Source organism: Pteronotus mesoamericanus, unplaced genomic scaffold, assembly GCF_021234165.1.
Source record: "Pteronotus mesoamericanus isolate MK-2021 breed Mesoamerican mustached bat unplaced genomic scaffold, CSHL_Meso_final contig_29, whole genome shotgun sequence".
NCBI lineage: Eukaryota > Metazoa > Chordata > Mammalia > Chiroptera > Mormoopidae > Pteronotus > Pteronotus mesoamericanus.
The window spans coordinates 5,295,576-5,434,391 of NW_026555123.1; the positions used below are offsets into that span (position 1 = coordinate 5,295,576).

Below are 138,816 nucleotides of genomic sequence, written 5' to 3' on the forward strand. Positions count from 1 at the left end.
CCTAATTTTTTTTTTTTTACTTTCTAAACTTTTTTTCTGGTTAAAAACTAAGACACACACACACCCGTCAGCCGGGGCCGGCGGTGCGGCGTCAGGATCGCCAGGGCTGCTGTCGCCGGGGAGGGGTTCCGGGCGGCCCGGCGCGGGGAGCCGTCGCCCTCTGTGACAACGCCTTCCTCCTCCGGAGCCCCTCCCGCAGGACCGGCCTGGGGCTTGTCCTGAGGGGCCTCACGCCTTTCAGGAGCGAGTCCGGGTGGCTGGCTTGCTGTGCTCCCTTCTCGGCACAGATGCGCTTGGACGTGGGCCGCGCGCCGGGGACGGGCCTCGCTGCTTGGGACGACCTTCTGGTGCCGGGCTCCCTGTCCGGGCTGGGCAACGCCTCTGCAAAACCTTCCACTGACTTTTCTTGGGACTTCTTCTTCTTCCTCTTCGCTTGCAGTGTCCTTCTCGTGGGCCTCCGCTTCCCCTCTGCGCCCCTGTTCCCGCCCGAAGCGCGCGAGCGCCGGTGCATCGGGCGCCCCCTCCCGGGCCCTGGGTGCCGCCCTGGCGCCCGCCCGGGAAGGCTGTTCGCCGCCTCCCCCGCGGCCTCGCGGAGTCTCGAGGCCTCCTCGCCCTCGGCAAAGCCTCTGACGCCCTGCAGGAGCCTCTTCAGCGTCTGCTTCCAGATGCCACGCACATGCTCCCGGGCGGCGTCGCTCGGCGCCCGGGCCAGGCCCCCGAGGCAGCTGCAGACACTGAGGTCCTTCCAGGATGGTGGGGTCTCAGACGCAGCGCCGGTCGGGCGCAGGCCCCCCTCCGCGGGCGGACCACCGGGAACCCGCCAGGACCCCTTGACCCCTGGCTGGGGCAAAGCGGCGGCGTTTGAAGGCAGACACGCAGCTTAGACTTGGGGTCCGGGTGACCGACAGAGAGAGGGCGCGGGGAGCTGTCGCGCGGTGGACAGCGAGCGCAGCCGTGAGAGGTGGCCGCGTTCTGAGGAGCGATCCTGCACCCCACGCGCCGCCTGCGGCCGGGGGAGGAGCTGGCTCCCGGGGCAGGGGCGCGCGACGCCACGCCGCGGAGGGTTTCCCCGGGGCCCGGCCCCGCCCGCGGCAAGTCCGCGGCCCTGCCCCGAGCATCCCCGGACACGGGCGCCCACTCAGCTTCCTTCTGGGCGAACGTTCTGTCTGTTTCCAGAACTGGGAGGTTTCGCCCGTTGCTCGAGTTCCCGAAAACCCTGCAGCCGCCCTCACGTCAGCACCGCAGATGGATCGCTCGTGGCGCATGACGTGCTGAAGGATGGCGGCTGAATCGTTCACGCCCAGAGCGAGGAGCAAACCCGGCGCCCTAATCGGGTCCAGCCTTTTCTTTCAAGCAGCATAACAAACCAGTTTTCTCTCTGGCCGCGCCGGTCACGGGGCTGTGGGGGGGACACGCTGCTGCGCCTGGTCCTTAGAAGTTGCTGCACAGCCGGCGCTGGCCCTTCTGACTCCTCGGGCGTCTCTGGGCTGCGGGGAAGCGGGTCCTCAGCAGCGCCCACGGCTCTGCTGACGAGGCCGAGGGGGCTGGGAAACGCGCCTTGGTTTCGAGTTTAGGTTGGGCTGCTTTCCCTTCGTAGCACGGTCTCTTCCTCAGCCTACTTATTTTTCACGATTGTGCCCGTAACAAAAGGTTGTAACCTCGCAGCGCTGGAAGGGATCCCAGACACTGGCAGATGCAACCCCTGGATTTATAGGAAGCGGAGACCGAGGGCCAGGCTGCCTGGGTTCAGTGCCTCTTACGTAGGCCCGTTTTCTCAGTGGTTTGGCCTCCGTTTTTTCATCTGAGAAAATATTCCCACTTTACATGTAGGTAAATATGTTGCCGTAGGACTTTTGTGACGATTAAAGGGGGTCATGTAAAGGTCTCGGGACGTGGCCTGACACAGGGCCGCGGCCGCGCGTGTTATTAAGTGCCGTGAATCGCGATGACGGGCCGCTCGGGTGGTGCATCGCTGAGGGCCCCCCGCAGCCCGGCCCGCTCCCTGCGGCCGCCAAGAAGAATCGTGCCCCTCTTTTCCGAGGAAGCCCTCTCATCTCCTTCTTTGTTTAAAGATAATTACACGGCTGCCTGTTTCTTCTTCCAAGCCGAAGAGACGCGCTCTCCGTGCCCCGCCCCGAGCCACACTCGTGGGGCTTCCTGAACAGCCGCGCTGAAGTGGCTTCTCCCCTTTCCGCGGTCTATGACACTTGGGGGCGGCCCCGCCCTGGGCGCGGGAGTGGCCCCCCAGAAGTGCGGGCTTTGTGCACTTACAATAATGCGCTGCACTTCCCGGCAAAGGGGGTTAAGTGGTGTCCTGGCCTGGGCTGGGCTTAAAAGCAAAGGAAAACCCTGGACAGCCAGCGAGGAGAGGTTCCCGCATCTCCCCGCACGGACTGCCGTCGCCCTCCAGCCTGGCTCCTGGGCAGGGCGCCGAGCGCCGGAGCCAGCAGGACACCTGGGCCCCCGGGCGCAGGCCGGAGGTGAGCGCACACGCAGCCCCGCGAGTGCCATGGCTCAAACCCGCACCGGCGAGGGGTCGTCCCTCACGCTGCGGGGCTCTGTCTGTCTCGTGCAGGGAGGCGAGGGTCAGAACCAGCCGCCCGCGCCCGTCCTGGGCGAGACCGGTCAGGGGGTCTCAGGGCGCCGAATCCTCAGGTGGCCGAGATTGTAAAATGCTGGGGTGGGGTTGGGGCTCATGGGGGCTGGGGGAGGAGCTGGGGGCAACATGAACAAAATGGAGTTCTCTGTCTGGAAACTCGAGGCTGGAGAACGTTAGACAGAGGAGGTTCGGAGGAAAGCCCTTGCGTGTCCTGGTGTTTGGTGTCGGGAGAGCTGAGGGACAGAAAACCACTAAGAGCTGCTGCTTGATTTTGGCGGGAAGAGTCTAGGCTTTGGAATACGAGAGTTGTGGGTTTGAATCCCAGCTACACCACACTTAAAAACTACGGTTTCCAACTGGCTGCACGGAATACCGCTGAGCCTACAAACCCTACGGGACTTCTAGAAGGACGAGGCATGATGTGTGTCACGTGATTAGCAGTGTGTAGACTCAGGGTTGCGCTTTGCCCGCCTTGCCCCGGGCCGTCTCAGGACGGTCTGAGGGTGGGGTAGCCCGAGCCTTGGAGGGGTGCATAGGCTTTGAAACGGAATGCAGCTCTCTGGCAGCTCTTTTTAAAAAAAGTTGACAGATCACATTCTATTTGTTTCAGGTGAATGCCATAGTAATTCAATATTTGCATATATTTCAAACCGACTGCCACAGCAAGAGTCTGGTTAGCATCTGCCACCACGCGTAGCTCAGTGTGTCCTGTGACGAGAGCCCCGCAGGCCTGTGCTCAGCAGCCGCCGTGTACGCAGTGTGGCCTCGCGGCCGCTGGCCACTGGCTGCTGGCTCCCCGTGCCACCCCGGGCAGGGCGCGCAGCCCACTGCCGCGTCCAAAAAGAAAGACGCTATTAGTTCACGGGGCTGAAATTGTCAATATGGGCCTGTTTTCCACGTAGAAATGGCAATTTCATGAGCGTCGACCCGAAACTTTGCCTCCTTTGTCTCAAAGGTGACAAAGCGCAAGTGAGATGATCTGTGTCAAAGTGCTTTATAAATAATTGAAGGCTGCGACGGTGGTTATTCCGGGCCCCACACTACACGGGGGGCAGCGGGCCGCTGGCGCGCCCCCCACCCCCGCCCCGCAGCCGTCAGCGCGGGTGAGAGAGGAGAGCGTGGGAGGCAGCGGGCGAACCCAGGGCCCCCAGGGAAATGCTGCCGTGGTTCGTTCTGGTTTGGTTGTGTTCGGTTTGGGTTGGGTTTGGTTTTGGTTTGGTTTGGTTTTGAGGGGCAGAGGATGGAACGCAGCGTCCAGGACAGAGTCCCGAGTGGGAACTTCTGAGTCCTGAGGGACAGCCGCGGTGCGGGGGCGAGGGGACAGGCCTCAGAGGGCCGCAGCCACGCTCCGCGCTCTCACTTTGGCCTCGTGAGACAGGGTGGGGGCGCAGGGGCCATTGACGCGCTGCACCCTCCAGCGTCGCCTGGCACGGGCAGCGCCCCCTCCCCGGCTTTCTCCCTCTTGTCCGCCCCTCGGGCACAGCTGGCAGCGATCGATCGCTTGGGTTTCCCCCGGTCATTCTGCTCGTCACAGTAGCCACCACTAGGTGTCCCCCTTTACAGACGGTCACTGCGTTCCGCAGGTGCCCTCACGGTGCATTTGAGGGGCTTTTTGTCCGGTGGGCAGGCGGCGGCGTGCGAGAGACCCCGGGGTCCCGTCCCACACCGTGTTGGAAGGCGGTCCCGCCTGGAGAAACTGCATGTTTCCAGGGCGTGACCGCGCGCAGCTGCGTGTTGCAAGCCAGGGCCAGGGGCTCAGGGAGTGCGGACGGCGGCTTGGTGGCTGTTCTTGAGGGCACGGCGTAGTCTTTGTGGCTTTCCTGTGGCTCAGGGCCGGCTGCCCCAGAGTCACTTGGCTGTGGGGCTGCGGAACCCCCTCGTGCGCGACGTTGGGACGCGGATGCGCATCCACAGAGGGCCGGCAGAAGGCTCGCCTCCCTTGTTTGGGGCCCCTCCGTCGGCTACCGCGGCGGCCGGAGAAGGCGGGGCCATCACCGCCCCCTCCAGGGGGCTCTGGAGGGGTGCCTCCCCGGGGACCTCTGCCTTCTGTTCCCATGCTCTCCCTCCCCCGAGGACACAGGCAGTCAGAGGGCCCACACTAAGTGAGAGCAACAGTGCCCAGGTGTCCCAGGTGCGCCTGGCCCGAGCTGGGAGCGAGCTGCCCTCCAATTCTCCCGCGAGAGCGGGTTCCCCGGGGCCCAGGGTTGTGCTGGGCAACCCTCAGACTCGGTCCCGGGCTCGCATTGCCGCCGGCAGGCACAGTGCGGGCCGCGTGGTGCGGGGGGTCGGGCGGAGAGCGGTCCCGGCTCGGGGTCACCCTGGGCCGCTGGCCAGCTCGCCTCGGTCCCTGTGCCCTGGGCGCCTGGGCTCGTCCCCTCCCTCCGGGCTTGTCTCCGCAGGCAGGCGGATTGGTCAGAGCCTCTCCAGCCTCTTTCTGCTCAGGCCCCCGAGGGCCAGGACCCAGCCCTCGCCCTGGAGCCTGCGCCCCCCGCCCTCCAGCCCCTGCTCTTTGTCAAAAACCACTGATCTGGAAGGAGAGCAGGGACAGGCTCCTGTTCATTCCTGGCACCTCACGCGTGGCCGGCCCGTGCCGGGCGCACACAGAAGGCCAAGGCCGAGGCGCCCCTGTGAGACGCCGGGCTGCCGGGCAGGGCCGCCCCGGGCCGGCCCTCAGCCAGCCGCCCTCCCACCCTGCCTCTCGGTGAAATCGAGTCCCGTGGGCGTTTTAACTTCACACGTCATCTGCGAGTAATCTCACTGTAAAGGAGCCAAGCACTAATTACCACCAATTAAAAATGCTTTACGTAATAGTTTTTTACTCAACATTTGATATTGGTAAAATTTAGGAAGGCTCTCCCCGCCTCAGAAACCCCCTTCAACTTCAGGGCCGAGCTGGGCTCCAGCAGCCGCAGCCAGACCGGCTGCGACCACCCCCGCCGCGCCCCCGCCCCCGCCCCCGCCCGGCGAGGCTGGCGGGCCTGCCGAGGCTTGCCTCCTGGCTGGGAGACAGAGGATTAGACAACGTTCTGAACAATGAGGACTTAAAAATGCTGTTCTTGAAACAATGTGTTTTTAAATATGCTTCTATTCTTCATCAGAAATGAAACACTTCTGCCTTCGGTTTCGACCTCACTGGAATCGCACGGGCTTGCTCTGGAGAGAGCAGCTGCTGCGGCGGCGGCCGCATGTAACCGGCCCCTCGCTGCTCCTGCTTTTGTTATCAGGGAGCCGGGCCCTCGTGACTCGCAGCGCGGCAGGCATTCCCACCAAGTTAGGGGTTTTGACGGGTCTGCCTGTGAGACAAGGCGCCTCGTGGTTTTCCCCAGAAGCTGCCGCGCTGGTTCTCCGGGGATCGACTTGGTGGGGCGCTACCCCCCTCGTGCCACGGCCAGCCTGCGGGGAAAGGTGCGCCCTTTGCTGCTCCCTGAGACACGCAGTTGCCCGGCACTCCCGTGCCTCGGCTGCCCCGCAGGCTCCTCAGGGTAAGAGGAGAGGCAGCCGTCTGCTGTCCTAATTAGCCTCACAAACAACATGGGATGTCTTCCACGCACCAGGCGCTGCCTTAAGTTCCGAGGCTTCCAGGAGGACCACGAGAGGCCCAGGCTGCCGCCGCTCAGCAGGCGCCTCTGCAGAGAAGACAGCAGGTACGCCGCTCGCTAGGTGCCGTTCTGCGGGCCATGCCTGCAGCACAGATGGCGGGGGTGGGGAGACACAGGGGCACAGGGCGGGGGCCGGCCAGCTCCGTGTGGGAGCTCAGGGAGCGTGGTCGGGGGGTCAGCTGTGGGATGACTCTGGCAGAGAGGGGGGTGACTCCCCGGGATGCGGGGAAGGACATTCCAGGCAGGAGGAGCCACGAGCACAGAGGTGGAGATGTGAAATTCCACCGCGCCTTTGGGAAGCGGGGAGTGGGCCGGGAGCTGCGTGCGCGGACGAGGGCGGACGCGGGCGGACGAGGCAGCAGCCCGAGGGTGGGCTCCGAGCCCGGAACCCGCCGTACTTTCCCTCTGGAGCACACGCCTGGCGACCAGCGCACCTTCCATGTCGCGGAGCGGGCCGAGGTGCGGTCAGAATGGCATGGGCCCTGGGGCTGAGGGGGTACATGTGAAGGGCCTACCTGACGCCAGCCACACATAGAAGATAAAACGAGGTTAGAAAAGGGAGGGCCCCTCCTCAGAGCCCTCAGAATCGCGTGTCCCCCGACACAGCATTGCTGGAAACAGAGAGGAACGCGCTCGCTGTTGACTCCCGGGCCCGCTCCCTGCCTGGCCTGCCCGCACCAATGGGGACCGCGCTGGCCTGCGCGTGGTGGCTGCTGCCTCTGCTCTGCGGACTCGCCCGGGCAGGTAGGTGGCTGTGCTGGCGAGCGGGCGACGCGAACCTGGCTGCCTCCTTCGGGCGAGGGCTGTTAACTCGAGAGCACGGGGCGCCTGGACCGCGGGTGCAGGCCATGGGCAGTGGGGGACCCGCACCTCCCGGATTTGTGTGTGTGTGTGTGGGGGGGGGTGGTGCCAGGTGAGGCGTGTTCGTGCACGTGCAGATTCAGCAGGATGGCCCCACACAGCGCCCCCCACAAAGGCGCGCCGCTTTAGAGTGAGGTAAGTACTTGTTCCAACAGGGTTTGTGATAAGTGTGTGGTGATGTCGTACAGAACGCACAGAGAAGCAAAACTGTATAAACTCCCTGCTATTTGCATTCAGTTCTAAGAACATAAAGAAGATAACGAAAAAACGTGTTTCTACCCTGGTCCAACTCAAGACGACAGCTCTGGCGTCCGCGTCTTGCAGATCGATGATTCCTTCCTTCACAGCTGATGCTAAAAGAGTTTCTATAAGAGCCAGGGGAGGGGCGGTGGGTGGGCACCAGGAAGGCAGAGAGGGCCGCCAGCGCCCGCCGGCGGCTTCAGCTGCGGACCGCGCCGCTCCCCTCGCCGCGGGGGCCCCTGGTCCGAGGCCAGGTGCCTGCAGGGCGGTGCCCTCTGGCATCTCTCTCCTGCACTTGCCGATGGCGGCTTCTTCATGGGCTGGTCCCTGAGCACGTCCCAATCTCCTGTCCTTAGAAGGACGCCAGTCAGGTGGCTGGGCCACCCGATGGCCTCATTGTCACTAACGCCGATCTCCACAAAGAGCCGCCTTCTGCCCTGCGGGCTGAGGGCTTTATCGCTTGCCAGTCCCTGGGGTGTAGAAGCCAGGGGTCCTCGGGGGGCATCCGTGACGCCAAGTGGCGAGAACGCTTTCCAGACTTCCCCCCCGGCCAGCCCCTCCCCAGCCCGGGGCTCCGCCTGGGGCCCCTGCAGCCTCTGCTCCCCGAGCCCCGTGGGCCAGGGCAAGCGAGGACTTGGCCTGGGGCTAGAGGCAGCGCTGAGTGCAACCTGAGGCTTCTGGACGCTAGCTGGGCTTGTGAGGCCCCCAGGCTGTGCCCGGAGAAGCAGGCCACCAGCCCAGGGGACCGTGGCTCATCCCTCCAGCCGCGCGTTTGTCTGGGAACACGGACGGCTGAGCTCCTTGCCACACCTTACGTCTCCCCGCCACCCCCGCCGCCCGCACCCACCCCCAGGACTGGACTCGCTGGACGCAGGGGCCTTTCCCTGTGTCTCCCCCAGTGGGGGCCCCCTTCCTGGGAGCACCGAGCTTCGCTTTGATGGCAAAGGCAGCGTAGAGAGTTGCCTCCTTCTCCGAAACAGCTGCTTCTCAGGACCATGTTCTCGCCGAGGGCGCAGAGAGAAGCGGGGAGCGGCGCGCTGCCCTTGGCTGGGAATCGGCCTTTAGCGCCTGACTGCGGGCACGTGCGCACATGAGGGATGGACCCTGGGGCCACTGGGTGAGGCCCACAGGCCGCCGCTGCGATGACAGCGGCGGCCACACAGACAGGCTGCCCAGGGTCGCAGCGGGGCCCAGACCGCGAGAAACGGCCCCATCCAGGCGTGTAAAGAAACAAGTTCGTGGCCTAGTACTGTATGTGCTTCTTCATTAACTCAATAAAGAAGAAGATCTGAGAACTGCATCGACTTAGTGGTCGGGACAAGAGCGTTGGGTAGCGCAGGTGTCCGCGATAGCCGCCACGTGATTCGAGAAGAACCGACCTACGCGGCGGCCGGGTCGCGAGGCACGGCCTCCCTGTAAGTTGTGGACCACGTTCGGGAGGGAGGGACACTGCCCGTTCCAGCAGCCGGTCAGTGGAGAATGAAGACGGAAACGCCCTCTCGCTCAGGCTCACACCCCCGGGTTCCTGCCCTGGCCCTCGGCAGGGTCCAGACCCCTGTTCGGACCGCGGCTTCTGCTCTCCTGGGGAGGGGGGCACGCTCCCGGGGGGCCTGCAGGGAGCGAGGAGAGCTCGGCTGCAGACACTCAGAGACGTCCCCTGGCAGGCGGTCTCAGGGGAAAGCAGAGCTGCGTGGGGTCGAGGGGCGGAGCCGTTCGGCACCCTCACCCCGCTCTCCCCGCCTCGCCTGCGGCCTGGTCGCCCGGAGTGACCCCGTCACTCGCTGCTTTGCTTTGCCTGGTGTTGAAATATAATTTTTGATCCTTGAATGTTGCATTGGGGCGAGACTGTAAAAGTATTTTTTAAAAAGCAGAAATCCAGCTCTTCAAAAGGAATAATTGAAGCGCTGGAGTTAGAGTCTTTCCATGGTCCTGATTAGGAGGAACTGTTGTACTGAGCAACTAACCAACACATCCAGGGTCGGATCAGCCCGTTTTTGTCAAACTGCCAGACGCTCGCAACGCTGGCCAGGCGCTGAAGTCACTGTGTGTGCGTGCCTGTTTGTTCGTTCGTTTGTTTAGCTCTGCCAGCCAAGCCCGAGAACGTTTCTTGCATCTTCTACTACACGAAGAATTTTACTTGCACCTGGAGTCCAGAGAGAGAAGCCAGTTACACGAAGTACCAAGTGAAGAGAACTCAGTAAGTGCAGGGCCGCCTGCTGGCGGTGGGGGAGGGGCTGTGCTTCCAGTCACAGCTCCCGGCGGGCGGCCAGTGTGGCTTCCAGGGCTGGACGGCCTCCCGGGGGCTGCCAGCCCTGTTGACAGACAGGCTCAGAAGTGCCGGGGGTTGGGGGCCGGGGGGGCGGGAAGGGGAGGGAGGGGGCAGCAGGGGTGGCTGCTGGCCGGGCGGAGGGCAGCCCCGGCCGTACACACAGTGGACAACTCTGTTTATTTACTATATTCCACGACGTTCCTCCTCTTTCCAGAACGTGTTCTAAAGCTGTTCGTTCTCTGTGGATCCAGGGACAGTGTGGAGGGTCCCTGGTCTGCCCCCAGTTCAGGGTGTGGCCCTTGACATCAGGAATCCACCAGGACAATGGGCTCCAAGTTTGTCCTTCCTCAAGCTTCCCTTTTTATTTAAATTCTATTGGTAGGGAAAAAAAGTTGTAATTTTTAAAATCATAAGTCTGGCCAAAAGCTAGGTGTTTCAGTGAGTGTGAAGAGGGTATTTTTTGAAACTTTGAGAACGGCACACGAGACCAACGGCACCGCTCGCGGCCCAGAGGTCCGTGCGGGAGCTGTGGGCAGACGTTCTATCCATAGTTTCTGTCTCAGAAAGAGCGTCTGTACCGCCGAGTTTTTGCATTGTTTTGTTTTTAAAACACGATCTCATTGTTTGCCCCTTGGCATTGGCGACTGGCGTGGCGGGGAGCACAGCCGGTGCTCCGGCGCTGACCCACGGGCGTGCGTGCCGGCGGTCGGTTCGGAGCGGCGGTCGCCCGGGTTTTCCTGCCGGGCCGGAGGGCAAACCCTTCAGGCTTCGAGGGCGAGGGGCCTTCCAACGGGCACCGCCTGCGGCCGCCGTAGCAGGAGCACGGGGACACGGTGTACACTGTTTCCCAACAAAACCCCCTTCGTAGACGCTGAAATTTGAGTTTCACGTACATTTTCAGATGCCACAGAACAGTCTCCTTTTTATTTTTTATCTTTCTTAACCATTTGACAACGTAAACCTGTCCTTAGCCTGTGGGCCCCACGGGAACAGGTTGCCGACCCTGCTGTTGAAAAGAAGGACGACACAGACCGCGTGACCCCTGGGTCACGTGACCTGCCCTGGCCCGCACCTGCGAGCTGCGGCCCAGCGGGGTGTCAGCACAGCGCCCCTCTGGAGGCCTCACGAAGTTCACCCCCGTTTTTCTGTTTTAGTCTTTCCCGCCCTCTCCTTCCACGGCCCCTGTGGGCAGCCCTTACTGTCGCCGGCTGCTGTGTGGGTCAGGAGTCCCGGGGCGACCTTGGGCCTGGGCCCAGCCCCAGCTTCTGTTCTAGTGAGGTGACCACCAAGAACCCCTCTCCCAGGTGGAAGGGACGGATTTCCTTGCAGAGGGTCAGCTCTAAGAGCGGATGACGGGGCAGTGGCGGGAACAGAAGCAGCAGGAACTGATCTTTCCTTGGGGGAGGCGGGCAGTCGGGAGGCCTTCCTGGAGGAGGTGGCTCCGCATTGAGACCGAGGCTCAGCATAGACACAGAGGAGAGGGGAGGGAGGGCGCTTCTCTGGGGTCGCAGCAGCGGCCGCGGACACACAAATAGGCATCTGTGTTGGGGCACAGGCAGCGATGACACGTAGCACGTCTCACACGGGGGCCTGGTGCCTGGCCGGCCGCCCGCCCCATCCTCGCAGCAGTCCCCGCTGCTGGTGCGTCGCTGCCCTCGCCAGAGAGGCGAGGGATCCGGGCGCAGACCCTGTAAGGAGCCTGCGAGGCCCGGGGTCGCAGGGGCGGAGCCAGGACTCCGGCCCCTCCCAGGGCCTGGGCCGCGCCCCGCCCATCAGGGTCCTGGCGGCGTGTTCGTGCTGCCCAGACGCGCGGGCAGCCCGTGGGGGCTCTCCCGCTGCAGACGCCCGCTCTGCGCGCCCGTCTGTGCTCCGCTCCCGGCCCCGCCCGGCAAAGGTGGCGCCGGGCCGTGCCCCCTCCTCTGTCCTCAGCCACCTCCCTGTCCTGCACGGCCCCCGGCCACGCGGCAGCAGCTGTGCCCAGTGCGCCCCGCCAGCGCGTGCGCCGGTGTTCGTCGCGTTACAACTTGATAGGATTTAAATGGCCTGTCTGGTAATTTATTAGATTACGTATCAATTTGATAAATTACCTGTCACGAATTTCCGTGAGTTTTCTGAAAACAATTTATACCAATGATGTAAAATAGCACAAATAGCACCCAAAGGTGACAACTTGAACGTTGTGATGGAGACCTTTCGGGACACCTCCCGGAGCAGGTCACACAGATGAGATTGTTCTGGGCGTAACGTGTGTCCTGGTCCTCTTCACCAATGGCAGGCAGAGTGTGGGCGCCTTCCCAAGTCCATGAACATAGATGGTTAAGAACTATCATTTTTAATTCTCTTTATGTACCTACCATAATTTATTGAACAAGTCCTTTTTGATTTTTTTTCCTTTTAGAAGTAAGGTTTCAAGGCTAGAACCTGGGGCCTATTCATGATTTGTTACCAATAGGAAATGCACGACAGCGTTGCTTTTGATGGACTTGCAGGGTCCCCAGGGGGTCCCCACGGTTTATGGTGTCTCAGGCAGGCAGGGCGCAGTGGACTTCGGTCTCTCTGGGGAGGGGGCGGATTTCAGAGGGGCGGGTGCCGAATTTTGGTCTATCCAGTTCTCAGGAGCAGCCGAGGCTGAAGTGAACACATACGTGCTCACACATCAAGTGTGGCTTTGTTTTCAAACTGCTGAACTGAACCCGTGTTGAATCATTTTTTCCTTCAAAGCACCAATGGAAATGATCATGATACTTGTAATTCCACAAGTGAGGATCGAGCCTCATGCTCTTTCTATCATCGAATAACATACCCAGATCAATACACCATTCAAGTGCAAGCTCAAAACGCGGATGGGACAGTTGAGTCCGATGCCACCACTTGGGACTTGGACACCATAGGTAAGTGCTATTGGAAGAATATATACTTTTCTCTTAAGAGATGCTCCCTGCCCGCTTTTAAAAGAGATATCTGTGGACTCAAAAGGAGACTCAAAGACCAAAGATAGAGTGGGTGCCTATTATGCATGTACAAAAAATTTGTCTTCTTATTGAAGAAGGAAAGCAGAGAGAGAGGGAAAAGGAAGGAAGGGAGGGAGGGAGGGATTGGCCAAATTAAAAGTAAAGAATGAGAAGAGATACTGTTCTGGTCCCTGATTTCTCCCTGCAGTTTGTACCGTGAACTGTACTCAAAGAAGCAGATTTTCCCCCAGAACGTCATTGCTCGTGCGGGAAAAGAAAGTAAAACTCTTACTTAAAAAAAGTCTCACTAATTCTTATCATTAATTCTTTTTCAGAAAGTCACTTTCATCATATAATTTTTAAATAACAGCTTTATTGAGATGTAATTCACATGCCAAAGGCTCATGTTTTACAAACGACAGTTGGGCTTTCTGTCCTCTTCACGGTGTGGTGCAAACCTCTAATTCCAGAACACTTGCACTACCGCCGCAGGAATGTTGTGCCCAATTCCCGACTTCCCCGTTCCCCCACCCTCTGGCAGCCACTAATCCGTTTTCTGTCTTCGGGGATTTGCCTGCTTTTGACATTTTATGGAAATGGAAAGATACGCAGGGGCCATAGTATCTGGTCTCTTCCGCTCCGCATCCTGTTTGCCAGGCCCTTCCATTTTGTAGCACTTACCGGTGCTCCGTTCCTCTTTGTAGCTGAATGACATTTCCCTGGAGGGACAGACCACATTTTATGCATCCGTACATCAGTCGATGGAATTTGAGTTGTTTTTACTTTTGGTTCTTCTAAATACTGCCGTTACGACTATCTGTGTGCCGGTTCTTGTGTGGACATGTTTCAATTCTCTTAGACATACAGCTGGGGAAATCGCGGGGTCGCGTGGTAACTTCATCTTCGATGGTTTGAAGAACTGTCAACCTTTGCCCAAGGCGCTGCGCTGCGCTGTTTTCCATTCCTGCCAGCGATTTGCAAATGTTCCGAGGCCGGCCCACCCTCCCAGCGCCGGTTAGGGTCCCCTGGCCGCTCACAGTCCCCTGGCTTGGAAGTGGCATCTCACTGCGGCTCTCAGGGCATTTCCCTCATTCTATCGAGTGATGTAGAGCATCTTTTCATGTGCTAATCAGCCATTTGTTATCTTTTTTGGACAAATGTGTACCCAAACCCTTTGCCCACTTTTACATTGTGTCATCTGTTTACTGTGGAGGGTTCAGAGTTCTTTATCTAGTCTGGGCACAAGTTTCTTACCAGACACATAAGTTACAAATTTTTCCTCCCTTTCTGCCCGTTGTCCTTTTAATTTCTTGATGGTGTGCTTTGGAACAGAAAAAAAAATGTAATTTTGATGAAGTCCAGTGTATTTACTCTTTTACGGTTTGTGCTTTGTCAGATCTTAAAAAAAAAAAAAAAAAGAAGAAGAAGAAATCGCCTAACTAGAGGTCACAAAGATTTACTGCTGTCTTTTCTTCTAAGCGTTTTATAGCTTTGGCTCTTGCGTTTAGATCTGTGACCCATTTTGAGCACATTCCGGTGGGTGGTGTGCGGCAGGAGGCGGACACGTTGTTCTGCACACGAACAGCTGGTTGTCTCAGTACCTCCGCTCCTTGCAAAGGTGATTCTTTCCCCTCATTGAATGGTCCCGGCCCCCTCGTCAAAATCAATTCACTGTAAATGCAAGGCCTTTCCATGGGCTGACAGTTCTATTCCATTGACACATATTTCTGTCTTTATGCCAGTAGCACACTATCCTATTACTGTAGCTTTACAATAAGTTTTGAAATTGGGAGACTGAGTCCTCCAATCTCATCATTTTTCAAGATGTTTTTGGCTGTTGAGTTCCTTGAATTTCCATGTGAATTTTAGGACCAGCTTGTCAATTACTGCCGAGAAGCCTGCTGGGATTTTGGTAAGACGATTGCTCTCAATAAATAATAGAAAATCTTCCAAGCCACAAACATGGACTATCTATCCACTTATTTAAGCCCTTCTCTAATTTCTCACATTAATGTTTTGTAGTTTTCAGTGTACCAGTCTTGCACTTCTTTGGTTAAATTTATTCTCAAGCATCCTATTATTTTTGATGCTATTGTAAATGGAATTGATTTCTTAATTTCACTTTCAGGTTGTTCATTATTAGAGTAAACAAACACAATGAATTTTTGTATATTGATCTTGTAACCTGCTGCCTTGTTGGACTTGTATATTGGCTCAGTGTGTGTGTGTGTGTGTGTGTGTGTGTGTGTGTGTGTGTGTGTCTATTCCTTAGGATTTTTGTCTATATGAGACAGTGTCATTTACAAATACCGTTTTACTTTTCCTGGGCGCCTGGGTGCCTTGTTTATCTTTCTTTTGCCCGGCTGCCCTGTTCGGAGCCTCCAGCATCACAGAAGCTGAACAGAAGCAGCAGGAGCCGGCCCCTCGCCGCCCTCCTCAGAGGGGTCGCCGCTGAGTGTGACCTTAGCTGGGGGCTTTTGTAGATGCCCTTGACAGGGTGGAGGAGGTCCCCTCAGCAGTGTGCTGAGTGAGAGGGCTGTGTGGTGTTGCCCTTTGTTCTTTTAAAATGGTGTTGCATTGAATGATTTTCCCAAGTTAAACAAACCTTGTATCCGTGGGATGTCTTTCAGCTGGTTGTGGTGTATAATCCGTTGTATGTGTTGGTGAATTTGGGCTGCTAGTGTTTTGTGGAGGGCTTTTTATTTTATACTCATAAGGAGTATTAGTCATAAGGAATATAGTTGTTTTCTTGTGATATGTTCGTTTTTGGAACCAGGGTAATACTGGCCTCATAAAATGAGTTGGAAATGTTCCCTTGTCTTCCATTCCTTGGAAGAGTTTCTGAAGAACTAACGTTAACGCTCCTTTAAGCCTTTGGTGGACTCATGCGTGAGATGTCCAGGCTTGAGGTTTTCTTTTTGTGAAGCATTTTGACTTGGGTTTCTTTTTGAAAACTCTTTTTTCAGAACTGCCTTTGGAAGGCTGACCTCACACTGTACACACTACCTCATGAGGATGAACCTGGAAGGGAAACGATTATTCACCTTTAAATAAGTTTTTAATATTATTATCTGTACTTTGTTAAAATGAACATGTATCACTTTAGCAATTAAAAATATTAAAAAATAAATTCAGTCAGGAGGTAAGAAAAATCCCCAAAACTTTAGTAGATAAATAAATATTCTGTAACTGCCTCTGATTACAATTTAGAGTGAGGAGAAATTTTGGTCTAAATTAGTAACACAGATTTATAAAATTAATCTTTGAAGAAATTTAATTTTTATGCTCTATCTCTGGTAAAGGACTGGTAAAGTATTTCTAAATACTAATATCTACCTAAAAAAGAAATGTAAAAAACAAAAGTAAGGAACCAAATAACATCAAAAAGAAAAAATTTAACCAAGGAGCAGAAAGATCTGTACACTGGAAACTACAAGACACTGATGAAAGAAATTGAAGAAGACACAAATAAATAGAAATATATCCTGTGTTCATGGATTAAAATAATTAGCGTTGTTAAAAGTAATATTTTAATACAGATTAAATGCAATCCCTATCAAAATACCGATGACATTTTCCACAGAAATAGAAAAAAAGCCCAAAAATTTATATGGAAACACAAAAGACCCTGAACAGCCAAAACAATTTTGAGCAAGAACAAATCTGGAGACATCATACTACTTGATTTCAAAATACACTAAAAAACTGTAGCAATCAGAACAGTATGGTATTGGCATAAAACCAGGCAAATGAAACAGAGTAGTGAGCCCAGGACTAAACTGATGCATATATGATCACCTGATCTTCAACAAGGGCACCAAAAATGCAAAACAGGAAAGGACAGTCTCTTCAATAAATAGTGTCAGGAAAGCTGGACAGCCACGTGCCAAGGAATGGCACTGGACCCTGTCTTTCCCCATACAGAAAATCAACTCAGTATAAACGAAAGGCACAGGCATAAGATCTGAAACCATAAAATTCCTAGGAGACAATGTAGGGAAAAAGCTCCTTGACTTGAATGTCAGCCACGGTTTCTGGAAGAAGACCAAACGCACAGGCAACAAGAGCAAAAGATGGATAAGCAGGACTACATCAAATTTTAAGACTTCTGTACAGCGAAGGAAATAATCAACAAAGGACGAGCCAACCTTCGAATGAGAGAAAATGTTTGCAAACCATAGATCTGATAAGGAGTTTATATCCAAAATATATAAGGAACTCTTAGAATGTACTAGCAAAAAAACAAATGACAGCAATAAAAAATAGGCCAAGGACCTGAATAGAACTTCTCCAAAGAAGACATACAAATGGCCAACAGGTATGAGGGGGGACCCCCAAAAAAACCTGCAATTACCTTCCAGAGGACAAGCCCCTTGTGCTACAGACTTCTCCCACTGGGTGAGTGTTCCAGGAGCCCGCCTGTGTCAGGGCACCAGCGGGCGTTGTTGTGAGAGGCTGTGTTCTGCTTTAGGGAATTTTTTTGAAGACTTTCGCTGCGCTTGCCCATTTCACGATGGGCGATTTCCCAGCGCGCCTGCCCACGCTGCACTGAGGGTGCAACAGGTTTCGAGCAACCCTCCCTATCTGTTCGCTTGATCTCGCCCTGAGCGGCTCCCCCACCTCCGATGGAAACAGTCCTCAAACAGAAATGTTTTGCTGATGTGGAAGAAGTGAAACAAAAAAACGAGACGCAGCATCAAAATCAACAAGTTCAAAAACTGTTTTGAGCAGTGGGAAGGAAGTCTCCATAGACGTATTGCATCAAACGGGGAGTGCTTTGAAGGTGACTGATGTTTAAACATGTGAAGACAAATGCACAATTTTTATAGATAAATTCCACTTTTGAGGGGTCCTCCTCATATACAAAAACCTGCTCAACATCACCAGTCATCAGCAAAAGTCGTATGAAAACCATGGTGAGATACTGCGTCATACCTGCCAGGACGGCTGTTAGTAACAAAAGAAGGCACCTGTTGGTGAAGACAGGAAGGAAAAGGGACTCAGGCGTAGCGTTTCGGGGGATGTAAACGGGTGCAGCCATCACGGAGAACAGTACGGGGTTTCCTCTGAGAACTGAGAGCGCTGCCCCAGGCTCCGATGAGCCCACCCCAGGGTATTCACCAGAGGACGGAGCGCAGGGTCCCCGTCCCAGGGAGACGCCCCCACTGCCAAGCGCAGCAGCACCGCTCACAGTCGCCGGGGTTTGGAGACGACCTGCGTGGCCACCGACACGCGGCAGGCGACATAAGAAAGGAATCGCGGTGTCTACACACGTTGGAAGGTTGCCCGGCCTTCACAGGGAAGAACTGCCACTCCCAGCGGCACGGCAGGACCGGAGGGCGCGTGCCAGGCGACGCAGAGCGAGCGCGCGTGCTGCGTGACGTCACGCGCACGGAGAGCCTGAAGCGGTGCGGTCCGTAGGCGCAGACAGTGGGACAGCGGCCGCCGGCCGCTGGCAGGGGGGTGGCGGAGGGGGCGAGGGCCCCAGATGCGGGTTTCTAGTTACACAAGATACGGAAATTCTGGGACCCCCAGGTAGTCAGGCCCTGCTCGTTTTTCTTCGTTTTTTCTCCTTCTGCTCCTCAGACTCGGCACTTGGCTTTGTCCTGTCCTCAGGGGCTGCCTCCTTCTGGCTGCCCAGATCTGCTGTTTATTCCCCCCCCAGTGAATTTTTAATTTCATTCATTATAATTTTCAGCTTCAGAGTCTGTTTGGTTCCCTGTCGTAATTCCTCTCTGCCTATTGCTGATATTCTCATTTCGGTCCTGTATCGTTGCCTTGATTGCCTTTAGTTCTTCGCCGTGTTTGCCGGGAGCTCTTTGAGCTCATTTAAGACTGTCGTTTTAGAGGTTTTGTCCAGTAAGCCGGGGGTCCGGGCTTCCTCAAGGACAGCCTCTGTCGCCGTATTTTGTTTCATCAAATGCGCCGTGTTCTCCTGGTTCTTTGTGCACCTTGGGATTGGCCCGTTGAACTCGGGCACTGGAAACGCAGCCACTTCCCTGGTCTCGGCCAACCAGAGGGCCTTGCCCTGGGCCCCGGCCTGGGCCCCGGGGAGGAGCTGAAACCTTCCCCAGGCCTTTTCTGAGGATGCACCTCCCATGTTGCTCTGTCGGTCCTCTGTCTGCACCACAGCTTGCAACTGTCTCAGGCTCCTCGGGCCTCCGATGACCTGCTTGTCTACCCACGGCCTCCTGCCCGAGGCATGAGGTCCCCTGGCTCCCGGCGGCTTCCTGAGCGCCCTGCCCGCCCTGCTTTGGGGAAGGATGGAAGGACCCAGGCCTCTGACACGCTGGGGCGGGGGTGGGACAAGGCAAGACCCTTCCTGTGGCTTTGAAGGGGTCTTTTTCTTCATGCGTATTCGTTTGGGTGCCGCAGACCTTTGACTGGTTTGCAGAGCTCCGACCAGACCGGTTGGAGCGGTCGCTGTGCTTTGTTTTGCTTTATGTTTCTGTGGGGGGACAAAGGCTTGGCGCCGCCCCGCCCGCCATCTGCTGTCACTACTCGGTTTCTGTCAGTTCCTGCTGAGCAGCTCTGACTGAGGGCCCGTTCTAATCGGGGCAGCAATGAGCAACGTGTCTCCTCGGCGATGCGGTTGTAGGACTAACTGGCGCCGCAGCGGGCATCTGTGTGGGCCGCGCCCGACGCAGCGTGGGTCAGCGGGCGAGCGGGGCAAACGGATCCCAGCGCGGCTCCTTAGTTAGGCATCTCTGTGTTCCCTTCTTAAACATGAGTGCAACACACCTTAGGTGGCGGAGAGGAGTCCGCAGAGGGACACTTCTCCAAAAGTACTTGCAGGGTGCTCGGTAAAAATCAATAATCATGCAAATCACCGAGTGTGTCTCTTGTTTACGGCTCCACCCTGAGTGGCCACCCAGAGTGACATTGGCCCTTAGGCCAGGCATAATAAGGACGTACTGTTTTTTGAGTAGCTAACAAAGAGCATTTTAATTCCCAGTGTTTTCAGTCCCGGATCGAAGCCGGGGTGTTGCTTTCCAAGAGCCTTCAGGGCTGGCTCGGGTGAGGGAGCCCAGCCGCCTGGAGAGCGGGGCTGGCGGCCGGGGCTCAAGCGCATGGCGAGGCTTTGTTAGAAAGCACAACAGCAGGCGGCAGGCGTGGAGCCCGCCCCCACGGTGCTCACACCCTGTGGCTCCGTCACTCCGCCCCGGGGCATCTGAGGGAGCCAGGCAGCCGCAGACGAGATGCGGCTCAGACAGGAGGCTGAGGGACGCTCCTCACAGCACCTGGCGCCTCTGAAGCACCAGGGGCTAATTCCAGGCATCGCGATCAAGACCAGCCTCTGTTCTCAGGGAGCTTTGAAGTGAAAAATGGGAAATACTGGGAATGCACAATAAAAGAGAAAAGGTCAAGTAAATGTTGCGCATCTATAAGGTGGAACATTATGAAGCTTTGAAAAAATCTTGTTTGGAGGAATTTTTAATGCAAGGGGTATATGCTGATTGCATAATGTTATTTAAAAAAGAGAAAGGCTTTATTTAGCACAATATCAATTTTGTTTGAAAACTGCAAATAGTCACATAGGGAAAAAGCCTGAAAATACACCGACATGTTAACAATGGTTGATGGCATTATGGGTAATTTAAAGTTTCTTTTTGTACTTTTCTATGTCTAAGATTCTTTTGAATGTGCATATGTTACTTATATAACCAGAAAAAAATATACACATATTTTCAGAGAGAGAGACTTGGGGCGGGAATGCCCGTTGTGTTCAGAGGCCGCGAGAGGCCACTTTCTGGGGGCATGTCTCCTCCGGGGGGGGGGGGGGTCGGGGGAGGAGGGGAGGAGGGAAGACACCCACTTTCTGCTTGAGCAGCCCCTTCTTACCCCCATCCTGCCCAGCGTCCCCCGCCCAACCTGTCCCCGCCCCCCTCGGACAGCGGGGTAGCGGGTCCGAGCTTGGAGCGGTTCTCCCGCCGCGCGTCCGCAACGCGCCTGCTTGCAGCCCACGCAAAACAGGTGCCGCTGTTTCTGTCCCAGGGTTGTTTGTTTTTCTTTCCAATGTGGGGGGGATGTTTTTAGCCCTTTCTGATCTTTTTGCTAATATGAAAACTCTGTGGTTTTTATTTTCAGTGAAAATCGACCCCCCTGTGATTTCTGAGGTGGAACGGGTGCCGGGCGCCAAACGAATGCTTCTCGTGCGATGGACCAGCCCGGCGCTGGCCCCTGTGTCGTCGACTCTGAACTGCACACTCCGGTTCAGGCCCACCGGCAGTGACCGCTGGGTGAGTGCCCGTGGCGGTGATTCCGCCGGGGGCCCGGGGAGGGTCGCCGACAGCCCCTGCTGACCTGGCACCGCGTCAGCGCTGTCCGGGCGCCGCGCTGCCCTCCCGCTCCACGCCCAGCGCGGCCACTTCCGCCGCCTCCTGCCGTTCGCCTGCAGGTCCTTCAAACACAGACACCTTCGTTCGCCTCTTCATTCTCCCGTTGCCTGGCACCTGTGCCTGATAAGTGGTTGTTTAACTAAATGATATAAAGGCTAATTCTAAAATCCCAGAATGTCCATAATAGAAGATTCACGTTTGTAAGAGGCTGTAGGAGTTACGAAGTGCTTTCTTGTGCTCCAAACTGTTTAATCTTGACAAGGATCCTATAAGCAAAGTGCCACTATTTTTTACTTTTTATACGAGGGGGGACCCAAATACACGCAGAATTATCTTCTGGAGGGCGGGCCCCTTGTAGCGCAGGCTCCCCGCTCTAGGCGGGTGTTCTAGGAACCCACCTGCCTCAGTGTACCAGCTGGCATGATTGTGAGAGGCTGCGTTTGGCTTCAGCGAGGTTTTGTTTTGTTTTTGTTTTTTGAAGACTCGGTGAGTTTGCCCATTTCTTGATGGGTGATTTACGAGCGCGCCCACCCACAGGGCGCGGAGTGTTGAGCAGTTTTTGACCAAAAGTGGCGCGACCCCTACGCGCCACTCTCCCTACGCGCCTGGTCTCGTCCCGAGGATATTTTTTGTTTTTGTTTTCCTGGATGAGAAAAGTCCTCAAAGGGAAATGTTTTTCTGATGTGCAAGAGGTGAAACAAACAATGACAGACGCGCTGAAAAGCATCAAAACCGACAAGTTCAAAAACTGTCCTGAGCTGTGGAAAAAACGTCTCAGTAGGTGCGTTGTGTCCGACGGGGAGGACTTTGGAGGGGCCTCAAGTCTATGCGTGTAAGAGGAGGTACACAGTTATTTATGAGTAAGTTCCGGATTTGCTCCCCTCGCCCCCACCCACGTAGGTCAGGGGGTGGCCGTGCAGAGAGTGTAAATCACTTCTCCAGGTTCGCAAGGTTTGCGGGCCCCAGGCTGCGCCCGGGGCCCCTGCCTCGGCTCAGCCGCGCGCTGGACCGCCCTCGGCAGCCCCCGTCACGTTCACTGGTCAGCGTAAGTCGGTGTGGGCCGGCAGGTAAAGGCCCCCGTGCAGCCGCGTGGCCGGGGCTGCGGCACACAGCCGAGTCCCCACGTTCCTGGCAGAGGGTCGCGTCCCGAAGGGACTTCAGCGGCTGCGTGAAGCAGCAGGCTCACCTTACTAACGAGGACCCTCGGGTCTAGAAAGAAGCGCTTCATTCACCTCTCTGCCCCCAAGAGTGTCCGAGGGAACTGAGCATCCAGGCTGCTGCGATCTTTGGCAGCTTGATCGGTTCTTTGACACGAAGGCTCGGGGAGAAGGCGCCGTCTGGGACTGACGAAGCCAGTGCTTCTGTTGACAACAGACGCTCCGGCTGCCCACGGTCCCTCAGCTTCTCCGGGTCTTGTCCACGAGGGAGGTTGCACTCAGTGCCCCTGAGGGGGCTACTGTCCCCTGGGCCTCATCTCAAGGTGCTGCAGTCCCTCCAGGGTTTGAGCTGAGGCCTGGGTTGCCCGGGGCCCCAGGGCTCCACCCGGCTTCGCAGGGCTGCTCACTCGCCCCAGCTCAAGGCCGGCGTCTCTGCCTCGTGGGCTAGAGGCGGGGCGTGGGCGGTGGGTGGTTTTGGGGGTCCCTGGCATGCATGGAGATTTATTTATGAAAATTATACATTTAAAAGTTTGAGATACAATGCCACTAGTTCTGAAAAGGTAAGCGAGGCTTGGAGAGTGAAGGAGAAATATAGAAAGCTACCTTGTGGTCTCCGTCCGGCTCAAGGTTCTCTGTGCCTTGCAGATGGAAGTCAGCTTTGAGACAGAGGCGAACAGAGACCACGCCTTCAACCTCACGGGGCTGCAGGCCTTCACGGAATATGTCATAGCTCTGCAGTGTGCGACTAACAGGTCCAAGTTCCAGAGTGGCTGGAGCCCAGAGCAGACGGGGACAACCGAGGAGGAAGGCAAGCTGGTCCCCCGCGACTCCCCGCTGCTGGCGCTGGGTCCGGGCGGCCGGGCCGTGCTCTGTGGGGTTTGCCCGGTGCGGCGCCCGGGCCTCGGGAACCCACAGTCCTGGGCCCCGGGGGGTTGTGCCTTTCCTCCCTGCAGGGTCCGCCCCGGCCGCTGGTCGTAAAGGCCTTGGGGAAGGGGGGGAGCACCGGCAGGGCTGAGGGGGCGTCTCCGCGGGAGGCAGAGGAAGCCAAGCACGAGGCCCCATGCGCCCAGCTCGCCCCCAGGGGACCCAGCCGCTGTCCCCGGCGCGGCCTAACAGCCAGGCTTGTCTTTCCCCGAGAGCAGCTGTGGAACCGTGACTCCATCACGGCAACACAGGCTGCTGGTCTTACCCTTTGGCACGCTTTTCTGCATTGCGAAGTTGTCTTGAGCTGGGGTTCGGTCTTTTCACGTTAAGACACTCTTGCCAGAAGTCAGAGAGGCCCCTGAAAACAATCCCCACGCTCAGGTAGCTCAGGTCCTGCGGCCGCGCCCGCCCCTCGCCGACCCGACGACGCAGCCTCAGCGGCGCCTCCCTCTGACGGCCCGCCCCTGCGGCCCTCACGGGACGGGACGGGTCCCCACTCCTCCGGGGCACAGGCCCTCCGCTCCCGCCAGCTCTTCAGGACGGCTGCCCCCCGCTCTCCCACCCACAGCTCAGCATTTTGAAATGTTAGGGGCAGGGCAGACCATTCAGGCAGAAGTTGCCAGTCGTCCACCTCTTGCCAAAACCTGCTCGAGGCAAGAGATGTATAGTCCAGAGACCCAGTGCCATGTGACTTCCTCTGTGTTTGCAAGTGTTACCCCTGTGGGGTGAGGTTGTCAGAAGCTGACGCACCTGAGCTGGGCTGTCTTAGGTTCTGTTGTTCACCAGAGGGACGCAGGGATCGAGGGTGGCGGCTCCGCCGTGGTGTGAATGTGCTTTCGCTCACCTGCGAGGGCCCACGGTGGCCTTGGTGTCAGCCTGTGCTGACGCGCGCTCTCTCGCTCTGTCTCTCCACGTGGATTTCTGTGTTTCGGTTTTATCGGGCCCTGAGAAATACGCAATGTGATTCCTCTCCTCTCTTCCTGCCTGGAAGACTGGCCTTAAACTCAGAGCTCAGAGCGGGAGGGAGCACAGGTTATTTCTCCGCTCCTTTCTCCTTAATTCCTCCTTACGTGTTCTGACATTGAAAGGGTGCAGGTTTGACCTTTCAGGAAGTAGACAGGGTATAAATCACAGGTGTTTCCTCGTCAGCTCTGTCACTCCCGGCTTTAGCGCCTGTAGGCCTGATGCCCGAGGGGACGTGAAATGTCACACATCCGTCCACCTTTGGGTGACAAAGTCCGTTACAACGGGGCCTCCTGTCCTCACTCTTTAGCCTCACGTGGCCTCGGCAGACCCGAGACTCTCACCCCGGCTGAGTCCAGTCCTTGGCCGCGAGGTTCAGCCCTCGCTGGTCAGCGCCATGCCGTCCCCGCGGGACGCTGCAGCGAGCCCCTCCCAGCCGCCCCGTTCACAGTCGCCGCCCCCCGAGGGCGACCGTCTGCGCTGAGCCGCCCTCTCGTCCCCACAGCCCCGCTCGGCCTGGATGTGTGGAGGGTCCTCGGACCGGCCCGGGCGGACGGACAGCGGCCCGTGAAGCTGCTGTGGAAGGTGACCGCGCTCTGGCTTCTTTGTTTGTTTGTTTAAAGCCCTTCGTCTCTTATTCCTCAAAGAACCGTGAGTCTTGAAGCACTCGGCCTCCTGACTTTCCTTCCCACGAGGCTGTGCGATGCCCCGAGTCTCAGCCTGGTTCCCCCGCCCGCAAAGCCTGCAGGCCGCCTGCGGACGGCCTGAGGGTGCGTGGAGCCCGCGGCCCCTCTGTCCTGCCGTCCGAAGCGCAGGCGCCTTGGGCAGGTGCCAGGTCCCGGGCAGCAGGCACCCCAGCTGCGGCCGAGGGCCCCACGGGCGGGCCGGCGCTGAGGGCGTGGGAGGGCCCAGGGCCCGCAGCCCATGACAGTGCCCTCGGGGCACTGCGGGCGTGTGCTGCGCGTGTCCCTTTGTGTCCCTGCAGAGTGGGGACCGGGCAGCACGGAACAGGCCCGAACCCTGGGAGCGAGGGAGCCGGGCGCGTCAGGCGGGGCGGACCGAGGAGAGGAAGGGGAGAGCGGGCAGGAAACGGGGGAAGAGGCGCTAAATCGGGCAGGGAAAGGGCGGCTGGAGAGAGGGCGGCGACGGAGGGAAGGTGGGGGGCGCAGCAGGGAGGCGCTGGCCTTCGGGGGCATCCTCCAGTCTCAGGGAGCCCTGGCACGCTCTCCCGGGCTTACAAGGGTCCCGGGGAGTCCAGCCTGCTTTCGAAAACGGAGAAGTCGCCCTGCTTTGCCGAATGACATTCAATCCCTGCCGCCCCAGGGTCAGGGTATCCTCTGACCTTGGACCTTTCTCTTCCCTCCCCGCCCCCTCCCAGGACGGGGGGCCCCCTTGGTGGCAGGGGCACGAGGGGTGCTCAGTCAGCGGGGCCGCCCCCCGGGGGGGCGGGGAAGCCAGCAATGCACACCCCACGGTGGGCGGGCGGCGGGCCACCTGCGGGGGAGGTGACAGGACCTGCGCCCTCCTCCTGCCTGTGTCTAAGGACCCGAGCTGGTTAGGAGGCGGGAGGCAGCAGGGGACGTCGCGGCCCGGGAGCGCATCTCGACGCGGCCCTGACTTTAAAAGGGGGAAGCGTCTGGAGAGAAGGGCGCTCTGACCGGCCTGTTGTGTCCTGGGAGCCAGGAAGGAAGCCCCTAGGCCCTGGGGCGGAGGCGGGCAGGGGGCAGTGGACGCAGGGACCCTGTAGGCCCGCCTGGCCATGCAGGCCGTCGCTCACCCCAGCTGGGTGTCATCACAGGAAGAGCTTGGCTTGGAGCGCCGGGGCCACCTGGGGCTGCTGACCAGGGACAGAGGGCTGAGAGGCGCGGCCCCCCCCCCCGACTGAGCTGGGGTGCTGGATGCCTCGTCCGGGGAGGCGAGCCCCCTCTGCAGAGACGGGGTGGGGATAAGAGGCAAGCGCCCAGGACGCCCAACCCAGGCGCCCGGGGCCAGGACGGGCTGGGGCCGGCTCAGCTGCGGAGCTGATCTCCTCGCTGGGGAGGGAGGGCGAGGAGAGGCAGCCGAAAGGCGAGGGGGCCCCCGGCTGCACGGCGCAGGCGCTCGCGGCCTCACGGAACTAGGCCTCCGTGAGCGTGACGCCACGGGCCCGTCCGGCACACGCCCTCCGCTGGCCCTTGCAGGTTCCGTGTGGCAGCAGCGGCTGTGCTGGTCGCCCTGCGAGGGCGGCTGCCTGCTCGGGGTTCACGCCTGAGAGCTGATACCGCCCGCCCCTCCCCACACCGTGCACCGCCAGCTCAGGGCTGTCCTTTGTTTCTGGCAATAACCGTGGGTTGCTCTGTTCCAAAGGTAAGAGGAGCTCTGTCTCAGGAGAGAACACTTGGCTACCTCATACAGTACTTTCCAGAAAACAGCACTCACCTCGCGAAGACCGTGAACACCACTGGCCAGCAACTGGAGCTGTATCTGGACCAGGAGGCCTACCAGGTTTCGATGGTCGCCTACAATTCTTTCGGACAGAGCCCCGAGGCCACCCTGAGGGTCCCGGCCGCCACTGAAAAGCGTGAGTACAGCGAACGCCGCCTCCTGAGACGCCTGTCCCGGTAGGGGGCGGGGGGAGTCCCTGTCCTCTCTTGGGTCCCTGTCCTCTCGTGGGTCCCTGCTCCCCTTGAATCCCAATGAAAACCAAGTGGAGACTTTCTTGGTTCTGGTGGGAAGAGCAAGATCTGCTGGTAATTAGTGAGCCCACGAAGTAACGTTCCAGGAAGCAAAGCCTCAGTTAAAACCAGACTTCGTAAGCCACCAGGCAAAACCACCAGCCGGCAGGGCTCCCCGGCAGCTTGCGTTTGTCGTGGCCACAACGACGGCCGAGCCCTGCCCAACGGGCAGAGCCGCCGGGAGTGCCAGCGCTGCCACCGTGCCTTCGGACCTCCCCCCCGTACTGACCCCGTCCCGGTCCCCACGCCGCCTCGTTTGCTCACTCGCGTCTCTGCTCACACTCCTGCGCTTCCTCCGACCACTGAGTCAGGGAGACCCCGCGTGCGCACGCTCGCCCGTACGTCCCTCCTCACATTTTTGTTAAGTCGTATTTGCCGCTGGACGTTCCCTAGGTAAACTCACATTTTACGCCCTGTTTTAGAATAAAATCCCTCCTTTGACTCTTACTCGAGGCATTGCAGGCAGTGGGTCCCCCTGCTTTACTTGTCTGTGGACCTTAACTAAGGTTGCGCTCGGTTCCCGTGGGGTCCCTGGTCCCCCCCAGCTCTGCAGAGACCCACTTCGTGCCCAAAGCGTCACTGTGTCATCCGTTACAACAGTCCCAGACCGGGCGTAGGCAAACGGCGGCTCCTTGGCCAACCCGGGCCTGACGGCTATTTTTGTAACTCAAGGTTTACGGGCGCACCGCCGCACCTATCAGTTTACGGGTGGCCGGCATCTCCTTCGGTCTGGCAAGGGCGGTGTCAGCAGCTGCAACAGAGACCACCCGGCCCCCAGAACCTAACGTGTTTCCTATTTGGCTCTGCACAGAGCGGGTGTAGACACCTGTGTTAAACATGCAAGAAAATAGTCTCTTATAGAAGCCGTGTAAGGAAGCAGAGTTGGCTGGAGAACAGCTGGGATCGTTGTCGCAAGCGCGGCCGCCACTGAGTGCGCGTGACGTCTCTTCGGGGCACGCTTCGGGAAGGGAGGGGGTCCCGAGCGGGTCTCGCAGCGCAGCCGCCGGCCTTGCTGCCTGGAAATAGCCGAGTCACATCCCTCCCCCGCCCCACCCCACCTACTCCGGCTCCGGACCGGCTTCCCGCTGCAGGGGCTTTGGGGTTTGTTGGGGGCACGTCTCCGCGTCTTCCTCGTCTGGGCCTCTGTGCTCACTCAGACATGCTGGCTGCAGGTTCTGGCCTCGGAGGCTCTGGTGTGGGGGGTGGTGAAGGGGGGGCACGGCTGCGATCTTCTGAGCACCCCTCCCCCGCCACACTGCGCCTGCAGCAGCTCTCTCTGCCCGGTGAGCGCGTTTTCCACAAGACAGGCCACCGACTCTGCTGGCTCCCGCACCCCGGGTCTGTGACTTCCCTCCAGTCGGAGCCCTGGAGGCTGGTTCCAGCCAGGCCTGAGCTTCCCTCCGGGCGGGGGGAGGGGGGGGGAGGGCGCGGCAGGAAGCGCCATCTACTTCCTGGGGGAACATCTAGGTGCTTTGCTCAGGTGCATTTGTGTCTTCCTGGTACAGACACAATTCTTACCGCCCAAAGACAGGCCTCTGTAGCCAGGCCGGGCGGGGCTGCCGAGACTGGCGGAATTCGACGCCGCCGCCTCGCGTGGCTGTCGGCCGCCGCCACCCAGCGTCCCAGCCTGAGAATCGCAGGTGCCTGAAATTGTGCCCTTAGAGACGCATTCTCGGCCTCAGGCTGTGTCGCTGTGACCTGCAGAGACGCCTGGGGGACGCAAGTCCTCTGAGTCATCGGCCCTGCAGAGGGGCGCATCCGGGAGATAAGACAGGCTCCGAGGGCCCTTAGTTGGGGAAGGCGGGGCGAGGAAAGGGGGCCATAAAAGGGGTACCCCCCGGGGGGCTGTGGCAGAAGTCCTGAACCCTGACCTTCTCGACGGCCGGGCAGTGGCCGGAGGCCGACGTGGTGGGCGCCGCCGGGCGGGTGGGCGCTGGGTGGCTGCGAGGTGTCCTTCTCTTCACCTGCAGCGTTTCGCTGCATCGAGGCCCTGCAGACCGGCCTCGCCGGCGACCAGCTGGTGGTGGCGTGGCAGGGCTGCGACCGGGCTGTGGACACGTGGATGGTGGAGTGGCTCCCGGACCAGGACATGGACCCCTCGACCCTGTGCTGGGAACCGGTGTCGCAGGCCAGGAACTGGACCATGCCGCGGCGTGGCCGTTGTGGACCCGCAGGTAGCTTCTGAGTGGGATTCCACTTCATTTCCATCCGTTTTCAAATCTTCAACGCGGGCTGCAGAGCTGCGGACGTGGCGGACGGCATTTGACAAGCCCATGAAACACGCGTGTCTTGGCGTTTCCCGGCCGCCCTGGGCCGGGGGCCGGGCGTCGGACCTGCCTCTGGCAGGTTTCCGGGAGAAATGCCGCCTCCGCACCCGCGTCCGAGGGCCCTTCCCGGTGCCTCGACCATGTGGCCCGGGGCCCCTTCAGTTCTGGCGGCCGTTCCGGAGCCGGCCCTTCCGCAGGGGACAGGCGCGGGGAACCGTCTCTCCCGGGACGTCCCTGGTCCCTAGAGGGCACACGAATCAGGCTTTACCCGCCCACTCCCACCGGCCTGAACTCTTCTTCCCTCTTAACCGCACCTGCAGGGAGACTCGCGCCGGGGGGGGGGGCGGGGGGGCAGGCCAACAGAGCTAGACCGGGCGGTATCTGCGTGCTCCGGGGCGGCGCGCTGGAGACTGTCCCCAAGCCACACAGCGAAACCCGTGGCGCGGGGTCCTGGCCTCGCCCCTCTCCCTTCCGGGGCGGCTCTATCATTTCATCCAAGTGGCTCAGGTTCAGTTCTAAGAATTAACTTAAAATATTAGTACTGGAATGGATGCGAGAGAGTGTCCAACCTCGTCCCTCATTCCCAGGGGAGGAAGTGGAGAGAGAGGAGGGCCCGCCCTAAGCCTGAGGCCGCAGCTCTCGGTCTGGCGGTCTTGCACAAGCCGTGCTCTGCATTCTTAATGCTTCTCTCTCTCTGTCTTTTTTACAGACATATCAACACCTTTCTGCTGCTATAACATCTCGGTGTATCCGATGCTGCAAGACCTTGTGGGCGAGCCATACTCTGTCCAGGCTTATGCTGAGCAGGGTGGTAGGTGTGGCCCAGGTCCGGGGGGCGGGGGGCGGTGGGGAGCACTGGCCCGTCCAGCACGCAGCCGCGGCTGCAAGTGCCCGCAGGCCCTGTGTGCCTGAGGCCGCAGGGCCCGGGTTGGGGAGTCGCCGGCTTTCGGGGCAGGGTGGACGTCGGATGTCATCAGGTCTGAGCCCCGCGGTCCATAAATGGAGAGCTGAGGCTCAGAGGGGCGAGGACTTGCCCAATGTCCCAAAGGAACGGAGGGCAAACAGCTGCAGGCGGAAATGACGTTCCTTTCAGGCCGAGCTGGGCCTGCAGCGTTCACGGGGGGCGGGGCAGATGCCAAAGGTTGCTCTTAACTGCGTAGCAGGGAGGCAGGGCTTCCCGGTGAACCCCTCAGACTTCGTTTTTATCTTTTTGGAAGTTAACGCCTTCCAGCTTCACTGTGGAAGGTGGATCTTGTCGCTCAAAGCCGCCCATGTAAACATGCTCCGCCCCTGTGCGGTGATCACGGGACGGGTGTGAACAAAGGCACTGGCATCGCCTCAGAGTGAGGGGTCCACAGAAGGCCCCCTTCCTCCTCCTGCTCTGCAGGGAGGACCCCAGCGACCGACCTTGTTGGGCGAGCCGGCGCATACACTAGCTCGCCGCCCCTGCGCCCAGCGCGACTCCGGCCCGAGTGCCGGGCAGGCTCTGCAGGGGGCCGGCTGGGCTGCCTCCGTGGTCACGGTCTGTCCTGCTCTCCTGGGAAGTCCCGTCCGCAGGTCCCGCGGTGACGGTGGAGAGCATCGGCGTGAAGACAGTGACCATCACGTGGAGCGAGGTTCCCAAAAGCCAGAGAAACGGCTTCATCCGCAACTACACCATCTTCTACCAAGCCGAGGACGGGGCGGGTGCCTGTAAGTCTGCTGTGGCCGAGCCGGAAAGAGCCCCAGGGCCCAGAGTAGAGGCGACGGCAGGCCGGCCGGCGTCCCTCGGCGTCTCCGAGCCTCTCTGAACACGGGCCGAGGGCACCGACCTCTGGAGATTTTTGGAATTAGATGAGCGCGGTCTCAGCACCTGGACGTCCTGCAGGAGCTGGAGCTGGCAGTGTGATTTGGCCCGGTCGGGTCGAGCCGGCCCGGCGCCCTCCCGGGGGCTTCCTGCCGCTGCCCCGGACGGGGTGCCCTGGGCGGGCGGGTGGGGCGCAGACGGACCACGGCGGCGCCCCCTCCAGGAGGCGCCCTTTGCCGAGCCTCCGGCTGCCGCTGCCCCCTCATACTTTTTTCTTGAATCCACACTATCTGCTGACACCCTCGCTTCTGGCCCAGGCTTGGAGCTCTGTCTAGGCCAATTTTTTGTTACGATAGAATGCGTAGAAAATGGACCGCATTCACATTTTAAGGCGTACGGTTAGGGGCGCGCAGTGGTGCTGCGTGCCCGTCGCCCCCGCCCGTTTCCATCCCGAGCGGGAGCCTGTTCCACGCGTCAGCCGCTTCCTGTCGCCTCTTGCAAAAGCCGCTCCATCCGCAGAACCGCTCTCTGTCTCTCTGCGCTTCCTGTTCTGGACTTGTCACCTGCGTGGGATCCTGCGACGCGTGGCCTTGCATGTGGAGCCTCTTTCGCTGGGCACAGGGCTTCCCACGTTGATCCTTGGGGTGGCGGGTGTTCGTTCCCCTTATGGCTGAACACCACCGCGCGGAGGCGGCCCGCACGCTGTTTCTCCTTCATCCGCCCGTGGACCCCCCGGGTGTCTCCGCCTCCTGGCTGCTGGGAGAGACACCGCTGTGAGCGCTCCATGCGGGGTCTGGCGGGAACGCCAGCGTACGCTGTCTGTCTAGTCCCTGCTTTTGGTTCTCTGGGACGCATACCAACGACAGTGCCAGTTTAACCTGCTGAGAAACTACCCAACCTCTCCACTGAGGCGGCACCATTCCCAGCAGTGGGCGGGGTCCCGCAGTCTCCACATCCTTAGCGACTCTTGTTATCGTCCGTTTAAAACCCTGTCCCAGGTTTCCTCGTGGGCACCGCACAGAGTGCTCTCGTAGTGTGGTTTCGATCGGCACTTTCTTAACGACGCTGGGGCTGGGCATCGAGCACGGGCTTGTCGGCCATCAGAGCGCGGCCTTTGGGGTCTCCTCAGCCTCGCCCGTTTTCAGACCGGGTTGTCTTTTGGTTATTGAGTGGTGGGAGATGTTTTGTATATTCTGTCCCTACCAAAGACGTGATTTGTGAGTATTTTTTCCCGTTCCGCGGTTGTCATTTCACTCTGATAAGGTCGTTTGATGCACCGAAGCTTTTCATTTTGGCGAAGTCCGGGTTCGTCAGTTTTAACCGGTGGCTTGTGTGCTGGGTGTCGGACCTAAGGAACCGCCGCCCGGAGGACCGAGCGGAGGGCCGGGGGGTGCGGCGGCCGCGCCGGCCTCTGGTGTGCCCATCTCGCGCCGCTGGGGCGGGGCTCCGGCCGGCCGGCGGCGGTGCCTGACGCCCACGCTTTCCCCGCAGCCCGCACGGTCGGCCCCCGCACCCTGCGGTACAGCCTGGAGTCTCTGGCGCGAGGGACCCCGTACACGCTGCAGGTCATGGCCAGCACCCTGGCCGGGGGCACCAACGGCACCAGGATAAACTTCAAGACGCTGTCGATCAGTGAGTGTCTCCTTCCGGCCCCGGCGGGGAGAGGCGCGTCCGCCAGGGTCGGGGCAGCGGGGGGTCGGGGGGACGGTGCCTCAGCGGGAGGGGCCGCTCCCCAGCTCCTCGCCGTCCTTGCCCTCCCGGAGGGTGCGTGGGCGCAGAGGGTGGGGGCGCAGGGGACCGAGGGCTGAATTGGGAGAGACGGGCCGTCCGGCGCCTTCCTCACATGCCACCTTGAGGTTTGGGTTCATGCTCACTTCACTCTCAGCTCCCGCCGCGAGGCTGTCCCCCAGTTCACGGTCACCCCGTGGTGGGGCCTCGGAGGGAAAGTCCTGGTTGGACAAGCAGCACAGGCCCACAGGAGGGGACTTGCCCGCATCGGTTTTGGAGTTTTTTAAAGCAAAAACGTATATATAACATGTTCTACTCATCAGCTTTTATTTTAAAAATTGGAAGGAAGAAAAATTTAATAAATGCAACGGAAACGGAAACTGCATCGTAGCTTTGCACGGCAGTCGTGGGCAGTGCTCCAGAGGGACCCAAGGTGGGGCTGGCGGGGAGACGAGGGAGGAGGAAGGAGGAACAGGTGTGTCTGTTTTCCCACGTCCCGGAGTGAAAGACATTCAGTTTTAAGGATGTGCTACAACTGCTCTGCCCTGGCTGGGCGGCTCTGTGGGTCGGAGCGTCACCCCGTACACCTGGAAGGTGAGGTTTGACCCCCAGGCAGGACCCAGGCGCAGGCCGCAGGCGCGACCCCTGGTTGGGGCGCACACCGGAGGCCACCGACCGATCTTTCTTTCTCCCATCGATGTTTCTCTCTCTTTCCCTGTCTTCCTCTCTCTCCAAAATCAATAAAAACATACCCTCGGTGAGAATTTATTAAAAAAAAAAAACCAACCAAGACTTTTGAAGAATAAACATTTTATATTAAAAGCGAAGGAACAAATTTTGCAGTAACAGCTGCCGTCTGCTTTACGTGGCCTTGCAAGTCTCTCGTTCACCGCCTTTTCTAAAGAACAGACGCAGCTTGAACGGCTCCGGGAGACGCGGACACAGAGCGCGTTTTTCCCGAGAGACCCTGTGGCGTTTTCGTGGGCGAACGCTGTGTTCTCGCAGCTCTTTTTGAAATCGTGGGGCGTCTCCTGCCTGGAGTGCTTTGCCCCTACCTTTGCCCAGAGGTTCCTTCCCATTGGAAACGTGAGCTCAAATTTTGCTTCTCAAAGACGCCGATGGCATTTGTTGCCTGGACCCTTCTCCTGAGCGCGAGCTCCTCCGGGAGAGCGGGGGTCGGCCGGTCCCTGCCCGCTGCTGGCTGTCTTGCTACCCGGAGTTGTGCGCGGTGCGCAGGGAGGGCTCGGTCGACAGTCACGGAGCGAATGGCCGGGGGGGTGGCGGGGGAGGCCGGGCGCACGCTGCCGAGCTCACGCAGGGAGGGCGGGGGGGAGTGGGAGCCACACACGCCGCGTTTTCTTTTTAACTCACGACCTGGACTGAATGGAAAGGGAAGAGTAAGGCGTGTGCAGCCGAAGCCCAGGGAGAAGGACGGTGGCCTGGGCCCGGGGCCCGGCCGGGAGGGCCCACCGCGCTCACGGCTGCTTCTCCCTGCAGGCGTCCTGGAGATCGGCCTCCTCACCCTGCTGGTTGGCAGCGGGCTGCTCATCCTCCTCGTCCTGGCGGTGACCTGCGGTCTCAGGAACCCCACGTGAGCTCACAGCCCACCTGCAGCGCGGGCCCGAAGACCGGGGCGAGGGACGGGTGGGGAGCGACGTGGGGTGGGGGGCGCCCCGCAACGGGTGGTGGCCGTCCCTTCATTGGTTCCCTGCTGCTGAGCATCCCGTGCCCTGCCCCGGGGTTCCCCGCGCGCTGGCGGGACGACGGGACTGCCTGCCCGGCCCGAGCACCGGCCCTGTGGAGGCCAGGGAGCGCCAGCCGCCCCTGGGCTTTGTCGGCCGGGCTCAGCTCCTGGGCCCCGAGCCGGGGAGAAGGCCCTTTCTCTCGGGGCCTGGGGGGTCCCTGAGGGCAGGAGGGCTCAGGGCAGGCAGAGCCGGTGCTGGAGCCCGTGGGCTGAGGAGTTAAGGTGCCGGCTGGCCACCAGCCCAGCATGGGCTGCTCCCGCTCTGGGGCAGGGAGGGGGGCGGGGGCGGGGGCCACTGGCTTGCCCGCTGCGCCCCAGGGGAGGGTGGCTTGGCTCTGGGGCGCGGTGCTGCCCTGCGGGCCAAGGGCTCCCTGCTGGCGGCCCTCCCTGCCGAGCGGCCGGCCCTGGGCCCCTCTGCCCAGCAGCTGAGCTCAATTGTGGTCGTGCTGCCATCGGCCTCAGCTGCCAAGTGCAGATTTTTGCCCAGCCGCCGGCACACACTCTTGGGCACCTGGCATGCCTAGCAAGCTCCCAGGGGCGCCGCCACCACCGCGCGGCGGAACCGGGCTTCGAGGGCCCGCGCGGTCGCGGGGGCCGCCCCCAGGGCGCAGCCCCGCTCTTCCCGGGGGGCGCGTCTCTGAGCGATGGCCTGGGCGGCCCGGTGTCAAGTGCAGGGGTAGGGAGAGCTCTGTGTGGGACAGGCCCCCTCCCGCCCGCCCCGCGGTGGCCCACAACGTCACTCGCATCCTGCCCGTTCCCCAGCGCGGGCCAGGAGCTCAGAGCCGCGGTGTCCGTGCGGAAAGCTCCTGGGACTCACTCCTGTTGGGAAACCCCTTCTCTTGCAGCAAGTCCAAGTGCCCGTGTTGGCCTCAGGTGCCCAACCCTGCCCAGAGCAGCATCGCCATGTGGCCTGGAGACGGCCTGCAGGTAAGCCGCTCCCGGGCGGCGGCGGGGGGCGGGGCGGGGGGGGGTGCGGGGCGCGGCCTGCTCCCACGGAGCAAGGGGGAGCGGGAGAAAGACAGTTGTCCCACCCGTAGGACCCGCCCGCCGGATCAGCGAGCGAGTACCTAGCTCTCTGAGTGGTTGGGAAAACAGCCGCGGTGACCGAGAGGCCACCTGGAGCCCTGAGGGGACCCGCTGTGCACAGGCCCAGGACAGCCAGGCGCCCAGGGGCCCAGAGGCGGGGAAGGCGCCGCATGCAGCTTGCCCGGCCGGCCAGAGTTCGCGTCACCCTTGAGCTGGAGTGGGTTTCCCAGCGAATGACTCAGAAGTAGAAACCCTCTTTTTTTCTTTCTTTTTTTTTTTCTTTTGGTGACATTTAAAATTGAAAACAGTCCTGAAAAATTTAAGGCTGAATTCCTTGCTCCCATGGAAATAAGCCCAATCAAATACGGCCTTTAAACCGTGCGCGTTGGGAGGCTGTGGCCGCGTCTCCTGCTGCGGGAATTTTTAACCTCACCCCTTGTCTCAGCTCAGAGTCTCTTTTTTGACATGGACGTTTTAAAATTATTTTTGCTTATACCTTTTACCTTTTGTTGCTTGGGTTTCTATTTCCTCCTCTCCGTCACGGGCCTTGTGAGGCCCTGCTTGCCTTCCTCCTCCCCGAGTGCTGCTAAGTGAGCAGGGCCGGCCCCCGCGGGGTGCGCCGGTCCGGGCGCCTGGGGAGCCGGCTGCCGCGCTGGCCCCGAGCCCGCCCTCCGCGGACCCTCGGCCGGCTGGGCTCTGGCAACACGAAGGCGACGAGGAAAACACTGTCCCTGGCACAGGCCACCGGGGGTTCCTGGGAGGCGGGCAAGTCATGCGGGTCTAGGATTTCGGTTTTTCCAGCTCTGAGGGCCCCGTGACGCTCTCGCCTGGGCTGGGCCTTGTGAGCGCAGGGCGGGCGCCAGGCGCCTCCGAAGATCCACTGTCCCACGATGCGCGGGATGTGCTCCTGCTCCCGCCCGGCGCGCGTGCCAGGCCTCCTAGTAGGGCACGTGCAGGTGGCGCCCCCTTCTGGCCGCAGGGGGACGGCGGGGCTGTGCCCCGCCTCGTGAGCGCTCGGTTCGCCGTCCACAGTCCCCACGTGACCCTTGGGGGTGTCCCTTTTTCTTTTTCAGAATACGCTAAACCTGAAGGAGTTCGAGGACTCTGTGAATATGCAGGACAGGATTCTAAAACCATGCTCTGCCCCCAGAGACCTTATTGACAAGGTGGTGGTGAACTTTGAGAATTTTCTAGAAGAGGCTTCCACAGAGGAATCCGCGAAGGGCCAGGAGAATATTTTGGGAGGAGAAACGAACGAGTATGTGACCTCCCCCTTGAGGCTTTACAGCCCCCCCGGGAGGAGTTCCGGGGAGCCCCTCCTGGCGGCTGAGGTGGCGCCCAGGGAGCCCCAGCCCCCGCGCTCCAGGCGCCCGGGGGGCGAAGAGCCACTCCTGCCCTCTGCTCAGGGCGCCGGGCCAGCCCGTGCCCTCGAGGACGGAGCCGCAAACCCCTACTTGAAGAATTCCGTGACGACCAGGGAGTTCCTCGCGTCTGAAACCCGCCCAGGCCAAACCCCACGAGGCATCTAGAGGCCACCCAGCTCGGCCCCTCGGCGCCTCGGAGGGCGGCGTCTGCGGGGCGGCTGGCAGCCCGGCCGGGCCCCTGCCTGTGGCTGCACGGCCAGGAGGCGCCCACGGGACCCGCCGGGCGCATGACGCAGGAAACGCCACCCGCTTCCTCCATTCCGCGGGTACGCCCTTGCTGGGGCCCGTGGCCGATGGACTCGGGGGACAGTGGGCCCTGAGGCGATGTGTCGGCCTCCCCAGGAGCGGGGTTAGGGTTGTGGCGCTGGCCGGGGCTGCCTCTCCGAGTCCCAGGACAGAGCTCCCCCATCGCCAGAGGACAGCCTCACGGGAGGGCAGCGCCTCTGCTCTGTCACCTTGGCCTCCGGGCTCCCCTCTGAGTCACCCCTGAAATCCTACCTGTGTTGTCCCTCAACGTGGGGCGGGGAGTGGATCCCCCCCGACGGTGGCCCAAGGCTCCTCATCCCCCTCATTAAGTATTGAGCATCCGAGGCAGCGCCCCCCACTCCGCACCCCGAGGGCTCTCTCCAGGCGCACCGTGCGGTGGCCGCCACGAGCCGGCAGGTCCACATGCTCCGCTGGCCACGCTGCCCAGCGCTGGCCCCCTGCCCTCTGTGCTGCGCCCCAGCCTGGGGTAGGACACCTGGCATTTCAGTGGCTTGTGTCCTCGAACCTCCAGCTGACTCAGAGCCCCAGGATGAGGACGACCCCCCCCCGGCAGCAGGGGTGCCGAGGCTGGCACCCAAGCTGTGCCCACTGGGGGCTCCCCGCCTTCGAGCCAGCTGAGCACGCAGCTCGGACAGGCCGGGGAGCCTTGCGCCTCGGTGTGACAGCCGGGCTTGGCTGCCTGCCCGGGGGCTGGAGGCTGGCGCTGGGCTGGACCCTCAGCCCAGTGACATCAGAGGCTTCCTCACGTGTGGCCGTGACTCCTCTGGCCAGGGCGGCCGAAGGGCGAGCGTGAGCGGCCAGGCCGCCAGCTCAGCGGCGCAGAAACCCGCTTTGCTTTCCGGGAGCTGAAACTCGTCCCGGCCCCAGGCCCAGGAGTGGCTCTGGAGGGTCTGGGACTCTGGCCCTGTCCACCCTGGGACTGGTCCTGGGTGCGGAGGGTCAGCGGAGCGGCAGGGTTCGCCCCCCGCTCGGTGTCCGCCCCAGGCTGGTGTCGGGCGCCTGTGGCCCCACCCGCCCTCCAGCGTCGCCGGCCGCTCTCCGCAGCCAGGGGCTGCGTCCCGACCACGGGCACAAGCCAGCAGGGCCGCTGCCCGGAGCTCTGTCCTCAGCCTCAGGCGCCTGCAGCGCTCGCCCAGACCCTCCTCTCCTGCTCGCAGCACAGCCGGCTGGTCCCCGCCCCAGGTCCCGGGGGCAGGGAGGGACGGCGCGCAGGGACTCGGAGGCTCCCAGCTGTGGTGGGCTCCCCGCCCTGCCACCCGCCACCACCCCGCGCCCGGGCTCCCAGCACCGCTCTTCTCACCCCACCTCGGACCGCGCGCTTGCCGGGAGGCGCCCCCCGTGCCCACCCGGTTCTCTCTCCTGGAACCTCTGCCCGGCTCCGTGGGGGCCTCCTCGGGTTCTCGGGGGGCCGTGCCACGCGCCGGGAGCGAGTCCCCCCACCGTGTCTGTCTGCCTCTGCGAGAGGCTCTTGGAGCTAAAGCCTAGCAGCCCGAGCGGTTTCAGGGACAGAGGGGGGGCCTCCGTTCTCCCTCTGCCCCTCCCACCCCGTGCCCCCCACCCCCCACGCTGGCTTCCGCCGCCTCTTTTCTTCCTGTTTCCATCCCTACTCTCCCCATCAGCGCCTTCGGGGCGTTTTCTATGTTTACTGTGCAGCCTTTGAGAGGGAGCGGGGAGTCGGGGGGCCTGGCTCAGGACAGGACGGATGGTGGAGCTTCCCGGGGTGTCCGCTCCTCCTCCAGAGCTGGGGGGGTTTCCCAGGAGCCCTGGAAACTCAGTCCCCAGCCTCAGGCGGCTGTTTACGGGGGTGCCAAGGACGCAGCCGCTGCTGGTGGCCTTCCTGTCCTGGGGTCGCGCCACGGGCTGTCCCGGCCTGGCGCCCTGGGTCGCCTCTGCGGCTGGGCAGGCCCCCTGCATGTTCTCCGTTCCCGTCAGAGACACGAGAGGCCACGACGGGAAACCTGGGTTTCAGCGAGGTCACGGGAAGCGGATAAAACCCCTGTTTCCTGGGGCTCTGGGAGCCGCGCAGCTGCTGCGCCGGAGCCTGCCGACCCCTTCCTCACGCAATGATGCAGAGGCCAGGCTGGCAGCCTCAGAGGTGACACTGGGGGGGGGGGGCAGCAGCGAGGGGGGTCGGGCTGGTCCCAGCCTCCCTGTGGCCGCCGCTCCGGGGCCCCTGAGGGGACCCTTTCCCCACCCCCAGCCCTCACAGCCTCTGTCCCCCCGACGGCTCGGGGACGGGGGAGGGCTCGTCATCCCTCACCTCAGGGGTTCTCAGCCGGTGACTGTCCCCACCCCGACACTTGGGGGCGCTGTGAGGGGTAGGGGCCCGTCTTCGGCCCCCAGTGCCCAGAGTGGCCCCGACAACGGGCATCCAGCCGAGGGTCAGCGCCGCGCGGCCCCCTGTTCTGGGCTCGGGGCGCCCGCACGGCCGCGGCTCGGCAGCCGGGACCGACGGCCCCAGGGGCTCTCTGCTTTTTCTGTTGCTATTTTTCTCTTTTGTTGGAACTTTAAGCTTTGTGTGGGACGCAGCGGCACAACAGCAAACCCTCGAAGTGGCGAGGACTCCTCTGTTCTCTGTGTGCTCCCGCCGCCGCCCTCGCGGCGGGGCCGCCCGCGGATCCCTGGGGGCTCCCGGCGCCTGCGGCCGCTCCCCACTGACAGCCGCTGTCCCTGCCGCCGCCGGATGCTGCCCGCTGCTGGGCGTCGGTGACGAAGCTGCGCCGTGGCCTGCGGCGCCGAAACCGCTGGGGAGCTCGTCGTCCCACCTGTATTTACTGTCTGCACGTCTGTCTGTTGACCTTCCGGGACTCGGAATCGCCGCCGGACTTTGTCACCGAGGGGACAGTGTGAAAGGTGGTTTCGCGGGGCATTTTACGAGGAGTTTCCCAGCGATGCCCCCTGGTTCGTGGTCTTGAGGAAACGCCCACTGGGGGCGGGGCGCGCTGGGCCGGAAGCGCACGGCGGGGTCCGCGTCTCGCACGAAGAGCCGGAGAAGGGAGCCAGACGAGGTGGCCGGCCGTCCCGTGGCCCCGCGGCTGTGACGGGGCCCTGGGGGCAGCAGGGGCAGCGTTCCCAGGAGCACGGGCCGCCTCGCTGTGTGCGCAGAAGCCCCGCGGCCACCGGAGTCAGCACCGACGGCTCTGTCCGCCCTGTCCGAGCGGGGCCACGCCGGTGACAGGACGGGGCGGGGGAGGCCCGACTCACGCCCCAGCAGCACCAGGCGGCTGCCCCGGGGACCCTGGCTGCGGGCCGCCGGCTTCCTTTTCGCGACTGGCCCTGCCCATCACGGCGTGCGGGGCGGGGCAGGGCGAGGCATCCGGGGCCGGGGCTCGGAGAGGGGAGCCCCGTGTGCGCAAAGCGCAGGCGGCCTGCCTGCCGTCCCGAGGGGGACGGGAGCGGGGAGACGCCGCCGGGACGGAGGCCCTGCGCCCCGAAGCTGGGAGGCTGGGCATGAGGGCGCTGGCGCGGCAGGGGGCGCCCTCCAGGAAGCGCTCTTACGAGCCGTTTGTATTTGACCTTTCAAACAATAAAGCCGCAGTCCCGTTTTAATGTGACGTTATGCTTCCGTTTTAAAGTTTTACCTGTCGCGGGTTAAAAACGAGACTTCAGAAGGTAAACGTCCGACGTCACCAGGGCTCGAGAGTGTCCTGCCGCGCGGCCAGCAGTCGGAGGGGGCCCTGTCCTGCCAGGACCCCCTGGGCCCGCATCCCGCGCCCCCTTCGCTCCCCTGGGCGGCTCTCCTGGGCCCCTGCCGGCCCCCAGCTCCCTCCTGTCCCTCTGCTGCTCTTCCAAATGGCGTGGCCCCCACTTCGTGGGGGATGTGCCCCCAGCTGTGCCCCCATCAGGCCGGACTTTGCGGATGGTCTCAGAGGCGGAGGTGGCCCTGGCTCTCCCCACCTGTCCTGCGCTGTCCCTTCAGCTTCTGGACCTGCCTAGGCCACTCCCCTCGACAAGGAGGGGGACCGGGGACATGCCGCGGTCCCGGCCTCCGCGGCCTCTCGCTCCCCACAGACTGGCCGTGGTCCAAGGGCAGAGTGAGCCACGTGCCAGCAGCAGCTTCTCCCGTAAGAGAACTTCGTGGCTAGAACTTTCTAGAGACATAGAAAGAAAACACCTCAGAGCAGACCGTCTAGGGACAGGCAAGGACTCCAGACTGGCCTCCTGAGGACCCAAATCTACCTTCCCCTGCTCCCCGGGGCGGAGCCTGGCCCGAGCCCTAGCAGAGGCCGAGCTGTCCGTCCGCTTTGTCCTGAGGCGACAGGGTCGGTCTGTTGCAGTGTCTGGGCCTTGTCTGAGGCCAGAGTCTGCCGAGCCAGGCAGGAGCCACTCCCAGGTGGAGGGAGGTGCAGGCGTCACCTCACGGCCAGCAGAGCCGCCTGGAGGACCGGCCCCGCCCGCGACCACCCCGCGGGGAGACGTCCGGTCACGCCGCTCTGCAGGGACAGGCCCCCGTCCTGAGGGGCACAGCGAGCGCTGAGAGTGGGAACTGGGGTGTCCTCGGCTGGCGGACCAGTGGGAACCCCCAGAGAAGGGGCTGGGGGCCGGGGGGCCCGGGCGGGCAGGGCCCAGTGCACGAGGGCTCCCTCTCGGTGCAGAACCTGGGGGGTCAACACGCAGACTGGACAGAGTGGGGCTCCGCCCCCTGGGAAGCAGCCGCCCGTGGGCGGCCGGGTGCCGGCTCCCTGGCGTGAGGCGTGCGGCCCTCAGAGGGTCTGCGCTCCACGCCTTGTTCACAGGAAACAGCCCACAGGGTGGGGGACGCGCCCGGTGGCCTTTCCAGATTAATCAAATGCTTCAGACGCTGAGCCAAACGTTTTTTCTCTGTGAGTCAGCATGTGAGCCCCATCCCGCCCTGTGCATGGTCTGTGTCCAGCCTGTGTTCTCCTCCAGGAAAAAACACAAGTTCCAGGAAAAGCACGGGCTGGCCGTTTGCTGACTTCCAATGACGAGATAACAGCAAAGTCAGGATGCCTCCCCCGCTGGTTCCCAGCAGCGGCTCGTACTCTGAACGAAGTGGGGGGGACCTCCAAAGCCAGCGTCTCTGGAGCCCGAAGACACGCTTTCCATCCCAGTTCTCACTCTTCTCCGCCGACGGCCCGGTCCCCATGGTGCAACAAAACAAATCAAACCACACCCTCCCACACAAACCCTAAACAGAAACTTCTAAAAAGAGCAGCCCCCACACAGAACACAACGAAACTCAAGGGTCCTACTGCCCAGTGTCGCCCTTGAGTCGCCCGGCTCCCGGCCTGGGCCCGGCACCTGCTGAGTGTCCCACCTGAGAAGCCCGGCAGGCGGCCTCCGGCAGGGAACCGCCGGGGAGGGCGCGGAGCGGGCGGGCGGGCCCTGCCAGCTCCTCAGAGGCAGGGGCTCCAGGCGGGGGCCGGCTGGCGCCGGCAGAGAGGCTGATGCGCCCGGCTGCGAGCCCACAGCCCCTATTCCCACAGAGCCTGGCTGTTAAGAGGGGCGCACAGACAGGGACCCTAAGGACCCTTTCTGAGTTTGGTAAAGTGGGGCCAGGTGAGTGAACCCCGCCTGTTCGGGAAGCTGCCTGACACCACCTGGGCCCCCGACCCCCGGGGCAGACCTGCCCCCCCCAGCAGGGGCCAGGCCCCACCGGTCGGAGCTCCGTGCTGCTCTGCGGAAGAAGCCAGGCCTCATGGGGCTGCACATGCGCCCTCGGAGGGCAGCTGGGCGGGTGCTGCAGTGCCGCTGCTGGTAAGCGACAGGGCCCAGAGGGTGTCCCGGCCACGGCGAGGGGCCTGGGCTTCCACTCTTGGCCCCCGGGCCGTCCCGAGGCTCCCCCGGGCGAGCCACTTGCAGGCACCTTTGGCTGCACGCGTGGAGGCCGAGGAGCCCAGAGGCCCCGGGAGGGGGCAGCCGGGCAGGGCTCAGGACACGGGCCGGGGGGCGGTACGCCCTGGGAGGGCTGCCAGGTTCAGCACTGAGCACACAGCACGTGCGGGGGTTTAACGCGCACCCAGAGGGTGTCATTTGCTGGTCTGCTGGCTGTCCTGGCCGCCGGACCCCGAGTTTGAGGCAGAAATGGGGGGCCCAGCCCGAGAATTGCCGAGGGACCCGTTTGCAGGGCCAGCTTCGCGGCTGCTCCCTGGGACCTGCGCGAGCCCTGGCCCCCGAGCCGGGCCTCCTCCTCTGCGGAGAGGGGGCAGGAGCCGCCTCCTCGCCACCGATCCCCCGCGGTGGGGGTGGGGGGGGTGCCGACGCGGCCGAGCCGAGCAGGAGCGGGCACCCGGGAGCAACGGGTCTGCGCATCGGGCTTGATTTTGTTTCGTCCGGTTTGTGGGGCGTTTTGAGTGTGGGGCTTGTCTTGGAGGAGGCTGACTGGTCAAGGAAGCTCAGTCGTGTGAGGAACCGTCTTCCTATGATGAGTAAGTGTAGGCTCAGATCGGCCACTCATGGTGCTGGTTGCTCAATTCATTTTGTAAGGGGGGGCTAACCCCCCTGAAACAGGGGAGGGGTTGGGGCTTTGCCCCTGTGTCTGGAGACCTGGCCCCTTGCTACACACAGCAGCAGGAAGAGGGGCAAAGGCGGCCCGCCCTGGCCCTCCTTGGTCGGACGGCTGGACACTCCCGCTGGCTCTGGACACACCCGGGATTCTGGGAGAGGACTTCGGAGATGGAACGTGCCAGAAAGCAGAAGGGCAGCTGGTCCTTTCCCCTGCCCCAGTGGGCCTGCCGACTGCGGCCAGGCGGCCTGGGAGCGGGGGCCGGGGCACAGGCTCCGAGAGCTGCCTGAGGCTGGACGGCGGCCGGGGACCAGCTGAGCCGCCAACGTTCATGACACTTTGGGTGGGAGAAGAGGTTCCTGGCGCAACCCCGACCTGAGCTGGCTGAGGGGGCAGGGTGGCTTTTCTGTGGGTGTCTTGGAGGGAATGGCTGTGAGGCAGAAGGGTGCTGTTATTCCCAAAGACCCTGGTGACAATGGGACCGTGGACAGATTTTTGTCCTTGCGGTGTTTTCAGCTGGTGCTCCCATGCAGTAGTTGTGATGACAAATATGGAAACAGCTATTTTTGATGTCATACTCAGACTCCTTCTTTCTCCTTACTTTTGTTACCCAGATATTTTAGGCCGACACTTGCCATTAAATAACAGATTGCTTTCTTTCCCACCGAACTCTGTCTTTGGAGATTTGCCTGGTAGGTGGTGAGCGGTAGGACCCGCCCCCACCCCCCCACCCCAGTTGGTTCAGTAACAATTTGGCCTGGGGCCGAGGTCGGGAATGGGCTGGCCCAGGGCGGGGACTTGCGGGCGAGCGGCGACCGGGCACAGGCACTGGCCGAGCGGGGGAGGGGCACACCGAGCTGATGGTGGCAGAGGCAGGAGGCAGGTGTTGGCTATTGGCTGCCCCACTCCTGGGGATGGGGCGCTGGGCTGGGGAGCGCCCTCTGGGCTGGGCGCGGGGGTGGAGAGAGAGGTGCAGCGATTGGGGACGGTGGGCGGTCAAAGTCAGCGCAAGTGTGGCCGGGGGAGGGAAGGCCAGCGGGGACCCGCTCTGCAGATTTTGCGGCCGGGGGCTCAGGCCATGAAGTCGAAGGCCTCAGCCCCTCTCCCCATTTCCTCTCGCTCAGAATTCTTCAGACCTTAGACAGCGACGATGACGTCTTTGTGAGAAACAGAAAGAGGTGCCCCCCGTCGCTCTGGTTCCCGAGCCGTGGCCTCTAGCCCGGATGTCACGCCACGTCCAGACCCCTCCGCTCACGAGCTGCACATGTTTCTGAGGCCTCGGCCCCTCCGACTGCCCATCTCCCTTTTGCTCCCTCCTCTGGCCATCGACCCGTGTCATTGGGTCCGCGGGGGGCCCTGCCTCCCTCCTCGTCAAACACCCTTCCCGCACCTGCCTGCAGGGCCCTGCGGTTTGCCCCTTCGTCCCGTGCGCGCGAGGTGTCGCACTGACTGATCCGCAGGTGCCGAAAAGACTGGCGCCGCTGGAGTGAACCCCACGTGATCACGGTGCGCGGTCCTGTTAAAGGGCAGCTGACGTTGCTTCGCTAACTCTGTGCTTGGTTGAGAATTTCTGCATCTATGTTCACTGGGGGTATTGGCCTGTAATTTTATTCTTTCTTGTGTATCCTCCTCTTGTTTTGGTAACACGGGCCTCATAAAATAGTTTGGGAGCCTTTCCTCCCCTTCAAGTTTCTCAGATTTCCTTTTTCTGGTTTTCCTTTTCCTTTGTTTGGTGGAAGCCTCCAGGGAAGCCCCCGGCCCCGGCCTCCCTCCCGGGGGCTGGGCGGGCCTCGCCCTTCCAGGAGGATGAGACACAAGTTGGTCTCGGTTGGTTCTCTTTCTAGGAGTCAGTCCCTTTCTTCCAGGTTGTCCCGTGCACAGTTGTTGTCATGGTCGCAGGCGAGGGGAGCGGGACCGGGGGAGCCCTGCCGGCTTCGCCCCTCTCCGTGGGGGCTGTGGCCAGGGTGGGCGGGACACGGCCCGTCCTGGGACCCCGGGGCGTGTCCGTGGCCAGGCCCCCTTTTCCCCCCATCAGTGCCACCTCCGTCAGTGCCACCGACCAGGCCGCCGGCGCTGGGTCCGGGAAGGAGGGTGGAGGCAGGTGTGGACGGGGCAGCGGTGCTAATTGTCCGCAAAGAGGACGTGGGCTCCTTCTCAGCTCCTCGCCATTAGAGATGGCCCGGGGACACCCTTGTGAGGCTCCTGGTCTAAACACGCCCTGGAACCCCTCGGCCCCCCGCCATGCGGGGCCCCGCCCGCCCTGGCGCATGGGGACAGGGACTAGCGTGGGCCCGGGCCCCTGAGGCCAGCCGCTCGGCCCCCCCAGGGAGGGAGCTTGCCGGTCCTGACGAGGGGAGGCCGGGCCTGCGTCCTAGGGCTGAGACCCGCGGGGCCCCTCCGTGCCCACAGGGGGTCGCCCTTCGGCCGTGTCCCGGCATCCAAGGCGGGGGGCGCAGGGGAGCCCTGTGCCTCTCCCTCTGCCCATTGGCCACATGGCCTCTGCAGTGTCGGGGACCTGACCTGGGCTCCCCGTCTTCTGCTCCAGCCCCTCCGGCCTCCACCGGCACCAGAGAAACTCTCCTTACCGGCTCCCCGCCCCAGGCCTCGCCCCCTGGCTGGCCCCTCACCCAGCGATAAACGTGTCTCCTCAGAGTTGTCCTGCTGGCCCGGTCTGGGACCTGCGACCCTCCCGATCTCATGGGGGGCAGAGGCCCAGCCCCCTGCTGGCCACGCCGGTCCCTGAGAAGGCGGAGCTGAAGACGCCGGCTCACCCCAGGGCCTCGCGCACGCCCGGAGCCTCCACCCCTGGTGCGCGGGGCCACGGAGCTCCCGCCCGCCCCGCCCGCCACCCTCTTTACTCTGCCTGACAAGCGATGGGGGCAGGGGCGGGGGGCGGGGGGCGGGGGGCACTGGCGGCATCAACCACGACCCCCTTTGTCCTGGGAGCAGCCAAGGGCCTGAGGCCTGCAGAGTGGCCTGCGCAGGACCCCTCGTCCGGGAATGGGGCTGCTTGGTTCTCAGGAACCTGGTGCAGACGAGAGACGCCTGTTTCGTGTGGTCTCAAATTCAGTAAAAAAGGCTGCGACCGGATGTCTCCACGGAGCCTTCCTCTCCGAGCGCCGAGCTCAGCGATCCCACGTCACTGCTTTGCTGCTCTGCCCCGAGGGCGGGCGGGCGGGCGAGCACCAGCCGCGCCGCCCCGCCCCGCCCCCAGCCCCAGCCCGTGCCCGCGGCCTGTCCGCCCCCGGCCGTGGTCGTGTGGTCACGCTGGGACTGACGGAGGCCCGACTGGAGTGTCCTTGACTGTCTGCGGAAATCACACGTTTGGACAAGGGCGGGTGCGGGGCCGGCGGCAGCTGGGTGCTGTTCAGAGAGGTCCATAAAGAGTCTCCCACCCTGTTCTCACGTGTCAGCTGCAGTTTAAATCTCACGTTCAGCCTGACGCAGGTCGCTGAGGCGGCGGCAGCGCGCCCAACCGAGGGGCACTCCGCCCGGGCTGACGGCCCCGGGTCCCCGGCAGCCTGTGCCCGCCCCCCCGCACAGCCCTGCAGAGAGGCGCCTCCGCCCGGGGGTGCAGGCCTAGAACCGCAGCTGTTGGCCTCAATGTGAAACGAGTGTTTTTCCCCCCGAGGCCGTTTCGCTGAGAGGCCCCCGAGAGCGCGTTCCTCAGTGTCTCGTGTTACCTGTTCCCTCCCGAAGACCCGAGCTCCGCCTGGAAGCCTGGGCCGGTCACCACAGAGCTGCCTGGGAAGGGGCCAAAGGCAAAATCCAGGGACTTAGTCACGACTCCCCTGTCATGGCCTCCACATCAAGCACCTCTGGCTTCACCGGGGACAAGCTCCGGACAGCCTCCGTCAGCAGGGCGGGGGTGCGAGGTCAGGTCAGGAAGACCACACGTGCGCACGCCCAAGGCGGCCGGGGGACCGGGGTAACGTGTCACCGTGGACACCCGGGGGCGGCACGAGGGCTGTTTCCAGGGACAGAGTCCTCAGGCCGCGTCCCAGCCAGCCGGGCGGAGGGGACAGGGCTGAGCGCCGGGAGACGGCTGGGTCCACGGGGGCCGCCCGACGACGAGGGACCCCCTCGCCCACGTGAAGATTCGGGGAGCGGGGGCCGCGGGCAGGAGCGAGCACGGGGAGCGCGGGGAGCCCGGCTCGCAGCAGAGGCGTAAGCCCCGTCTCTCAAGGGCATCCATTCAGGTTGGCGGGAAGCTTTGCTCGAGGACATTCTTGTTAAGAAATCGGGGAACCGCTTTACATCTGGGGCTGCCTTGAATTTAAGCCCGGGAGGGGCTCGGAGCCTGGTTTGTGGGGCCTACACTTGTCTGATGCCTGTTTTTTTTGTTTTTTTTGTAAGATTTGGGAGGGGAGGGGGAAAGAGAGAAACATCCCTGTGTGGTTGCATTTCGTGCACCCCCTGCTGGCGGGACCTGGCCCGCAACCCAGGCCTGTGGCCTGGCTGGGAATCGAACTGGCGACCCTTTGGTTCGCAGGCCGGCGCTCAGTCCACTGAGCCGCACCCGCCGGGGCACGTTCTCTCTTTTTGAAGGCCGAGCCCGAGTCTAAGCGTTGATTTCATCTTCCCAGGGCAGGGCACCTCCTTTTTCAAGTTTCTTCTCGCGGGGTGGGGGGGAGGTTGGGCAGGTCCCTGGCCCGTCGGCTCGTTTTCCTCGACTGCGGGATGAGGAGGTGGAGCAGGATGCGGACCTGGAAGAATCCACCTGCCTTTCATTTTGTTTGGGTTTGCTGTGTTTTGAGCACACATGTTGGTTTGGAAAAGCTTTTGCTCTTGGGGTGGGTACGGGGTCAGGGGAGGCTCTCACGTTGGAAGTGGAGAAGAGGGAAGTTTCTGACCTGCCGCGGCGCCGTGAACGCCAGGCGAAAGGAACCGGGGGCACGTGCTAAAAATAAAAGAGTTCCTTTGCAAACGAACCACCTGTCCTGTCGCCTCTCCTTACGAGCTTCACCAGCAGCACGTCGCTTGGAGGCGAGTGGGCCGGGCGCCCGCCCGGAGCCGGGCGGGCGGCGGGCGCTCAGCTCCCTAAGACAAACAGCGGCCGCCTGGTCTCCCTGGTCTCAGGGCGCAGCTGGCCCTCAGCTGCGGTGGGGAGGGGAGAGCAGGAGAAAGGAAGGTCTGATTCTGTTCCTGGCCTAGGGGAGGATTTTCCAGCCGAGCAAGGGACCTCGGCCCGGAGGACGTTTCGGGCGAGGAAACGGTGCGCAGAGGCTGAGAGGGCGGAAGGAACGCGGTGCGTCCGGAAACCAGGGAGAGTGCGTCTGCCGCGGCCGCAGCGCGCGGCGGGAGGGCCGGGCCGGGCCGGGCCAAGGCCCCGAAGGTGGGGCGCGATGGCCGGTGCAGGCAGCGTGGTCGGAGGGGCCAGGACGTCAGGCCCCATGGACGACAGGGCTCCCCGTGAACGGGCCGAGGAGGAGAGGCGGCGACCCGCCCAGGACAGGAGGAGCAGGATGTGATGTGAGCCCCGGGGGGAGGGGCGCTGTCCCTTTTCTTTGGCGAAGGAGTGAGACAGTAGGAACCGCGCGAGGGCAAACTGCTCAGGGAGCGGCTTTCAGGTGCGCGGTTGGAGCAGGTGCGTGCGCCGGGGGAGGTGGCCCCAGCGCTGAGCCCGGGGCGTGGGCAGGGTCTTGGAAGGAAGCGGGTTGGGAGGGGAGCCTAGGGGCGCGGGTGCTGGTGTGGAGGCAGGGACGGTGCGCAGAGGGGGCCCGTCGAAAGCAGGCTCCGGGGACACGCAGGCTGTGCAGGCCGCTGGCGCCGCCCGGGCCGGGCGTCTGCTTGAGCAGCCGGGGACATGAGCCCACGGGGGCCGTGGAGTCAGGGGTTGGGGGCCCGCTCTGCGGTCAGCCAGGGGCCTCGCGGTTCCGCGTCTCCAAGCCCAAGCCTGTAAACGGTTCTGATGTTTACCTTGTAAGATCTTTAAGGATTTAATGTCCCGAAGCAAACATGGCGCAGCTGGTCTGCATCTGCTGACCTCCATCGGCCCCGCACTGGCATGCGGCCCCGTGGGCAATGGGACACGTCCTGGGCAGGCGGGGCACCGAGGAGCCCCTCCAGTCCCGCCCCACAGGGCACGCGGCGGCCCGAGATCCTTCCGCAGCGTGGCCTGCACGATGGGCAAGGCCCGCGCCACCCTGCCCTCCCGCCGGCCGGCTGCCCTCGCCTCCTCTCTGCGCCCGCCCGTGCGGGCCGTCCCGTCGCCGGCTCTCGGCGCCTTCGCGCGCCTTTCAACGTAAATGGCCCCCCGCAGGCCATTCCTTTAGAAGCAGGGGCCCTGCCCCACCGAAGGCTCACAGAACCACCTCCCGAGGATTTACGCGTTTAAAGGCTGTTGCTGGGGACTGGCTTTTTCTGGCTGCAGCCCAAACCGCAGGTCACCTCCCTCTGGGAGCAGCCTCCTGGCTCTCCCCGGTCCCGCCGGGAAGGCTGCTCTAGCCAAGGGGCCTGGCCTGACCACGCGGTGCCTCAGCCAGTGTTCGCCCAGGCGTCTGGGAGGCCCAGGGCTCCTGGCCGCTCGCTGCTCCGGCCTGGAAGGCCTGTGCGCGGCCCAGGCAGAGGGGGTGGGGGGATGCACGCACTCCGAGTGGGTTCTTTCTCTTGCCCACTGGACACTGCCCCGCCGTGTGAGCCCAGGACGATTCCAGTTTCATAAGCTACGTAAACAAGCGGGCGTGGTTCTCACCAAACAGGTGTGGGGGGCGGGGGCGGGGGGTGATTCCAGCTCCACCTTTGCAATGGGCGACGGGCGTGACCGCGGTTGGTGCACGTAAACGCGACTGGGTTTGAATATCCAGGTCCCTGAAACTAAGCTCTGCCTTCTCCTGACCTTTCGCTGTTGGGGGAAATTAACTATAATCTAAGAAACAAAAAAGTTGCACTTTGAATTTAAAAGTAGCCTTTTCTCCCTCAGTGGAGACAGACCTGTTTTAAGCTGCTGAGAAACCAAGCAGCCCTGCTGCGGTTTCCTCGGTCGTTGGAGAGCCGGTGGCCACGACGGGGTCAGGCACTGGTTCCCCAGACTTGGCGGTGCCTCCCCTTCCTCCTCGTCCTGCCTCAGTTTCCCCTTGCTCCTGCTCTTCGGTTTACTAACGAGCCAAAGTGCTGGACTTAAACACGGACATAGAAGCAGTTTGCTGTACTGAGTTTCACGCTTGTCTTTTGAAAGCACAGAAGGAATGTTTTACTTTAAAAAAGAAGAAAGCTTAAGCCAAGAATTAGACTTGTCCCCCCGTCTCTGGGCCAGGGGTCCGGGACGCTGGGTGGGGGCTCCGTGATCACCTTGGAATCGGAGCCCGTGGCAGAAATCTGGGTGAGACGAGAGGCAGCACCGGAAGTCAGGCTGAGCCTGCGAGGGCCACGCCCAACACCAGGTTCCACACAAAGGAGTGCACCGCCCCACGCCAGGCGCGAGAACACAGCGCGTACGGGAAGGGGAGAAGCTAGCGTGTGTCTGGGCCGTGGGCTCTCTTCCGAGGGGGCCCGCGGTAGGTAACACCTGACCGCCGAGGTCCTGCAGGTGCACCGGCTGAGCAGGTCCGCCCGCATACAGGGCGGCCTCGGGCAGCCGCGTGGTGCTGTGTCCACGGTGCCCCGTCACTGGGACCACGGCCAGACCTCCCGGCAGCACCGCGCCTCGGTGCTCGGTCGGTCCCGCGTCAGCCCAGCAGGATCGACTGCACTGCAGGGCGGGAGGCTGGGCTCCCGTCTTTGTAAACCCACGAAACCGGGGAGCAGATTTGCCACCTCTGAGTCCATTCTGTGTCCTAAAGGCCAAGACAGCAGGGCAATCCTCTCCTCACCCCCACGCCGGCCGCCCTGCGGCCTCCCAAGGCCTGTGCGAGCCACGGAACCCTCAGCGTCTACTCCGCCAGGAGACCCAGCGCCCACGGTGACACCGTCACCTCAGCCGCCGCCTTGTGACACTGAAGGGAGTGACCACACACGGAAATTCCAGCAAGAATTTATTCCATAAATTTACTTAAAGGATTATAGGTGATACATGAGTACATATACGGTAACATTTAGAGTTATGTCAACATAAAAAACAACGGCTGTGGTTACGAGCTCATGCAGTTCACTACAAAGGTGAAAAACACGTACAACACTCTCTAGACGAGCCTGGTCCTGGCGCTGGGCCCGCGGCCCTTACAGGGGAGGCGGGGCCAGGAGGTGGAGCCGCGGCCCAGCAAACCGCGCCTGGGCGCCCACTGTCCGGTGCGCGGACGCTGCGAGCCAGGGTTCTCAAAGCCGACCTTTTAAGCCGCCCCTTCGTGACACAGCCCCATCCGGGGACTGTGCAGCAGCACTGGGAACATGCAGTCACCGTTCAGTGCTCACACGCCAGGGACAAAAGCCCAGGGACGCCCTGTCACCACGGCCCCAGGCGTGTTTTCATCACAACCGGGGGACTTTAAAGGACAGCTGGGCCGTGCGGAGGGACTGCCCACGTGGCACCGTGGATGGCGCACAGGGCTGCCGCCTCCCTCTCCCCGCACGGCCGCCGGACCACTGTGCCCGCGCGCGAGCCGAGGCATAGGGTGCAAAGGACGTTGGTCCCGAAAGGTTCTGCCCTGGGCTGTGATAGGCTTTTTGACCTAGGCTGGACTCCTGTGCAGAAACCGCCCGAAGGAGCCGTGGTCGAGGTGACAGGCTGCGAGTCCGCCCGCCGCCGCCCGAGATCCATGGCGACACCCGCGTTGGGCCGAGGGCGATGCTGGGCCGCTCTATGGCTCCGTGTCCTCTCGATTCACAGAAAGGTGCAAAAAACTTTTAAAAGTACTCTTACCTGGGCAAGAGAATCTACCCTGACCTACAACAAAGAGCTACCCCAACAAATTTTAACTGAACTGTTTTAGGTAGTGTATTATGTGGACATTTTAGCCATCTCAGCGTAGTTGGAACAGAAGGATGTGGTTTAGAAAGTTGTTCTGAGAACCAACCGGAGGAGAGCGATGAGGCGCACAGGCCGGTGCACTCGCTTCGCAGCGTCTCGCTCTGCCGCGCCCCCAGACGCCACTGTTTCTATGATGTCCGGGCCAGACCCCCTTCAACCAGCACAAAGGGGCGACGCGCCGAAGGCTCTGGAGGCAGCGCGCGCACTTTTTGGCAAAGCTTAAAATTAAAGTTTGATTTTATCATCCTTTAAGTACAAAGCTCTCCTGTTTATGATTTCCAATTCGTCAATTTATGCCAGTTAACAGAAATAGGGAACTCTAGTACATAATTATTTCTCCTTGGTATGTCACAATTTAAATTAACTGTGGGTAGGAAAAAAGACATCTTTCAAAATCTGATCTCTATTTACAAAGCTACTGTAAGTGGCCCACTTTAAACATGACCTTTCATAGACATTTTAAGTGTTTCAACTCCACTGACCTTTGACCTCACACTATGCTGGGGCCACCGGCCGAACTGGGGGGGGATGAAATGAGAGGAACTCGTGGGCAGAGCACAGAAGGGGCTGGGAACCGGGCCACTGCCTCTCCCCCCCTCGCAGCGGGAGCCTGCTCCTGAGTGCCGCGGTCCCTGCTTTCCGCTTTCCCAAGGGCCTCAGTTCCCAGATTTGAACGGGTTTGACATCAGTCTTCCTGCAGCGATTGGCCCCACCTCGCGGGGGCGGGGGCGGGGCTGCTGCAGACACCGGAGCCGACAGCCCCACCCAGCGACCTCAGGGGCGGGGGAGGATTCTGTCCGCAGGGAGGCCTTCTGAGGAGCTGGCCAGGCTTCACGCTCAGCTGCAGGCCTGACGGTTGACGGCAATGAGCCCCTCACGTCTCACACAGACCGACCGCAGAGCCAGGAGCCGCGGCCCTGCCAACAGCGCAGTGGACACGCAGCGCAGCAGAGATGATGCAAGACGGGCCACCGCAAAGCCATTCTGCACGGAGCGCAATTTCACCTGTTCTTCTGGGGGTAAAGCTGTATATTTCACGTTGGCGATCAAATAGCCACTTACTTTCTGCGCGTGGTTCAGACCCAGCATGGCCTCCGGGGTCCTGTGGCGGGAGCGGGGTCCGCGTGCTGCGTTGCCTTCGGCCCACACCTCCACGGAGAAACGCGTTCCGACGACATCCTGTCTTCAGTGGCCCCCTCACGGGAGGTCACGTTCTGCAGCGGCCCCTCTGTGCGCAAGTTCACATTAGAACGTCCCCTCTTCTAACTGCTGTTTCTTGTGAGGGAGATTACAACTGAACGTGGTTACAGTACCGTGACTGCGTATCTTGAAGAAATGAAAACTCAAATAGGTAAAAATTTCTGGGACGGCCGTTCATGAGATACACCTAGTCCTGCTGTGGCCCAGCCTCTGACGACTGGTGTGAGTGGCAGCGACGCCAGTCACCTGCGGCGGGGGCCTGAGGCCCGGTCCCTCCCCGACACCCCCGTGCCCACGCGTCCTCGTCCACGGCCAAGCCCATCACTCGCCCGCGCAGGCGGCCGCAACAGCGCCCGCTCCGCCCCCCTGTGCCCCCCGGGGAAGGCCTCAGGCAAGGACGCGGCCAGAAGACAAAGCACGAAGTGCAGAGAGGCCGGACGGCGACAAGGTTCTGAGAGGGGCCTTGGAGGGCGGCGTGGCAGCCGTGGTCGTGCGCCGGTTTCCTTGGCCTTCTGTTGTCCAGTCGCTGCTACAAACTCCGTTAAATTGGCTCACTTCTGTAACGTAAAGGACAGAAACACAAAACGTCTCTTCTCGGGAGGCCCCGCGCCCTCGCCCCTGCAGCGCCGGCCGGGGGTGGGCGGTCGTCCTGGATCCCGTGCCCCTCGCGTCCGCTCCCCTCAGGCCCAGCAGGCGCTCAGACAGTGACCGCTGACCAAGGTCAGAATGTACATCTTGGGGGGCTGGTTTTGTTTGGGTGGGTACAGCCCAAATCCTTTAACTCAATTTGCTTTCAACACCTACTAGAAGAAAGGAGTTTCAATCTTGGGTTACTGAAAAATAAGAACAAAACATATTAAACTGAAATATATTTGAGGCTGAAGACAATGTATAAAGTGCTTCATCAACCAAACTGTGAAATCTTAACGGGAAAGGTCAACAGTGTTTATACAGAAAAATGTTTTAAGCCTTTATAAATAGCAAGAACTTTTTAAATGCTTCAGACAGCCTGTGAAGTCTGTTCCCAGCTCCTTCCCGGGCAGGCTGCTGAGTCTGTGAAACGCGTCTTCCAACAGGGCGCTACCCGGGAAAGCCGTGCTGGGAACGTTGAGGTGGCGGACGCTCCTCCACTCCAACACGAGTGTCCGCAGTTGGCCAGGCACGGGCTGCAGGCCACTGCCCTGGGGCTGGCGGGGGAGCGCCCGGTCTGTCAGCGTGACGACAGACGGGCGCCCTCCTGGGTCGAAAAGGGGACGCGGGCGGCCGAGGCGGGGTCTGGCCCTGTGGGCTCACTCCGCCCCTCCCTGCGACGCCGGCCGACGGCCTTCGCTGCAGTCAGTAGGGCCGCACACAGAGCGTCGCTGCTTGTCACTGAAACGCCTGTTCTCCAGGCAACCGCGCAAAGTGCCTCTGAAGGCCCGAGGAGCTTCCCATCTCTCCGCAGTGCGAACGCCCCGAAGCGGCCCAGCCCCCTGGCCCCTGGGGGTGGGGGGTCGGTCTCTGTAGTGTGTGATGTGGGTCCCGGCTCCCCGGGGGGGCGGCCGTGGGGAGCACAGGCCGTTCTTGTCCTCCAGGTCAAAGGCTTGCCTTCCGTGGGTGTCGGCCGCCACCTCTGAGCTCGGTGGCCGTGCGGCGCCGGCTCTCACTGGGGCATGTAGCCGCCACGCCGCACCGTCTGCGGCAAGTAGCTCTTGGGCACCCCTTCGTCGAGCGCAGCCTCCGTCCCCACAGTTTCCAGTCCCTCGATGGGTCCCTCGGGGCCTGGGCCCAGAGCCTCTGCCACCAGGGCCTCCGGAAATGCCTTCCCCGGCCCAGAGACGTGGGCCCGAGAGGTGGGGTGTGCGACGAAGTCCTCCTCGTGGTCAGGGGACCCCCGCCCGCACCCTCTGAACTGCGAGGCGCCCGCAGCAGGGGCGTGCGGGCTGCCGCTCTGCGGGAAGGGCGGGTGTCCGGGTGGCAGGCCGTCGACGCAGTCTGCCAGTGGCAGCTCCTCGGAGTCGAGCAGCGGCTGTGTGGACTCGGAGCGGGAGAAGGCCTGCGCGGGCGGCGCCTGGTGCCGGTAGCCGCCGTGCACCACGGTGGAGTACTGCACGGTGCTGGCCGCGCTGCGTGCCGATGCGCTGTCCTCGCTGCTGCAGATGCTCGGCCGGGAGGACGAGAGGCACGAGGAGCCCCCGATGCCACTGCTGTGCCCCTCTGTGACGGCCTTGTCCTTTCGGAACAGGTCCAAGGACTTCAGGTCTTCCGGGAGGGGCTTCTTGTCGTTGGCTTCTATTTCCACAATGCTCACGTCGGTGACACTGTTGTCTGAATACATCTGATCTTTCGAGCTGAAATTGTGCTGAAAGAGAGGGAAAATGGGTCATCGCCATGTGTGCGTTCATCCAGGCGCTGAGCGCACGCGTCCCCACGCAGAGCTGACTTGCGCACACGCTCCGCTGCCCCCAGGTCCCTGCCCGTGGCCTGACCCGCAGACGCTGCCGGGTCACCCAGAGGCGTAGCGGCCCGCACAGTGCTCACGCTGCGCGGGTGCGGCGGCCCGGGGTCGCTCGCTGGACGGGACAACTAGGAAAGGGTCATAAAAATCAAGCTCAAATGACAGAAGTGTCATAGAGTATAAACGTATACATCCCATTTTAATCCGTTAATATAAAATTCAAGAATTAAAAGGTAAAAGACACAAATCATTTCTCCTTCAGGGAAGTTCAAAGAACGACGTGCAGGCTTCCAGATACCATTCCGTCCGTGTTAAAATGCGGACCATTCAATTTGAGTCTACTATCCAATGGGAAATGCTTGTCACGTAAGGCTGTCACGAGGGGGTATTAATAACTAAGTGTTCAAGGTGTAATATCAGGATATTAACATCCAACCTCAGGAATATCAGAATAAATATGCTCTAATGATAATAAAGTAGAAAGTGCAGGTATCACTTTAAATTTTGGTTAGGATTATACTGTTTTGTTCGTACGTTCCGATTCAGTCTGGTTATCTTTTCACTGGGCTCTGCGAACGCGCCCGAGCTCACCGCGCTCCTCTGAGCGAGCCGGAGCAGCCCTCTTACCCTCGGCGGCGTGCGCGGCGACCACTGGGCAATGTGGCTCTTCGAAGGGTCGGGGACATTCGGCCAGATGTGCTTTTTAATTCTGCAGAGAAAAGAGACACGGCGTCGGTGGCAGCCGCAGACGCGTGGACCGCGCAACACTGAGAACAAGCCAGCCATGCGAACCAACGGTGCCGCCGCCGCCTGTGCCCTGAAGCCGGGACAGCGGCCGCCCCGAGTCCGTGGGAAAACACCCTCGAAAATGTGGAAGGGTCTTAATCCATCCTAGTCAGAATGAGAAACTGTTAATGAGACTAAAGCTAGTGATCAACGTTCTCTTAGTAAGATCTCAAATCGAACCCCAATAAACACCACTTAAACGCTTTACGTCACAAAATGCTGTGGTACGTCCCTTCCAATAATGAAAGAGCAAAAATGTTCACTTCCCAACTAAAAGATAAATGCAACTTCACACTGGTACCCGATAAAAGACGATGTTTGATTTTTCAAAAGGAAGAAAGACTAACAGTATGAAAAGCACCCAGCGAACCCAGGCGGTCCCACCGCCGAAGCCTGCTCACGCCCCCTCCCTGCGCAACGTGCGCGGCCGCGGCCGGGCCCTGCTGGCTGGCCAAGTGCACGGGACGCGGGCCGCCCGAGAGCACGTGCAATTCCGGAATAAAAGCGGGCAGGGAGATCCCACCAGGGCGGCTCTCCCGGGGGAACTACGGTAAACGCTGCACCTGACAGAAAAAACAATAACCCAGATGAACGGACCAACCAACCAATGGATGAATGCCTTCAGAAAACGTACTCCCAGAACAGCCTGAAAAAGAAAACTTCAGTAGCCCTGTATGTATAAAGAGATTAGACCTTTAATTAAAAATCTTTCCACAAAGGAAAACCTCAGGCACAGACATCTTCATTTGTCATTCTACCAAACATTTAAAAAAGAAAAAAAATGCCAATTCTACTCAAACTCTCCCAGAAAAGAGGCCACGTGTCCCCATTACTGACCCCGCATGCGGCAGTCGGCACCGCCCTGATTCCCAAACTCGACCAAGGCCACGGAAGGGGCAGGCGCGGCGCCACCGGCGCGGCGACTCCGATCTCCAGGAAAACCCGAGGACACAGGCATCAGCTGCGAGCCCGGCCCCGGCCCCGGGAGGGAGGAGGAGGAAGGCAGCTGACAAAGTCTGACCCTTGCTCGTGACAAAAAACCCTCGGCAGCACCGATGCAGACGAGATTGTGCTCGACCGTGGCCCCGGCCGCTCGCAGGCGGGAGGCGGGAGGCGGGAGGCCGGCCGCTCCCCCTCAGGGCAGGAGGGACAGCGTGTGCAGGAAGGAAACCCTGAGGAACTCAGAGGCTGCAAGAACAGACGACCTATCAAGGTCTCAGTGCACCAGAGTGATGTGCTTTAAAAAATCAATTGGACTTGTACACATTAACAGTGAACAATTAGAAAGGAAAAAAGCCAAGTCCATTTACAAGAGCGGAAAGCTACTTAGGAATACCCTTAACGTCAGCCCGTCCACCGAAAACCACAAAACGTCGCCAAGGCAATGAAAGCGCAGGCCGGCACGCTGCGCCGTCGGGGGCTCGCGAGCACGAGGCTACACGCAGGCTGCGCCTTCCCCTGAACGGGTCCGCCCTCTCCATGACACTCAACCAAAACTCCGGCAGGGTTTCCTTAAATTAAACTGGTGAACTGGTACTAAAATTTACATGAAAAGGCAAAGAGGCCAGCCCACATCACGAAGGAGAACACGTGGGCGGGTTCCAAGGCCTGCTCTCCCAACTCGCTATGGAGCTGTAACAGTCACGGCCGGGCAGCAAGGAAAGCAACGCAACGGAACTGAGCGTCCGTAAGGCCGCCCGCCTCGTGTGGACAACGGACTTTGGCAAAGGCATAAAGGCAATTCAATCGAAAAAAGCCTTTTCAATAAATGATGCCAGAACAACTAGATATATATAGAAAAAAATGACCTCACACCACACACACAACGTAATTCTAAAGAGATCACAGTTCAAATAATCAAACTTCTAGAGGAAACCAAGGAACACACCTGTGACGCCAGGTTAGGCAAAGGTTGGGACAGGACGTGAAGCCCAAGAGCCATAAAAAAAACACTGAAAAAATGGATTTCATCAAATACTTTCGTTTTTCTAAAGTCACAATTAAGAGAACAAAAAGATGCCCTGGCTGGTGTGGCTCAGTGTATCGAGCGCCAGCCTGCGAACCCAACGGTCGCGGGTTCAGTTCCCAGTCAGGGCACAGGCCTGGGTTGCGGCCAGGTCCCCAGGAGGGGGCGTGCGAGAGGCAACCACACACTGACGTTTCTCTCCCTCTCTTTCTCCCTCTCTTCCCCTCTAAAAATAAATATTATAAATAAAATCTTAAAAACCAAAAAGGTAAGCCACATACCAGAATTTGCAAAACATACACTTGACAAAACTTTTGTAACCAGGATAAACGAAGACGTTGTATAGCTCAATACTAACATGCAAACAACCCAGTTTTAAAGTGGGCAAAAGATTTCAAGACACATTACAAAGGAAGTGTGTGAGCAGCACGCGCGCGAGTCAGGAAAACGGGAACGGAAACTCCGCAGACACGGCACCGCACATGCCTGAGGGGGTCGGCTGAGGGAGGACCCGCAGGGGCGAGGGGTGGCTGCGGGGGCGGGCGGGGGGCACCTGCGGGGCACAGGGGATGGCGCTGCCACGCTGGACCCGCGTGACGGTGTCCGATCAGGCTACACGTGCGCTTGCCCCGGGACCCCGCGGTGTTCACTCAGGACGAGTGGGTAACAAGCACCCCAGCAAGTCCGCACGGAATGTTCGCAGCAACACTCCCAAGAGCAAAACAGGAACAGCCCGAACGTCCTTAACAGACGTGTGATGAACAAATTGTGAGGCGCCTGGACTACAGGCTACTGTTCAGCATGAAAAGAACAAAATACCAGCAGATTCAACAACATGGATGAATCTCAGAAACACATTAGGTGAAAGCTGTCACACGCAAAACTGAGTCCCGGGACGCAGAGGACGGAGGGGCCGGGGGGCTCAGGGCGGGGAAGGGACACGCCGCCAGCCAGGGCGCTTCCGAGGCGGCCGCTGCAGCTCAGCTCGGGCGGCGGCCGCGCGGCTGCACACGGCTATCGGGTTCACCCAGCCGCACGCTCCCCACGCGGGGGCCTCGCGGCGCCACGTGTGCGCGGTACTTACAGGTCTCGCTTGTTAAAGCAGAACAGGACTCCCAGGAGTGTCACCAGCAGGAAGGCTAAGCAAACAGGCACGACGATGGCTTCAATCTCTCCTTGAGCTGGAGACAAGAAGGGAGAGAAGGACAGAAGCTGAGGACCCGCGGCAAGGACGAGGGGGTCCCGCCCCCGGGCCCCAGGCGCCGCGCTTCCTCACCTCTGCAGGCCCACGGTTCTACAAACTGAGGAGGAGACCTCCACTGGCAAAAGGCCCAGATGATTACTGGCTTTTTTTTTTAAGCAATAAAGCATTTTTTAAATTAAGGTATGTGTGCTGTTGTTTTTTTTCTTAGATGTGACGCCCTGCTGCACTTCCCAGATGACAGCACAAATGTAACCCCTACAAGCACAGGGGAAGCCCAGAGACCCGTGGGCTCCCGTTACGGCGGTGCCCCAGGGTCCGACCCATGGTACCGCCGAGACACGCCTGTGCTACTGAAAAAGATGCAATACCGGGCGAGTTTTCTAATAGCCTTTTCGGACTTCCAGGTTGCCCACTGCCACCCCCCCGCACCGATGCCTCCCACAGTGCGCCGGCCACGGCGCCGGCAGAAAGCACCGTGGGCTGGGGCAAGAGGATGAGAGCCGCTTACTGGGGGCTCTGCCTGGGAAGTCGGAGCTTTCAGACTGAACCCACGAGGACAACCCGGACCCACACACGGCAGAACCGTGGCAAAGCTCCTCGGTGAGAACGGCGCAGGACGGCGGGAGCTGGGAGCAACCCCGACACCCGACCTGCGCGTGTGACCTTCCACAAGGAGTATGCGCGGAGCCTTCAGACAAGATTTTAATTGGTATTTGCTACTTTCAAAAAGATGGTACCTCTGATACAGGACTAAGAATCTGAGGGGAACTTCCGTAGGCACAGGCAGCAGGAGGAATGTTGTCACCTGAAGAGCAGTAAGCCGAAGATCCCTGCATAGCACGCGACTCTGTACCTGCCTAACGGGGAGCTTATCAACCAAATGCATCACTGATTGGGGCACTTTACATTGGAGGCATTTTTCCATCATTTTTAAAATTACGGCCGACATACAACAGTACGCCCGTCTCAGATGCACCGCAATGGACTGGACAGACACCGCGCAGCCTACCAAGCGGCCGCCCGGTGCGTCTCGGACCCAGGTGGCACTGTGCACAGTCGTCATGATGTGACTGACTGCGCTCCCCGCGCTGTGCTTCACGTCCCCCGACTTCCCTGTGACAGGTGGTCCTTCTTAACCCCTCCCCCTCCCCCAGCTCCCAAACGCCGCCCCGTCTGGCAACTGTCAACATGTTCTCTGTGTTTCTGTCGTGCTTATTTATTTTTTTAATATTCAATTGCTCATAGATACGTACTTACTGCCATTTTATTGTTCATATTTTCTTCTTCTTAAATAAGCCCCTTTAGCATTTCACGTAATAACAGCTTAGTGGGGATGAACTCCTTTGGCTGCTTCTTGTCTGGGAAGCCCTTCAAACCTGCCCTTCATTCTAAGTGACAGCTGTGCTGGAGAGAGTAACCGTGGCTGCAGGCCCCTGCTTTTCATCACTTTGAATACTTGTCGCCAGCCCCTCCCGGCCTGCAAAGTTTCCGTGGAGAACTCGGCTGCCAGTTTTCCGGGGACTCCCTTTTAAGTAACTGCATTTTTCTTGCTGCTTTTAAGATTCTCCCTGTGTCTTTAACCTTTGGCAATGCGATGACGACGTGGCTGGGGGCGGGGGGGCCCTCTGTGGGTCCACCTTGTTCGGGACTCTGTGCTTCCTGGACTTGCATGTCTAGGTTCCTTCACGAAGTCCGGGGAGTTTTCTGCCACGGTTTTTGCGAACAGGCTTCCGACCCCTTGCTCCCTCGTTCCTCCTTCGGGTGCCCGTGGTGTGACTCCGGACGCCTCGAGTTGTCCCAGAGGCTTCCTACATGATCTGCACTTTTTGGGCTTCTTTTTCTCTTACTGTTCTGATTTGTGCTTTTTTGTTCCCTTATATTCCAAACTGCTGTTTTGATTCTTGGCTTAACCCACTCTACTGTTGATTCCCTGTAAGTTGTTTAATTAGTGTATTCTTCATTTCTGACTGGTTCCTTTTTGGGGTTTTTATACCCTTTCCGATGCTGCTGACGTTCTGAAGTTCCCTGAGCTCCCTCACAGCCCGCGTCTGAGCGCTGCATCTGCTGGCTGGCTTGTCGCCGCTGCGGTCAGCTGTCTTTCTGGGGTTCCGATCTGTTCTCTCACTCGGGCCACGTTCTCTTTGCCCCCTCATCCTGGCCGCCTCCCTGCCTTGGTTTCTATGTATGGGAAGAGCTGCTGCGTCTCCCGGGCTTGCTGGCTGGGCCTATGGCAATAGGTGTCCCTCAGGTCCAGCGGCATAGCCTCCTGCCACCCAAGCTGGGAACGTGGGTGCCCTTCATGTGGGCTGAGTACACCTTCTTGATGCAGTTGACCCTTGATGGCTGTTGGCACGTCGAAGGTCGGCCACCGCCTGTGTTCTGTCCAGGACCCCCCGGCATGAGCTACAAAGCCACCTGCAGGCGGCCGCTCCTTGTGCTGGGCTTGGCGGTGCCCTGATGAGGCCAAGCTTGAACCAACGCCGGCTGCCGCTAGTGCCAGGCCTGGGGCCACTCAGCAAGAGCTATGGGGCTCGTGGAGGCCAAATGCTGCTCGTGGGAGCGATCGCAGGGAAGGCCGAGGCATGGGCCCAGACAGGGCATCCACACGGAAAAGCAACCGGAAACAGCGTGGGTGGGCCTAGAGTCGGGTGGGACAGGGCCTCAGAGAATCCCCAGGGCGGGGCACAACCAGCGGCAGCCTGGTTGCTGAGTGTCAGACACGGCGCCTGCCTGCTGACTTGGGGCGGGGGCGGGGGGGCTCCTGGAAGGAACCGCGGCCTCCGGCAGGCTCCTGTCTGGGAGGGAGCCGCCGCTTGCCAGCACGCTCCCTGAAGCCGGCGGCACGGCCCCTCCCTGCGTTCCTGTGCCTTTCAAGCTGCTGCCCCTGGGCTGGAGCTCGGGGGAGCAAGTCCGAGTAAGTCCATGCACAGGCCCTTTAAGAGGAACTGCCTGGGACTCCGGAAGCTTCCATTTTCCTCAGCCTTCATGCCCACTCGTTCTTACAGTCAGAAGTTATGGGGACTTGTCTTCCCGGCCCTGGAACCCTGGGCGGGTACCCCCAACGCAGAGGTGTCCGTCCCGGCTCCGTGTCTGCCCCTCCTACCCGCCTCGATGTGGCTTCTGTGCATCCCTGGCTGCAGGCCTTCCGTTCAGCTGGACTGCGGGGGGCTCTCGGCCATGGCTGCTCTGCAGCTGAGCTGTACCCTGGATCTGTCTGTGGGGGAGGCAAGTGCCGCGTTCACCTGCACCGCCCTCTCGACCAGGGCTGTGGGCAGAGTTCTGAAGACTTGCCTCGTGGTTGTCTTTGGTGAGCTCCTCCAGTCCCCTTTCAATGAGCGCCGCACAGAGAAAACGTGTGAACGTAGCCCGGCAGCCACACGCTGCTCAGTTAGTCTGGCCTTTGCCACCAGGAGCCCTCTGCGCCCTACAGAGCCCAACGGAGACGAGGTGGTCCGGCCCTGCTGGGGACCAGCCGCAGCGGGCCACGGGCACCTGCCAGGCACCGAGGCACTCACGTGTCTGCCCCACAGTGCTCGGCGGCCATGCTGGCGGCACTGAGGTGCTGCTCGCCCCACTCGGCACCTTGCAGCCCTGTGCGCGCTGTGCCAAGACACCTCCTCCATCCCATCCGCCCACATCCTGACTTCAGAGCCAAAGTGTGTCCCCTCCCCAAAATCTCTATGCAGGGGAAACTCTGCCCACCGGTATCTTCACACCCTTCCTCTCTTCACGGTCTACAGGGCCCAGAGGGCCTTCCATTGTTTTCCCTCTATTTCTTCACCAGCGCAAGGGGCTTGGGAGCAGGGCAGGCCATGCAGAGAAGCCGCAGCAGATCCGTACGATGAGTCTGTGAAGGAGCAGGTGATGAAGTGAAACCAGGAACACTGGTTAAGTCTGATCTAATTTCTGGGGGAAAAAAAAAAAATCTATGCACGAAAAGGCAGGAATACCCTGGCTGGTGGGCTCAGTGCATTGAGCGCCGGCCTGCAAACCAAAGGTCACTGGTTGGATTCCCAGTTGGGGCACAGGCCTGGGATGCGGGCCAGGTCCCCAGCAGGGGGCGCATGAGAGGCAGCCACACACTGATGTTTCTCTCTCTCCCTTCCCCTCTAAAAATAGATTAAAAAAAATTTTTTTTAAACAGACTGGAACATACTAACATGTTAAAAAATTCCAATGAAGGATTTAGGAGTGATTTTTGCTCCTCTTTGCACTTTCTGTGTAGTCTAAATTCCCTGCACTGAACGTTACTTTTATAATTAAGGTAATATTTTAAAAGGTTATTGTTTTTAGTTTTCTGAAGATGACGGCACGACGCTTCATCTCAAATATTGCTGGTTACCCAGATTCCACGGACACGGCCCTACCAGCCCCCCCCAGAAACGGCCTTCGTTGCCGGGCACCCAGCGGTGCTCTGGCCCTTCCGCGCTAGGAGTCGCTTGTCCGCTGACCCTCTCATGCACCAGTCTCTCACCAGCAAGGGCTGTGAGGCTCACCGTTCGCCACTCGTGGTCTTACAACTTGGGGGCGGGGGCTACACGGATGATTATAATAAAGTAAGGCGATTTCTACAATGATTCAAAATGTAGCAAGAGCAGCAGAGAACACAGCCGAGGCCTGGTTCAGGGCGGCACAGGAGCAGCCAGAACAAGCGACTGACCTCGGGCAACACGCTGGGGAAGAGGGGAAAGGTAGAAAAATGGTCAGAGGAAGAGCTTGTGAAAGGGCCCACGCGCGCAGTGACGAGAGGACTCGATACACGGCTGTGGAGGCAACGAAGCTGTGAGGACACTCAGTGCCGTCACGCTGGGCTCTAGCTGTGGCGGAGGGACGGCGGTGGCCCGGAACCGGGGAGACGTGGGTCTGGGGGCCAGAGGGAGGGCTCACGGGCAGGCCGCATGGCGGCGAGGACCTGGGGCCGAGCGCAGGAGCCCTTCCGAGCAGTGCGGACGGCAGCCGGAGCAGGCGGCGGTGGCTGGGAGGGCGCTGGCTGAGCCACGGCCGAGGGGGAGCCGCGGGAGGGGCAGCGGCGCGGGGCACAGGCCGCCAAGGCAGGGCTGAGACGTGCGGAGGAGCCCAGGGGACTGAGAGGCATGCGCTGCGGGAGACCCGAGAGGTCTCCGCGAGCGACGACAGCAGCGCGGGTGGAAGCGGGTGTCGGCAGGCTGGGCCCGAGCTGGAGGGCGGTGAGGGGACACGGGGCGGGGGAGTCCCTCCGGCCACCGGCCTGGAAGAGGAGGGGTCAGGGGAGGGACCGGGGGAGGGCCTGCTCCCGGGCCCTGCTGGTGAAGACAGGAACCGTCCAGAAAGGCACACACATTCTTTCGGGATTTACTAGGGCATCGGTGTTATCAGTCAGAAACAGTTCATGAGAAACACCAAAGGCGAGGGAAAGTATTTTCTGTAGTTTACAGAAACAACTAAAACGAGATCAGTAACGTATCATAGTTTCTGAACACATCATTTGTATGAGCCCAAAGGTGTGCCTTGAACAAAGTTCTGGCACATCAGCTCTGAAAGGAGAGACAGGCGGGTCCCGCCGTGCTCACCGAACTTGGGCGTGGTGAAGGTGAACTCCGGCCCGTCCTTGCCGCCCTCGTCGGTGTAGGCCGCCATCCGCACCATGTACAGCGTGTCGCTGGCCAGCGAGGACAGCGTGTAGTCCGTGTGCGAGGGGTCCACGTGCACGGCTGGAAGAGACCACACACGTGTTACTCAGCTGCTCGGGGCTTTCCTACCTCACTCGGCCTGCATCTGACGTTGCCAAAGTAACAAAAAGGAACAGAAGCGCATTTCATCAAACACAAGTTTCATCACTGACATAAAACCATGAAAACCACCGTGAGGGCGCATCCGCCGGAGCGTCTCTTACAAGGCTGACACTCTACGCTGAGAGCCAGCCTGCGACGGGGAGAGACTGGAACTGGTATTTAAACGACTGAGGGAGAAATAACCTGGCCCTTACCAACTGACACAGTTGTGTTACCTGTTTCATTTCCCATGTTAGTTTTATAAAATATCGTGTAATTTCTGATAAATCCATTCTGAACATCCACGGAAAGCTGGTCCCACTCCAAGACAGCTTCATTCTTCCCCACTTTTTTGGTCCGAACAGTAGGTCCTTTGGAAGGTGCTGGAACAGCACAAAGGTTACTTGGTAACTGGAAAGCACTAGAATTTAGTGAAGTTTCATGATCATGACATTATTTGAGCCTCATGGAACACATCCCGGTTTAAAAGGGGTAAGAGGCCCCGGCTGACACACACAGCACCTCCCACGGATGGGGTCCGCACTCACGGGCTTGCTTGAGGTACGCCCGCGTGGACTCGGGGAGCCCGGGGCCGTCCGCGTACACGGGGGTGACTGTGATTAAGTAGCACTTGCTCTCCGCCAGGTTCCCTAGAGTGAGAAAAGCAAGTTAAACACTGTTCTGTCACAAAAAAAGTCCGATTCCAGGTTTAGTTTTACACTATAGTTTCACGGCCACTGGACTTTCTTGGAAAGCCACGCCTTTGTAACAAAGCGCTGCCTGCCTGCGTGTGCTGGGCTCAAACTCGACCGGGGAAGCCGCTTCCGGAGTCAAAGGCCACTCTCACTGCCAACACAGCAGAGGAGACACTCCCAGCGTCAACACGAGGGACGCCTGAGTTTCCGGTTGGGTTTAAGGGACAGCCGTGCGCCTGACCAACACCCAGGCAGCCGCCCACCATGGGGCCGGGCCCGGCTCTGTCCGTGGGCTTGAAAGAGCTGCTGTCATTCCCCAGAAGGTAACCCAATTTTAAAAGAAGAAACTATCTTGGCCCCGTCACCGATAAGCTCTGCAGCTCAGCCCTGGCGTGAAGCCCCCCTCGGCGCCCGCCAGAGGTCCAGGCGCCGGCGGCCCGAGGCGCGTCTTCTGCCGTGACGGAGGCTCCCCTGGTGGGAACAAGCACGCGCTCCCTGGCCTCAGACCCAGAGCGGCTGGCCCTGCCTGACAGCTCGGCACCCGCGGGGGACGAGTGGCCTCCCTCGCCCGCGTTCACAGCGGCGCGGGCCAGGCCGGCACCCAGCCTGCGGCCCCGGGCCTGCCGGGCCGTCCTCGGGCTCCCACCGTGCGGCTGGCAGCTGCCTGTCTCCCTCCTCGGCCCTGCACTTTCAAGCTGAGAAAGCTGACAAACGAGTCAACCGGTTTATTAACGTTGTGCACTGAATGGGTTCACGGGGCCAAACAGCCCGTGGCGCGCGCGCTGCATGGGGCTGTTTCCTGTCAAGTTGTTCTGTCGCTTTAAAGCCACTTAACGAGGTGCACCCTGCGCTGCAGAGCAACCCAGGAAGGAGCTCTGCCACGTCGCCACTCCCTGTCCCCCCCTCGCACCTGCGCTGCGAACACACACGGGAACCTGAGTTCCAGCCCCGCTTCCCTGACCCAACGGCGGAAGGAGCGCGCGGCTCCTGCGATGCCGCAGGGAGAAGGGCGGGCCCGGGGCCCGTGAGCAGCAGAGGCTGTGGCAGTTCGGTGACTAGCCGTTGGATGGTCGAACCCATACTGAGGCCTAAAGAGACGACCTCACCCCATCCATACACAGACCCTGCAGCCCCGGGGGGTGCCCAGCACACGAGACACAGGCCTAGCCACTCGGAAGGCCGGAGCGCGTCCCAACGGGCCGCGGTGCCTGGGAGGCAGAGGGGCCTGCAAAGGAAAACCCGCCTGAGGGGCCGCGAGGGTCCCCGCGGGCGTACCTGCTAGGAAGGTGCGGCGCACGGAGCCCTCCTCTTGCTGCCAGTCGGGGACGCAGGGCGACCTGTCCGATAGCACGCACCACTCGAGGATGTACTTGCTGGCGGGCTCGCCCGGGGCCGCCCACTCGACCCACAGCGCGCCGTCTCTGGGGAAGGCCTTCAGGTCCCTCACGGGGCGCGTTGCTGCGGGCACAACGCGGACACCGCCGTGAGAGGGGCCCTCGCGATCTGAAGTGTGCACGCTCTACAGCCATTCCCATAACCCTGTGCTCTATCGTGCCACCAGTTTCTGTAGCCTACGATGTTAACATGCATTTCCAAGACAAAAGCACTTATTATAATTTACATGCAGTCTATATATTTGAAACTTAAATTCTTCCTTTCCCAAAATTCTTCAGACGTTTTGTGTACGTAAATTATAATTGTTCTTCTCTAAAAGCTCTGGATAAACAATATATTTAAGTCAGAGATCCCAAAACCTTAAAATAATACCTAAAAAGGTAGGTAAGCATATAACGAGAAGACCCTGATGCTAAGCAGCCGACAGAAAGGGCAAAGGGCCACCTAAGGGCGGTGCACGCCCCCGTGGTCCCCAAGGGATGGCCCCAGACACGTCCGCGCGGGCGGCCTGGCCTTTGCCCACCCGCAGGCACGGACCTCGGAAGTCGCAGGCAGGGAGAACGAGCACAGACGCGTCCGAGCGGCCGACCCCGTTCCTCGCCGTCAGCGTGGCTCTGTAGCGGCCGTCCGTGAGGTTCACCGTCAGCTCCGTGGCCTTCACTGTGTAGTTCTGTGGACTGGCCTTCCCTCTCGTGAGAGTCACTTCATAATCCAAGATTTTCCCATTGGCTTCAAAAGGAGGCAAAGGCTGTAACAAAGTACTTCACGTTAAAAATGTATTTCTTAAACCGAGACTGAAGTTGACTTCTTTGTGTTCACGAACGATGCTGTTAGGTCACGCGTTTCCTGGAAGGCGCTGGCCACGTGGCCCTGAACTCGCCGCCACGGGGAGGCAGGTGCCGGCGAGGAGGGAGGCGGCGCGGGGGTGGCGGGGCCCGTGCAGGCCCGGCGGCCCCAGCCCCAGCCCTTCCCTCCCCCGTTCTCAGAAGGGCGCCCCACGCACGCTCGCGGCCCGCCCGATGGCCTCACGCCTCCTCTCACCGTCGCGCATTCGGATCACCCGAACCTCCATGAACCGCTTCTGAGGCCCTCACGTGAGATCGGTAACAAGGCCAGGTCTCCGCCCTCACGGGCTGTGCTGCGCGGCCGCAAGGCGCCGCCCGGGGCTGGTGACCCGGCCCCCGCCAGCGCGCGCAGAGCTCCGGGTCCCCACGTCTTACGGTCGCTGACGGCTTTGCTGGTGTAGCGTAGGGACTCCCGTGAGAAAACCCCCTCGCACTGCCGCATGGCCCGTATTTACACGAGAGACCAGAGAGGACCAGGGCGGCTGTCTTACCTTCCACATGAGCCGCACGGGCCTGGAGCCGCGGGTTGCGCCTGGCTCCATCTTAAACCAGAAGCTTGGCGCCTTGGACGGTCCTAAAGAAACGACATAAACTTCTTAGAGGTTTGTGTTGTAACAATAAAACAAAATTCTGAAAACTATTCTCTACTTTGCTCTTAATATTCTTGCCCTTCAATCGCACGGTGTCTGTTTTTTTTTCTGTGTGTGTGTTCCCATCCCGGCACGCGATGCCTGGGTCTCCCTTCGGTCAGGGGGATAGTTTGGTGATCTGGAGCATCCTGACACTCTCTTACGATCTTAACATTGTGAAGCTGCAGACATATCCTAAACAATAGCCGAAGATGCACCACTGCCTCTTACTGCTAAAAATAAAATGGAAAACTTCTACTTAAATACACGCTTAAAATCCCTACATGTATAAATGTAAGCATGTCAAACAAATTAAAATAAATGGAGTAAATGCAGTATAAACTTACCACCTTACTTAGGGATGGTTCGGTGTAAGACAATATAATACAAAAGAATTTACAAGATTGTTGTCAGAATCAACAACAGTGTGAAAAAAGCACTTTACAGAACAAAGTATCGAATGCTAGTGGTCAGGTTCTAAAAATTCCTGTAGGACTACTTGATTTTTAAAAGTGTTAATGAATGTGACTGCAAAAATACAGTATTCGACAGAACTGGAAGAAGGCCAGAATAAACCCAAAGCAGGCATGGGGCTCACGAGGAGGTGCCTCCGGCCGACGAGACACAGGGACAGACAGGTCAGGGGGCTGGGAAAAGGCAGGGGCGGTTCAGACAGAGAAATTCCTAAGTGAAAAATACACACGTGGAGAACGTGAAATTATTTTAAAAAAACCAAAGAGGCGGCATATGGGCTGGAAACACGCCCTGACCTCAGGAAGCCTGGGGCTTCATTCACTAAGTGACGGTTCCCAACTTTTCGGCTCCAGACACCTCCAAGATCGACCGGGGCCGCGTCCCATCGCCCGGGAAACGCACGCGGGCACTAACCGGCGCTCCCGGAGCTCCCCGGGCTGACCCGACCACTCGTCAAGGCCCCTGGAATCCGGTCTGAGCGTCCCGCCGCCCTTGACTGCGGGCGAGGGGAGGGGGGCGGCCGGCAGCCAGGGCCAGGACTGCGGACACCTCAAGGGGAGGCCGCGACAGGGAAGGGTCGACGTGAAACTGCACGCCAAGGGACCGCTTCTTGATGGCCTCAGACGAAATCAGCAACACTGGCTTCTGGGGCCAGGAAATGTTACTCAAAATTGTAATTTTATGTGTCAAATTTTTTATACATAAAATTCCCTTTCATGCATAATGATTTCATGCAGTTTTGCCATGGGAAAAAAACGAAAACGAAACCAACCAAGCAGGCAGACTCCAGGATTCTCTTCCAGGGGCTTAGCGAGTGTCGGTAGGGTTAGGGCTGTGAACACGCGCCACCGCGCAACAGCTCTTGGAGAGCGAGGGTCTGGGCATATTTTGCCGGGCAGTGTGATTTTAATGGTTCCGGAAGTGACTCTCCAGGCAGGGAGACCTCTGGACCCTTCTCCTTCAGCCAAGGGGCCTGCGCCCGGCAGCATCTGAGACGCCGGGTGCCCCCCACTTTACCCCACGGGGTATCACATGGGTTTACAGTGTCAGTGGCGTGAGCTACCGGTTATCTCGACGTCCTTAAAAATCAAAGTGTGAGAGACTAGTCCGAATAGGGCGACCACGAAACGGCACGAGGGCCGTGTGGCCGGAGCTACCAGAGCACCCGTCCCCGTCCCCGTCCCTGTCCCCGGTGCACTTACGGTCCTCATAGGTGGTCCCGCTGGCCTCCTCGCTCCAGTCGCTCCAGAAGCCCTTGCCGTCCTCCTTCAGGCAGCGGACCCTGAACACGTACTCTGTGAACGGCCGGAGGTCCTGGACCGTGAAGGAGGACCGGGAGGACGCCGTGTCCTCGGGAGGAATCTGGGAACAGAGCAGACCAACCGGCCCCTGACAATGGATCTGTCGCAGGTCGTCCAGGCTCTGTGAGACCCCAGGAGCGGCCCTGCCCACACCTGGCCCCTTAACTCGGGCCCAGGAGAGAGAAAGACGCAGGACAAAAGGCAGCCCAGGCAGTCAAGGGAATCGATCTGGGAAGTGACTTGGGAAGCATGGACACATCTGCTACCGACCCTTCCTTCCTTCCTCCCTCCCAGTGGGCCCACACCACCGCCGGCCTCAGCAGGGAAAGAAGGCCCGTTCCGGTCAGAATCCCAGTTGGGGAGAGTGTACGGAGGGGGCGCGGGCAGAGGACAGCAAAGCCTTAGGCAGCGTGGCCAGCACTCCGGGGCCACAGTGGGGCCCGCCCCGCGGCCCAGAGGGGAGGTGCCGGCGCCTGGCAGCAGGGCAGGGCCGGGCCGGGCCGCCCAAGGGTGGCAGCGACCTGGGCTCCGGAGGGAGCGGCCAAGCGAGTGAGAGGATCCTGCTCCCTCTTCTCCCGCCTGCCAGACCCCTCTGCCCGGTCCCCCAACTCCACGGGGGGCGGCCGCAGGGAGCAGAAGCCACAGACGGACCCCGCTCAGGGCCGCGTGCCCAGACAGCGAGCAGGGCGGAGAGGGGCCTGGGAAGCGAGACGGAGACACGCGCAGCCCGCCAAGGAAAACTAAAGCCACTGCTGTCGACACACTTGGCCTTTAGGAAGAAGAGGAGAGTAAGTATAAATAACTGGTTCTTTCTACTGCTCTGAGCTTTCAACACGGGATACGAAATAGGCGTCAGCCTTTTTTGTGCCAACAAATTAAGGCTCTAAGCTACTGACACTGTCCCAGAGGATTCGGGTGTGCGCCCCGCCCACCAGGAAGCCCCGGCGCCCCGGGCCTGCTGCCGCTCCTGACCGCCGCCCGGCCCTGCAGACAGCAGGCACAAGCGGGAAGGTCCCGGGTTCCCCTGCGAGCGCGGCCCGCGGCTGGAGGGACAGCCTGCGAAGGGCTGCGAGTGCTCCTTCCGCTGCCGGCACCGCCTCCGGGCCCGCGGTCCTTTCCTTTCCAGCCTTCCGAGCCCCCACCGGGCCCTTCCTGGCCGCACGCGGTGCACTTCCGGTCAAGGGCTGGCCAGCGAGTGGTCTCCGCGGTGGGCAAGAGCGCGCCACTGCGGATGCCGGGGGACCGGCCGGGCACGGCCGTGCTCCGTCCGCTTCGCTTAGAAAGCAGGCGGCGGCCTGAGGCTGGGCCCACCAGCCCCTGCGCGCCCTTCTCCCCACAACCCCCCGCTTTCACGCCTCCGCTCCATCTGCTCGTCATTCGTGTTCCCTTCACCTTCCACCAAAAACGCTCTTTTCTGTCACCCTGCGCTACTTCCTTATTTCACTTAAAACTACTGTATTCAGCAAGACTGTCCTTTCTTCCGGATGTCTTCCTGTTTGCCCTCGCCTGAAGTGCAGGTCTGGAGGAGGTCCAGCGCGGTATCGCACGTGCAACAGTCAGGAAAGCACCGCGCCCCGCAGCTTAGAGGGCTGCACGAAAAGCTGCTGAACACAAAGTCGCCTTCTATTTACCTGGCTCCAAGCTGGGGCATCTCTGGTCCTGTACCGAATGTCGTATTTCAGTCCCATTATGGCCATGATATTCGGGTTGATCCATGTCAATTTCAAGATACTGGACAGTTCCTCTGAGCTGCTCACTGACAAATTACGTGGCGGATTGGGCTTCACTAAAGAGTAAAACAAACCCTTGTGTTTATCAACTTCTCACACAAACCCAAATACACACTTCTTATTTTCTTACTTTGAAGCACTTGTTTGTTCCCACTAACGAGCCGACTGCTTTGACAACAAGTCACTGTCACGGAAGGAAAGTCCCTCCACTGACGCCTCTCGTTGGTTTATTACTTCTGTTAATCTTTTCTGGTTCAGACACCAAAAAACAAATATATACAACATAACAATTTAAAAAAGAATGAAAATGAAACATCTATACTATGGTCATGGCCCTGTATAGTGTTTGGTAACCAAATACCAGGAGATAACATTCAATGTGAAAATAGCTGTGAGCGTGGTTGGTTCCTTTTTCCTTTTTCCGTATTATTTTTAATGCTGTTGGTAAAATGCATTTGTAAAAGTCACAAGTAAAGTAAATGCTTGTTCCTACATTCGTCAGAAGCGAGAAACTACTTCAGAAACCGCTGTACGTTTAATGACTCCTCAGGCCGGGGGAGCCTACCTCTATCCACCGGGTCGAAGTTGAGGTGCGCGGACACGGCCTTGCCCAGCGCGTTCTCCGCCTCCACCCAGACCTCGATGTTGACGAAGTACACGGGCAAGTAGTCCACAGTGCAGGAGGTGGGCGCCTCGCGCTTCGCTTTGCAATCCGCAAACTTCTCTGTTGCCCTAAATACAGACACGGAGGGATCAGCTGTTAAAACTAGATCTGAAAAAATGAGAGGGAAAGAGGCTCCTTGACAAGAGTCTGGTGAGACCTAGATTATTATAGCTTAGGATAAATAAATTAATTCCAGTAAATTTGAAGTAAACTGACTGCTGAAAACAAAATTCCTTAAAAACTAACCTGCTTTTCTTTAAAACTGAGTTTGCGCTACATCTTAAACACAGAAACATCTTCCTATTTTTATCCTGGGAACATCACATCCGGAGTGTTACGCTCCCCCACCGGCTCATCCCCAGAAATTGCCCGTGTCCTGCAGGCTCAGCAGCGGCTCTTTCCTTCTCTGCCATGGGGTCCGTGCCGCGCCACCAGTGCCCTTCTGCAGGCACAACGCTCGCGGGGGCCGGGAGGGCGGGGGGGGCGTTCCTGGCCCTGCCCGGCGGCGCACGGTTACTGCGCCGCCCCGACGTGCCCCAGCTGCGGGCGCGATCTCTGGTCAGGGCACGTATGAGAGGCAACCAGTGAATGCATCAGTGAGGGGAACAAGACACCAATGTCTCTCTCAAATCAATAAATTTAAAAAACTGTCTTTAAAGAATTCCTATCACCCAGAAAATGCCCTCAGCCTCTTTCCATCGAACCAGGCAACCACTGTCTGAGCTCCATCACTGTGGAAAGTGACATGACATTTCTACACTCACTCACATATATTTAGATTATATGCCAACAAAGAGTATTTATATACGCACATTATTTTTTAAAATAAGAGTGATAAATCAAACCCGAACCAAACCAGGGAACCTGGGGAAAGGAGGAGAGGAGGACCAGAGACGGGGAAGGGAGACGCCTGTGACGTCCATGCACCGTGTTTGATAAATTCGACTTTTTGGTTAACTCTTTTCCATTTTAAAGACAATTCCTAAAGAATAAAAGCAAAATGAGGCTCTGGCGGGACAGCTGAGTTGTTCAGAGCGTTGTCCGGACACCCCAAGGTTGCCAGTTCGGTCCCCGGTCAGGGCACACGCAGGACTCGACCAGTGCACGCACTGCCAGTGGAACAGCGAATCAGTGTCTCTCCCCCCACCGCCCCCTGAAATAATTTAAAAAAGTTTTTTTAAAAGACAAAATGAAACCTATGAACTCTTCTACAGAGCTAGTGAAAAGCACAACTATTTTAGGTATCTTTAAAATAGCAACTTAACTATATCTCCTCAGTGAAAGAAAACAATCTTAAAATTCTCAGTATTCCCCTGAAGAAGCTGGGAAAGCACAGCAGCCAGGGAACGCATTCCCGCGGCCCAGACTCCAGCCTCGGAGGCGCATCCCACACTGCGTGGGGCCACGGCTAGTGGGGAAGTGGCTGGTTTTAGGTTTGGGGCAAGGAATATATTAAGGTAAACCTGGAAAATCACATCACATCAAAACCCAAGGAAGCCATCAAAGGCTAATGAAGCGGCGTCACCAGGGTGAGCCATCGGAGCAAGTCCCCACTAACCACAGATGAAGCGATGGCAGAGTCTGGAAGAATAACCGTAACAGACAGAAACACATCGAAACATTTAGAAATAAGAATTCATAATGAGGGGGAAGACCCCTCATTAACTACCTCTGGAAGATACCAGGGAATCAACTCGTTATCAAGCCGTTTAATACTGGGAACTATCAAGACTATTTTGTCTCACACACATTGTGCGTCTGGGTCCCCAAAAGCTGAGGAAGGGAAGCTGTAGGTGTGTCGGGCCAAACCAAAAAACAGACCGGCTCGATTTTGTACCTCAGGTACAAAGGCTGTTTGCAGGTGGCTGCGCGAACCTCTCAGTAACAACCACCGGGGGGCGACAGGGTTCAATCCCCAACACTGGCCGAGTCCTGAGAACCTTTCACAAAAGAGCACCCGCTGTCTGACGCCCCTCGTAGGAGCCTCCGGGACAGGCACCAAGGCCCAGCGAAGACAGCAGCCAGGAGGAGCCGCCCAGTGGGCGGCAGGCGGCTGGGCGGGCCGGGGCTCGGCACAGCTCCGGGGGCGCCAGCGGCGCGGCCTGTCCGGCGGGGGCTGGGCTACACGGGCGTGGGCAGGAGCAGAGCCCGCTGAAGGGCACATTCAAGGCGAGGGCACATCTAAGTGCCCGGATGTGTACGATACACGCGAATTTCACCAAAAACCAAAAGCACGCCCAGGAACACCTACCCAACGACACGCGCGCTGAGGTGTTCAGGGGAGGCACAGCCGCGTCCGCCGCCCGCTCCCAAGGGGGGGAAGCGGCGGACGGAGAGGACGCACGGCCAGACCCACGGCGCAGCAAACACAGCAGAGCGCCGCTGCAGCTGTGGGGTCCAGGTGACGGGCACGTGCGAAATTCCCCAGGCTTCTGTTTGACAACTAATGGGGAATTTTATAACGAATGGGCCGGGCTGGCAACACCTGCGGCCACCGCGCGGTCCCCGGGTCGGAGAGCGAGGGACCACCGGGCGGCGGGGTGGTTCCCGACGGGCACGCGCGTCCCTCCTGGTCAGTTTTGGAAAAAAAGTCAAAGCCGCATTTGATCGAGTGTTTAGATCTAGCAGCAATTTCTAGGAACCAGAGGGCCAGGAACGTCGAACAATGTGAAACCGCCCTTTTAACGAGTGAGCCACCACAGGGGGAAGCAGGGCGAGCCCCCAGCCCCCGGAGAGGGGGCGGACCCGCTTGCAAAGCAGAGGCCGCTGGCGTCGCGATTTGGACGGATGTGAAAATATGCACATTTATAAGACAGCTGGGAAAACCGAACACCAACAGGAAGTGCGGGGACAATGCGAAGGTCTTCTCAACTCCATCTGGGTGTGAGTGTGACCTCGGGTCATTTTTCAAGGTGTCCTCATCGGCTGGAGGGTGCACTACAGTGCTCCCTGGTGAGGCGACGGAATGTCTGAGATTTTCTTCCTGCCTCCCGGGGGGCGGGGGAGGGGGACCTACGGACCACCGGTCCTGAGCTGATCCTTCCTGAAGCCGGACGGTGGGCACAGGGGGATTCATTCCCCTGTTCTCTCTGCTTTGTCTCGGCTGTTCTCACGCACAGCGTAAAAGAAAGTGTTGAAAATGCGCCTTCAACACCACCTGACAAAGTAAAACCCCAGCACCGCCGGCTACCGCAGCGGGCCCGGCGCGCAGCGCAGCGGCCACACAGCACTTGCCATTCCGACTTCAGGGTGACGTTCGTCTCCAGGTGCGTCTCCCTGCCGGGGTCCCACTGGCACGTCATTTTCTTCCCTTCGTTCACGATGCAACTCAAGTTTTCAGGTTTTTCTGGAGGCACTAAGAGGAAAAAATTAGCAACTTTCAAAAAGCTTTTTATCCACAAATAACAGGCAATGTATATACCATCCCAGAAATTTACAACCTAAATTAGAAAGAAAAAAAAAAAAAGCCCAAGCAAAGAGTGAGGACATGGTGAAAGACTGGTGCCTAAAAAATTAATTTCTATTTAAATTCAAACTTATTCCAAGGTGATAATATACATTTTTGATCACAACTGTCATTAACTAGTATTTTTCAAATTAATTTTCTACATAAATATCTAGATAAGAGTATCAACTGATTTCTCTAACAAGTGTATTTTAAAAAGTAACACTTGCATATTATTAAGAGACTACTAAATAGAAGCAAGAACGACCCCTTTGCCATTTCCCTTCCTAGTGCCTTCCCAAGCTCTGCCGGAGCAAAAGCTAACGGCGACATTCTAGCTGTGGGCGATGCACAGACTTGATACGCTGCCCTTGGATCCTACTACGTTCATTTGCTTTGACACAGAAGGACCTTCTCCAGTGTTTACGGGCCTTCTGTACGTGGCTGCCTAGTGTGCGTTTTCTCAGCAGTTAAGGGGTACTGAAAGTTACTATGAATAAAGTCGCAGTTTCAATTCAGTGGTTCTGTTTTGGGAGCCCCATGGCGAAGATTTTTCTAGAGAACTGACAAGATGCTTGGCTTTCAGGGAAAATATTAATATAAAACGTGCTACTTTTTAAGTTTTTCTGACTGTTAGTAATGAAGCTGTAGTTCCACTTACTAAGCTTATTAAAAATTAAGCTTATCTTTAAAATACAAGTATGTACAGAAGCCACTGACCCAACAAGTCAACGCATTTCACGAAGACCGACACCCCGCGCTAACAGTGTGACCGGCAGTCGTGACCGGGTTTGCAGCGGGGCGCGAGGCGCGGGCCACACTTACAGCCTGCGGTCACTCGGATCCCGTAGATGTTCTGATCGATCTGTCCAAACGTGCGGATGTTGCAGGTGAGCTGAACGCTTAATAAGGACATGTTGGTGAAGGTGACACTGGACGCTGTCTTGTTTATGACAGTGCACTGTTCGTGAGGAACAGTGACATGGTTTGTTTTCCAGAAAACGTCACCAGCGTTGACGCGGTAGTAATCCATGCACTTCTCCTTCAGCACACACACGGCGGTGAAGTTAGAACCGAGCTGTACGACAGGGGCCTCGGGGTCGATATAGCCACAGGGATCCAGAAGTTCACCTGGGAGGGGCAGTAACAGGACACGTGAGAACAGGCTGGGCTCCACGGGTGCAAAGCTGCACTGTCTGTCTGTCTGTCTGGGCAACCTTCCCGTCTCCACGGACACAGTGCTAAAGACACAAGAAAAGAACCCTACGGTGAAAATCAATATGGTCAGAAATGAGCCAAAATCTGTAAGAAAAGAAACAAATCCCAAGGACCACGCAGGCGGATAGCAAAGAACAGCCTAGGCAGGCTCAGCCAGTCTTGCACTGTTCTAACGTGGCCCCGGAAGCACAGGCTGCCCATCCATTCAGAGCCCGGGCCGCACTGAGCGAGCCCTCGGCCAGGCTGGCAGGGCAGCCGCACGCCACGGGGGGCGCGAGGGGCTCAGGGGGCAGAGGGCGGTCCACACCATTCACACGCCAAAATCCAGACGACCAAGGAAACAGCAGGGAAGCAATGACAACAGAAAGAATGCAACAAAGTGACCAAACACACTGGTTTTAACCGCAGCAGATGGGAGAAGATCCCATGCTAAAAGCCAAGACTCAGACTGCACACACATAAAACACAAGTGGCCCGACGACCTCTAACCCGCCTGCAGCGCCGACGCCCCAGGCTTGTGGCGCCTGCGGGGAGCTTAAAGCAGAGGCGCCCGGACGCACCGCAGCCCCGCCCCCCTACCCTCACTTCACCCCAAGGCCCAGCACCAGGCCCTTGGGGCGCGCAGCCCCATCAGCACCTCCGCGGCCCCTCCCGCCTGCAGCTCCCTGGCGCTGCCCCGAGGGGCGTGGGTCCCGCGCCCGCCTGCGTGGGCGGGTCGCCTCTCCGCGCAGGCCCTGCTCTGGCAGCCGTGGCTCAGCCCTCACGTCACCTTGCCTGACCTCCTGGCCGCTCACCCCCGAGACTGCCGCTGGAGCTGCTTTTCCAGGTGACGCCATTTCCCTACTGTAAATTATTTAACGGCCCCCTAGTCCCATCAAGACGAAATTCCCAACGTGGCAGTGAATGACCCTGGTCTCCTTCCCCAGCCTCCCAGCCCAGCACCTGAAGGTGGCTCCCGGGCGAACCCTCATGGTGTTTGGAGACCAGGCATAATGCACGTGAGGCTCCAACAGCCCGCACCCCTCTACTGTCACTAGACTGCCACAGACAGGGCGGGGCAGGCTCCCTTGGCAGCGGCTTGCGCCGGCAGCGCAGGCCGAAGGGACAGAGCGACGGAGATGGGAATCTGCGCAGAACCTGGAGAGCACTGCGCTCGCACAAGACGCCGCCATGCGTCCCCAGGGCCGGCCTGTGACCGGCCCTGGCCTGGTCCCAGCCAGCCGCACAGGGGGACAGAACTTGGCACCGCCCTAGAAAGCTAAACGCACTTTCATCCTCCGCGTCCCTCGGAGTCGGCAGGAGGAATGCGAGCCAGCTCCGGAGTCCCAGCTGCGCCCCGAGCGGGTCCTGGGCCCTCTTTGACCCCCAGCGCCCGGGGTTGGGACGTGTGTGTTTGTGTTAAAGGGAACGAGGGGCCTTGTTCACACGGCCTTGCCGTGGTTCCCCCACGGCGACTCTAAGTCCAAGTGCATGTATCACTCAAAATTCCACCTGTGTAAAACTCCATCCTGGTGCCCACGCTACCAGGCGGGCTGGCGCGCACAGCTCCCTCGGCCACACTGGACTCCTGGTCGACTCACTCCTGTTTTACTTTCTCTAAGTAAGTACAGGAAACAGTGAAAGTGAAATATAGAGTATTAAAGAACATATGATATAATAAATATTAACATCGGATATAACCAGAGACTCAATATTACTAATTTGTATCACACAGAATAAGAGAAATACTAGAAATGGGCAAACGTTCAAGTTTTTGAAGAGAAAAACAGGCTCATGAAAACCATCCCATCCCAGATCAACCCATTTTAATAGCACTACCAAACTATTTGAGATTAAATTTCAGAGGTTTTTTTTTAAAATTCAAAAAGGTATTTGATAAAATTAGTTGGGGTATTCACGTGGACAAGCTGAAGATGTGTACGAGAATATACTCGAATAAACATTAGAATGAACATGATACTGCTATTTGGCTGTTGTTTATACACAAAACCAGAAATTTCCTAAGTTCAAACTTGTTTAACTGGTTGATGACTCATATATGAGGTCTGTCCAGAAGGTATCCAGCCATGTAATATGAAAAACAAAGACAGTTATTGAAGCAGGTACAAGAAACATTGTACGTAGGACAAATGACGCCTCAGTCCCCTTCAAGGTAGGCACTTCGGGGCCTCACACAGCTCTCCCGGTTGTCATCAGCCGCCCCGTTTTATTTTCCTGAATCTCATCGAAGTCTGAAATCTCTTCCTTTTTATGGGTGATTTCAGCTTTGGGAAGAGCCAGAAATCACAGAGCGCCAAATCTGGGCCGTAGTGCGGGCCGAGTCACCTGGGCGATCTGATGTCTTGCAAACTCTGCAGGAGACGGGAGGCACGAGCGGGCGCACTGTCGATGAAGCTGCCCATCACCAGCGGCCCATTGCTGCGGCTTCTCAATCACCGCAATGGTTTCCGTGGAGGAATGTTCAAGCTTAACGCAAAATTTGGTGCAGATCTGCTGCTCTACTCACTCAGTCATTTTGAATGTGACAACCACACAGTGTGCACATGCTCACTCAAAAAGCATCTACAGCCCCCACTGACTAGTACAGTGAAGTGGTCATTGTTCACACATGCACATTCCAGTCCACCCTCCGTGAGTGCCAGGTTACAGCGATGTTGTGCAAACCGTTCTCATAACACTGACAATGGCTGGACTTTTCCTGGACAGACCTCACACATAAAGAATACTGACTAAGAAAAAGTCAATGACAGGAAGTCTGGAGCAGGGCAAAACACATGCTGCCCTCTGTCCTTGGGCACAGCTACATTCATTCCAGCCCACACTCTCTCCTCCTTTCTTCTTCCTTCCTCCAAGGACACACTCACTGGTTTTAGAGAGATGGGAAGGGAGGAAGTGAGAGAGGGAGGGAAACATCAATGTGAGAAACGCCAACTGGCCACCTGGGGACCAGACCCACCACCTAGGCATGTGCCTGACTGGGAACTGAACCCCTGGCCTTTCAGTTGACGGGATGACACTCCAACCCACGGGGCCACCTGCGCCAGGCTCCGCACGCTCTTCTCACAGCATGACGGGCACGCCTTCCACAAGGAAGCAGGGTCTCTGCTCTCAGACCTGTCTGCTCCGGGCAGTGGGGGTGCCGTGCGACTTCCAAGGCTGGGCTGTTAAAAAAATGCAACGCCCGACGGGCTCTCTTTTTCTCTTGGGACATCTGCCCTTGGAACCCAGCCAAGGCCACACGAAGAGACGATGTGTGGCGTTCTGGCCGACAGCCCCAGCAAGGCCCTCAGCCCGCAGCCAGCAGCGCCCCCGACAGGTATGTGGGGGAGCCTTTCCATGCCAGCCGTCGCCTCTGCGGGTTCCTGGCGCGGGTTCCTGGCGCGGGTTCCAGATGCCCCGCTCTGGCTGTGCCCGTCTGTAGCCCGGACCCAAGAGACCATGAGAAACCATGGTCGCTGTCACTGTGAGCGTGGGGTTTTGGAGTAATTTGTGAGGCAGCTACTGAGAAAGCAGTGCAATTATTTTCAACATTTTAATCCACTTGGGAAAAAAAACAAAGAGAAAAAACATACACACGCTTACAAATGAGCAAAGGGCAAGCCTGAGAAGGACGGCCAGCACAACGTCAGGGCTAGAACTCGCGTGAAAGACGAGACCACCAGGCTGAGCCCGACACAGCGGGCTTTGCGACAGAGGGAAGGTGCCTCCTCTCCATAGGTCAGTGGGTGCAGATACAGGGCGAGGGAGAAAGGGCTTAAAAGTAACTCGTGTGAACACCACCTGAGAATCTCCTCTGACCAGTGGCTTAGCTTGGAAGCACCGTGCCTCTCAACTGGCAGCCAACTATGCTGCTTTAATAAAAATAATGCTCTGATCAAAGTAATAGAGTCACTACTCTCAGATCATGTCTAGTTCTGGTATTTTCCTAAGTGCTTTTTATTCAAACCTTAGTAATAAATATCTAATTACTATCCTTTTTATTAGCTTACAGTGGGCCACTGTCCAAATGCCTTCTGTGTATTAACTCACTCCATCCTCACAGTGGCCGGAGGCAGCGGCGACCGGCAGTCCCCGCGCCTTCCAGGCCGGCACCGCGGACACACGGGGCAGGACTGTGCCGCACATGCCGTGGTGGCAGCGAGGAGCCCAGGGGGTGATGAGCAAATTGTCTCCTATTTCTTTATTAAAAAAGAAAAGTTCTCCTTCTCTGCCTTAAAAATTATAGTTACTATAGCTAAATGGCATTTAGAATTACTGAGTGTTTCAACTCAAATTATACAAATCATAATTTATCAAGAGCGTTTTCACTTCTTCAAATCATTTTAAGATAGCAGTAGTCGCTTACTAATGTCCCCAGAAAGAGCAGTGTGTAAGCATCCGCCGCGATTAGCAAGCACAAGCACAGCTACAGCAGCTGCCGCGCCGCGCCCGGACGGGGCTGGGGGCGGGGGGCCAGGGGCCGGTCCTGCACGGGCCTTACCTATGGATTTGGTGGTGAGGAAAATGAGCAAGGCTTGTACCGTCCACGTTTGCAATGTCAACATCTTGCGTAGATATTTCTGTAAAGACACATGGAACATTATTTTTAGTATTTCTTCTCTTACTGCACCTAAAGCAAGACAATTTCTAAAGCTCTTCTGTTTCCAATGTATAGCTGTTTTCTAAACAGTGGTAAACTCTTACGAGGATGCAGAAAATTTTAAGTCTTCAGAATATTTTTGTTTATTCCCACTGAGGTTATGGCTACGTAAAATATTGCTGAAAACCTATTTTATACTTTAGGATGAATGAAAAGAACAATCCTGTTTCTTTGTTGTCAAATACTCTGAGATTGAGCATTCCAGAGACAAGTTTCTGTATAGCAAAACCCACATAAACAACCTCAAAAGTTACCTGACAAGACGGAAAAAAAGTTTGTAATTATTAGCATGACTAAAAATATCCCCTGGTACATGAAGAATACCTACAAATCACTAAAAAATTCCAGCACCTGGTAGAAAAACAGGAAAGATGAGGTGAACAGGCAATTCGCAGAAAAGGAAATACAAGTAATTGAAACATATGAAATGATACTTTCAACCACACTCATAACGAAAGATGCAAATTCAACAGCCATGTAGGGACGCAGGGCGACAGGCGCCTGGAAAACAGCCCGGCGGGGGCGCACGGGCGGAAGCGCGCACCTTCCGCCTCGGCCGTTCGGCTCCGAGGGCTGCGCCCCGGACACGTGAAAAGACCCGTCCTCGCACAGACGGACCCCACCGCGCTCTGCGCCGCTGCAGCCAGGGTGGGCCCAAGCGGGCAACCACCTAAACCCCGCCCCGCGAGTGAGCACACAGCCGTCCCAACAACAGGACGCCCGCTCTGGCTCAGGGCGGACTAGTGACAGGCACAGCAGGCAGAGGATGCGCAGCAGCGGCCCCGCGCCACCCACACTGCGCGACCCCACTCCCAGGCCTGGGGCAGGTGGCTACGCGCGCGGCAATGACAAAGTGCCAAGCGGGGCTGCCGCGGCGGGGGAGGGGGCTGCCAGCGGTGGGGGAGGGGGCTGCCGCGGCTGGGGAGGGGGCTGCCGCGGTGGAGGAGGGGGCTGCCGCGGCGGGGGAGGGGGCTGCCAGCGGTGGGGGAGGGGGCTGCCGCGGCGGGGAGGGGCTGCCAGCGGTGGGGGAGGGGCTGCCGCGCGGGGGAGGGGGGGGGGCTGCCGCGGCGGGGGAGGGGGCTGCCACTCTGTTGGGGAGGCTGCTGTCGGGGGCAGGGCAGATGTGAGGGGCACAGAGGGCTGGGCGGGCAGACACGAGTGCTCTGCAAGCAGAGTGTGCTAGGGGCTGCGAGGCTCCCTGGGTGTCAGAATCCCGACTGGCATAAGGAAGGCGAGGCCCAAGCCTGACCTTCAGTGCAAGCTCACAGGGGCCCCGGTGTCGCGGGGACTGAGTGGCAGCCGCCAAAGGACTCTGGGTTCGAGGCAGGGACTCACAGGGCGGCGGCATCAGCACTTCCGGCGCTGGCGGCCGGAGCCCCAGGCCCCAAGTGGCTCTGCCCAGAGCAGGTGACACTTGGGCCGCCGTGGGCTGCAAAGGTGGCCCTGTAAAGGGGCGGCAGGGAGGCCGAGCCTTTGCTCTGGAGGAGGCGCGTCCCGACGCGCCAAGGCTGCACGCAAGCCGGCCCTCTGCTCTGGGGACAGGCCCACTTCTGTTTCCAGCGCCCTCCAAAGACTGAGAAAAGGCAGTCGGCGCTTTTGCTCAGAAGAAACGCAGGAGACCCATAGGAAACTGTTTCCCAACGCATTCTGTGCTAGAAGCTGGTGAGTTTTACGGTTTATAAATCAGACCTCGGCCCTGGCCGGGCGGGTAAGTGGGTTGGAGCGTTGCCCCTCCACCAAAAAGGTGTAGGGCAGACCCCCAGGTGGGGCGTGTACCGGACACAGCCGACTGAGTTCTCTCTCACATCAATGCTGCTCTCCCTTCTTCTGTCTTAAAAAAATAAAAAGTCAATAAATATCCTCAGGTGAGGATTATTAAAAAGAAGTTAGACTTCAGTTAAAAACAAAAGTGACTCTGACTAGGTGCACGGCCAGAAGCCGGGAGTGCCGAACGCCTCCAACAGGCGTGTGCAAGGAAGGGCACAGAGATTTCATTCATAAAAGCTGAAAAGCAGAAGCAACCCAAAGCCCACAGTTCAACAAATCAATTGTGGTTTAACACGCCTACATTACAGTGAATCACTGCCACGTGAAACAGTAAATTATAGGTACTTACAACAATGCGACTGACTCGCACATACAACACGGAAGAAACCGGATGGAAAAAAGGTTTGCTCTACAGCCAGGGGTGTCCAACCCATGGCCCAGGAGGGCTATGAACGCAGCCCAGCACAGCCGCAAATTCACTTTAAACTGTTTTTGTTGTAAGTCAGTGTTTGTGTATTTCATGTGTGGCCCAAGACAACTCTTCTCCTTCCAGGGTGGCCCAGAGATGGCCGATCACCGGCAACAGGGGATCCCTGCATTGAGTTCGCAGGCAGGCAGGCTGCAGCCAAAGAGGTCAAAGGTGGTGTTGGGGGCAGGGAACATTCTGGGATGTGGGCGTGGCCTGCATCCTGATAGGTTGGTGGTGAAAGTCAGTCAGCTGCGCACTTAGGACTGGTGGGCCTGTGTGTGAGCTGTGCTTAGTTAAAACAGCAAACACACACTATGTCTCTCTCCCCGCTGTGTTGGTAAAAACAAAAACTGAAGTGGTGACACCGTACGCTGAGAAGATGATTCTCGGGTACTCTCCTGCTCTGAGGTCAACAGGTACAGCCTGAAATTCTCAAAGCACAGTTAAAACTGTGAACCTCATGGTTTGTAAATTAGGCCTCCGTGAAAAACAGAAGCACGCCAGGCGCAGTGTGCAGCCAGCTGCGCACAGCCCAAGGAAGCCGGCATGCACGGCCGTCTGGCCCTCCTGATTCTTCCAGCGTTTCACCCTCTACACGTGCACAAACAACTCTTATGCAAGGGCATTCACGACAGCACGGCTTTTACCAGCGAGGTGGAAGCAACCTGGATGTCCCTGGAAGGGGCTCGTCACGCCAAGTGTAGAGCACACGTGGTCATAAAAACGGAGGCTCTGGATGTGCACAAAGGTAATGCTCTCTCAGTGCATTGCTATGGGACAGAACAGTGTTTGTTATTTGTGGGCAAAACAACAAAAACGATGATGAAATACACACCAACTTTTTCCATGGGTGTAATGTCTCTAAAGGGTCAACATTCTAACACTCCCTCCCACTGGGTATTTCAGGCACCTGGGTGGGAGGAAGACTCTCCTGTCCACTCTGCTTCTTTTCAGTGTGACACCATGTGACGTTAGTACTTAGTCTAAAAGTAAACAATTTAAAAAATACTTAGGAGGGGGTGTGTGGCGATAGAAGAGGGTATGGGAGGATCAATGGCGATAAAAAGTAATCAATAAAAATGCTCCACGTGTAAACTTTCCTCTCCCTAATAAAACTATGAACTTCTTGGTGAGGGCTTCGTAGAGGTGCATTTGGAGCACAGTATCCCACCGTTAAACGTCAACACTAACCTGACTTTTGTCCGCCCCAGCCACGCGGTGGCCGCCCTGCCCCAGGGTGACGTGGTGGCCGACTGGCAGACGGAACTGAGCCGCAGTGGCCATTTTCCGCCACCCTGTTTGTTTCCTAACTTCCCAGCTGCCACTAGTTCCCCATCAGAAAAACCCACCGCATCTCCCAAGTGTCCCTCACAGCCCCACCTGAGCACGTCAGCAGGGCGGCGCCTTCCCCACACCATGCCCCCAAGACCCCGCTGCACTGAAGAGAGGCATCTCTGCAGCTCCTGAAAACTGGCCATCTTCCTGTGACACAACTCGGAACCGAGGCCCCAGGAAGATGTGGAGGTGACCGCTTCACAGCAGTTACCTGGACCTGCATGGAGCTGGGACATGCAAGTCAGAGGGGAACGGCTGAAGTCAGGCTTCACATTTTTGCCGTCAGAAAGCGATGTTCCCTAACTGGTAAAGAACTTGTCATGGAGATGTGATGAAATGAAGAGGTATCTGTCAATGACCACGATTCCACAGCCCAAGCCTAAGAGACGGAGCCACAGCAGTACTATCTAAAACACTGCATGAAACGGCCCGGGCCGCGTGGCTCAGTTAGCTGGAGGGTCGTCCCAGACACCAGAGGGTGACGGGCTCGGTCCCAGTCGGGGAGCACAGAGGAGGCAACTGACTGACCTTTCTCTCGCACACCAATGTTTCTCCCTGCCCCCATCTCTTCCTCTCTTTTTTATTTATTTTTTAACAAAAGTTTATTCTTAAATGTACAACAGGCTCCAAGACAACACTTCATTGCAGCTATAGGTGGCAAGAGACGTCACGGCAGGGAACCCAGATGCTAACACAGGAACAGAACGAAGGGTCACCGTTGCCGGGGCCCAGGGACGGCTCGCCTTCGGCCAGGCTTCCTAACTCCGCCTGCGGCAGGGCCCTCCGTGCGGCCTTCGCTTTCAGCTCCTCAGGTTCCTTCTGCTCCTCCTTCTGCCTCTGCGTGAACGCCTCATCTTCCGCGTCCACCTCCCTGGCCTGCTTCTCGGCTGCTTCAGGGGCTTCGTCCTGCCACCTCCACGGCCGGATGTGGCGCCTGCCGCCCCTTCCTCAGACCCTGCCACCCTCTTCCCCTCTCCAAAATCAGTTTTAAAAAATCCTTGGGTGAGGATTATAAAAAAATATATGACGTGCAATATATTCTACTTGGACTTGTTTAAAAATTGACAGCACGGACAGCACTCTGCTTCCGTTCCCTCCTTTAATTCTGCTCGCAGCAAACAGTCCACGTGAAATCTGATACGAGCACTACCCGCTCTCCCGTCTCCTACAGAATCCTCTGTGTATACATTGTAACCACGCAGTGCAGACACCGGTTTTCCTGGAAATCTGCCTCTTGCCTGTGAAGCGACTCTGAAGCCAAAGCGTAACTCCTTCTAGCCACAGCTGCAGGGAAAGTTTGGTCCGAGGATGGAGGGGCTGCCCCGGAGCGACGCCCCGGCCGGGCCACGTGCAGTGGGGGCTGAGGACGTGTCGGGAGCAACCCACTGCTGCCAACATTCAGCGAATAGGCTAAGATTACCCCTAGGGCTGTTCTCTTCCGTTTACTTCCTCCATTCCCGCGGATTTTCTCAAATGGCAAAAACAGCAGTGGCGTTATATTCATAAATATTTAATAGTTTTGGCCTTTACAAATTATCTTTACATTGATTGTGTTTTTTAAATTTCCCCCCTTTTTGATTTGACCCAAGGACAGACTGAAAGAGCTGAAGGCATTTAGATGGACACTGCGTGTGAGGGACAATGTCCTTAGTAACTTTTACTGCAGTCATGTCACGACCAAAATTGTACAACAGCAGATGAGCCACAGCTGTCAAACAGCCAGCCACGCGACGCTGAGCGAACCAGCCAGGCAGCGAGCAGGACAGGAAAACGTCAATATAGCATCTTCTCCATCATGGCATGCACAGGAAGCGTTACTCTAAATAAATCTGCAAAAAGTTGACCATGGCCACATTATATTAACTGATTATTAAATTGTTCTAAAAATTGCCCCACCCGGTGTGGCTCAGTGGACTGAGCGCTGGCCTGTGAGCCAAAAAGTCATGGGTTCGTTCCCCGGTCAGGGCACTTTCCTGGGGTGTGGGCCAGGTCCCCAGCAGGGGGCGTGCAAGCAGTCACAGTGGCAGGATTGAATTCTTTTTCATTGCTGAGTAGTAGTGTTCCACTGTGCATGTGTATGGCATCTCCTTTATCCAGTCGTTTTTGACGGACATCTAGGTGGCTTCTGTGTCTTGGCTACTGTGAATAACGCGCTGGACACAGGAGTGTGCGTGTCTTACACAATGTTCTACCTGCACTTATACCTACGCCTTCGTATGGTGCAAACCTGCGCTTCTTATTTTATAAGAATGGGATCACATTATAGCCCTGCGACTTGCTTCCTCCCCTGCACACTGCACACTGGACACTTCCTAAGTCAACACGTATAGATGAACCCCTTGCGCCTTGGCTCAGGTTCGCGTCCTCACCCAGGCCCCTCCAACCACCCTCCACTGCTTACCCCTCCCTTCCTGTTTTTCCTCAACAGCACTTAGCACCTTCTAGAACAGCTGGCAAACATTCCTTGCGAAGAGCTGGATAATAAATAATTTATTCTCGTGGAGCCGGTCAGCGCCGCCATGCGAGGGCTACAGCAGCCCTGGGTGAAATGTGTCAACAGACGGGCGGGCCTGAGTTCCCATAAAACTTTATTTACAAAAACCTAACACAGTCCGCCTAGAAAACATAGGGGAAAAACCTCTGAGAAACTGGGTTAGGCAAGGATTTCTCACATACAACATTAACGGGTAAATTAGGCTCCATTCTTTATGCTCTCGTTCTTTAAAATACACCCAGATGAGAATAAAGAGACAAGCCACAGACTGGGACGAAAAGCTTACAAATCGATTTTCTAATTAAGACCTTATTCCAGAATATATTTTTAAAACTATCAAACCATAATGAGACGACAACCCTAATTAAAAAGTGAGCAAAATATTTGAACAAACAGATCACTGAGGAAGGATCTGGCTAAAGTACCTGCTCTTCCACTCCTAGGTATTTTCCAAGAGGAATGAAAGCTATGTCCATGCAAACACTTGGGACTGGTTAAATTATAGTGTATTTATACACCAACATATTATGTACCTACTCACAACAAGGAAGTCGATTCATTCATGCAACAAATAGAGCAAGTGCTTTCTATGCTGGGTGCGATTCCAGATGCCAGGAACACAGCAGAGGGCCCAACAGACGGCTGACTTCGCCTGCAACAGGCCCATTCCCAGCAGGGTCCCGTCTCGCCGCGCTGGGGGTGAGGACCTTAACATGCGGCCTGGTTACCGGCTGGCCATCTGGGGACACCCTAGCTGACGTAGCAGCTGTCCTGGGGCCGCTGCAGCACTTTGCTGGGGACGTGCAGGGGGTGTCACTGGTGAAGATACAAATCAGAAGCGTCCCTACCAAAGTCAGGGTTCTAAGGAGATGCTTGGAGCCGCCCCTTATTCAACACAGTTCTAGGGAGCTTAACAAAAAATGAAATCAATCAGATAAAAATGGGAAAAAAACCCAACCTTGTAGATCACATGATCATCTACCAAAGAACGAGAATCAAATGCCAAACTATTAGGACTATTGCAAGTTTAATATAATAGTTGAATAAAAGGTCACCAAAAAATAAAGCTCTCCCGTACACCAGTAACAAGCAATGAGAAAACGTAACAGAAAAATTCCTATTCACAGTAGCATCAGAAACTATAGCTAGGAAAAAACGAATCAGACAGTGCGAGAACTTCGTGGAGAAAGTTATCCGACATTACTAAAAGTTTCATTAGTAAGACCTAAATTTCATGGGATGAAAAAAAACATATAGTAGAGCAATACAACTTTAATCCAAACTGCAAAGTGACTATAGAATTCCACAAACCAATTTAAGACTTCATGTAAAATATTAGAGAGCCAAAACCAATTTTCAAAAAGAATAAATACCATTCTGATGAACAGATGCACCATCTAATGAGACAGACTATGAAGGTACAGTAACTAAAATGTGGCATTGGCATAAAAATATACGATTAAATCAATGGCATAAAATGAAAGTACAGAAACAGAAGCAGGGTTCAGAATGGGCGTTCCCCAGGACGTGCCTCTGTGGCGCGTGAGCATCAGCTCCCACAGGGCATTTAAGCGGAGGCCTTGCCCAGAGGAAGGGTTATTACCAGAAATTGGTTTCTACGGCCCACGTACCGGGCAGGACACGCTGCACAGGACACCGGCTCCTCTGCAGCCCTGCTGGGCGGCCCCGCTCCCCGCCGCCCCTCCGCAGCCCCAGGGCGACCCCGGCTCAGACCCGCACACACAGACCTCACGCCCCTTCTGTCTCCGAGCCCCTTGGTCCTGGAAGTTTCTGACTCTCTCCCTGCGTGGTTCCGTGGGCACACGACGCTTCCTCCTCCCGCACAGGCCCCCGTACTCAGGGGGAGGGTATGTTTACAGTTGTTCATATGGCAAATAATACAATGATTAATAAACAGTAATACAAGAATAAACCGTTTTTCTGTACTCACACTGTAAATCTATTTCTGCCCTCTCTGTATATGAGAATGTAATACCTGACTTTTTTAAAAAAGGCATCTCATTTCACTGAGGAAATACAGGGCTATTCAGTACATAGTGTGGGGACAACTGACCCCACAAGCAAACAGACAAAAATAAAAGAGCCCCTTCTTGCCGGACACGTGCTTCTGACCAAAAGTGAGGTGGGGAAGCCCCGGCAAAAAGCACCCGGCTGCGTGCGACCCGCAGGCCAGGGCGGCGGCCTTTCTGGGGTGCAGAGGGCAGCAAGCACCGCAGGGGCCGCAGAAGCACAGGGTTCTTCCCCACCTGAGACAGGGCCCGGCCGCCCATCACAAAGTGGGCAGGGGGGGGGGGAGGTTTTCTGGGCGGCCTGCAGCTGGCTCTGCCCCGGGAACTCCCAGCCTCTGACTGTCGAGGGAGGACCCCAGCCCACTGGGCGGGCCAGCGCCCACGGCAGCTGTGCCGGCGGAGACGGGGCCCAGCGGCTTCCCCGTGGGCCAGGGCTGAGCCGGGGCGCACTCTTCAGACTAACGCTGAGACCGGGGATGAACCGGAGCAGGGGAGGGGGCTGGGCACGATCCTTGGGAGGCAGAGCTGCCGAGCTTTAACCTGGATTCAGCGCGCGGACCGTGTGTGCGCGGCTCTGAAGCAGCGCTGCCACCGCGACCCTGCTCCCACAGCTCTGGTAGCAACCGGCTCGATTCTCACTGCAGCGGGCCAGGTGCGCACGCGAAAAAAGCAGCTGCAGCCGCTCGGGCAGCCGCACAGGCGCCGCGGCCGCTTCGCACATTCCTCGGTTTCCACGCGACCATGTCTGTGGCTGGATTCTTTCTTTTATCACCTTTACGGTCTCCTTTGTGGAATGTCTGCTAGGCTTTTATCATCTCCTGGCTATGTGTGAACCCAAAAGTATCTGGCATCTACTATTATTTTAAAAGATCAACTTCTTCCAAGGCCTAAGATGTCAGCTACTATCTTCAAAAAAATAACTTCAGCATCTGGCTGGAGCTTCCTGTAGTTCCAGTTCCATATCATCAGAGCATATGTTTGCTCTGTCCCTGACACAAGTGTATCGGACAGGTCCGGAAACAACGCACATGTATGCACGTGGTCACGCACACACCTTTCTTTTAAATCACAGTATTTCTCTTTCCCTCACCTAAAAAAAGTCGCCCTCCTGAACTGCTGAGCCAGGGGCCTGCTCCCACACCGATCCGCCACACCCGGCTCTCCTCAGCCTTTCCTTCGCAGTCTTCTCCCCGAATTCCTGCCCCGCTGTCTCTTCTCTTCCGCCCTCAGCGCAGCCACCCTGGGAGGCGCCGGCTGCCTCACGGCTCACACACCGGCCTGCTGGCCCCCACTCCCTCCCTCCAAGTCCCTCTGAACACCTGTGGAAGATAAACATCTCTTGAACACTGCTTGAAAGCTGTCTCTTTTCCCAAAAGCTTTCTAAAGGGTGAGTAATAATGCCAATTACAGTAGCTATTTAAGAACCTAGAAATTTGGCTTCAGTGCGCCTGTCCAAACTATCTTTCCCAATATTCAAAGCCTTTTCTAAAAACCCCGGCCTTAGCCTTTGCCCTCAGCTTCCCGCGGGGACTCCTAGAGAGAAGAGCCAGACTCTGGTTTCTGCCGCAGTCACGCTCAGTGACCTCCGTGCCCCGTGCAAGGCAAACACCAGAGGGCTTGCTTCCGCGCCCTCGCCGGGCCGCCTAACCTGGGCCGACCTTCCGTCACCCCGTACCGGCCACCCCCACGGCGTCGGAGCGCAAGCCCAGCCGACTGGCCCTCTCAGCGCCCGAGCTCGCAGGGCTGTGCTGCCTCGGCGCCCTGCCCGCCTCCGCCCTGCTCTCCCGGACGCGGCCCGTGTTCCGAACTCGGCTGGAACGTCTCTGCTGGGGCATTTCCTCCCAGGCTCACACACACCTTTGCTCTCAGTGCTCTTGCGCAACCAGACCCCTAGCAGGACTCACCCTGCTGGACTGTAACGACTTGCTTTACGTGTCAGGATCCTCAGAATCCAACACACTCGGAGGCCCGTGCCAGACCATTAACAGTGGGTTTTAAAAGGCCTTCGGGGACGGCCCCTGCCCCTCAGGGCTGCTCTCGGTGAGGCAGCGCGGCACCATGGTTACGAGCTGCGAGCCTGCAGCCAGGCTGTCTACGGTGAACGTGGGCCTGCCATTTACCAGCCACAAGGCACCAGGCAAGTTAATGACCTTGGCCCTGTCCACGCAGACGCCTCCTTGGAACGGGCGCCCTTCCTTCTCCCCACCACCCCAGACCCCCCCGGGTTTGAAGGCCTCTGGGAGACCCTGTGATCGCCACGGCCTGCAGCATTTCCTGCGTTGCTCTGCATTTAGTTGCACTGCCCCGGTGACTCTTCCTGTCTGACAGCCTGGCGAAGGTCCTGAGGCCGCCCGGCCCCGCACCGCAGCTCCGTGAGCCCCCACAGCCAGCAGCGAGACAAGAAAGCTCTGTGGGGGCTCCACTCGGACCACACCCCCTTTGCAATCTAAGAAAGCAGGAGCCCTGGTCAGGCCTGGCTCGCTGCAGGTGTGCAGGGGCCAGAGGGACGCCCCAGGAAGAGAGGCTGAGAGGGAAGCTCCCTGCCCTGGCCCTGCCAAGAGCCTGGAAGCTGCAAACCCCGCGGCAGCAGGGGGTCCTCCAGAGAAGCATGTGGAGGAGGGGACACGATGTGGGGGGGGTGGACGCGGGCAGCCGCAGGGGCAGGGTCTGGAAGTGCAGCCACCCAGCTGTCACAGGGAGGCAGCCTTAGTTCCTCTCTCTGTCCAGCGAGCTCAGTAACACCTCCATTGCACATACATAATATCTGACGTTCACCCTAACCATTTGCTGGAGCCCTTGGGAAACATCTAATACAAACAGAAAACACCGGAACTCATAAATAAAAACGAGAACAGCGAACCCGCTTTTCATTGTATGAGAAAATGTATTAAATTAGCTGGCAGCAGTAGTTACAATAGTTAAATTACCTGTGAGAAAGCTAAATACGCACAGCATTGCCAACAATACAGACTTGAGACAAGGAAAACATTCCACTACAAACTTGATCCTGCTTTCCTGACACTTTCTCCACCCTGACATTGTTTTCCTTCTGCTTGTGATTAAAACAAGTTTCCAAAATTATCCCCTAAAGACAAGCACGGAAAGGCACACTTTGTAGCAACTTAGTTCTATAAATGTACTACCCAGTTACCAATGCCCAAGATACTTCTAAACAGCAATGACCATGTAGGTAAGAAATTCAGACAACTGCAAAAAGCTCCGCGGACGACCTGAGCCACTCATTTCCAATTGCGAGCGTTTCCAACGCGAGTCGTCCGTGCGCGTGTGCGCGACGTGCTCATGGCGCAGACCACCCCAGCCCCCTAACTTTCAGAGGTTCCCCGCTGGGTCTCCAACAATTAGTTCGAATCAGTCTAGCGGCTGAAATGCTACACAATCCTCCGCAGGTTCCCCGAGAACGGTTTCCTTCCGAGGGACGCAAGGAAAGAACAGTGGCCGGTCTCCTAGGCTCAGAGAGAAGCTGTGGGCTCGGGAGAGGACACCGCCGAGAAGGCGTGTGAGCTCCGCAAGAAGGAGCCAGAGACACGGCTCGGCTAGGAAGGGGGCCGAGGGCCCGGCCTGTAACCCAAGCGAGGCACAGGGAAAAGTGGGGATTCGTGCCCCCAAAGGGGCAGAATCCACCAGGGAGTTGGGGGGGGGGGGTTGTGTTTGGTGAGTGTGTTCGGTGAGTGCGTGTGTTGGGGTGTGTTGTGTTAGTGAGCGTGTGTTGGCTGCGGCTCTGTGTGGTGTGCTGGCCGGGGCAGTGCGCCGCGCGGAGGGGCGCGCTCGGCGTCCGAGATTCCCGGGGACAAAGCCGCCACTTCCGACCCGGATGCGGGACCGGTTCGGAGGAATGCGGGGCTTTCCCGGCGGTAACCAGCGGCTCGGGGCGGGCGGCTCCCGAGCGCCGGTCCCAGGCCGTCCAGCCGCGCCCGCGCCCGCGCCCTCACCCTCCCGCGGGGCGGTCCCGGCCCTCTCACCTCCGGCGGGCGCCTCCCTCTCCGGTCTCCGCAGCCGCGTCCCTTCGGCGTCAGGCCCGCTCCGGGCCGTCGGCAGGGCGGCCAAGGGCCGCTCGGCAGGCTGCGCCCGGCGTCCCCCTCTCACCGCCCCTCTGCGTCCCGCTCCGTCCTTCCCGCAGACGCGGCACGCGGCCCTCCTCCCGGGCGGGATCGCCCCCGACTCCGCCCCGGACCCCCCCCCCGACAGGGCCCTGCGCGCTGATTGGCCGCCGCGGGCCCGGCGCGCCCGGCCATTGGCCCGACGGCCGCGCACGGCGAGGGGCGGGGCTTGACGGCCGCGATTCCCGGAACGCGGCTCCCGGCGTCCCGGATTCCGGCGTTGCTTGTGCGGCCGGGATCGGAGGGTCCCACCCCCCGCCCCCGGGCTGACGGAGGAGCGGAAGGTTCCGTCCCTGGGCGGAGGCCGAGGCCCGCGAGCGCCCGCTGCTTCCCCGGGCGCCGCGGCCTGCCCGCGGGACCCGGCCGCGAGGGAACGCGGGCTCCCATGGGGACGGGGACGGGACTCCTCAGGGAACCCGACTGGCCGCCGCGACCGCAGGTGGCGGCCGCCGCGCCTTGGGTCCAGCCCTGGGAAACGAGCCAGGGTTCCCACTTCTAAGTTAGAGAAGGACTTTGGGTAGTATCAGTCGGGCAGGGCCTGGGCTGGGGACACGCCAGAGACGAGGAGGGTTCTTTGCAGTCGCACCTCCCAATCGGTGGGCGATAGAAGCCCCGAGAGGGGGCCAGACTCCTGACACGCCCGCCCCGCGGGAGATCAGACCTGCGGAGCCACCTGGGGGTGTGTGTGTCGGTGTGTGATGTGTGTGTGCCCCTGCGTGTGCGGGGGCGGGGGGCAGGGCCTTCCGTGGAAGAATGGCAGGCTCTCCATAGGATTTCACGCGCAGGAACAAGTTACACCCATGTAGTGACACAATTATAAGGTTCTCCATTATACTGAGAGTTTGGATACAGTAAAACACAGACCAAATTATGATCTCTTCGTTGTAACCATGTAATTTATAAAAGACACAGAGAGGCGGGCCTGCTGTGTGTCCAGTGCTGAAGGGGTCCCAGGCGAGCTTGGAGGCGGTGGCAGTAGAGGCAAAGGACCCCCGTCTCCGTGCCCCATCCTGGCAGCAGAGACAAAGCCCCCTGTGATCTTGTGGGCTGCCCCTTGTCACCTTGTACCTCCCCCTGGGGGATGGGACTGTATTGTATCCCAGCTCTGCCTCTTCGAGGGGCGTCAGTCTTAAAGCAAACCCTTTAAATCTAGCAAACATTTATTGAGGGGCGACGTCTACTGGCTAAGTGTGCCTTCTGGTTCCTTAGTGGCTGGGCTTAGACCTTGCTGTTTCCCAAGTCTGCGACCTTGAGCAGGTCTCAGGTTTTTCATCTGCACGGAGAGCAGTGGTCACCTAATTGGGTTGCTGCAAGGGCCAGAGGAGCTCGCGGCGAGATGAGCCGGGCCGCAGCAGACGCCCGGGGACCGCCGGCGGCTCCCGTTACTGCATGTCTGCCACGTAAGTGCTTCCCAAACCTTTTGCGTGACCGCTTGTGTTGAAAGCAGTGACATTCCATGGCTCAGGGTACAGGCAGAGGGGACCGAAACCTCACGGCACACTAGCCTGCCTTGCGCGCTGGTCGGAAGAGCGCAGGACCGAGTCCCTTAGTGGCCATCTTTGTATTGGGTTAGCCCAGCCCTCGCGGCTCAGAAGCTCTCATTTTGTGGGGATGGTTGAAATCCTAGGCTGAAAGAGTGAATCGGCACTGGAGGAAGGTTTATCGGTGATGTCCCCTCAGCTGGGATGAAGTAACCACACAGACAGCTCTGTAGGGTACTGGCCCCGAAGTGACCACTTCCAGGGCAAGGATTTGTCATTCGAAAGCCCCGTCAAAATGCAAAGGGAAGTGGGGGAGAGTGGCATCTGAATAGAGATGTGCCGTGGGGCCATTTTTACTTCGATAGTCAAAGGCAGAGAGGGGACGTGAGGACGCAGGCAGGTGTCATCTGAGGGCAGGCGAACAAAGGGACAACGCGGGGAAACTACGGGGCAGAGGCGACCCGAGGCAGAGGCAAGCCTCGCCTGCCGTGCTACCCGCGGACAGGCAGCCCTGGCCCGGGCGCTGGTTACTCCTCACCTGCACCCAGGCGTGTTTCTGAAACTCTGTGTCACCCCTGGGGACTCTCCCCCCCGTCCTGCCTCGACCAAACAGTGTTGGCATCCATCGTAATGACTCAGCTGGCACCTTGACCTCACAATTTCTCATCCTTCTCTTTAGCAGTGATCTTCAACGTCGCCCTCTCTCCGAAACCTGCAGGTGCGGCCACGCCCCCACCCAGTCATCCGAGGCGCTCAAGCGCCTGCCACAACGCGCGCCATGAGCCGCCCTCTCGCCCCATAGCTGCCTGCCCTCCGGCCTTGCTTATTCCCGCTGAGCCCGCAGCTTGCCTGCCCTCCGGCCTTGCTTATTCCCGCTGAGCCCGCAGCTTGTCCTTAGCGACCTCCGGCCTGTGTCCTTCCTCATCACGGTATCGGCAGTTGTTTCCCGTCTTCTCTTCCTAAACTGTGAGAACTATCCTGGACCTCTCGCTAGCAGGCTCCATCCCCTTGGCCTTCATTGTGTGTACAGGCCGTTTCCTCTTTCCATTTGCCTTGAAAGTCTAGCCCCACCCAACGCTCACTCTTAGTCTGCCCTCGTTTCCTTATTCCCTGGAAAAACCGAGAGCACCACTTGTGAGCAACCTTAATTTTTCTCCATCTTAGGAGGCGACTATGGCTGTGTCTGCACCTACCGGCCGCCTGGAAGAAGGGCCCTTATTCTCTCAAAAGGGTCCCTCCCGCTATGTTCCTGGTTCTATGGCTGCCAAGCTCAGTCCGCGGGTTTTATCTTTTTCATTGCTGGCACAAAATAGCTTAGAAAAAATTTTAAATGATTAACTCCGTGTTGAGCTGGAGACAGCCTTTCTGTAGACGTTAAAACCTTTGTAGCCCAGGAGCCTCTAATTCACCAAACGGACCTAAAAGTATGTAATTCAGTCAGTATACGTCTCAAAATGAAGCCATTGAAAGCACATTGCAATCCATTTCGTAGCATAAGTCTAACATGAACTTAAATCCAGTTGTCACTAAATTTCCAAGCTAGAAAACAGGAAAAACCCCCTTCGCAGCAACAGAAAGAGCAATAGTATGACTCACTTATTTCAGAAATTTCACTGAAGGACACTATGTATTCAGAAAAATGAGCGGCCCCGGAGCACAGCCTGAAATTGTTCAGGAACCGCTCCCAGCCTGGAACCCGACCCCGCCCTGCCCGCAGGTCCGCTGTCGCCACCTCTGACTTCTAACGCCAGAGGGTCACAGCTGTCACTTTAACACTGAGAAGCTGGCAGCGACTTCTCGACCTTGTTCGTGTTTGCCTATTTCCAGCTGAGCATGTGACCGTCTGTGATAGGCCGAGGGGCGGGGCGTGGGACGGTGGCGTGGCAGTGTTGGGCTCAGGAGGACACCGGCAGTTGTCACGCTCGGGCGCTAAATCGCTGCAGCTGGGCCTGCTGACTGCGCCCGAGACTCCGGGCGCTGCTGGACTCCTCATCCCCTGCCCCAGCCCCTCCTTTCCCACAGCCGCTGGGGGGAGGGGAGCCAGTGCTGAGTGACGGAGACATCGGTCACTAACAGCAGCCCCTGTGTCCTGAGTGCTTGCTGAGAGCCAGGATGGTGCTAAGTGTCTGCACACAAGATCTTATTTCTCACGTCAGAAAATGAAGTAGGTGTGATCTTTGCCACCCCTCCCCCACTTTTACAGCTGCGGAAACTGAGTCAGGGAAGTCAAACACCTTGCCCCTGACCGTAGGCAGACGGCAGTCTCCGCCAGGAAGCCAGTCCTGGTGGTCCGGTTCTAAAACTTGCCTCCTCCAGCGCTGGGCTGTGCTGTCTTCTTAGAAGGCGACGGAGCTCAGGCTCCCGCACCCTCAGCTTCCTGCGGCCCGGCACGCCCTGCGGTGGCGGCCGGTTTCCAGAGGGGAGCAGGTTCGTGCTAAGGACGGCCTGGCAGGTCCCTCTCCTGCGGCGACGTAGGTCCCCTCAGCACAGCGACGTCCTGCTCTGCCCAGGTGGCCCTGCACTGGTCTGGCGGCCCGTGTCGCGTTGCTCCTGGATCCCGGCTAGCGTGTCTCCTAAAGCTGTCTAAGTCTAGCTGCTGGCCGCAGTAGGGTCAGGGTTGCAGTTACTTCAGGGTTTGGGGGGTGGTCCGCGCCCAGGAACAGCTGTGACCGGGGCTGTGGGGGCAGGGCTAACGGTGGCCGCGCACTGATGCCTCCTCTCCTCGGACCAGTGGGGTCGCCATCCGGGGGCGTCCAGCCCGCATGCGGCCCAGGAGGGCTGCGAAGGTGGCCCCGTACAAAACTGTAAATGTACTTAAAACCTTTTCTTCGCTTGTCAGTTCTCGTTAGTGTTTGGGTATTTAACGTGTGGCCCAAGACAACTCTCCTTCTTCCAGGGTGGCCCAGAGACGCCACAAGGATGGGCACCCCCGAAGGGTTTCCTGAGCGTCCTTGGAGCGCGACACTCAGTACCAGGTGCCAGGTACTTAGACAGGATGAGGCCCCCGGCAGGAGAGAGAGTATGTGGTGGAAGTAGATCAGCGGCTCCGAAGGTGAGGGCCCTGCGTTTTGAAGAGGAGGAGGCTGGGTGGAGGGGAGCAGGCGGGGGAGCGTTCACGAGGGACCGAGTGAGCGGGGCTGTGGCGGGGTTTGGCGACGTGACAAGTTGTGGGATTGAAGGGAGACACGTGAGAGAGGACGGCAAGGGGGTGGCGGGGGGTGATGGTGCACAGGCAGGGCAAGCCCGGGGCGGCGAGCAGCGGTGTGTGAGGAAGCCTTCAGTTCCGGCAGGAGCGTCCTTCCCGAGTCCGGAGGGCGGTGGCGTCCGGTTGCTGGCCCCGGCAGCCGGACAGTGCCAGGCCCTCTTCCCGCTGCTGCGCTGCGGCTCGCAGCCACCCTCAGCATCGGGCAACGCGGTGGCTGGTCACATCCGACGAGGGAGAGTTTGCCTTCCCCAGAAATCCCAGGCTGGCTTCTCCTTGCGTTTCACTGGCTCAGGCTGGCGTGGTGCCGGCGTGCCCCTCAGCCCCCCTGAGGGAGGCAACGGGACATTCCGACGGGCTGCCACGCACGGCCGGGTCTCAGACTTGAGCCCCTCGGGATAACCTGGGGACAAGCACGGAGAGACACGTGGCCGCCCTGTCCTGCCTCAGCGCTTCCGAGGGCAGCGACCTGCGCTCTGACCGGCGCCACGCGGTGCCCGTACCTCTGGCGGGGACCGCGCTGTGAGGACCGCTGTCCTGGCATACTCCCTCGCGGACGCCCCACAACGTCCCCTGTGGAGGTGGCTACCGAGTGTCCTGGCACAGCCCCCGCTTACGCCCGTTAAGCCAGCGTGGCTACGCCCCTTTCACTCTCAAAAGGCCTGGGTCATTTTCACATGAATTAATCACTCGGTTTGACTCAAAAGGGGCTTTGAACGCAAGTCAAGGCTCCTCCTCTGCAAGGGCGCAGGGGCCAGCGAGCCAGGAGCTGCGGAGAACGTGGGTTCCAGCCTCAGTCCTGCGCCCCGGGATCTGCCTGAGAGGGGGACAAAAGCCACCGGCACGTTCTGCGCGGCTGCTTCCTGCCCGGCGGAGGGGCGTCACCCTTGACTCACCGGGACACTTCTCTCTACTCGTCGCAAACAGTTTTTGATAGCGTTTTCATTTAACATTCTCAACAGAATAATTCACTTTACTAAATACTAAGGCATCAGTTGCAACTAACTCATGTCTTATGTTTGTTGACTTAAAATTTTTATAAAAATACAAAATATTTCTGTTTAGCAGAACTATCCTATTTTAAAAACTTGGATTATAGTGCGGCTCACGGTCAAACAAAGTTCAGGACTAATTAATAGTGCTGGCGGTTAATTACTTCTGGTTCACCCCGAAGGAAGTTTCTATTGGAAGTTTATTACGTCGGGCAATCACGGCAGGAGGCTGCGTACTCTCGGGGAGAAAAGTAGTGAAAGGATATCCCTGCTTTTCTTTCTTAACCTAGTTTCTTTTTCTCGGCTTTTTCTGCCTAAAGGTTACCAAAGACTAGTTTGGACATGGTTTTACACATCAGGCACCTTCCACTTCATTCATGGAGTCAAGTCACCCTCTTTCAAGTTCTTTAAAAACTGATAACAAGCGGTTTTGGGGGTGCAGTTTAGGAGTGTAATTAAACCACTTCCTCCCAACTTCACACAAAATCATCAACCGAAGCAAAATCCTGATGAGAATCTCACTGGTCTTTGCAAAACCAAGAATTGTGAAATTTCACTTAATCCAAAATTATTTGAATGCTGTTGTTTTAAGCCTTTTACAAGGCTTTCGTTCTTATGCCAACATAGCCACGTAAGGTTTCAATTCTTTGGCAGGGCAATTTGGGGTGATTCTAGTAGAAGAGCCCCACTGAAAGGGTTCAGAGATGGCCCAAGCTTTGAACTGGGGAGAGCCCAGCTCTCTCTGTCCCAGACTCCTGCCCACGGCAGGAGTCTGCCCCGCAGCATCGCGGCAGGTGGTTTCCCAGCTGAGCTGCCTCCGGCACAGGCCAGCCCGGGCCGCTGAGAGCCAGCCGCTGCTTCCTGTGTGGGGCCGCTCTGGCCGGCAGGCTCCTCCTGGGGACTTACGCCGCCGCCCGTGTGCTTACCTGGGAGGGCCGGGTGCCGTGCTGTGGACTGAACTGCGTTCTCCTGAGAGTCACGGCCCAGCTCTCGCGCCCGAGAGGCCTGTGTTTACAGATAGGGACGGTGGGAGGTAGTGGAGATTAAGTGCGGTTGTCAGGGCGGGGCCCTGATCTGATACTTCGGTGGCCCTGTAAGCTGGGGAAAGGGAAGAAATCTTGCTTTCTCTCCGCTGGGTGCACGGAGGAAGGGCCAGGTGAGGACGTCTGAGCACGAGGACGTCTGAGAACAAGGCCGTCTGCAAGCCAGGGAGAGAGCGCTCACCAGACACCGAACTTGACCTTGGACTTCCAGCCTCCAGAGCTGTGAGCAATCAGTTTCTATTATTTAAGCCACCCAGTCTGTGATGTTCTGTTCTGGCAACCTGAGCTAAGGCAGGCCATATGCCTTGCCTTTTCGAGTCAGAACTTTCAGCTATCTTGCCCATCCTAATACTTCTATTCTTTTTTTTTTTTTTAAAGATTATTAGACAGAGGGGAAGGGAGGGAGAAAGAGAGGGAGAGAAACATCAATGTGTGGTTGCCTTTCGAGCGCCCCCAACTGGGGACCGGGCCTACATCCGAGGCCTGTGCCCTGACTGGGAATCGAACCGGCGACCCCTTGGTTCACAGGCCAGTGCTCAATCCGCTGAGCCACATCAGCCAGGGCCATACGTATATTCTTTAAAGTGGAAATTCACCATGAGTCCCATCTTTTCTTTATCTGATACGATTTCCAGACTTCGGTCCAGACGGCCCTGCCAGCATGTGTCTGTCTCATACAGTGATGCCAGCCAAAGCCAAACCTCACCTTGTGTGAACGCCCTCTGCCCAAGGCAAAATGCAATCAGACGTCATTTATATGGTTAGGTTCCCTATCTTCTTGTGGTTCACACCTATTATGTTGGTTTCGGTGTTTCAGAAAACATGGTCTGTACAGGTGAGACTTGTCGTCACCTAAAGTCTGCATATTTTTTGATGAGCTTCATCCTGGGTCCTGTGAGCAACTAGGCACTTGGATGATCAAGTATGAGACCATGTGGAAAAACGTAGAAGTTTAAAGAAAACCAGCGTTTACCATACAGATGCAAACTCCAGGAGCCAGTTGGTTTACCTAGTGTGTGAATCAATTTCAGGCTGTGTTGGGAGGTGCCAAATGCTATGAAAACAAGAAAAAGTGGAGTGGGCCGGGGGTCCAGGGGCCACGTTCTTCCGGCCACGCACTGCGCCAGACCCCGTGAACACAACGTCGCTCTGCTTCCTTGGGCCCAGCCATGAATAAAGTGTTTAATTTAGAATTTACCACATGTCCCATATGTTTGATATCTCTAATGCAGGGCTACAATAGGTGACGATCATTAATTTAGCTGAGGAAGTAGTTGCTGAGTCATTCCTTTAAAATAACAGGTTGGGATTCTATCAATTAGCAGTATATCTGATTTTGACAATGCCTTCATTTAATCAATTGATCACTCATCCATCATTTAGTCAACAAACGCTCTCAGGCTGCTTGTCATGGGGCAGCCGTTATGGGGACAGGGGAACGTGTTAGCGTTACAGAATTTCCGGGTGTTTCTAAAAGTGGGATTAGATGCCTAGGGATATTATGAAGCCGAAAATGGCGGTTTTTTCTAATCCAAAGAACGTAGCCGTGGTGCGAGCATTCCTCTTTTCTCCTTCATGATTACGTAAGAAAATGTCCCCAGGGCCGCGGCACCTCCCTGGTGGGCAGGCCCCCGGGTTTTCCTCACTGTGTGCACAGGGAGATGGCATCCAGGAGGACAGGCACCTCGCCCTGAGCCACGGAGGGCATGTCCGGCGTGGAGTGGAGGAGACCTTAGGTTTGGAGTCATCGTCTGGCAATGACCTTGAGCCAATTAGCAAAGAGGTCACACACAGCCCACGAGTGTCAGAGACCTGCCGCAGGTCTCCCTGGGGGCCGGGGGACGGTCACTGTAATGTGCGCGCAGACCTCTCCTGTTTCTGGGGTTCACATCATTGGCGTCAAAAGGGCTCAGGTATGGCAAGTTCTCAGGGAGCAGCAGGTCACCCGTCTGAGCCCGCCGGGTCCCTCCCGCCCCCCCCCCCCGCCCCCGGCCCCAGGAATCAGCAAATGCAGCCGGAGGCCCCAGCCACACCCCAGCTCCTTATCTTCCCGCTGCCCAGCCTGCGACCTCGCCTCCTGCGGTGCAATTTCAGAAGAAAGAAAATGGCAACCCTGGAAGATTTCTACCGATGGGACCCTGACCATTTAGCTTTTGGGCATGTCACATGAGGCCTCATTCCAGACATTATCTGCTGACATTCAACCTGGTCACAAAACGGTCACGGAGTCTTACCCCGAGGAGATGCATTAAGGTTCCTGGGGGCAGTGCCGGCCTGTGAACTGAAAGGTCGCCAGTTTGATTCCCAGTCAGGACACAGGCCTGGGTCGCGGGCCAGGTTCCTGGCTGGGGGTGTGCAAGAGGCCACCAGCTGATGTTTCTCTTCCTCTCTTTCTCCTTCCTTCCCCTCTCTCTGAAAATAAATAAATAAAATCCTTAAAAAAATAAAATACGAATCTCTGCCTCCTACCCTACCCCTCGCCCCCCCGCCCCCCAGGCCCGGGCCCCCAGCTGGCACTGTGAGCCCTGCCGTCGGACGCACCGTCCTGAGCGGTGCGTTTCTAAAGGCCCACGTGCTGTCAGTGAGCTGCTGGGGTCCCTGTCCTGGTGGCCCCTGTTAGTGCCAGGGGAGCGCCCTGTCCCCAGTGCGCGGCCCCCACCCCCCGCCAGGTGTGTGAGTGCGTAGAAGAAGAGGGTGGTTCACCCCCGGCCGCTCAGCATCACCGGAAAAGGTACTGAAATGCCAATTCCCGGCCCAACAGCAGAGCTGCTGCGTCAGAAACTCTCAGGGCCAGCGCCCCCCGCCCCCCGCCCCCCGCCCCCCGACTCCCCGACCCCCCGGAATCCCCGTGCCCACGCGCCCTGTAGGTGAATTTCACGCAGATCACAATTTGAGACCCACGGCCCGCACCCAACCTTTGGTATTCTGAACGCGTCATTTGACTAGAACTGCGTTAGATAGCTGTCCTCTTTGGTCGGGGGGATATTCGGGTTATAAACAACAGCACCGACAGGGCTTTGCTTCACCGAGAAAGGCAAGTGCCGCTGGAACGTCAGCTCGGCCGCCCGGGCGGAGGGCAGGGCAGCGCCCGCGGCCTCCAGCCCCCCGTGAGCGGCAGCCCCGCCTGCGCTGGCCTGGAGTCTGCATGTTGACCTTCTCCAGGCAGGCTCTTCCCCAGGAGCCAACAGGACTTTCAGAGGCAGCGAACGACGCTCAGCAGGCCCAGCCCCACGCCGGCCACAGGGGCTGGGGCGGCTGCGAGAATCCGCCGCCGGCTGCCGAGGCCATCGGGGCCAGGGGGCAGAGCGGCGTCTCCAGGTCCACGTTGTCCCTCAGCGACCCCCTGACGCCGAGGGAACCTTCCGGTGGGGTGTGTCGGGGGTGGGGGCGGGCGGGCGGCCGCGTGGCCGCGTGTGTGTCCGACGCCCTTCGCGGCGGCAGAGTTCCCGCGTTCCGGCCGGCGGTGAGGGTGTGAGCCCAGGCCGCGCGCAGAACCGCACAACCAGAGCAGCAGCCTCCTCGTCAACAAGGCTTCGCCGCGTCGCCAAGCTCCTTTCTGGGGGAGGGAGGTACTGTGTCCCCAGACCCCACGGATCCTGTGGGACGAGGCTGAAGCCGATCGGGGCCGGGGCTCCCGAGCGCACGGGCTTGGCTGGGCTCCCAGACCCCGCGGAGCACCTCTCTCTCAGAGGCTGCGCCCCAGGTCGATAGGCGCCGGAGGTGATTCAGGCTGAGATTTCATATCAAGCCACAGGAACTAAAAATGCGAGTCTATTTCCCAATGTGAAACACAACCTGTCATCTTAATCCGTTTAACTTCCTCAATTTGCCATCTTACTCAAAACGGTCTGTTTCTTCACGGAGCCTGGATGGGTTTCCTCTGTGGTAACTGTGACCATCCGACCCAGGGACACGTCAGGCCTTCCTTGGCCTCTGGCCCTGCTCCTTCAAGGAACGGCCGTGAGCAGGCAGAACTGGCCCACGCTGAGCGTGCGCTGGGGCCGGTGGCCGCGCCGGTGTCTGCCAATGGGCTTGCTCGGGGCTTGCCTGTGGGGTCCCCCGCTGAAACGGGGAGCCGCTAGCACTGGCTTGAGCCGGGGCCGGGGCCCAGTAAGCGTTGGTTCTGACGTGAGAGGCTGCTGCGAAGTGGCCAAGAGCAGGGTCTCCAGGCTGCACTGTCTGGCTCACCCCCTGGCTCTGCCCCGTATTAGCTGGGTGACCGTGGACAGGCTTCCGGGTAAGATGGTGACCGGCAATTCATCTTGCAGGTTGCGGGAAGGACGAAGAGCTTCTACAGGCAAAGTGCCGGCGCGGTGAGGCGCACGTGGCCAGCCCGGGTCAGACGTGAGTGAGGCCTGTGATACAGGACGCACGAGCTAGAGACCCCGGTCAGGACGCGGGGGCTCGAGGACCCGCCGTGGGGGGCTCAGGCCGACAGGACGGTCCTTGGCTTCAGGGCCTGGTTAGAGCCGCCAGAGGAGGAGCGGCGAGGGGCCTGGAGGGCCGGCTCCCGCAGCCGTGGGGCCCTCGGGGAGCACGCGAGAGGCTGGCCGGCCCTCTTTTAAATATTTAGAAGTTACAGGGCACAATAAAAAACTGTTGAGTAAAACACTTTCTATCCTCCTAGCTCCCTAACGCCTGGGAAGTGCAGGTCAGAACGAAGGGTTCCCAGAGAACCGCCCAGCCCGGCGGAGGCGCAGAGAGGCCACTGTCAGGCCGGGGGGCCTCCAGCCGCGCCTCCAGCCGCACCTCCCTGCACCCAGCCCGGTGTCCCGGCCCCGCCCCGCCCCGCCCCACGACGTGCCAGCGGTGGTGACGTGACACCCGGCAACCGCCAGGGACACCCCAGGCAGACCTCCTGCCAGTTGGCCTGGGCTCTTTGGGCAGAGAATTCCAGAGTCTGGAGTATCAGGAATTCACTCTGCAGGGGCACTGCTGGGGACTGAAGGCTCGTGCCCTCCCCAAGTTCACAGACCGGAGCCCTAACCCGCCGTGTGGCCAGATTAGGAGCTGGGGCCTCGAAGGAAATAATCCAGGCTAAATGAGGTCAAGGAGGTGGGGCCCCAATCCCTAGTCCTTAGGAGAAGAGACACCAGGGGCTGGCCGCCTCCCCCTCCCTGCGTGCGCACACACTGGGGAACGGCCACAGGAGCACAGAGGGGCAGGGCGGCCGCGCTCGCCAGGGCCCCACCAGACGCCGTCGGAGCGGATCCTCATCTCAGGCTTCCGGCCTCTGGGGTCTCGAGGAAGCGCATTTCCATTGGTGGAGCCCCTGGTGGGTGCGCCCGCGCCCTGCAGCCTCCCTGATCTGCGTGGAAGAGAAGGAACGAGTGCAGAGCTGCTGAAAAGGGGCCTCGGCGTGGGGGGGCCCCTCCACCCAGAGGCGCTCGGTGGGGAGTGGAGCCGCTCGGTGACATTCGCACCTGCTCCGGGCGCCGCAGGGGGACAGAGGCCCGGGGCCGGGAGGACCTTAGCCTTCCGGCCGCAGGCGATGTGCCGTCCTCAGGGGCCGTCGCCCCCGTGGTCCGGGCGGGGGAACGGAGGTCTGCACATGTCCCACAGGCTGCAGGGACGCCTGCTCAGACCTCCGAGCTCCGGAATCCTAGGCAGGTGCCCTGGGGCCTGCTCCGCGAAGTTTCCCGTGTGGGATTCGCTCTCCGAGGCCTCGCGAGTTTGCCAGCAGCGTCCTGGGGGAGGCTGGGAGTCCCCACCCCTTTGCCAGCCGGGGCTGCCCCTGTCGGCCTGGCGCAGGGCCTCTGAGGCCAGAGCACTGGGCTGGAAAACATGCACAGCCACCTTGTAATCGCTTGCGTTTCGTATTAACTAGAGGAAAAGTGCGTAATGTTTTCAGAGGAAGGCCCTGGAGACGTGCGCCCTGTTCTTCCCCGCAGCGAGACCCACACACGACTGACAGCCAACACCGCCCCGCGCGGCTCCGACACAGCTTGTTTACATTAAGGCCTGTTCCGGTCACAGGCAGGAAGCACTTTGGAAACCGGGCAGAGGTGGCGAGGCCGCAGCCCAGCGACAGAGCTCCTACCCGCCCCCAGCCCCGAGGGTTCCGAGCTCGAGGCCAGGGACCAGGACAGTCCTTCCAGGTGCGGAGACAGCCCTCACTGCGGTCACAGCCTTCACTTCTCCACAGTGTTTCTGTTTTCACTGGAGCCCACTGGCCGCGCACTCGTCCAGCTCCTGTGTGAGTGGGCCACTCCCAAGGTTCAGCGCGGGGGTTCCAGGGCTGGCCCAGAGGCGCGGCTGGGAGACGGAGAATGCGCTCCATCCTCCCGCCCTCTGGCTTCCGGCCCCTGCCCCGCGCTGCAGAAACAACCCCGGCAGGGCGGGCCGCCCCGGGCAGACTTGGCTGCGCCCTCGAAGGGAAGGACCGGAGGACGGAGCCGGTGCGTGTGCCTTCTCCCGACAGGGCTCTCTGTCTGTGGGTGTCCTTCGCTCCCAGCCCCTCTCGGCTGCGTCTGGGAGGACCGCACGGCGGCCCCGTGCCCTCCGCAGGCCTGCTCTCGAAGGCAAGGTCAAGGGCCCCGGGCCCTGCTCTCGGGCCAACTCGGGGGCGGGGGCGGGCAATCACTCATCATACCTGGTTTATTGCCTGCGAGGAACAAAAGTCACTCAAAACAATGTTCCAAGTAATTCTGGTAAAACATCGAGTGCTCATTGGCTTTTTCCTGATTATAAAAAAAGATCTTATGGATTTCTTTGTGAAAAACTTAGAAGGTGCGGGAAAGTATAAAGAGGAAATCAAGTGCACCCATAATTCCACGTCTCCAAGATCATCACTGTGGGTGTCTGGACGTGTGTCCTCAAGCCTTCCTGATCTCTATTTAGAATACTTAGACGTACAATATACATAATATTTTGAACCTTTTTTTCATTTAGTAGTAGGTATTATTGTATTTCCCATGCTGTTAAATAATTTTAAAAATATGCATGTTTATTTTATGGATGTACCACCATTTATTTAAATGCTTTTCTTCTGTAAAATCTAAGTTTTCCATTTTATAAATAATTCTAGAATCAGGCTTCCGAACACGGTTCCCCATTTCTGACTTTAAGGTCCTTGGAACTGAATCATCTGGGGGTGGAGCGACGGGGTCAAGGATGATCAGTTCTTCTCAGATCCTCGGTCCTTGGAGTCAAACCGCTTTTCTGAGAGGCGTTGCCGGTTCGCACTACCAGCAGCGCCAGCAGCGCCTCCCCCGGCTGACGGTCAGCGCTGGGGCCGGGCTCCGGCGGCAAAGCCTCCGCGTCCGAGCCCGGCTTGACCATGCCCCGCCGGGCAGCCGGGAAAGGCTGCCCAACTGCCCTGGGCCTCGGTTTCCCTTCGATTTAGCAGGCGTGGCAGCCCTGCCCGCCTCACAGAGCCATGATGATGTCAAAACATTGCAAGTAAATACTTACAAGGGTGCCCAGCACGTAGAAGAACTCAACACGTTTGGATCTATTACCACTAATACAGTCCCCCCCAATTTGACACGTGAGAAGCTCTCATCACTGCATGGAGCTGCGTCCTTTGATCAGAGTGACAAACATTTTTCACGCCCTTCGGCCCACCTCTGCACGTGTGAGTCCGTGCCCACTGGCCCCTCTCGGCAGGGTGGGCATTTTCGTGTCACAGAACTGGTGGACGGGGATCTTTCGATATGAAGGATGTTAACCTCGCGCTCGTCACCTACACGACAAATATTTCTCACCGTTTGCAATTTGCCTTTATTGATGCGGTCAAATATGATATTTTCCTTCACCGTTTTTTCTCTTGCCTCTAAGCTTAGCCATCCAGGCCCCCTCCCACAAGGTTGTGAGACATAATTTATCAGGTGGAGTTTTTACAGAGTCTGAGGTCTGATTTGAGATTCGCTAAAAGATTCCGTTGTGCGTCAACGAACTGGGTTTTGATTTTCTAGCATTCCTCGTTTTGATGCCTGATAGTTTCCCTTTCTCAGAAATTTCTTAGAAATTCTTCGATGCTTTTTCTTTCAGCTTATTTTAACACCATGTTGTCAAGTTCCCACGCATGGAAAACCCTTTCAGGTAGATTGAGCGCAAGCCTGTAGATCACCTCTGTTTCGGGAACGTGGACTATCCCTTCACTGCAGCAGCTTTCTGCGCAGGCTCGCTGTCTCCCCAGCCCCCCGGCCCCTCCCGGCCCCGTCTCTGGGCTCTCAGCGCGCTGCCCTCCCTTCGGCCCCCAGAGCACCTCGGGGCCTTTGAACTCCGCACCCTCCCTGCCCGACCCGCTTCCTCCAGCCTCCGGTCCCCGTAGACCCCGCCTCCTCGCCCACAATCACCTCCTCCCCTTTTTGCACCCCGTCTGGGTCTCCCCGGCACAGCCCAGCGGTCTGCAGTGGCCTTGCGGGTTTGTCCTGAGCTTACTGCGCGTTTGCCACGGGCTGGAGCCTCTGGGATGGCGGAAGTTTTGCTGTGTTTGCGCCTGAATCCCTGGAGCCCAGAACGGCGGCCCAGGGGCCTTTGAAAAACCCTGCTTCACCCCGCGTTTCCCTGAGGTGACCCCATGGTGGAGGAGGGGCCGGGGACATGAACGGGGGCACAAAGCTCTGCGCCCCAGTGCTCTCTGGCCGCGAAGGCACCGGCATCTTCCGGGGAGCCACATAGAACCTGAACGTCTACTCACGGAAGACAGAGCACAATTTATTTTTTTAAAAATGTCAGTGTTTTCGTACAGCGAGGCACGAGAAGAGCTACCTCACGTTTGCTGTGCCGCTGCGCTCCCTCGTGTACCTGTTGTGCAGAGACAGGCTGGGGACAGGCTTCGGCGACTTCTCTCTGAGTCGAAGGGGGGCCGCTCGGCCTCCGGAACACCCCCCAACGCTGCGCTCGCCTGGCTGTGACGCACGCGGGCGGTGCCTGTACGGTCACGTAGGCAGCCCCTCCGCCGGGCGGCCAGGTGGCCGTGACTAGGACAAGCCCTCCAACCCCAGACGCCGACTCGGCCTCCTAACGGGGTGACCGCTTTTGTCGCTTGCAAGGAGGTAAGAGACGTAATCTTTCGATTTGCACCCCCGGGGTGCTGTGCCCCAGGAAGTGACCTCGGCCCCAGGGTCGCCGCCTCCCGGCGCTCTGCACGCAGCCGACCGGCGCAGCTCCTGCCTGGAGAAGCACGGGAGCCATGAGCGCGCCCGCCCGACACGCGTGCCGTCGCAGACAGGGAAGTCGTGGGCGGCGCTTGCGACTGTGGGCTGCGGGCGTCCGTGGGGTTTCCTAAGGCGCCGAGAGATCCTCCTCATGGTCTGTCTGGGGAGCTTTCTGGGATGATGATGTTCTGGGCCTGTGCTGCCCCATGTGACCAAAAGGCCCGTGGCTGGTAAGTGCCCGAAAGTGGGAGAAACTGTATTTTTAATGTCATTTAACGTTAATTAACTTCAGCCTTAGCCCCACCTGTGGCCGGTGGTCCCCAGATCGCACAGGGCAGCTGTCGACAGCGAACACCATAGCGACACTCGACCAGCATTAAAACTCATCGAAAGCCACGGCAGGTCGGCCTCCCTGCGCGTGTCACAAACTTGGGAGGTCGTTCTGCACCCGCTGAAGTGTCAGGCGGCGGATTCTAGCCCTCGGACCGAAGTCCCATTCTCCTGGCTCGTACCCAGGGGACATGGCTGGCTGACCACCCCGCTCTGAGCTTAGGGGCCGCTCCATCATCTTGCCCCAGCCAGGATCTGTGCAGCCGCTGCCCACGGAGGCCCCGCCGTGTGCGGAGCGCTTTCTGGGGGCCGCTCAGGCGAGCCCGGGCCGCCCCAGCCGCGGAGCTGCCTCTCCTTCTCCGCGCCCCCCGCCCCGTCCTGGGACCGGACGCCAGCCCGCCCAGCGCCCTCCCAGGCAGCCTGGTCAGCCACGCTGAGCACAAAGGCCCGCTCTCCTGTCTCCACGCCCCTTGACAAAACTTCAGATGCTGAGCTTCCGCGCTCCGTTCCACCACGGTGGCTGTATGTCCGCAGTGAAGGCTGGACGCGGGGAAGGAAACCCAAAGGGCATTTGCTGCGTGTCCGTGTCAGGCCTGGCCGGACAATGCAGACGTGGGGCCTCACTCCGCGGCGAGAAGAGCCGAGCGACACAATGCACCAGGAGCTCACTTGTCCTTCTCTTCTGTGCCTCCCAAGAAGCAAGTGACTTTAGCTCATTCGCCTGCTCCCTCAGTTACACTATCTATCAAGTACCAAAGCCTGTGCTGGGTGCTGGGAGAGGCAGTGAACCCCAAGGTCCCAGCCGCATGGAGCCAGCGCCATGGAGCGTGAGCTTGGAATGAAGAGCCACCACATCACAGAGGGCAGAGTAACCGAGCAGACGGGACAGGAGGCAGAGACAGGGGCCTGGAGCTGCGTGTGGATGGGTGACAACTGTCAGGAAAGGCCGAGCTAAACCCCACACGACCGCGAGGCGCCCTGACAGAACCACGTGGCGTCCCTGAGACGCTGCCGGAGCCTGAGCGCGCTTGACCGCGACCCCAAGTTCTGTTCTGGGCACAACGTTTCTGCCGCGCGGTGACGCGCCAGTCCCTCTGCCATCTCGTGATGGACCCAAAGCAGGCGCCTGGTGTGCGGGAGCCTGTTCTGCGAGGCATCGGCCTAGTGCACGCACGGCGGCCGCCCGGGGGGGCGGTCAGCGGCCAGCGTGCCGTCGGTCAGCAGGCCGAGCTTGGGGACTCCAGGTTTCAGGTCTCTCGTCTAGAAAACGGAGACGTTGGTATAGAATTCGTTCTTATTTTTTTTTTCTACTATTCTAGTGAACAGCAATTACCACAACAAGTCATTCTCAGAATGAAGGAGAAAGGAAGCTCAGTCGGCCATTTATTGGATCTGCCCTAATAAGCTTACAGGCAAACAAGGGAGAAGGAGTACATATCCAACATGAATTTGCACAGGAGGGTTAGGACCCCCGAGAAAGTGCTAGGCGGGGAGTGTGGATTTCTGGGTTCCGGGGGTTGTGGAGGGTGGCGCGTGGTTAGGAAAAGCCTCATTATGAGCCAAAGCTGCACCGTTTGAGGAAGAATTGCCTGATTTATGCACAGCACCCGGGGAAAAAAGAATACCACTGTATCCTGTTCTGAAAAGGCCAGAGCGGTCGTTCCTGGAACCCTGCTGGGGAAGCTTCCCGGAGGCAGGTCAGCGGAGGTTCAGCCGCAAGCTGCCACCTGGGCTGGAGGGAGAGACGCAGGCCGCACGCAGCCTGGGCAGCGATGTGCCAGGGGAGGAGGCGTGTGTTTTCTAGGAAGCAGCAGACGGTTTCACTGGTGACAGCAACGGCCCCCATGGCTGCTGCTGCTGAAAAATTCACGTGTGAGAAGTCACGTCGTGTTTGTATATGACTAGTGCCACTTGCTCTTCCCATAACAAACAGTAACAGCGTGTTTTCAGGTGATCGGACAGTAGAAAACATTTGATTTGTCAAAACAAAATCAGGAGGTGGATTCCCGAGGCCAACAGGTGGCTGCCCTGAGGTCTCACGCCTCCCAGGATGCGTTTCGCGTCGACACGCGAGGTGGGTGCAGGCCCGACGTGCGCCAGGTGCCGGGGGGACACCGGAGGATGACACAGGCACAGCCCCGTCCTCGCCAAGCTCGCCGTCCGCCGGGGAAACGCGCCCCCGAGTTCCGTGCTGCGGGGCAGACCGCCCCAGGAAACCCCGTGGCCGGCAGCCCTGTCCCCTGTGGGGCAGGCGGCCCAGCGCGTCCAGGCGCCGGAAGTATTGCTTTGAACTTTTCGGTCACAAACGTTACTAAAATCTCCGCCCTTGACATGGGAATCAGAATGTCGTTCACCTGGCGCCCGACCCAGGCGAGTGACTACGTCGTTCAAACGCCACGTCCTTCGGCCCCAGGGCCCAGCTCACCCCGCACTCTGCCATGTCGCGGCCCGTGGTCCGGCCTGGGCAGTGTCCGCGGCAGCGTGCGCTCCTGCCGGGGCCAGTGGGCCAGACGGGGGAGCCTCATGCTTTCCCGAACATGTTGTTTTGTCCCCAGCCATGTGAACCGTGATGTGAAACTCGGCCTCCCCGGGGCCTGCCCCGGAGCTACTCCCACAGGACATCCACGTGCAGAGCAGATGCCTTTGAAGACGTGAGAGGCGATGGGGAGAAAAAGGTGGTAAGAGGCAGGGTGGGTGGACAGCCACGCAAACAAGCCCCAGGTGTCATAGTTCAACAACAACAACGAGATGATTTCTGGCTCAGATCACTGTCCAGGGGGCGTTGAAGGAGGCCTGGCCCGCGCCGTCCCTCCCAGGCTCCAGCCTCATCTGGGCTCACGGAGGCCCCCCGCCCTGGGCAACAGCTGGCCAGCAAGAGAGGAGAGTGGACGACGAGGGGCCTGAAGCCCATCGGGAAGGAGGCTGGCCCTTCGCTGGAGCATCTTCCCACGACATCAGATCTGAGGCCCTTTGAGGAACCATGACTCATGTCTGTGCGTCTCAGACTGACATATTCTTAGGAATAGGAGGAGGCCTGGTGCCTGGAACTCCAAGGGAGCTCAAGATAAAAATAATCTGCTTGTGGCTCAGGCCACGCCCCCTGGGGCCGCATCTGTCCTTGGGGGCTGCTCCGTCCTTGGGGGCTGCTCCGTGGCTCTAATAGGAAACCTAAACCTCCTACAGAGGATTGGACATGCATGTGCACATGTGTTGCTTTTCTCTCTCCTCTTTCACCGTGTCGCTGAGCTGTGGCTCCCCAAACCCCGCGGAGGGCGGCGGACGGTGCGGCAGGCAGGATGCGTGTGAGGCGTCTCACGCCTGCGTGGCTCTTTGCTTTGTCCGTTCTGGTTAAATGAGCCAATAGGGGCCCTTCTCTCTTTTAAGCCAGTTCGAGTACAGCCTGTCACCTACAGCCAAAAGAATTCCAGGTTCTACCGTCCACATGGCCATTTTCCTGAAGTCATTTTTACCGCCTGAGAGGTGCAGCCCCTTCACATTAGTTTACCTTGAATTGCGCGCCCGGGTTCCAGTCCAGGACGCCTGGCTCCCCGCTCCGGGGCCTGGCCCCTCAGCCCCCCGACCCCCTGGCCCCCCACGCGGCGGTGCTGGTGCGAAGGCGAGGAGCCCTCGCTGTCCTGGAGGAGGCCAGGCCCGGGGCCTGGGAAATAAGGAGCTTTCCCGTGCACTGTTTAAAGGCGCTTCTCAGAGGGATGCAATGTTGGGGTGTAGGGCAGTGGGAGCAGAGACGCGCCCCAGCGGAGCGATGTCTGGGAGGCTGCTGAGCCCCCGCCACCAGGAGAACTCGGCCAGCCTGCTTCCTGGGGGTTGTGACAAAACTTATGCCAGACAATTTCTAGCACAAGGACCTCGAGAGAGGCCGTTAGGATAGCCGAGGTTGTCTCAGGCTGCGCAGCAAGCCAGGGTCCCCCGCCCCCGCTGTGCGAAGGGGCCCGTTTCTCATGGAAAGGAAACACTTGCACCTCCATTTCCTCTTGGGCACAAGCAGCTCTAAAAACAGCAGCCGAGGGAGCAGAGGGCCCCACAGAGCGGCGGCTGCTCCGCAAAGCGCGGAGGAAGCAAGGCGAGGCTGTGCTCAGAGACAGTGAGATGGGGCGGGGTGGGGGCGGGGGGTGGGGTGGGGGGGCAGGGCCAAGCCAGGGACGCTCGTTAGAGAAGGCGCCCGGGACAGGATCGCGGGGGACCCTCTCGCGGCACAGACTGTGCCTTGTTCTCTCCCCTTCGTTCAGCTGGAATTAGCGTCATCTTCCATCTAAAGGTGGCTGCCTTCTTTGCTCCTGACAGTCGGAAGCTCCCACTTAAGTCTCAGCGCCTCCGCTGGGGTGATCAGCCACGGCAGGATATGGTTTCTTTCTACGTGAGGTTGCGCAGAGTTACCCACATAAACACCAGCCCACGGCTGTCACTTGTTTTCCACAGTTGCACATGTTCACAAGAAAGGGACGCGGGGCCCTGGGCTGGGCGGGCATCGTCTCCCCGGCCCTCGGCCGAGGCTTCCTTGGAAGCACGTGGGCCTTGGCTTCCTTCCTGTGACACAGGGATCGGATCTGATGGAAATAACCCCGAATGACTTACAACGGAGTTGGTGATGATCACTAGATTCACCACATAGAACTGCTGAGTTTGGTCTCTGATTTGGGGTTGATTTAAAAGAAATTGTTAAACCTGACGTTTCGGTTGTTAGATAGAATTTTATGGTAAGTTCATTGATTATATTCTAATCTCCACCAATATAAAAGATTTCCATAATCAATCAGATTAAAATTAACCTGATTAAGACATCAAGAATAACTCATATTCTTAGAGAACGTTCAGAAGTCACCCCCTTTAGCCCGGGGACCTCAGGTTGACCGACACCCGAGCGACGCCGTTGCCGACCTGCGTCCTGTGACCCGCCACGCGCGCGCACGCGGGCGCAGGCCGCGCTCCTGGGCAGGGCAGCCCCCGCGCAGGTCCTTCTGCGGAACGTCCCAGCGGCCACCCCGGCCGTGCAGACCGGGGCCATGGGGGGCTCGGGCGTCCGGGCGGCGGAAACGCGAGGGCGGCGGTGACAATGGGAGGCCTGCTCACGGGGGCGCCTGAGGGGCGGCGACGATGACGTCCCCCGCACGGCCCCTGCCCGCTCCCCAGGCCGCTGCACGTCCGCGCGTCCGGAGAGGCTTCTCATGCTTCCCACCTTAGTTTTAAACACGGCGGAATTTAACCTTTTTGGGGGTGGGGTGGGGGGGGCCTACGGGGTTTGACACGCGCTCGCTCTCACAGGCACAGCCCAGCTGGAAAGCTGTTCCCGCCCCCACCCGCGCCTCCCCGGAGATGCCCTGGGCCGTCTCTGTGCCCGAACCCGCCCCCACCGTAGGCTCCGGGCGCTGCTCCCCTGCTCTCCGTCCCCGGAGTCCGGGCTGTGACTCTGCAGAACGTCACCTAAGTGGAGCACGTGGGGGGTGGGGCTACAGAAAAAAACTTTAATTAAAAACAGCGCTCAGCAGGTGTGACCTCTCAGTGGGTGAGAACATCTCTTTGGGAGCCACGACATCTTATAAATAGTTACAGGTGACGGTTCAGGGCATGGGAATATTCTAAATGCCGTGGAACTGTACACTTTAAAATGGTTAATGGTTACTTTTATGTTACATGAACTTTAATTTAATTTTAAAGAACAACAAAAAAAAATTGCTCCCCCAGTGGCTCTGATATTTGAGCTGAAGAGGCCATTTCTGGGCTTTGGGGAAAGAACTTGTTTGGTGGGGGAACCTTTGGTTGCATATTGCATAGGATGTTGTCTTTGACGTGCCAACTGTGTATCAGAGACCGAAGTGCCAGAGTATTACATGGAAGCCTAGAGTTAACGGACGGAGCCCTCCCGTGTACGTGCTCTGTGATGTGCTGTACGCTGTGAGCTGGGAAGGAGAGGGGAGGAGACAAAGATAAAGAAGACGAGTCACTGCCTAATTGTCTGGGATTTGTCATCTGAGAGAGAGCTGGGCTCCCGGCCGCCCCCACAAGGGCGGCCCCGGAGGAAGACAGGCTCTGGGGAGACGGGAGGCACCCGCGCGCCTGGCGAGCCGGGTCTCGGGGCGCCCGTCCGGGGCTGCGGTCCTGCTCCGCATCCCTGGCTGGGACGGCAGCCACAGGCTCCGTGCTGCCGTTACTGATAGCTCTCCGTGGGGAGAGCGGCGTCGCTGTGGACAGGTGTCCAGGCTGAGTTCTGTTTCTAGCCCCTGGCGACTCACTGATGAGCTGTCTTCGTGGAGGCCAGAGCCAGGCCGCGGGCACCTCCGTGGAACCGCTCCCGCTGGCGGCGCTGACAGAACGCGGAGCAGGTGCCCGTGGGGCGACTGGCACTGCGCGTGCCAGCCTTTGTGCTGCCCACGACGGTGGCTGCCTCTTCCTGCCCCTCCCGGCACTTGGCACCAGGTAGTTCCATTGTTAAGGGAAAAAAAGAAAAGACAAGAGTAGGAAAGAGTCCGCGGGGCTGTGGAAAATGTGTCAGGCAACCTTCAAAGGCATTTCCGCTCCCGGACGCCTGCGCAGCCCCGGCCAGTGCGCCTGCCTCGACGCTCCCACCCACGCGGCCCCGACGCTCACCGCTTCGGTTCCAACCGAGACGTCGTGGTCGGGGGTGAGCCGAGCTTTGTGGGGTGTGAAGGCAGGACTTTGAAGCTGTTGTACTCCTACCGGTTCGGTCTGAGAAACACCGCATGGGTTAAGGGCGCTGAATCCCCTCTGCTTTCTTGAAGCTTCGCTCAAGCGTCGGGCGGGTGTGAGCGGGCGGTGAGGCTGAGGCTCCACCGGGGTGAGCGCAGGCCCTTGGCGCCTCCCGGGCACCCAGGCGGGACAGCCGCGCAGGCAGAGCCGCTCTCTGCTTTGCCAAACACACCGCGCGGGACCGAGGCGGCCGAAGCTGAGTGCTGGCGAGGGTCGGAAACGCCCGGCACCCCCACCACCGGCGGGCGGACGCACAACCCGGGACTGTGCTTTGGGAACAAGGTGGTTTCTCATGAAGTCAAACAGGTCTCAGCACGACGATTTTCAACATGCGCCACAGAACGTGCACAACACGTGCTGCCCGACGGTTCAGCTGGCGCACGGACCTCTCTTCCCTTGGACTGTCCGATACAAATGGCAGCAGCCAACACAGCGCTAGCTGTCCAGTGTGAATGACTCAAAATCACACCTATTTTTTGTCAGATTGGCAAAAGTCGCCAGGTGTGCTGCAGGGCGTCGGGAATCAGGTCATGTGTGCCGTGGGATGGGAAAGGCTGAGCATCTCTGTGTAGCAGGAAACACAGCCATTTCCCTCGCGGGAATTAGCCGAGGGAAAGGGGACCCTGTCCCCGGGCAGGGAGTGCTGTGTGTCGGGGGACAGTGCCTTCGGGCCGGGGAGCAGCGTGTCCCAGAGAGAGCGGGCGCCCGCGGGGTCCGAGGCCGGGGCCGTGCTGGTCATCACTCAGAGGCCGGTGAGAGGCCACGAACGTGTGTCAAGCAAGAGGGTGACAGACTCAGATGTCTTTTTAAAGATCAGTCAGCCGGAGGGAGGCCGGGCCCAGCGGGGAGGCTGCTGGTGGGCCTGGGAGACGCCCCGTGGGCCCGGGCTCGGGTGGGGCCTTGCAGACGCCCCCTTTTGTCCCTCAGACCCTGAGGTGGCTTGTGCGGATGCCTTTTATATAACGCTGTTTCCAATAGAAACCAGAAGGACAAGCTGCTTCTTTTAAAACTGGTTATAAAATTCTCACCAGATGCGAAAGAACTGAGGTAACATTAAGGTAAGTCAGGGAACACAGTAAAAAGGATGTGACGTCATCTCCCTGTTTCAGAGCCAGCACCCTTGTTAGGACCAACCCTTGTTTTGCCAAGGGCCCTGCCGGAGCCCAGCGGGCCCGGACTTCCCGCCGGTCAGGCCCGCGGGCCAGGGCAGGGGCCGCCGCGGGCGCGCAGGCCAAGCGGCCGTGTGAGCGCAGGGACGGCTCCCGGGAGGCGGGGGGCTGGGCGGGCGCCGGCTCCGTGGGGCCGCCTCCGCGCAACATGGAGGACACGCGCAGGCCCCTGCCGTCTGGAGGCGGCGGCCCCACGGGGCCTTTCACACGGGCCGTGGCCTGACGTGAAAAGCGGGGGGTGGGGGTGCCTGTTAAGAGCGAAACTTTAAAAGCCTGGGGTGTTGGTTTCTTACAGTTAAATGTGGAATTGTGGCCTCTGTTTTGATAAGCTCTCTGATTGTGGGAGCAGATAAGCTGAGCCCTGTGTGGAGAGATACACACACACCGAGAACTTGTACGTCCTTGAGCCCAGAAGTCACGGGTTCGGGGCAGGATGAGAGGGCGAGTTTCCGAGACGAGAAAGCACAGGCCGCCACCCCGGTTCCTGCTCCACAGTGAGGCCGGCCGGCCCCGCGCTGCTCGGCTCTGCGTGACCCGCAGCTCAGGGTGCCTTCGCGTTCTGTCTGAGTGAGTGAACTTCTAAATTTGATATGATTGTAGATTCACGTGCAATTATAAGAAGTAATACAGAAAACATAAACTGATGTATTAAAATTAAAAACTTATTTATGAAAGGATTCGTCAAGAGAATTAAAAGGTAGCCCACAGAATGGGAGAAAATATTTGTAAACCACATATCTGATAAGGAATTACTATCCAGAATATGTAAAAAATTATTGCAACTCAGCAACAACAAAACAAGTCACCCTATTTAAAAATGGGAAAAGACTCGGATAGATATTTCTCCAAAGCAGATACCAAAAATGGCCAATAAGCATTTGAAAAGATGTTCAACATCAATAATCATTAGAGAAATGCAAAGCAAAACCACAGTGAAACACCACTTCACACCCATTGGGAAGGCTAACAAAAATCAGGAAAATAACAAATCAGAAAGTAACCAGTACTGCCGAGGACGCGGAGGAGCCGGGCCCCGGAGGACCCCCGGTGGGCATGCAGAGAGCGTGGCCCCGGGGAACACAGCATGGCGGCTCTTCAAGAAGTTAACAATTCCATCACCACGTGCTCTGGCAAGTTCACTTCTACGTGTCGTATTTATCCAGACGAGCTGGCGGCAGGGACTCGTACACTCAACATTCACTGCGTGTGCACGGCGGCCGAGACCACGGGAATGACCGTCAGTGCGTGAGAAGATAAACCGAATGTGCTGTGTACATGTAATAGAGTGAAGTGCCATTCAGCTTTAAAAAGGAATGGAATTCTGATACATGTGCCATCACGAGGAACCTCTGAAACATTAGTGACAGAAAGCAGGTCCCAAAGGACAAACGTGGCACGATCCACATCCACGGGGCCCTGGGGACCCTTGAATTTACAGGCTATAGGTGCTGGGGCAAGGGGTGCGTGTTTTATTTAAGGGGGACAGAGTGTCACTTTGGAATGACAAGTTCTGGAGACAGGACGGTGGTGACAGCTGTACCACACGGCGATGCACTCAAGGCCACTAACTGGTGCACTTGAAAATGGTTAAAACGGGAAATGTGTGGTGTGTACGTTCTACCGTGACAGACAAGAAGGAACAAGAGAGCCCCCGTGTTCGCTCAGCCTCTCCGGGGCGGCAGCTTACGGAGCGGCACACAGCCCGGCAGCGGCGCCGGTGGCCCGGCCCGTGCGCGGTGTCCCTGGTTCTGCGTGTGCCCCGTTTGCGTCGCGTTGACATTTTCAAACGATTGAAAACAATCAAAAGAATAATATTGCGCGGCACGTGAAAATCCCAAACTGAGCATCCGTACATGAAACCCGCTTAGAAGATAGTCACACGCACTCACTTCCACAGTCTCCACGCCTCCGTTTGCGGCAGGGTTACAAGCTGTGACAGAGCGTATGGCCACACAGCATAGAACAGTTGCTGTCCCGTCCTCTAAGGAAAAAGCTCTCCGGCCCCTGCTACAGAGCGCAAGCGGCTCCCCGCCCCCAAGGGCTGTGAGTGTAAACGACGGGGAGCCTGCTGTGCCACACCCGCGGCAGAGCCGGAATGAAAATGGTGCGGGGTCACGGGCTGTGTTCACAGAGCCTCAAGCCCGCGCTGGACCTGCCGGGCCTGGCGGGGAGCCTCGCTCTTCCTGACACGCACGCTCCTGGCTCCTTCCCACCATGAGCGGTGAGTGGTGCTTTTTTCAACACTCTTGCAGTTTTGGTCCTCGAACCCATGGATGTGCTTTGGAGGCATGTAGGAGGGTGCACACTGACTGTGGTTTAAACATGAGAATCACATTGCCTCTCACTGAAACCGTAGGAGTGGGGGAGTCCCGGACTTGGCTCTGCCGCCGCGCTGCCCCTCCCGGGGTAAAGGCGAGCGCCTCTGCTCTGGGTCCTCCTCTCTCTGGCCTGAGTCTGAAATCCTGAGTGACCAGAAGCTTGAGGGGCAGCGGGTCCTGCCCACCCTCCCTGCTAAGCAGGAGCGTCCGCTCCTCGCCTGTGTCTTCCGGGGCGTCCGGGGCCCCCACAGCCGGAGCGCGCGACTGGAAGCGGGTCCCGGGAGGTGGGGCCTCTGCCCCTGGTGGTCAGGTCATTTTCCGGGAGGCGCTTCCTAGGGCCGGAGTGACGGCACACTCCTGCCGGGCTCCTGAGAGCCCTTCCTGCGTGCATTTTGCTGACAGCCTGATTTCGCACCGGACGCGGTAGGTGCTCTCAGAGCCTGAGGGCCTCATCAGGAAAGGGGGGGGCAGACGGGGTGGGATAGGTTCTGAGTGTGGCACAGGCAACTCAGAAGTCGGAGCCTCTGTCCGTGCACCCTGGGATTAAGCGGCAGTGCCAGATGACGTGGCAGCCGCTCGACCCTGGGCGGGCAGGTGGAAGGATGAGCGTGAAAGAGAAGGGCAGGAGGGACGAGGAGGCCGCCCCGTCACAGGCTCCTCCTCCAGGAAGCCCGCGTGCCCACGAGAGGACCTCGGCCGAGCGCTTGGGAAGGGACCCTTCGTCCATTCCTGTCCCTCCCCTCATGCAGCACGAGCCATCGTTTGAAACGTAGGAGAAGTATGACCTAAAACAGGGATGGAAGTTCACGGCGAAAGCACTGTGGTCACTGGGCGTGGTGACCCCCGACGCAGGCTGAGCTGGACGCGGCTCAGGGGCGGCTCGGAAGGCGGAGCGCGCTGCCCGCCTGCTCACAGCCGCTGGGATACAGAGGCAGCACCCCCCGGCCAGCAGGCGGCCAGGCAGACCCGGCCTTCAGGGGACTCCCGGAGCTGGGGGCCGGGACGCCGGACGGCTCGCTCAGCCCGTCCTTACAGGAGAGGCCTGGACGAGCTCGTCAGCGCGGTGGGTTCCCCTGGGAAGCAGGGAGAGGCAGGAGGGAGCTCTGACACCAGGGCGTGTCCCTCAACGGAAGAGCCACAAGCACGTCCCGTTGAGGAACGAACCTCACAGCCCGTTTTCTAGGAGGAGGAACCCCTGCCCCCAGAGCCCAAGGTCAAGGCCGACTCACATGCTTTTCTAAGCCCTCAGCCCATGCATGGCCCAGTGAAGGAAGGCTGTACCAAAATACCTGTTTTTAACATCAAAAATGAGCAAACAGCTAAGGAAATGCAACACTAAATTTTAATGCAGAACAACTCGCTGTGACGCAGTAGAGGGGGCCGTTGGGCGGGTCCTGAAGCTTTACACCCCAGGCCGTGGGGGTCCTCCGGGACCCAGCCCCCCGGGGAGCGTCTCCCTGCTACGCGGGTGATTCTGAGCGAAGGGCAGCGGGACCTGCGAGCTCGGGAGAACCGTTCCCCGCCCCGGCCAGGACCCAGGGGAATTTACATGCGGGGCCTCGTCCCTGAGCTGGTACCGCAGGTCACGTTTCCTGGCCGGGAAAACATGTAATCACCACCGTCAGCTCTTCTTGTCTCCTGGGAACCGAGCCCTCCGGTCTGACGCCCCGGGCCCCTCACCTCGCCCTCTCGCCCTCGCTGGGAACATCGCGTGGGCCTCGTTGTCCCCGCCTGTCCCTGAGCCTCCCCTGTGCCTTGGTTCCCAGCGTGCGTGTGGCGCTCAGCGCGCTCTTGTTCGTGTGTCTCAGGAGCTTCGATCGCCGGGGCAGCCAGAAGAACCTGCGAGGGCGGCCGGCGGGGGGTGGGGGGCCTTCTCCCCGCCCCTCAGGCACTCCTTCTAAGGAGAGGAACACAGAATGAGGGCCTTCAAAACCCGACGGAGCCCGGACAGGCCCCTGGAGCCTTCGAGTCCCGGGAGCTCTCAGCAGCCAGGGGCGCAGGGAGGTCGACCTGGATAGAAGCTCCCACTGTGCCTAGAGTTTAAAGGGAACAGACATGTCTTACTTCAGGCGCACTCCTTGCCAGCTGAGTAGCGGAGGAGGCAGGGAGAACTCCTGGGACTGGCTAATCGCCTACAGCGGAGACGCCGTCCGCCGTCCTCGTGTCAGTTAATTGTTATCTAAAATGTGAAGATAATCACAACCTGTTACTGGAGCCGGGAGGGTGGAGTGAGTCTCCTTCCTCCAGGATTAGGCAACTGACCGGAAATGCTTGCAGAGTGACGCCTCCCCTCCCAGCTGCGGCCTGGCTCGCCCCTCCCGGGCCTCCCCCGCCAGCCCCCCGCGGGGCGGTGAGGGGCCGGAGCTTGACCCGCATCGATGCCAGGCTTCGCAGAAAGTCTGGGTCCGGCAGTAAGCCCTCCAGGTCTCCTAGGAGACCAGGCGTCTTCCCTCCTCGGCGGCTGCAGACGTGGAACTGTTTCTGACAAGACCCCAAAGAAATCAATGCCTTTATTTCTTTGAGAAGACTGAAAAAATTCCAGCTCCCAGCATGTTCTTTTTAAAAACCGATTCTTTACCCTCACGCATGTGTTGGGCTGTAACTACGGGCGTTCTTGGCGATGACGCGAGAGGATCTCCAGAGAAGAGATCTGGGGCCAAAGAGGAGGAATGTGAGCCGTGTTCTGCTCTGCGAGGCCAACGCCGCGGAGCCGCGAGGGTCAGATGCCTGAATGCGTCCTCCGGATGTTTCGTCCTCTATTCAAACCGACTTCACTTTTACTTCTTGGAGGAAGAACTGTGACCAGGAGGGAGGGTCGACTTCACCATTGTAGCCAACGCGCTGCAAGTGGAAGAGCCGATGGGAAAACAGCCTCGGATCTGAACAGCAAAAAGCCACTGCAGCGTATGACTCAGAGAAAAATAAATTAGTCCTTAAAAATGAAACCTCCAGCACACAGGTTTTGCTAAGTGTTTCCTCTTCGATTCTTGTAACTTTGTTCACTTTGTTCGGGGGTGGGGGGGTTCAGCAGCGTTAGCAGATTTGCTGCACAATAGGTTTCCTGTCGTGGGAGCGGAGTCGGGCTGAGCCAACGTGAGGGAGGCCGCCCTCGGATGACTAACAGGACATGTGAAGCGGCCAGATTTTTAAAAAGTCCACAGCTGGCTTAACCCAGGAAGATCTGTGTCCACCCCCCCGCCCCGCACCCGCCCCCCCCCGCTCCTGGGCGAGGCCCCAGGGACGGCGAGCCCTCGGGGCCATGGGCTCTGAGCCAAGGCTGGAAGCCAAAGCCTGGGATGCTCGGGCCATTATCTGACCTGCTGGCCCGGCCCTGGAGGAATGGGGGACGCCTTTCAGAGCTGCCGTCCGTGCTTAGGAGGCTGCAGAGCAGCGAGGAGAGCACGTCGAGCTGACTCATGAGAGGGCTTCCTGGGGAAGGGCTGGGAGGTGCGGGCGGGAAGGAAACACAGGAAGGAAGGGAAAACCTGTGTGTGCGCTCCAGCCCAGCAGGCGGGGAGGGAGCGGGGCGGCTCCAAGGCTCCGACGCACGGAGCTCTCAGCAGCCGGGGTGCGCAGGGGGTCGGCCGGGCAGAAGTGTGCGCAATGCCTTAATTTTAAAGGAAATGCACATTTACGGCTTTAAGGCGTATTCCCTACCAGCTAAGTAGCAGGGGAGGCAGGGGGCCTGTCCTGGCTGCTCAGATGCCTGAGGGACACCGTGCGCGGCCTCGGGCCAGGCGGCTGCCACTCCCGAGCGCTGCCGGGCTAGTCAGGGTCCTGGCGCTCGTTTTACAAGCCGTATTTTTCAAATATCACTCTGACAGACCTTGACTCATTCTCGAAATTATTTGGTGCTCTTCCTACCACAGGGTGAGAAGGCTCGTGGTCTCGGCCCGAGGGAAGGCTTTGCTCCATCGTAGCAACCACAGTTCATGGTTAACAAGCCCTGTCCCCCCCAACATCACCCCCAAATCAGAGAGGACCTCCTCACTGGAGGAGAGGCCAACCCTGTAAGTTCTCGGCCCCATAACCCTTCCCACTTGTCGCTTACAGGCCTCAGCCAGGGACCCGCTTCCTCAGGGAGCCCCCCCCCCACACCTCCTCCCACACCAGCCCCGAGCTCCCCTGCCCACCGAGGGCCACCCAGCCCTCCGGGGCTCCGGCACCTGCCCCGCCTGGCCCGCGACTCTGGCTGTGTGCGGCCCGCCTGCGTCCCCGAGCCGCTGCCTTGACCCATGGGCTTCCCGCCTTCCTGCCCGTGGTCACCCCGCCTTCCTGCCCGTGGTCACCCCAGGGTCGTGGGGATGCCGGACCTGCAGGGGCGTCTCCTCTTCCCACCTTCTCAGTTGCTTTGTGTTTTTCAGCTTTTAAAGTCACACATCGCCGTCCAGGTGCACCCGGAGGGGCGGTGCGCGGGTTCCAGAGCCCGCGATGCAGCGCCGCGGCCTCCGTGCCGGACGGTCTGGCCTTCGGCCACAAAGCCCGCCGCCCCCTCGCCGGGCACAGTGTGGGAGAGCGAGGCCCGGGAGCAACAGCGCCGCCTGCGGGCGGGACGGGGTCCCCAGGCTCCCCGTGTTCGCGGGGCGTCGCCCTGGCCGAAGGCGCGCCACCTGCTGCTCCTGCAGGTGTTCCTCACCTCGGGTGCACCGCTTCGCCCCTAAATCCCCAGGTCGGCACCTCTGCAGATGGCGTTTCCTGGGGGAGCCGTGGCGCCAGCCCCGCACGTGTTGCTGTTGCAATAAATACCCAACACAGTCAACAGCAGCGCCCACGGCCCCCCTTGCCCCAGAGGTTTGGCGCCCGGTGTGTTCGAGCCGCACCCCACAGGGGCCCAGAGCTGGCTGGTCCCTGCGCCTTCCCAGGGTGCTGGCTTGTGGGGAAATCGGGCCGATTCTGCTCAAAGCCCCCTTCCTGGTGCTGGTGGCCCCCCAGGCCCCCGAGGGGTGGCCCAGGAGGCGCCGCAGCCCCAGGGCCCACAGGTGGGGAGCGAGCCCCTGAAGGCGGGGCTCCCCAACTGCACGATGTGCTGCCGCCCTGGAGTGAGGTGACCACTCTTCTCCGACCTTCCGTGAACTCAAGTTGACTTCAAAATTCACCCCAGAAAAACAGACTGTTTTCTACATGACCCAAGGTCCGGCCCCGCCAGACCGATGGGCCGGCTCCAGGCCGCAAGTCGTCCCCATTGGCTGCTCCTGCTGCGGGAAAAAAAAAGAAAGAAGAGCCGTTTCATTGAGCTGAGACGTGCCTGGGCCGCGGGCCCTCGGCGGTGCCCTGATGCCAACAGGCGCCCGCCAAGCAGCCAGGAGGGCTGGGCCCGCTCTCCGGCTCAGAGGGCGGGTGGGCGGCCGGGCTGGCACGGGCCACGGCGTGTGCCCCCCGGGGGCCTGGGCGGAGGGCAGGGGGTGGGGGACACGCGGGCCCGGGCGCCCAGGGTCCCTGTTGGGCCCAGAGCAGCGGAGGGCAGGGTCAGGGCGGGGGGTGGGCGGCCTCTCCCAGCCTGGTATGAAAGGCTCACTGTTGACTTTGGCTCCTTGGGCTTCTCCTTGTGTTTGTTTATTTTTTTAATGAGGAAAAACCTCTTGGAGAGCTCCCCTCGTGGGGGGCAGGGAGCGGCGGCGGGGGGCGGGGGCAGCCGCCGGATCCTCCCCGAGCACCGTCCGGCCAGGTGGGCAGTGGAGGGGAGAGGCGCGCGGACTGGGTACTTTCACCCAAATTCCGAAGTGTGAGGGGTCAGTCAGAGCTGTTCATCTTGGGCTCTTCCTCTTACGAGGGCCGTTTCCTGTTTTTCCTTCCTGCCACACGGTCCCCCTCCACACTCGCATTTCAGTGGCGCCAAAATCAGAACATGAGTCGGTTTTGAAACAGTCATTGCGGAAGTTGATGAAATCTTAGTCTCTGGAGGTTTTACGAAAGCACGTCTGAGCCACTTTTTTTGCAGCAGCTTCCCCAGGAGAGTGGCGTGTGTGTGTGTGGCAGGGTGCTGGTGGCTGGGCGGGGGGTGACCTGTCAGGGACCCCGCCTTGTGGTGCCGAGCGGGGCCCAGGGCAGGGAGTGGGCACGGCTTCTGTGCCGGGGGCGGTAGCTGGGCCCCAGCTCCGCCCGCCTGTGGTTGGTGCAGAGAGTGGGGCGCTGAGGGCGGCCGGGAGCCGCCACGGACCTCCTTTAGGATAGGGCCCCCCTGGGCCACCTCGGGGAGGGGTCTGGGCCCCGGTGCCCAGAGGCGCCCGCAGCCCCGGGGGGGCCGGGGGTCTGGAGCGGCTCAGCTGCCGGGGAGGCCGTGCGAGGCCGGGAAGCGCGGGAGGAGAGTCGCTTGGACAGATGGGTGCTTTCTGGGAGGCGGTGGATACAGATACTGCTCTGAAGGGTCACAAACCAAACATGAAACTGGGGGGAGCAGGGGGACGGACAAGGCAGGAGAGGAGCGGTGTGAGCGGTCAGCTGGCTCTGGGGCACCTGCAGTAGCCTTTCTGGCAGCTGGACGCCTTAGTCTGAGCGTGGGGTGCACGCACCCTTTCTGGGCTTCTGCTGTGGGTCCTTCGTCCCTCCTCCGAGGTCACCCCGCTTGTTCCCTAACCATTTCCTGGAGCTGCCAGACCCTCCTGGGCCCAGCTGACCCTCCCTCCTCCATCCTCCCTGAGGCGCCAGTGGAAGGCTCCCTGGGCAGACAGTGGCCACACCTACAGGGCCGCCTCCCAGGGACCGTCGGGGGCAGAGCAGGCGGCCGGGGGTCCCAGGGGTCAGGGAGAGGTGCCGGCACCCGGGGGCGGCCACACGACGGGGCCCGGCTCCTGCCCGCGGGAGCGGCGGTCCGATTAAGGAGCCCCGTGGGGAGACAAGCAGGGCGCGGCGTGGGGAGGCGCGGGCCGAGGACGCGGGGCTCCGACCTCGGAAACTGGCTGCTGGCTCCTCCGACCACCCCCCACCCTCGCCCCCCACCCCCGGCTCGGAACCGGTGGGGACACCGCGGCCTGTGCCTCACATCATCCCAACCCAGACACGTTCCCAGGTGCAGGCACAGGCCGGCTCCACGGCCTCACGGAAACCCGTTGCTCACGTGGCGGCGGCACTTGCTCCCCGTCACGGCCGGAGGCCTCCGTCGGAGGACGCGCAGCGACAACTCGGAGGCCCTCAGCCGGGGCTGGGCGGCCGCCGCGCCCCCGACCCGGCAGCGCTGAGGGGACAGGGACCTGCCGACAGGCCCCACGGGCACTGCCCCCATCAGAGAAAAACCCTCCTGGGCCACGTCCCTCCGTTTCCTCAGGAGATTGGGCTCCATTGGAGTCTGACGGGACCCCCGGGCATGGGGCCCCTGCAGGCCGCCCGCCATCAGCAGCACAGGACGGCGCTCCTTTCTCAGGGAGGCCACCGTCCCCTCCCGGGTCCTGGTCAGAGTCCTGAGGTCGTCCTTGCTCCTCTGTCAGCCACCAAGACCCAGCGATGTCATCTCTGAACATTTCCAGTCGGTCCCCGCCTCCCGGTCCCCGTGGCCCTGCGCCGGCGGGAGTCACCGGAGCGCTGGCCTGGTGCGTCTCCCGGCTCCCCCGCGGGTCCCCTTCCTCCGCTGTCCCATCGTGGCCTCTCCCGACCTGCGAGGCCCGTCGCCCGCGGCTCTGCGCCGGCCTCCCCGGTCCCTTTTCCCACTGCGGCCGCCCCGCCGGTCACGTGACCTGGGGCAGCGGCCCGGATGCGCCCCGTGTCCCAGCCGAGTGTGCGCCCCTCCACCCCTTCCCTCTCCCTGGCAGCCTGGGCGCAGCCCCCGGACCCCGGTGTGAGACGCCGGCCCCGCCGTGAAGCCTTTCCTGGCTCCCGGGCGCCCCGAGCCCACGGCTCCCTCCAGCCGGAGTCTCACACGCTCTGTTCCCCGTGCCTGTCCCCTCGTTGGCCCAACACTGGTCAGCGTCGCGAGGTCAGGACCACGTCACACTGCGTGAGGGCACCGTTCTCGACCCCGCGCCATGGGTGGGCACAGGTCGCCTTTGGAGAAAGGACAGCGTGTGTGCGCAGGGGCGGCTCGGGGGCAGGCCCTGCCCCGAGGACAGGAAAGTCCTGTGCTCACGTCATCAAAAGTGAGGTTCCCAGACACAGACCAGGCGTGGCGATGGCAGGCGGGGGAGGGGAGAGGTGTAGGGTGATGGACGGAGACTGGGCTTGGGGTGGAGAACACACAGCGCCGCGAACAGTGGCGTGTTACAGAATCGTACGCCTCGAGCCTATGTGATTTTATTCACCAGCCACCCCAATAAATTCGGTTTGATAAAAGGAACGGCAGCCACCTGGTCCTTCCTGGGTGCCAGGGGCACCGAAGGAAGCAAACCACTTCTTGTTTCTCCCACTGCAATGACATTTCATAAAGTCGCTTTCATTTTCTTTCATTTTGGCAGTGACTGGAACCGAGACTTTGCCTGTGGGGCCCGAGAGGTAGAGGTCCTGCGGGCGGGGCACCGGCTCGAGGCGGCGCTGACCTCAGGGCCAGGTTCCCGGCCGTCGCCCGTGGCGCACAGGGCCCGGCAAAAGCAACGCCCCTTCTTATTGCGAACTCTTTTACTACAAAATCACGAGCGTGCCATTCTGTATGTAATGACGTCACCCTCAGGCACACGCCCTGTGACATGTCAGGCGACGTGTTCCGACCGCGGTCCGTGCTCGCGGGCCCCAGGCGCCGCACCCCGGCGGGCGGGACCCCGGCCGCACGCTGCGCTTCAGCCGTGTGCCACGGAGGCGGGGCCCGGGCAGGTCCGCGCCGAGTTGGCGTCACTCCCCGGGGCGCTCCTTTCGGGCCGGTTTGAAAGTTGTTTCCCAGAGCCAATGATCCGGGGAATGATACCCTGACACGCCTGTTTCGGTTTGCTCACGTACTAACAGGTGCTGGGGAAAGGGGGTCACTGTGCGGCGCAACAAGGCCTCACTCACGCGTTAGTGGAAGTTCTGAGGGCTTCCTGGGGCAAGCGGATGTTTCACACCTGGGATTCTGAGCACACGATGCGGAGGTTGCGTAACCGCGCGCGCTGCGTGCCTGGCTCCTGCAGCTTCTGCATTAGGACCCTTCACCCCCGTTTGTCACAGGACACTTGCGAGGGCCGGAGGGGACAGCCACATGTCTGGCAACTGAGTGCCCGCCCTCTGTCTCCCCCCGGGAGTCACATCCCTGGGTGCCCCTGTTGCCCTCCATTCAGGCTGCGGGAGGAGGCGCTGCCTCTGTCCAACAGCAGACACTTATCCGTCCCAGTTCTGAAGGCTGGCGAGTTCAAGGACTTGGAGGGATCCTGCTTCCGGGATCACAGGTGGCTGGGCACCTACCCCCGCTGGCAGGTGGAGCAGGCGAGCGCTCTGGAGTGCCTTGAACGAGGGCACTCCTCTCCCTCCTGCGGCTCCACCCCCTCGGGGTCAGCGGCTGTGCCCTGGGGGGTGGGCAGTAAGGGGGCCTGGGGAGTGGGCGCGGCCCTCGTGGGCGGTGGGATGGTGGGGTGCTGCCGAGGCCTGCAGGCTGCTGGCTCCCTCCACCACAGAGGACAGAGCCGGGGCTGCCGCCTGCAGCCTGAGCGAGGCCCTGGCCTGCCCGCTCCTGGACTCCTGGCCTCCGGGACTGCGAGAAGTAGCTTCGCTGTTTCTAAGCCGCCCAGATGCTGGCCTTTGTCACAGCCACTGGAGACTAGGACAAATGGATCCTGCCCCCGAGAACCTCCTGAGTAAGGGCGGGGCCCCGGGCAGAAGGCGGGCATCCAGATCTTGGGGCTGAGGAGGAGACGGAAGTGGCCGGCCGAGGAGCGCTGTCCCGGGCGAGGGGCGGGAGGGGGACCAATGTCAGGAAGTCCCTTGGAGAAGGGGCAGTGACGCCGCGGCTATCGGCTCCAAGACGGCCTCTCTGCTCCCTCGTCCCCTTTCCCCGTGAACCTGCCGGGCCGAACGCTGGAGAAGAGGAGGACAGAGGCGGCGAGAACCACGGACACACCCTGAAGCGGGCGCGGGCTGGGAGCCGTGACAGCAACTGCCCTGCCCGCGCACAGTGGCAGACGGTCCTGGGGCCTGGGAACGGTCTCTGCTGGGCCTGGGGGGGTGGGGGTGGACAGACTGAAATTGCTTTCGCTTTCACACTGAGACATCTTCAAAAGACGGGTCACACAGAGTCCTGGGAGTGTTTGCTAAAAAGAATTCATCCTGACACTTGACGGCTTGTTTTTATGTTACGTGTGTGCGTGTGTATTGTATACACATAATACATATCATGTAAACATAATCACGGACTTTTCCAGTCGGAGGGAGGTTTTTAAGATGCTCTAGCGCAACACACTCATTTCCCAGGACGGCCGTGTTTCAGGAAGGCCTCTGTCGGTCCCGCGTGCCGGGACTCCACGGCGCTGACAGCTTCTCACGACAGATACTGAAATCAGTCGCACTTTCCTCTGAGGGGCACGCACCAGGCCACCTCAAAACACAGGGGAGCCACTGCCGCTCCTGCAGGGCCTGGGGCAGCTGGGGTGGGGCCTGCGGCCTAGGTCGCCCGGTGCCTGCCCGGAGCCCAAGGCGGCAGAGCTGCTTCCAGTCGCCCCCGAGGCCGTGGGAGGCCGCCTGTCCGGATCTGGGTGTGCTGCCTCCTGGGGAGGCGGCTCTGGCCCCGGCTTCCCTCGCCATGCGCGGTGGGACAGACCCGGGAGGGGACTGGGGCGCGGGCCCCGGCCGCCCGGCCGCCCGCCCCCCCACCAGCAACCTCCTGTTGCCCCCGAGCTCCCCAGTGATCCACACAGGTGGCCTCTCCCCGAGGCTCAGGAGCCGCTGGTCGGCGTGTTACAGGAGGCGGGGTGCGAGGGGCACCTCCCGCTGCAGGTTGGCAGGTGCTGCGTGGCTGGTGGGGCCCCAAATCCCCCCACGTCACCCCTTCACTTCCCGGCCGCTGCGGTCCAGAGGCAGCACCAGTGACAAAGTGGTCGAACAGCGGAGAGAAGGGGCGGGTGTCTGAGGCTGCGGGCATGTCAGGGCCTCGGACAAGCAGGCCAACGCAGGACTGGGCGGCGTGTGCACGGCCTTCCCAGGAACTCCGGGGACCAGGCCTCGGCGCCGGGGGCCTGCGGAGAAGGGGCCTGGCCACAGAGGCGGCTGGGCCTCGGGGACTCCCCCGGCGTCTCAGGCTGGCTCTGCAGGCGCCACGGCGGGGGCGCCTGCCGGTTCTGAAGAAGCGCAGCTCCAGGAGCACGGCCACGAGGCCCTCCTGCTGCTGAGATTCGATCGCACGCCACAGACCACAGGGGCTTTCCCGGAACAGCCAGGCCTTCACGGCACACGCTGCGGCAGGAGCCACCGGCCCTGACTCTCCGACAGGAAACACCAGCACACTCGTCTCCAGAAAAGCTTCGAGTCCCGTAGGGTCTGTGGCCGCTGACCTTGGCCGCCCGCCGGTTCCGTCCTGCTCCAGGCCTCGGTTCTCACCTGGGTCCTCGCATCGTGCCCCGGGGGCTGCCCTGTACCTGCTGTGCCATCAGCGCCCCGCCCCGGGCCTTGGCCCACCCACCAGGGCTGGAGACGCAGAGCTGGGGAGAGTGGCCTGAGGCCCGGGAGAGCGTGGTGTGCGGGGGGCTGGACCCGCAGGCGAGCCGCGGGCACGGGCTCCTTCAGGAGCAGCCACAGCAGCGCCAGGGCCGGTGGCGCCAGACCCAGGCCCGGTCCTGCCCGCGCTGCTGTTCCAGCTTCTCCCGGAAACGGCGCCTCCCCCAGCCAGTCCGGTCCCACTGCCACGCGGGCCTCTCTGTCCCCCTTCTGCCCCCGCGGACGCAAGGGACAGTCTGCTGGACAACTCTCCCCCCAAAAAGATGTCCAGCCTCCCGATGACCCCTGCCTCCTCCGTCATCAACAGCTCCCCGGCCCCCTTCTTCCGACGGAAACCGCCCAGCGCGCGACCCCCGGGGGCCCTTCTGGCTGCCAAGGGGACGCTGCCTGACGCGGGAGGCGCTCAGCGAAGCCGAGTTAGACCTTCATGCTGACGAGGGCGGATTTGTGTTTTAACAGGCGAGGAGGGCAGGCTGCTGACACAGGCCGCCTCGAGCTGCGGCCCCCCTCCCCACCGAGGGCAGCGCCGCTGTGGGCGCAGGGAGTGGGCGCTCAGCAGGTCCAGCCTGGGAACACAGCCCCTCCGGCCTCCTTCCTCCTCCTGCCGAGGTTATGGCTTCAACCCGCAGAGCTGTTTTCTAGCGAGCGGGCCCCTCCCGCCGTCCGTCAGCCTCTCCTTCGCTGGCCGACCCCCCAGACCGTCTGTCCCTCCCGACCGTCGGCCCCGCAGCCTGTCCCCTCGGGGCGCACCCGCCCTGCGGCCTGGCTCCCTGCTGACGCCACCCCCGAGCACTTCCCCTAACGCAGGGTCCTTAAGGCCCCCTTAAGGAGCCTCTCTGAAGTAAGTGTGGCCATCCCGTCCCCTCTGGTCTCCTCCGTTTGCTCCCTCGCGCTGCATCAGTGCTCACGGGAAACCAACCCCCAAGGAAGTGGGGTTCCCAGCAGCAGCAATACCAGCACCTGGAAAGCAGATTTCATAGTATTTCTGGGACGCTGGTGGGACAGAGTCAGAGACCAGAGCCTCAGACAGGGAACGGGTTTGTCACCGCGTCACCGTGTGTGGAAGAAAAGGGGCCACGTACCAACCCGACAAGCTCAGGGGGAGGGGGCGGTGGGGGGAGCCTGCGTGGTGGCCTCACACCCCCAGGGACAGGGAGTAGCCGCACTGGAGGGTCTGAGATTAGAAACTTTCTAACTAAAAGCAGGTCTTGGCTAGAACCTTCCCTGACAAAGGTCCACCTTCACCTTATCTGAGCCTGTCTGTTGTCTTTTGCTTCTTGGATAACACACCTTTGGAATGTGAAGGTGGCTCCCTTTCTGGGACCCCTCCGGGCACAGCCACCACCTGGGAGCTGCGACCACAAATCCCCTCCTCGTTCCTGTTGCCGCGTTAGCTGTGGACTGTGACCAGCCTGCCCCACAGGCTTCCTGCTTTGCTTCTCCCGCCTCCCTGACCCATCACCCGCGGGTCTCAGGGAGCCCCTGACGTGGTCTCTTTTGACTGTAATGGATACAATCAGGAGCATTTTCTCAATCCGCTGAGGTGTTGTTTCCAATGGCCAACAAGGCCATTGTCGTCAGTTTGGCTGAAATAAACGCACACAAATTCTTCCAGGTCTGGGCGTCGCTTCTGTTGACCCTCTTGCCTGTGATCCAGTGATCACATCCTCGGGGACGAAGAGCTCGCTTTGTTCGTGGCGGAAGCTTCCCCACCCGGACGGACCCGGACCGGCCCGCACGGCGGGCGTTCCCCGCTGCGTAGAACAGATGCTGCATCCGGAGCCACAGAGGGAGCTGCTGAGAACAGGGGCTGCCTCTTACAAACGGCGGCAGCTCTTCGTTTCTTCCAAGAGTCTCCACTGCTCCTTGTGGAGCTTTTTGCTAAAATATCATCATCGTTATTAACAAGTATTTTTCTCTGCGTGACAAAGGACGCTAGCAAGTCGGAAGGGCGAGCAGATCTTATAAAGACACGTGTCTTAGGATCTACACGGCCGTTCTCTTTCATCACCTTATTCATTTTCTCTTAAAAACTGCCAAGACGACACATCCCCCGGAATCAATTTAAGTGAAAAAAGGCAATTACTCATGTCGGTGAAATTGAAAGTAACCAAAAAAAAAAAAAAAAAAAAAAAAATCAGAGCAAAGCACCACATTCTGTTAAAGTGACCCTGATTTTAAAAGGGTTCATAGAGGCCACTTTCACATGGTGAGGGCGCCGCACACCAACAGCATGGAGACGGTTGGGCTGCGCACCTGTCCTCACAAGTGCCAGCCTGCACAGGGGACGCGGCTGCCGGTCGCCGCGACCTCCTGCTCCCTGTCCACACGCTGCGAGCCTCCCCGCAGGGCTGGCTTGGCGCCCACAGGACCCTCCTCGCTCCTCTGGGGTTCGCGAGTGCACCCCCGGCGTGGGTGAGGGCGGGGTGGGACCGGGCACGTGGCCCTCAGCGGGTTGGCTTCTGCGAGCAGGCGTGTCAGAGGTTCTGTGTTGAGAGCGAGGTCATGGCTGAGCCATGAAAACAGCTGCGCCTTGGGGGTCAGTGCCCCCGACTTTCAGTTGGGTGATCGGTCTCAAGGAAAATTAGGGGTCCCGGGCTGGGCTGGGCTGGGGGCGGAGCAGCTCCGCAGCCCCCACTCCTGTCCCCAGCGTCTTGGGAGTGGTGCTCCTTCCGCCGGCCGGTCTCCCGAGGAGGGAGCGAGGCTGTTCTGAGGAGGACGAGGCCAGGGGTGCGGGCGCGGGCGGGGGCGGGGGCGGCCAGCGCCACGTGCGAGGCCTGACCGTCGGCCGGGCAGCCAGGCACCGCTCGCCGAGACCCAGGCCAGCGCGTGCGGCCTCTCGCCTGCCGTCCGTGGCCCCGCGGAGGCCCTGGCCTGAGCGCGAGGGCTGGGCAGCCAAGTGGCGGGAATGGGTGGCCCATTGCTTCAGTTTTTACTCAGGTTGCTCACGTCTGGTGTCTTTTAACGTATTTTTTGTTTGTTTTTTTAGGCTCTGAGACTGTGACTCTGACATGATCACTTAGAGTGGAAATAAAAGTAGAAAAACAATTTTGAGACACTTTGGTTTTATTAAAAAAATGGCTTCAAATCACACAAAAAATAAAGACTCAAAACAGAGAGTGCACAGCTTAAATAATGACACTTTCCCTCTAATAAATACAGGAAGATTTTTATCACTTACTCTCACATAGTTTTCCTTATACTACCTGTGTTCTTTTTCCCACAGTGCAGCGCAAGCAACCCATGCGTGCGGAAGGAAGGAAGGGAGGGAGGGAGGGAGGGAGGGAGGGGAGGGGGGAGGGGGGAGGGAGGCAGGCAGGCGCAGACACGCCGCGACCCTCTGCTGTGCCCCCGCACAGGCCGGGGTGAGGACAGAGAAGCGGTGCAGGGAAAGGAGGGGACTCCCAGGCCCTGGCCTGAGAGCTGGACACCCAGGAGCCCCTCCGGCCCCTCTGCATCTCGTCTGAGTGCTTGGGTCACGTGATTTAAACGACCGGTCTCCTTGCCAACAAGCTGTGACCAGCTACGTTCCTGACAGGGTAAGCCACACGCACACCCTTCCATTTCTGCACAGAAGACCTTCCCCTCACCGGGCAGGTCCACCGTGGACAGAATGTGGCAGGTGACTGTGAACAGAGCCCGTGTTTCTCCCCGTGGTCCTTGGGGAGCCCGCCCAAGGGAAGGCACGTCCCCCCATGTCCCGGCCGCCGCCCACCGTGGTTGGGTGTGCGTTTCTTAGCCGTGAGGGCGGCTGGGGGCACGTGCATTTCCTGGGGGCTACACCGTGGGCAGTGACATGGCCGGCCCTGCGTCCTGGGGGGCGCGCCCCCCGCCACGGCCCGGCTCCCCACCTTGCGCAGAGAAGCTGCCGCCCGGAGCTGCGAGGCGACCACAGGCCGTGGGCGCCAGGGGCCAGCACTCGCGAGGAGCTGCCGCAGTGCAAGCGGGCGCGTGACGGAACATGAGGGGAAGCCGTTCGGCGGTGAGTCAGGCAGCGTGCAGTGCGTGGTTTCCTCGCCCTTGGATCAAGTTACGTTCCACGAAAACACCACAGTTCATACAGTAAAACGTACGCAGGTCACGCATACCCTTGAGACAGGCAAGGAGTCCTGTTTCCCAGCCCTGGTGTTATCGAAGCACAGCTCTCAATTAAATGATGTTATCTAATTCAGTCCTCCCAAGTCTCCGTGACGTCCCCCCGCCGGAAGTCACGTCCAGGGAGGTGCTGGTGAACCAGAGCGCAGCTGAAGCGGCCCCCTGGTGTGCGGGGTTTGCTGGTTGCCCCTGGGTAACTAACGTTGCTGCCGTGGCCAGCTCCACGCTGTCCGCGGGGGAGCAACCATCGCCGCATCTCAGCACTGGAATTAACCGTCGGCTCTGCGAGCCGGCTGCGGCCTGTCCATGGAAGCAGGATCGCGCCCCCTTGACAAGCTCTTCCCAGATACCACGTAGGGCCGCGGGGAAGCCGGGCCCCGTCTTGGGCCAAGGGGAGCGGCAGGGAGCAGGGGCTGAGCTGCAACAGGCTTCAAGCCAGCTTTCCTTTGCGTTTCTATCTTTTTCTCCCCCGAAGCCACACGTTCAGGAGAGCCCTTGGAGGGACCTTGCAGGGCGAGCTGCTTGGATACATGAGCACGTGGCCTCGGTTTTAGCTGTTCTCCAGCTCAAAGGCGGCTCGGCCGTGTCGCGGAGGCTGGAACGCCGGGCGCTGCCTCCACCCAGTGGCGGACCACAGCGCAGACTGGCCCGCCTCCTGCTCACGGCTCGTCGCCTCTCACAGACTCTCGGGAGCCGCGCTCTCCTCGGCCAGCGGAGTGGCGCGTGTTGGTCGCGCTGGCCAACGCCATCCGTGTTGGGCTCCCCTGTGATGCCTGGGCCCGTTGCCGAGCCCCGGGAAGGGCCACGCGGCAGCCTGCATGTCACCGATGGCTTAGAGGCAGTGAACTCTTGACCTCAAGCCCCGGTGACGAGAATTGGTTACCGGTGGTGTCCCGTGCGGCAGCTGGGACAATGTCGGGAGGGTCCATCGAGGGAAATGGAGCCCACCTCCCCACAGCGAGGCCAGGCCGTGGCTGCGCAGCGCTGGGGACAGTTCCGGGCTCTAAGACGTGGCTGGTTTTGCTTCCTCATAACCTGCCTTTTTATTGTCAGTGTCTGAATAGCCAGTAAATGCATTTGGCTTTAGAGGCTTCTTTTAGAGCCCGTGTCACGTGGTAGAAATGGTGGCCCGTTTCCTGCCTGGATTCCTGTGTCACTTGCGGCCACGTCCCCGGGGGAGGCTCGCCTTCGGCTACTCGAGACGTCGTTCACATCACATCGTGTCTGCGCTCAGCTCCACGGCTCACTGCCCCCGTGGGCCGCCTGCGGCGCCCTCCGCTCTCCCCCACCGCCTCCCTCAGGCTGCGGGCCCACGTCCCCAAAGCTCCCCCGTGTCGGCTCTGGATATTGGAAGTCGACAAGTCAGGCCGACCCTGTCCCCCGGGGGGACAGGCGCTCTTCCTCGCTCCGTCCCCAGCCCGCGGGCCCCGGCCAGGATGAGCCAACGCACCCTCCGCCGCTGTAAAATTTTTAGTAGGGGTCTCACAAAGAAAGGTTTCTTTCCTGTTTCTCACAGATCGGTGTGAAAGCTTCCTTTGTCCTCCTGGTGACAACTGTCCTTCAGGTGACAGCTGGAAACTCTGCAGCTTCCCATGGGACTCACTGCCCGGATCCCAGGCTTGGCCTCCGGGGAGGCCCCGGGGCCAGCCCGCCACTCGGAGACCGAGGTTGGCCTGAAGCAGAGTGGGGAGAAGAGACAAGGGTCCCCTTGGGAACAAAGCGCTTGCGGACGCTCCTTGTCGACCAGCGTTGAGGTTTCTAGGCCGAGGTGGTTCTGACAGGATTTCCTGATTTTAACAGGGATCTCGTCCCCCACCAAAGGCAGGGAGAACCTACCCACGGCTCTCACGTTCCTTGATTTACTTACTTTGGGGCCCGAAGGTTCTTTCGTCCGAGGCCGCGCGTGCTCCACCTGAGGACCCCTCCCCAGCCCCCGCGGGACTGCACAGGCTTGTTCGCAGGAGGCCGCCTTTCAGACGCCGGGACACGCCTGCGGACGCG

At 59.6% G+C, this 138,816-nt stretch overlaps 2 protein-coding genes across 2 annotated transcripts; one reads left to right on the top strand and one right to left on the bottom strand.

The window, feature by feature from the left end:
- The first annotated feature begins 6,856 nt into the window (after positions 1-6,856).
- On the top strand, positions 6,857-36,696 carry IL31RA (interleukin 31 receptor A). The gene is made up of 14 exons (XM_054575367.1): positions 6,857-6,942; positions 9,379-9,496; positions 12,290-12,459; positions 20,608-20,759; positions 22,661-22,823; positions 24,408-24,487; positions 26,249-26,462; positions 28,587-28,769; positions 29,593-29,694; positions 30,429-30,575; positions 32,161-32,301; positions 33,895-33,988; positions 34,987-35,068; positions 36,241-36,696. The coding sequence occupies exons 1-14, from the start codon at positions 6,879-6,881 to the stop codon at positions 36,694-36,696; spliced, it is 2,166 nt and encodes a 721-aa protein (XP_054431342.1). The 5' UTR covers positions 6,857-6,878.
- Positions 36,697-53,011: 16,315 nt separating this feature from the next.
- On the bottom strand, positions 53,012-94,830 carry IL6ST (interleukin 6 cytokine family signal transducer). Its single transcript, XM_054575349.1, has 16 exons — positions 94,683-94,830; positions 82,449-82,527; positions 77,576-77,881; positions 76,540-76,660; positions 73,207-73,373; positions 72,543-72,697; positions 70,813-70,972; positions 68,999-69,081; positions 68,200-68,410; positions 67,543-67,725; positions 66,121-66,222; positions 65,809-65,955; positions 65,372-65,512; positions 59,703-59,799; positions 56,494-56,575; positions 53,012-55,770 (listed from the first exon to the last, which is right to left on the bottom strand). The coding sequence occupies exons 2-16, from the start codon at positions 82,510-82,512 to the stop codon at positions 55,072-55,074; spliced, it is 2,718 nt and encodes a 905-aa protein (XP_054431324.1). The 5' UTR covers positions 82,513-82,527; positions 94,683-94,830; the 3' UTR covers positions 53,012-55,071.
- Positions 94,831-138,816: the final 43,986 nt, after the last annotated feature.

Bases quoted from the DNA above. Each gene is read 5' to 3' on its own strand.
- IL31RA (XM_054575367.1), top strand. From the start codon at position 6,879: ATGGGGACCGCGCTGGCCTGCGCGTGGTGGCTGCTGCCTCTGCTCTGC. The intron at 6,943-9,378 runs GTAGGTGGCTGT...TCGTTTGTTTAG, and splicing joins CTGCGGACTCGCCCGGGCAG to CTCTGCCAGCCAAGCCCGAG. The intron at 28,770-29,592 runs GTGGCCGTTGTG...TCTTTTTTACAG, and splicing joins GAACTGGACCATGCCGCGGC to ACATATCAACACCTTTCTGC.
- IL6ST (XM_054575349.1), bottom strand. From the start codon at position 82,512: ATGTTGACATTGCAAACGTGGACGGTACAAGCCTTGCTCATTTTCCTC. The intron at 69,082-70,812 runs GTAAGTGCACCG...TCGTTTCTTTAG, and splicing joins CGGGACCACCTATGAGGACC to GACCGTCCAAGGCGCCAAGC. The intron at 65,513-65,808 runs GTAACACAACTG...GGTCTCTTCCAG, and splicing joins TAACATGGGAAATGAAACAG to CCGTGCACGTGGACCCCTCG.